Source organism: Gymnoscopelus braueri, assembly GCF_963280865.1.
Source record: "Gymnoscopelus braueri genome assembly, chromosome: 1".
NCBI lineage: Eukaryota > Metazoa > Chordata > Actinopteri > Myctophiformes > Myctophidae > Gymnoscopelus > Gymnoscopelus braueri.
Window position 1 is genome coordinate 49,945,395 of NC_137603.1, and position 121,678 is coordinate 50,067,072.

General features: G+C 41.7%; 8 protein-coding genes across 8 annotated transcripts; 4 read left to right on the forward strand and 4 right to left on the reverse strand.

Moving 5' to 3' along the window:
* Positions 1–2,291: 2,291 nt before the first annotated feature.
* On the reverse strand, positions 2,292–10,423 carry atp6v0d1 (ATPase H+ transporting V0 subunit d1). Its single transcript, XM_080425507.1, has 8 exons — positions 10,228–10,423; positions 9,561–9,732; positions 8,165–8,343; positions 6,940–7,019; positions 6,117–6,194; positions 5,538–5,714; positions 4,985–5,062; positions 2,292–4,512 (listed from the first exon to the last, which is right to left on the reverse strand). Exons 1-8 carry the CDS (start codon positions 10,352–10,354, stop codon positions 4,351–4,353), a joined length of 1,053 nt encoding a protein of 350 aa, XP_080281633.1. The 5' UTR covers positions 10,355–10,423; the 3' UTR covers positions 2,292–4,350.
* Positions 10,424–15,512: 5,089 nt separating this feature from the next.
* Positions 15,513–17,246, forward strand: agrp (agouti related neuropeptide; the record flags this gene model as incomplete). Its single annotated transcript, XM_080433537.1, has 3 exons — positions 15,513–15,636; positions 16,395–16,501; positions 17,061–17,246. The coding sequence occupies 3 exons, from the start codon at positions 15,513–15,515 to the stop codon at positions 17,244–17,246; spliced, it is 417 nt and encodes a 138-aa protein (XP_080289663.1).
* Positions 17,247–19,468: 2,222 nt separating this feature from the next.
* Positions 19,469–23,791, reverse strand: LOC308085693 (chymotrypsin A-like; the record flags this gene model as incomplete). The annotated part of the gene is made up of 7 exons (XM_080428950.1): positions 19,469–19,630; positions 19,711–19,850; positions 20,679–20,859; positions 21,129–21,207; positions 21,726–21,805; positions 23,318–23,421; positions 23,740–23,791. The coding sequence occupies 7 exons, from the start codon at positions 23,789–23,791 to the stop codon at positions 19,469–19,471; spliced, it is 798 nt and encodes a 265-aa protein (XP_080285076.1).
* A 2,077-nt stretch (positions 23,792–25,868) lies between these two features.
* LOC308085670 (chymotrypsin A-like) lies at positions 25,869–34,643 on the forward strand. The gene is made up of 8 exons (XM_080428912.1): positions 25,869–26,030; positions 30,739–30,913; positions 32,559–32,662; positions 33,139–33,218; positions 33,334–33,412; positions 33,714–33,894; positions 34,244–34,377; positions 34,460–34,643. Exons 2-8 carry the CDS (start codon positions 30,865–30,867, stop codon positions 34,619–34,621), a joined length of 789 nt encoding a protein of 262 aa, XP_080285038.1. The 5' UTR covers positions 25,869–26,030; positions 30,739–30,864; the 3' UTR covers positions 34,622–34,643.
* Positions 34,644–39,887: 5,244 nt separating this feature from the next.
* Positions 39,888–43,199, reverse strand: LOC308085702 (chymotrypsin A-like; the record flags this gene model as incomplete). The annotated part of the gene is made up of 7 exons (XM_080428960.1): positions 39,888–40,049; positions 40,377–40,510; positions 41,323–41,503; positions 41,909–41,987; positions 42,320–42,399; positions 42,739–42,842; positions 43,148–43,199. The coding sequence occupies 7 exons, from the start codon at positions 43,197–43,199 to the stop codon at positions 39,888–39,890; spliced, it is 792 nt and encodes a 263-aa protein (XP_080285086.1).
* Positions 43,200–46,052: 2,853 nt separating this feature from the next.
* LOC308085676 (chymotrypsin B) lies at positions 46,053–48,667 on the forward strand (the record flags this gene model as incomplete). The annotated part of the gene is made up of 7 exons (XM_080428927.1): positions 46,053–46,104; positions 46,584–46,687; positions 46,984–47,063; positions 47,291–47,375; positions 47,786–47,966; positions 48,183–48,316; positions 48,506–48,667. The coding sequence occupies 7 exons, from the start codon at positions 46,053–46,055 to the stop codon at positions 48,665–48,667; spliced, it is 798 nt and encodes a 265-aa protein (XP_080285053.1).
* Positions 48,668–53,848: 5,181 nt separating this feature from the next.
* Positions 53,849–57,489, forward strand: LOC308085684 (chymotrypsin B-like; the record flags this gene model as incomplete). Its single annotated transcript, XM_080428938.1, has 7 exons — positions 53,849–53,900; positions 54,399–54,502; positions 54,809–54,888; positions 55,273–55,357; positions 56,132–56,312; positions 56,500–56,633; positions 57,328–57,489. 7 exons carry the CDS (start codon positions 53,849–53,851, stop codon positions 57,487–57,489), a joined length of 798 nt encoding a protein of 265 aa, XP_080285064.1.
* Positions 57,490–67,574: 10,085 nt separating this feature from the next.
* On the reverse strand, positions 67,575–95,016 carry galr1b (galanin receptor 1b; the record flags this gene model as incomplete). Its single annotated transcript, XM_080433548.1, has 3 exons — positions 67,575–67,892; positions 91,078–91,143; positions 94,342–95,016. 3 exons carry the CDS (start codon positions 95,014–95,016, stop codon positions 67,575–67,577), a joined length of 1,059 nt encoding a protein of 352 aa, XP_080289674.1.
* Between the last annotated feature and the right edge of the window lie 26,662 nt (positions 95,017–121,678).

Sequence of the window (121,678 nt, forward strand, 5' to 3'; positions counted from 1 at the left end):
GCTATTTTTGAGTATCCAAAGAAATCTAAAATGACAGAGATGTGTGGGATATGGAGACAAATGCACATATGGCCCCCGCTGCCCCATCAAATGCACATAATGGAGATCAACATGCACTGATGTCACGTCAAATCATCCAAAAAACAACACCAATTTGTGCATGTGGGCGCATGTGGGTGCCTCTGATACTGTACATCCATATATGGGCATACTGGTCGGACCAGCGGTGCGACGTAGGTGTGAGGGCTGCATGAAAAACTGGGCCATGTATTAATTCCCACTAGGTTATATTACCGTAATGGCGCTTTTTCCCCATAAAGACTTTTGGGAGACTCCAAAGCTCATTCGAAATTCTGCAGCCAGAGTATACTATACTGTATGAAAACAAGCTGCTGTGCTTAACACATTACTCCTACAGTATACTTAGATCACTTCATTGGCTCTATGCTTGATACAAAGATTGATTTCAAAGTACTACTACTATTTACAACAGTGGTTCTTAACCTCTGGGTCGGTGAAGTGACAGTTTAAGGACTTTTAAGACCTTTTTAATACCTAAAAAAAAGACCATTACTGCATCAAAAGCAGTGGCGTCAGTTCAGCAAAAGCTAAGGTATGGCAAGGTTAGGGTTGCCAACTCCCAGAGATTTTTTTGGGGGGGGGTCAAACCCCCCAAAACCCCCAAAATGCGTAGAAAACTATGCATTATACCTATAACACAATACAAACACAATGGTCTTACACCTGCATTAGGCTACGCCAGGCCGAAGGCATGGTGGAGAGTATGTTTTACCCTCTGTGTGTGTGTGTGTGTCCGTCTCAGCCAAGCTAACATTGGTCAAGCTTCACGTGACATCACAATATATATGTAATATAAATAGGTAAGACAGGATTAATCAGGAACAATACTCGCCTGGCGGAGACCTGTGCTCCGGGGAGCACATTTTCTAGTTTTTATCTTTTTCTGGAGCCAAGGTATGGCACCTGCCAAATTGGCAAAAACACGAGGCGTTGTGAGCTTGTAGATTGGCTATTTTCACAATATTTATCAGTGGAACCGAGTCAAACTTAATGTAATGCCTAACTCCTACAATTCCAAGTGCTTATCAGGGTGGGGGGTCCCCAGTTCAAATATTATTATTTTGGGGGGTCCAGGGCCCAGGCCTGAAAAGGTTGAGAACCACTGATTTACAATACTTAAAGGAGTAGTTCACCCAAAAAATTACTTATTTTCTATCAATTGCACACCCCATGAAGCCTTGAATCCATGGATTTATTTGTGTTTTTGTCGCATTCCTAAGCTAATAATTTGATTCCTGTCTCCTACCGGCTAATGTATCCGGTAGGAGACACAAAGTAGATTCTTTGTGTCTCCTACCGGAAATACACCCGGGCATCAAATTATTGGCTTAGGAATGTGACAAAAACACAAATAAATCCATGGATTCAAGGCTTCATGGGGTGTGCAATTGACAGAAAATAAATCATTTTTTGGGTGAACTCCTCCTTTAAGTGACTTGCCTACTTAAACAAGGCAAGCCATTTACATAAAATGTTAATTAAGCAAAGGAAACATTATAAAAGGACATTTCCAGTAAAAAGGAAGGAAAATAAGTTAAACACCTACATACATTAACAGTGCCATAAAAATCTTAAATGGAACTCCAAATAATTCCAAACCCCCCCATGTTCTTTGACATTGTGTGTGAATTCTAAAGTCTATATGACTCATATCATTAGGCAACTTGGTCTGCTAAATGTAGGCTACACCTACAGTACCTACAGTAGAGCATCATGATATACTTTCTGGAACAGCCTTCATGATGACCCGAGAGCTACTTCTGTCATCTTTTTTTGCGTGCGTGTGTGAGAGAGTTCCTAAATGTGTATTATTTTAATTGTGGGTTTATACTTTTGATGTGGTTGTGGTGTGGATGCCTGACTGATGCCTGTCCTTTGTATATCTGTACTGAATTTGAATAGATTTTTTTTTTTAATGTGAAATAAATTAACTTTCATACAACCAAGAGGATGAAAACTGTTGACTTGACCACATGACCTTTTCCCTATAGGACCACCACACCAGTCCAACCTTTCAAATGAGCAAATGGCTGTTGCACCTTGGCAGAGGTAGTAGGGTGAGATGCTGCAACATGTGAGCTTGTAGATTGGCTATTTATGACACAATTTGAAATGTATGTTTTGTGGTTCAGTGGTAAGTACGGTTAGTTGTAGTGTACTTCGTTAGTACAGTAGTTCTCAAATGTAACTCAAGAATCAAAGCAGGCAACAATGGTAGAGGTTTCATGTTTATTCATGACATTTATAATACACTTCACAAGAACAACTCATAACAAGACAAACGATAAATGATTTTTTACAGCAAGACCAAAAAAATAATAATCATACAGTCATCTTTAAATATATCACTTTATAGTTTGAACATTACATATTTTTTTCCATATACAACTCTGTTCTTTCCCTGGACGTATATCCTGCTAAGACAAGTCCAGTCATTTATAGACTTGTAATTCACACACACACACACAATGTCAAAGAACACAGACTATGGGGATTATTTGGAGCTCCATTTAAGATTTGTAAACTACATTTTATGCACTGTATTCGTATTCCACAAACAAACAGAAAATGAGAACGAAATCTGATTCAATTCACACATTTTCAAGTCTTGAATTTTGGGAGAAATGACATATCCAACACTCATTCCAATCAACTACTCAAAACACATGTCATCGCTGTCGAGCTGAACTCTTATCTGCATTTTTCAGCTTTTAGTTTTTTCATAAATTAATGCTAATGGTCATTTTATATTTTGTCATCCAACAGTGTTGTGCAAAGTAGCCGATCTAGAAGCTCAAAAACAAGAACGCCAGGTTGAGCGTAGTTAAGTCTGTCTTGTGGGTTTTATAAATATTGAACCACTGAAAAGTATTAACAAGAACTTGTGACTAAATAACTACACTAGATCCATTGGAACACAGGTTCTTTTTGCCATTTCCTGAAAAGTAAGCTTTGGACATACAAGGTTTCCACCCGACAGCGATGATGTCCCACATGCTGCCAGAACCAACTAACAGAATAAAAAAAATAAAAATTAAAAAAGCTTGCAGATAGAAAAACTCCAATCCAATCAAATGAGTTGAGTTTTTGTGAATTTCTTTTCCATGGAGGATTACATTTATGATATGGACTCTTTACAACTCCAAAGATCAACAAAGGAATGTTTTAACCTGAACAGCGATACAGTTTCTCTTAAGTTCTCCAACATCTTGTCAATCCTTTCACAAAGAATTAGGACAGGTAGCAAGGAGTGAAATAAACTTTGTTTTGTCTACAGACCCAGTAGTTAGGAAATCACAATAGGACCTCCAAAACATGTGACTACCTAGTATAGTAGCTGCTAGACCTATCACCCAACAGGTGTATTAAAGATTAGGACCTCCAGTTGATAGCTAGTTAGCAGCCAACAGCAGCTGGTAAAAGCACTTGGCAGGTGCCTGTTGTACTATCAGTAACAACACTTACATTTTTTCTGGCAGTTTCATTACCCTATTAACTTTTCATAATTTGTAGCTATCACTTAGACTCTGTGCAGCACTTTTAACTGCTTTGATATTTGCTGTACAAATACAGCTAATTATTTATTATGAACAGAACACTTTAAACGCCGTTTATACTGTAGGATTTAAGATTAAGAGCCAATCTCCACAAAGTCATGGATCAAAGTATATGTACTGTAGTAAGTGACTGCACTACCACAAACCAACAGCATTACTGAAAGTGAGAATTGGATTACTAATTCACATCCAAGAGTGAAGAAGAGAAGGCATTTACCAACGACCTTTGGATACAATTCACACCAGTGTTCCAAGCAGTCTGAAACTCCAGTGTGGACTGAGGGTCGAGATGAGGGCCTAGCATTTTGAGGTTAAGAGAAGTTGAGCAGAGCTGAATAGTGTACAGAAAATGTGCGTACTTGTGAGAGAGTTAAGAGATCAGAATGCAAAACGATATCTGTATGGTGTATTGGGTATACAGTAAAATCCCCATTGTTAATTTATATATTTGTACACTCTTGAGTTAACCACTTAAACCCATATACTTCGTTGACTGGGGTGCCACAGTGGTGTGCACTAGGCCCCCTCCTTTTTTCCCTCTACACCAAAGCTAGGCCATCTACAAACTGACAACACGGCACGTTTTGAGCTTGTGAATCTGCTATTTTCGCCGAAGATTCGCCAATTATGACATGCCCAGAATAGGGACGCTAGGGTTCATGTGGTCAAATTAACATGGAGGATTTTACTGTGTGTGATGGGAGGAGGCAGATTAGAAGATGGGTATGTAATTGTCAATCTTGGCACGGTGCCTCTGAGCGATGCACTCAGCGATCCAGACAATATTGCGACACTCCTGTTCCTTTAGCTTGACGTAGGCATAGAACACGCTGAAGTGGAACTGGTTCAAGAACGCCAGCTTGTTCAGCTTCACCTGCCATGACACATGGAATCAGATTAACAAACTAGAAAATAAATGCCCCGATAAATAATAGTCATATACTGCAGTGCTTTCTTTAACAGTTTGACAGTAACACACGTTAGATTAACAAAGATTAACAAACTGACAGTAACAGTTTGTAGGTTTCATTTTATTAGACGTACGTACATTTATGTCTTTCCTTGTTTATGGTTATCTCGTGCCTTTGAAAGTCAGGCTCTATTCCTTAATCCTGAGCTTTATGGCAGATAAACAGCGATAAATAAAGGAATTGTACTGGAATTGTACTGCTGAATTCACTAATTTGTTCAGCTTGTTAAATGGATGACTCCTGAAAATATGATGTCCATCCCCCAAACCCACAAAAAGCACACAAAGAGAGACATAAACAGGATGACAAACAATATCCCCTCAAAGGAGTGTCTTGATCCTGACACTACATTGTATTTCTGTGTGTGTTGCTTACTTCGTGTTCAAAGAATCGGTCCTCCAGTGTTTTGTCTCCTGGGTTACTGCCAGCACCTTCAAACAGAAGCTTGTATTCCTGACAAACGGCAAGGAAATTAAAGTGTTAGAAGATCCCCTTCCCGATATTTCAACACTGGTAAAAGTATCTAGACTGGAAGACACTGTATACTATGAGCCATCATCTACATTTCTCACACCTTACAATGTTTGGGCCTATTAATTAATTAAAAACAAAAGCAATAGTTATTTGTTAAATACAAACAATTATGTTAAATACATAATCATTAAATTAGGCCAACATTATTATCTTGAAAGCACATTGTAATTACTTTAAACTGCAATACAAATCAGAGCAGGAAATTTACATTTTGTGGTTCTAAAACTAAAGGACTAATAGATGATTAGGTTTTAAATTGTGAAATTATTCAAAAATGCAGTGTTTGGCGAATTGAATGTATGCAGAAAAGAAGAGAACCAACATTTCTTTTAAATATCTTTTTTGTAACCAAATTTGTAAAGTAAAGAAGTACTCTTTACTAGTTCTGACTTACAGGGTAGAAATCTGCCACAGCTTTGACCTGCTCATAGTCGTCAGCACGGGCTAGCTGTGCCAGACCCTCAGGGTACAGCTTGCCACAGTGGGGGAACAGTTTGGCCCGGTCCTCCTTGGAAAGCTCCGTACCAAATGAGTTAATGGTGATGATGAAGGCCCTTCTGTCTGCCTCAAACTGCAGCAAAGGGAAAAGAAAAGGGGACAAACATGACTCACTTCACTATATAATTCCGGTATTTAGAGTGACTTACACTGAAAGCAGTAGAACGTTAAATGCCAAGATCATGTACATTACAAACAAGCCTGAAATATACTCCACGCAAGCACGAGAAAACTTCAAGCTATGCAAGATTGATTTCACGCCTTGTTGCGTTCAGGAATGTGTCACTAAACTAATCAAAACTAAAAACTAAGCCTTTCCAAAAAATAAACCCACTTTGAAAACTAATCAAAACTAAAATGGAAAACATAAAAGTCAAAACGAAATAAAAATGACAAAACTAATGAGAAATGCAAAACGATAATAACCTTGACAGCCTAGCAATCACCAATCAACTATGGGAAACAACAAACTCACCTCGAGAATAGGGCACATGGTATCACCTGTTGTTCCTCCCAGGTTGTAGCAGAAATTGTAAAATGCCTCCAGATAGGCCTGACAATCACAATAGCATAAACAAAAAAAATGGGATTACAACCATTTTCTTTCAACGTCACCAATATAAATCGTACATTAGAAATCATACATTGTATAAATTGTACATTAGCGTCATGAACTGTATATGTTAGGGAGGGATGCTATTGCCAACAACATGACTCTGGCTGGTTTGTTTATTTATGACTCTAGATGGTTTCATTCCAAAACATTTTTTTTAGTTTGTGATATTTATTGCATGTGTCACACAATGTCAAGACTCTTTTCTGGTTTGACATATCAAACACATTTGAGTGCAGCAGCCTTTTCCAAATACAGAATCTACCACATAACAAAAAGCTTTATGCTGCTGGTCAACAAAGCTCCATCAACATCCACACTTCCTTTGTATCATTCTTGTGGTTTTGACCAAGATAACATGAGGATACACAATATATATTCAGGGTGAGGGGAGCAGTATTTGATGACTTAGACTAGAGACTGCATTGAAGACGGTCACATTGAGTTCTTGAATCCACTCCCATTAAAAGAGTCGCAGAGCTGATCAAAAAGCAAGACAGCTCAAGATTGGCTCAAATATGCTATATCTCAAATATCTTACTGTATAAATTAAGTATTTATTGAATTGTGTACTACTACTAATACTTTTTAACAAATGTGGCAGATACTTTTTCACTTTTGACCCAGTTGTTGATCCGTCAGAAAGTAATTCACTTAGATCGATGTTCACCCATCATAATATTACCTTGTAAAGTGTGTTACGGATAATTTCAATGTTCATCTCATCCAAGTCCTGCTCAGATATACAGTCCTGGAAGAAGGCAGCTGAAAGAAAGGCAAAGAATCACTAGAACAAATCAACTAACAGAAATACAACAAACAGAGTGCTCCATTTGGTAAGGGATTAATTAGTCTCTCAATACAGACTGTTGGCTCACACACTTTTCAAATGCTTCCGTCCTAATAGTTACTGTACATCGGAAGCTCTGAAAATGCATAGCAAAATAAAGCAGATGTCCTGCCTCCCCCCACTTAAGTGTCACATTTGCAGTCACATAGTAGTTTCACTACTGGAAAACAAATTAGTTGAAGCCTATCTAGCTAACTGCTTAGCAGAAATGGAAATTCAAAAATAGATTTTCTTGCATACAAATGACAAACAGAACAACATAGTTGTGAGACAAGAGTTAGAGACTCTCTGTAGCTTTCGAAGATTGTGGAAGAGTTGTCTGGCTTGAGACTATGTATGAATAGTGACCCAGAAAATTCTCTATAGTAGAGAGTTGCAGATACCAAACCAAAGGAACAGGGCAGCTCTTGTACTCTTGATGTACAAAGCATGAATTCCAAGCGATCACATCTAATCTTTACAAGTGTCTAATAAAAATAAAAATAGGTACTTAGAATTAGGTACTGACTGAATTGTGGACATTGTAACAGTATACTGATTATTACAAAAACTCCTTTGTATCCTGCCCAACACAAGCACAAATGGTGCTTTGCAGACACTTGTCTCCACGGCTTATTTAGCGTCCCTTGTGACATTTTTGCAACATGAATGCATGTTTAGCCATGGGACTGTAGAGCATATGATCACTTGGACGCATCGATATGGGGCAAAGCCCACATATGATTAGAAAATATAAAAAAATATATACAGTATAAATAATCCTCTTTTTTTTTAATACCACTGCAGTGCAAAAGCCAAGAACCAAGAACAAGCTAGTGCTTCTCAGATGTAGGACAACCCAATACAAACTGAAATGTTCTGGAGCACACACATACAATCAGGTAGGTATTTTATAGGAGCAAATAAAATATGCAGGTCCAAGCAGGCCGATTATAAAAACTCACGTTATACAGAGTTCCCAAGTATTTGACTCAACCCTAGTTTATAGTATAATTACTAGCAGCATTGAGACAGAGGAGAAATATTTTCATCTGTGTGTGTGTGTGTGTGTCTCGCTTACCCAGAGGTGTGTCTACCAGGATGGCGTTGTACAGCTCAGCTGGCGTCTGAGCGATATTGACTGCCTCCATCTGTTCAAAACTGCCCAGTGGATGGCACTTGGGCACCAGCTCAGAGATGGCCCGCTGGTGCAGCGTGCCTGTGATCAGCAGTATGACGTTATCAATCATGTAGCTGTATCTGTGGTCAGGAAGGAGAGAGAAAGAAGAGACGTAAGGCACAACAAGGTAAGGGAAAAAGACAGCTACGAGTTCGGGCACAGAGTCACAGTGACAAAATACTGTAAGCCACAATACTCTGGTTCAATGTATCTTCTGATGGTATTTAATGTTAGACCAAAGAATGAGCTATCATTCTCGTTTTGGAATGCGTAAAGCCCAAGAGAAGTGAATTTGAAGAGTGCTTTCCCATCAGTCATATGACTGGTAACCGGAAGACTCACCCCAAAAACACACTGGCCCCCTTTTTTTTCACGGACCGCTCGCCCCCAGCGGTTCTTGTATTTGTTTTACTGTGATTACGGTTAGGAATAAGCCAATAAGGTTAGGGTTAGGCATAGTTTTACTGAGGTTAAGATAAGGAATAAGGTTAGGTTTATGCATAGTCTTACTGAGGTTATGCTTGGCAATAAGATTAGGTTTTGGCATAGCTTTACTGAGGTTACATTTACGAATACCTGGTGGTGACCGTTCCGAGGTCACCGGATTTGACCCAGGGCGAGTGTGTTTTGGGGGCGAGCATTTATTTTATTTTATTTTCTAAATTTTTATCCCACGATTTTGTAACCCCATTTTTTACACCCAGTGCCAATTGTCTATGTAATCCTGGGCACTACCTTCCCTCTGCCAACCTAGGGAGGCCAGGGCCGAGCTCATGCCTCCTTCAATGCATGAGAGCCAACTGACCTTCTTGTCACATGACAGGGGAGAGTTTCCCTGGTTGGACGTAGCGCGTGGAAGGAACACGTTATTCCAACCAGTTCCCTTCCCCTCCATCAGGAGCCCCGGCTGGCCAGGGGGAGGCAGTATAGTGACCAGGATTACTGCATGTTTTTGTGAGGGTGCCTAGGGAACACGGGGAGAACATGCAAACTCCACACAGAGAGGCCCTTTCGCCAACCCCACCTAGGGTATGGGCACTGATGACGCGGAGGAGAGAACACACCCCCAGCGCCCACAGCGGGAATCGAACCCAGGACCTTCTAGCTGTGAGGCGACAGTGCTACCGACTGCGCCACCGTGCCCCATGGGGGCGAGCATTCTTGTATTCATATGACCTACTATTCACTGCATTCCCATACAAGGAACATAGTGGAATAAATATATCCTTTGGCAAAAGCATGGTACAGTAGGTTGCATTTGAATATGAAGAATGTCTTGTGATCATCGAGAGCTTACGTGATGAAGTCCATGAAGCTAGCCAGTGGCTCATAGGACTGGTTCCTCATATGGCGAAACTCCACCACCATCTTCTCTTTCAGCTTGTCGTCAATAACAGACACTGTTAGAGGAGAGGCTTCATTGGCCAGGAAGCTTCCATAGTCAGTGCTCTGCAAGTGGAGCTTTAGGTCTGTGGGGGATCAGAAACATGGAACATAATAAGATGAATGTTAGAAAAACAATTATAGAGGTTTTACTTTGTGAAGCATCAAACATTCAACTCCAGTCCATGAACACACATAAGGTCATTGATTGATCACAATCCCAAACAAAACACATCAAACGAGTCAGAATGGTCTGGGCTTACACCTAGGATGTCGTTTAATGCGAAAATCCTGGTAGCACAAGCTAGCTAGTTAGTGGTCATGTTTAGGTGATACATCCTATATAACGTTAAGTCGTAAACGATCCTATACAACGTAAACGATAAGTGCTTGTTGACTAACAACACACATACAGCATTCAAAAAATATAACATATCAAAAACACAACATGTCATCAATAACGTTAGCTAACAACGACCTGAATTGCTTTAGCTTGACAGCTAGCTGTTAGCTAGCAGCTGGTCCATAGGCGTTAGACCAGAGCTATAGCTAGCTGTTAGCCATCTGTTAGCTACACTCACCTTCCAGCGTCTCGCATTGGACCAGATTTAAATAGTCTGCCTGAGAGAGGATTCCAGCCTTAAACCCCCTGACCAGCCCCTCCAGATAGCCATTGTCCACGTTAAAGTACAGCTCCGAAAAAGGCATTTTGAGTGGGGTTGTGGATAATACAACAACACACGAAATGTTGTTCGTGACAGGAAGAGCTGCAAGTACCCGCTGATACAGCGAAATGGGTGACCTACGGAATTCAGTGACTCAACAATCATGTCACCGTAGCTCAGGCATAGAGCTCAGGCCGTTACTGAGTACCAAAACGCTCGCCCCAAAACACAGTCACCCCAGAGCAAATCCGGCGACCTTGGAACGGTTGCCATCTGCATGGCTGTCTGATATTCCTAACCTTTGATTGATTGATTGATTGATTAATATATTGATGAATACTTCCTCGCACAGGAAAGTACAGTTAAATACAAGGTCTGCAAAGAGGAGAAAAAACTCAAGAATTGCCTATGGCTTGTTGTTTCCATTGGGGTCCTTCTCATGTACTGACTTCATCGTAACATTTAATGACAGGCACTACACTATGCAAAACATAAAACAGTTTAGAAAACAAAAACAAAAATATGTACAGTATACAGTTCGAGGGGTAAACTATGCATAAACCTAAACTTATTCCTAAACGTAACCTCAGTAAACTATGCCCAAACCTAACTTTATTCCTAAACGTAACCTCAGTAAAACGGTGCCAAAACCTATCCCTATTCCTAACATTATCCTCAGTAAAACAAATACAAGAAACGCTGGGGGTGAGCGTGTTTTGGGGCGAGTGTTCCGGTTACCATGTTACTATCTTGACACCTTCCACTCTTGTGTTGTATCAAAGTTGTCTTGGGTGAACAATGAAAGTCGGTTTGAGATTTATTTATTTAGCATCACAACCGATCAGCTTGTCGAACTAAAACTTGATTAAATGTGTGCTTTACCCAGTGAGGATCATCATGTACAAAAAGGGACAACAACTAGGTGACCTTTTCCATAAATGTTCTGCCTCTTGTATACGTTGCCGGAGTAGAAACCATCCAAACCATGCGAGTTTTATTACAATTAATTAAACCAAAGTGTCAATCAAAATGTTTTCCATGACCTGAATTCTTCGATCAACTCACACTTGTGCACAGCGACCTCTGGAGACACCTTTTTTGTTATGTCACCAACGTCGGTGTAACACCGGCTGTAAACGCATACGATCAGCTGGGAAAATCATGTGATCCATCATGTGATGGATATTTATAGTTGGTTTTGCTTTGTAAATATTATATTTGCTCAAAAAAGAAATTACAGGAGAACTATTGGTATCCCTCAGACCACCGGTGCTCATGGAAGGGAATGATGTTCAAAAAAAGAGACAAAAAGGCATAACAAATCAAGGTCCAGGCACTCAAGGTGGATTTTATATAGGTAAAAGGCCTTTATTAAATTTGGGCTACAGACATTAAAAACACCTTATAATTGCACCTTTGATTAAAACAAGGCTGCGAGATTAATGGATTATGAAGGACAATGAACAAGGTATTATACTGAACGAATGTCAGGTTTTAATGTGAGAATATAAAAACAGGAACCGTGTAGGATAGGAAGTGTGTGTGTGTGTGTGTGTGTGTGTGTGTGTGTGTGTATGTGTGTGTGTGTGTGTGTGTGTGTGTGTGTGTGTGTGTGTATGATGTGATGGCGTGGGGGCGTGTGTCAGGCTATTCATTTCCTCCAGGAGTCCAGGCCTGAACGTCTGGGAGGCAGAGTTATTATATTTTCGCCCCTGTCCGACGTCCATGTGTGTCTGTCTACCCTACCGTATACCTATATAATAATGTTCTAGAGGTGGTGGATCCGGGACCACTTTAACCTCTCCCTGAGGCTACAGGGGTGCTTCTAACGGGAGGGTAGGCCTTATCTATGTCCGGGTTCTATGTTCCCTGCTTACCCCCAAAAAAGGTAGAACCCTGGGAACATAACCCGCCTCTTTCTTACGTAATATTTGACAATTTGGCCAATTTGGCCAAAAAAAGGTATTAAAAGTAATTACATTGTCATATTGAAAATGTGCAGATACCTTGTATACACTTATACTGTATGTTGGTTTGTTTACTGTTGAGTGAGAAAACAATGTTGCACATTAGTTATCATCTGGGGACCCCCCAAACTCATTTGGCCCCCAGTTTGGGAACCACTATCTTAAAGAACTCATCGAGCCTTATAAACCTGCTAGAATACCATTGCGTTCCCAGTATGCAATGCAAACATCTTTTAAGTCCCAAAAACATCTAAGGTTAGAACAGGAGGCAGAGCATTTAAGTTTCAGACTCTGTATAAGACTAGATTAAAAACCTTTCTTTATGATAAAGCCTATAGCTAGATTCAATTATTTTTCTCAGTACTCAAAGTCGCTTTACAAAGTTAAATGGTTAAATACTAATCAAACAAAAACATAAAAGTAAAAGGCAAAAGGGGAGAGGAGACCTCTCCTCCTCTCTCCTCTCTCCCTCCCCATCCATCCCATTCCTCTCTCCTCTCCTCCTCCCTTTGGTTGTGTGGGTTCATGTCCCATCATCAGTGCAATTGTAATTAACGCTGTACGGACTCATACTCCAGTAAGGCCTGCCACTAACTCAACATCGCGGGACCCGCTCCCCAGAGTTTTTTGTGTCTACCATTTCACAGGTCCATGGACTGTTATTACGGACCCCCAGCTGCAGATCAAGAGCGTGATTGCGGACCGGGCCTCTCCATGGAGCACGACTGTGGATTGCTACTATATGCTATACCACTATACTATATTATCTTAACATTCTTACTATACCATTATACACTATCTTATATCTCCCTCTCTGTCTCTCCTCCCCCCTATAGGATGGCCGCCCACCCTAGAGCCTGGGTCTGCCTGACATTTCTTCCAGTTAAGAGGTCTTCGTTGCCACTGTCGAAAAAATTGCTTGCTCGGGTCTCTGCTCTACACGTGAAGTTTCTTGAGGCAACTTGTTGTGATTTGACACTTTAATAAAATTGAATTGAATTGAACATATTGTGTTAATATTTTGTGGAAAAACAGAATGATAAAGCAATTTATTTAGGACAAAACTGCTTTCATGCTACTGTTTATGACAGAACTCAGACAAAAGAATACGCCATGTCTAAGCACAACAGCCTAAACCACTGGCAACACAATTAAGCCCAATTTCCTGAACACAGCAAGCTTCATGGACAGGCTTTTAGGCTCTTGAATGATTGTGTTTAATGTGTGTGTGTGTGTGTGTGTGTGTGTGTGTGTGTGTGTGTGTGTGTGCGTGCATGTGCATGTGCGTGCGTGCGTGCGTGCGTGTGTGTGTGTGTGTGTGTGTGTGTGTGTGTGTGTGTGTGTGTGTGTGCCTTTGTGTGACCTGACAAGCCTTAATTACAGTTGATAACATTGTGGAAACTTCAGCTTAAAAATAGAGACATGACCTGGACTAGATTTGATTTGATTTGTCTAAAGTGCTCTGTGGATGTTAGGCAATTGTATCACAAATGCATATTTGGAAATGTATTATATATTTGTCGTACCATAGAGGTAAAGCAGTCATTTAGGTTTCATAAGGCAGTGGTTCTCAAACTGTCAAGGACCCCAACAATGATTTTCATGATTTTTCAAAAATAGCAGATCTACAAGCTCATAGTGTGGCACTCGGTACCGCGCTATGTGTTTGTATATCTGCTATTTTTGAATAGCCAAAGTATAAAAGGTTGTATAAGTGGTTAATATTAATGTGATTTAGCTGGGGACCCCCTGGAACCCCCCCAACTCCCCCCAAGGACCCCTGAGGGTCCCCGGACCCCACTTTGAGAACCAATGTCATAAGGGACACAGCTGTTGGTTCATTGGGCATGATTTCATACAATAACTTATTGCTGTTGTGGTTGTTGTTTTGTGCCCCCCCCCCCCCCCTGTTGTATATATGTGCACTATGTGCACTATGTGAACCTTGAACGCTTGGCTAATTGAGCATAATATGCTCCATTAGCCATAGTTGAAAGCATCATATTATGGTGCTTTCAACTATATAATTTGCTGACTTATCCTTTAATGTTCTCCATTGAGTCATGCCTGTAGAAAACAAGGCAGCGCGTTAATAGCAGCACATTGATAGAAGGATGAGCGGTCCCCACATCTTCGATGATGACGACAATGTATGAGGCGAGTACTAAGGATGGAGCAATAATGCGCCAGGCTTTCTCAGAAAGCCTAAGGTTGAAGCTAAATAAAATGGGACTGGGCTACTGACAGTGAGGGCAGGGTCTAAAACTGATTGCACATAGATTGTGAGACCATCCCACATAATATGAATCCTTGAACATGACCAAAGACAACTAATGTGTTTACCCCACCAACTGTAAGTACATTGAATCTGTAGCAACAATGAGGAGGATGAAGGACGAGTTATTTTGCTCGCAAAGAACCCAATGCACACTCTCCATTATGCACAAGGTCACAGCGGAGGAAAGGGAGGAGCCCCTTGTGCTTAGACAGTCCAGTACTTTTGACGGAAGTTAAATGAAAACCACTCCTTTGTGTCATCGTGGCTGGTCATGTGGCTCTCACCTCCCTCTGGAGACAGTTATAAAGAGGCCCCATGAGCGCCAAACCAGAGAGGATCACACTTGACCACAAGGACACCCAGCTACAGGTGAGCTACAGTACACTCTCCTTTCTTTTCTGCGTATTTCTCTTGTTACAGTATGGGCTAATCCAATGCACTATAATCTATGGTATGATTTAGGATTACTGCATATTACCATCTCTCGTTCTCTCCCTCTCTCCTTCCACGTTGTAATGTTTTATCCCTGCTTCTGGTCAGACTGAATTAAATACATTTCCCTTTGGGCAATGCATGAATTTAATTTAGGCTGATGTGTTTGATATTTATGTTTGGTAATATTACAATTTAATTTAAAATGTATGTTAACCACATTAACCCTAGCATCCCTATTTTGGTCAAATTGTATTTATGTATATTAAATCATATTTTTTTTTTAATCGAAAGTAGCGGAAATAGCATTGTGAGCTTGTAGATCAGCTATTTTCACTATTTGTCGTACGATGAAGTATATAACGTTTCAAGAAAATCCAACATGCATGGTCAGCATCAAGAGAACAGAACTGAAACCTTTACTTACTTACTCAACTTTGTTTGCAGGAACTTTTATTTATTTTTTGCCTAAAACTGCAGTATTTTGTTGTGAAGATCTGGGGCAAATGATGGTCAATACCGTGATGATGTGCTGCTGGGTCCTCAGCCTCTTCCAGCACTCATCTGGACTGGTTCATGGCAACATCCACCTTGATGACGGTCAGTCCAGCCTGAGAAGGACAGAGCCATCCTTTTTCTCAGATATAGGTCAGTTGACAAAGTCAGATTTGGATTGAATTTAATACCCAAGTTTTAGTTGAAATTGTAAATAGTAATAAATGACAATTTAATCTATTCAAATAGCATTATACACAATACACCACTGGTCAGGGGTGTGTCTAGGCATAGGCAACCTAGGCGGTTGGCTAGTGTTTGTTATAGACATTCTTAAGAAGCTTCTTCTGTCTGTCTCTGGTTTTCCTGATGGCTTTGAAAAGTGCAGTTTAGAAATGGACAAAAGTACAGGAGATGGCCATGGAGATAATAATACAAAAAATAAACTGAATGTTTTAAAGCACTTTTGGAAATATTGTTACAAATTACTCCTCCTATGCCTTTCCTCTATAAGCTTTCCTATAAGGTCACAATAAGAGCAAATAGACTATAAACTACAAGGGGACAGGGAGACCTGATACTGTGTGGTTAGGGTGCATGCCAATGCTTTAATAATACTAATTCTGTCATTTAAAGCAATTTGCAAAGTGCTCCTCCTATGCCTTCCCTCTCAGCTTTCCTACCATCTAAATAAAAGCAAATTAAATACAAAAGGGACAAGGACTGACCACTCTCCCGCATTTAAAAACACAGACATTTTAAGATCGCTTGAACTGAGGTTTAATTAAAATTTGCCCTTTTAATTTCAGTCGTTATGTAAAAGAAGGCATGGGGATATTCAAATGAGTAGAGGTGCTGTTTCTGATGTGGTTGTATAAACAGTGAATGTGTGTTTGTCTCCACCTGAGCAGAGGAGAGCCAGCGCTCCAGAGCTGATCCTGTCCTTTTCCCCGACGAGTCTGTGGAGGAGCAGTTAATGATGGATCCAGGGTCTTACGACGAGGTCAGACTGATGCTGCTTTTTGTGTTGCTTTGCAAACACTCCCACTGTTTCTCTCTTAGGTGAATCGACAAAACAAAATTTCAATTCATCATTGTCATACTCATTCCACACACACACACACACAGACGCACACACGCACGCACAAACGCACGCAGGCACGCACGCACGCAAACACACACACGCACACGCACACGCACACGCACACGCGCACACACACACACACACACACACACACACACACACACACACACACACACACACACACACACACAGAGGCACAAGGCAGAGAAAGAAAGAGAAAGAGAGAGAGAGAGAGAGAGAGAGAGAGAGAGAGAGAGAGAGAGAGAGAGAGAGAGAGAGAGAGAGAGATCTGTGGCAGTGGTGCTGAAACACAATGTATGGATAATCATCTGACTCTGATTATTAAACATAGCCTATATACTGTAGTGTTTCAATTGATTATTATTATTATTATTATTATTATTATTATTATCATTATTTGTATAATTAATTTTGTATTTTTATTATTGTTATTATAATAATAATAATAACTTTATTGCAGGATTTCTCCCAGGACGATGCCATGCAGCTCCAGAGCCGGGCCATGCGTTCCCCTCGTCGCTGTATCCCCCACCAGCAGTCCTGTCTGGGTCACCAGCTGCCCTGCTGCAACACCTGTGACACCTGCCACTGTCGCTTCTTTAATGCATTCTGCTCTTGTCGCCGCCTCGGCCAGTCCTGCAGCAACCGACGTACTTAACACTATAATATCTAGTGTTACAATATCACCATTATTTCAAACTTTTGCCTCGATTACATTAATGAATGATTATGCAACGGGTTTTGAGCTTACTGTAGATTCGCTATTTTCTCACGCCATCATTGTACAACAAAGTATAATATAATTAAGTGGTTAATCAGAATAATCGATTTTTTTGTGTCGATTTGTTGATATACAGTACAAGAAATAAAATATATGTAAAAAAAAACTGCTTCTCAATTATTTGTTTAACCTATGTGAGCAGGATTAAGTTACTGGTTCTAAATATCGGTTTCAATATATTTGTGGTTAATTGCCAAGCCTTACCTATAGCAGCTCTCTCTTCAAGTTTCAGTGGAACTGGACTGCATTTATTGTGACGCATCCAGAAATGCAAAGACAACATGCAGTGACGTGCATTGTGTCTGAGATCATCATACAGTTTATTAGAAGGTTATTACAGGTAATAATAATATATATAATAGAGTATATTTGATGTCGAAAATGGATGGCTCTAGAGTAGGAAGTACACGTTTGAATTATGGTGAAACCAAGAAATATTCCTCACTGTATTTTTTTAATTGGTGTTTAACATTGTATTAAAATCTGCATCAACATTATTTGCATTGAGCAACGTTTTGTCTTGACAAGACTTTTTTGGTAACTTATTTTTTTGTTAAAAAGGTTAAAGTACTATATTCTGACAGTAATCATTGCTACAGAGCGTTTGTTCAGTCACAGGGGTCTCTCCAGCTCTTTATTAAACAGAATATAGTGCATTTTCAGGTAGGTGACAACATTTAAGCCTATCAGGAGAGAGCACTGAAAATGCCCTTTCTGTTTAATAAAGAGCTGTAGAGACATGGGAGACTCCTTTTACTGAACAAACACTCTATAGCAACGAGTACTATCAGAATACAGAGCTATTTAACACTTATTTTAACCAAAGTAAATCACTTACCCTACCTTTAAATAACAACAATGCAGTATTATAACTATACAATCCTAGAGAGAAAGATCTACAAGATATACAAGATCCACAAAAAAGGTAATGCACTAGTTAAAAGACCTTTATTTTTTATGTCTATGCTATATGTATTTTTTTAATGCAAAGCAGCCTTTACCAGCTGTACGTTAACCATGCTGTTGTGTGTGCCTCTAAGAAAGCATGGCCTAAGTTCTAGGAAGTTGCATGGTGGGAGATCTGCATATCTACTTACCACTGTCAGTCATGGAACACTTATAGAAAGGCCCTCAAAAGCTAAAACTGGGGATGCCAGCCACTCCACTCTATAGTACCATCATGGAGGCGCTACAATAAGCCGATTCACGATTTGGCCTATAACTCTTGAACCGTAGATCATACAATCAAAAATAAATTTCCCCCTGGATTCCTTGGATCATTGTGCAACTCAAGTAGGCCCAATTCCATCTGACATTATTAACACCATTTTGCGTTTTCTATGCAAAACACTACTACCACCGATTCTGTCCAAACCTCACCCAAACTGGTACGCCTTATCTCTGTGATCATGATGTACAGTATCTGTCAGATATTTCACATTCCATTCCGATTGGCTACGATTGGCTTCCAAATTTTTGCAGGGGTGGCCCGTTGTGTACAACATGCCACAAATCGCACACAGCACACATTCCCAATAGACCAAGGCTGAACCTCCACCCTAAAATGTTCACATTGCCTCATAATGGCCCTACACCAGCCCACTTCACGTTTTTGGCCTATATCTCTTGAACCGTATGTCGTACCAAGAACATATAGGCCCAGTTTGTGCCATCTTCAAAACACACTTTTCACTAACTACTCCAACAGATGTTTTCCAAAACTCACGCAAATTGGTGCACATTATCTCTGAAGTCATGTGATCAAGATGTATCTGGCTCATATTTCAGATCCTATTCCAATTGGCTATGACTGCCTTCCAAAGCTTGCGGGGCCTGGGAAGGCAACCCGGACCACTTTTCTAGTTTAAGTTGATTCTACTGTTAAGCACATTAAAACACTGTACACAGCTTTTCTCATATACTGTAAGAAGCTCCAGGAAAGATTATTGGTAACCATCTGTATAAAACCACAAATCCAATATTTATGTATACATTTTTACAGCTTATTATATGCAATATGCATTTATTACTGCAAACAAATAAGGACAAATACATCCAATATTGATTATATGCTAACTAGAGGGACAATGCTGACAGGTTTAGTTGGAGGCGATGGTCTGGTCCATCCAGGCACGAAACTCTGTGACGCGGGCGTACACACCAGGCTTGGTGGGAGTGCAGGTGGGACTGCCCCAGGAGACGACACCAACCAAGGTCCAGGCTCCAGCCTTCTCACAGATCAGGGGACCACCAGAGTCACCCTGAAACAACAAGCAGTCGTGTTCTTTGCGTGTTTTATGACTAAATGTCATCTTGATTTTTCTCTCTCTGTGTCACTCACCATGCAGGAAGAGGCTCCAGAGGCTCCAGCACAGATCATCATGGGTTTGACCCTGTCGCCCGCATGCAATAAACGATTGCAATCCTCGTTGGTGATGAGTGGGAGAGAAGCCTGCTGGAGCAGGGCAGGGGTGGTATTTGCTGGAAAGAAAACACACAGGATTCAAAAGTTAGGTTTAATTGAATAGATCGTCTGTTGGGTCTGTGTACCATTGGCTATAGGCTACAATGTTTTCTGCTGTGGGAAGGAGACGGCACCAAGGCCTCGACAACATTCTTGACCGTGTCTATGGGTATAACCAGAGTGCGATTTTCCCAGGAGGGGGTATTCATTTTAATCTCCAGCAGACTTTCTAAAACATCCTTCCCTCTGTTTCTTTTTCTTTATTTTTCTTCTTTCTCTTTTCATTCTCTTTTTTTAGTTCAGTGTGTCAGTTCTTTTGAGGTACATTGAAGTGCCCATAATCACAGTAAATAACTAGAACATTTTGCTCCTCGGAGCATAGGTGTCCGAAAAGACAGATGTGAAACGTTTCACGCCAATCGGTCCAGTTATAGGGTAGAAAACAGGTAGAAACGTGAATCGGCCTGTTATAGCCTCAACATGAGGCCGATTTGAAAACTGTAGGGTGTCATTTTAGACACACACGGACACACGGACAGGGGGCTAAACATAGTCTCGGCGACGCCTTAGACCTAGCGGAGACAACAACTATCGTATGTAGACAGTATACTGTAAATAAAAAGTAAAAAACTAAGAAAAAATTAAACATAGCTAACGTTAGTACAATCATTGGTCATGCTGTATGGGCATTAGCAGATTTGGTAGGCTGTCTGAATGAATCTTTGGGCTGTTTCTCCATTTGCTACTTTGACATCCTATTCTATTCTAGATAATTGAACTGGCTGGTACAATAGTCCAGTCACTGTGGTCAGTGATGAAAAACTTGTTTCCTGTCCTTTCCTCACAATTGTGGCGGGTCAGGCCCCATCCAGAGGTCACACACTTCATGCCAGCAGGGAAGTTGTCACCGGTGTCAGCCACACACACAGGAGACACACGCATGTTCATCTTGGCAGGGCTGTACAGCTTGACCAGCGTGATGTCATTGGTGGAGGTGAATTGGTTGTAGCTGGGATGCTTGAAGACCTATCAGAGAAATGACACAGTCAACTTAGCTGTTAGGAGAGATGTGCAAAGATCTTGTTTTGTGTTGTTTGTTGAGTAAATGCATTGCTTCAACAATATTTTATATTAGCCAGGAACATGAAAAATGTCCCCAAATTAAAAAGGGCCAATATTATGAGCAGGTAATGGAGAAGAGTGTAAAGATTGAAGCCACAGTATCCTGATTATAGATGTGAGAGAATAATGTTGTGTCCCTCCCTATGCATGTCCTATAAAACAGAACACCATACCTTTCCAACCTTCATAGTCTGGACATCCTCAGCGTTGGAAGAACGGTCGTGCTCGCCCAGGACAATGCGGTGAGAATTTCTGAAAAGGTTTCAAATAAAATAATGGTGGGTGCTTATTAATTTATTAATTTGCCAATACCTAACAATACCTAATAATAATAATATGAACTTCTTTTTAGCAGTCATAATATATATTTATATATTTTCAGCTGTACAGATTATGATTTGGTGAGATTTGGCAGGCTCATATGGGAGAAAGTCTCTCCCAAAAGCGGATTGTTGTCCTATTTGCTTTTTGAATAGGTTTATTATGCATCATTTATAATTATTAAAAATATATACTACACTTTTCTTGCCCTTAGGTCTCACTTTTGGAAATGATACTTAATGTGAAAAAACCCCCCTACTTAATGTGTTCTGTATATGAATTGCAGAGGGAGCTGGCACTCTAAATTATACTGTACTATATATATATATATATATATATATATATATATATATATATATATATATATATATATATAATATATACACAATACTGTACTGTGAGAAAACACAGAACGCCCGCAACACTCTACTGTACCCTACTGTACTTACTGGACATTGCAGTGGGCAGCAGTCACAACCCAGTTCTCATTGATCAGGGATCCGCCACAGAAGTGCCAGCCGGTATAATCCTGAATTCAGATAGTATTTATTAGCAACCGTAGGATACTGTAATTTAGAGTACGTGCCACAGTAATTAGTGTGGGCAACCAGACTATAGTACTCTTCCCACTTTATTCTTTCTAGATAAACAATACTTTGCCGCGCTACTCCTCCCACAGTTTATTTTTCCCAATTTTGTGCCATATGTCAAAATGACCGGCTTCACCGGGAATCGTGTGCATCCATTTTTCTAAGAGATTGGTTACATAGTTTAATTGATATTGATTTATTAGTGCATTAAATTTCCCCATCCACTTTAATGGGAAAGTCAAAAAACTCCCATTCAAGTATTTTTTTCTCAGAAACCGTAAGAGCTAGAGTTACCAGATTTGGAGGGGAGGTTTATAATTTAATCCGAAATTATTAAAAAAAAGAATTACACCAGTCGGCCTCATGGTGGCGCTATAACAGCCCCCTTTACGTTTTTGCCTATAACTCTTGAACCGTAGGTCGTAAAATCAAAAAATCCCCATATAGGCCACGCCCATTTGCGTCTGAATAGATTTTCCGCCATTTTGAATTTTCTTCAAAACACACTTTTTGCTCCTTTTCCTACAAATTTTGTCCAAATCTCACACAAATCGGTACAGGTCATCTATTGACCCATGCGATAAATATATCCAAACGACATTTTGATAGTCCTTACCGTTCGTCCGTAATTGGCTTCCAAAGTTAATGGGAGGGGCCCGTTTTACCAAAAATGCCAAAAATCACGAACAAAACGTCCAATCGATCCCAAATTTAAATCAAATGTCAAGGGTGGTTTACTCAACAAATCACCAAAAGCATTTCCACTTTGATCCATAGGGGGCGCCACAACTGCGCAAAACGTAACCGTTTGATGCAAAAACATGATTTTTGGGGGGATCACTCCTCTCAAAATGAAAAGCAGGTGATCTCAGGAGTTACAGGACAATGTCATTGGCCCGCTACATTTGTGGGAGGGGCCTATTTATTTAGTGGGACGCCATGTATCACGAACCCAGGATCCAATCAGCACCAAATTCGAATGGCACGTCGCGCGGCCTCCGACGGTATTCCTCCAAGCGTATTCCTCGCGTCCCAGCGGCGGCGACCTGCGACCGGCGTCGGCGCAACCACACTTTGCAATTTCCCAGAATTGCGACACGTCTAGTTCAACTATTATGACAGCAAAACATACAATACTGTACTCTCTTCCCTTTCACCTACTCCCACCACACACACACACACACACACACACACACACACACACACACACACACACACACACACACACACACACACACACACACACACACACACACAGAGCAAACTCTCCAGTTTTCTATGATGTGTCGTAGTAAAGAAAGGATGCTATATGGAATAAGTGCCCACTCTATTATTGACAAAAATAAAAGTAACACACAGTAGACACACAGACGTGTCCATAATAACGGAGACAGTGAGAGAGACGGATGTTGTAAATAAAAAAATGAAACAAGGTGATGCTGTATATTTACCTGCAGGGAGACCTGCCAGGGCCAGGAGTGAGGTACAGCCTCCTCACCGTTGACAATACGGGAGTATCCAGTGATTACTGGAGTGATGGCAGGAGAGCCACAGCCTGAAGACACACACACGCACACACACACACACACACACACACACACACACACACACACACACACACACACACACACACACACACACACACACACACACACACACACACACACACACACACGCCGCGTGTTACACACGTGGCATGTTACAATTACGTCAAGGTCATGTTAATTTAAGAAACTGCAAAAAATGGCAGCTCTCTGGTTCGGAAGAAATGGTTTGTTGGCAGTGATTTGTACTGACCCAGACAGGTGTAATCATAGTCTGTGTCCAAGGTGCCTCTGTTTGGAATTTCAACACATACTACCACATTACTTACCATAGGCAGCGCCAACAAAGGCAAGGCAGGAGAGAATCCACAGGAAGGCCATGGTTTCAACTTTACTCTGGCAGGCTGACTGCATGCAAGGTCTTTTATGTTGGAACACAGGCTGACCATCTCCATGCCTCGCCCCATTGATGAAGTAATTTGTTCAAAAGTAGCCCAGACCAAGTATTGACGCTCATAGCGCGGCACCGAGTGCCGACTATGAGCTTGTAGATCTGATAAAAAAAAATTATCTTGAAATTTATTTTGTGCAAATCTTTAAATATATATAAAAATATATATATATATATTTTTTTCTTAAAAAAAACTGGCTTCAGGTCTAAATGGGTTAACATACTTTTCAGATGGTCAACATTTTCTGCATCTTATCTCTCTGTGGGAGTTTGTACAGCTTGCATGTTAGTTATGACATGAGTTTTTCCTCTGAAGGCACTGGTGGGGTCTTGTTAATATTTCATGTGAATTCTATTTCACAGTTCCATACATAATGAGATTTTTTTTAAAAGTGTATTCTATGTAGGTTGCACTTTGATCAACTTTATGCCTTAGTGTAATACTAAAGACCTGGAATTTTAACTTTCTTTGCATCCTGCAGAGTGCACAAACTCTGTCCTTCATCTTTGCATGTGATTGTATTGACATGAATGCAACATGTTATGAACCAATTAAATTGTATTGTAAAGCAATTAAATTGCCATTTAATTGTATGTATGAAACAATTAAATGAAGTTAGAAATGTGGAGTAGCATTTCTGTTTACAAGAAAGCCGTTTATAGAGAAAACTAAACAATGAACAAAGCCTCCTTCCAGGGGTGACAGGTGGTGTGCAATAGGTGGTGAGAGGATCACAGTAACAGTAAGACTAAATAAATAAGGACATAGATGTTGTTTCTTCTTGGTGCAGGTGATGGCATGACCTCACCATGCACACACAAATCATGCACACACAAACAACTATTGCATATGAGTCAGTCATTTGTGTGGTTCGCATAACAGACTTACTACTACGTGTTACTACATTATTAAAACATCATTTTACTTTACTATTTTCCATTTTCCCCACAAGCTTTAAGGGATAATGAGGCTTTAGTCCTTGTCATGCCCTGTACAGTATGTCCATAAGTTCACTGTGTTCTTGACTCAAGGTCTTCCTGTAACATATGTTTATTTCCCAGGTACTTCAGGCAGTCAGACATGCTTTGCATGCATGTCATAATAATGAGGTCTCATTAACAGAACGGTAAATAAATACACTACTTGCATTGTTTAGGTATGGCAGAGCATTGCATTTGCCATACACCAGGACCATGGCCAATGTTAAAAAAAATATTGTATAATAGCCTAGAGTCATAAGAAGAACAATGTGGTCTGACCGCACCCATTCTTTTGACAGCAAATATTACATACTTGTTAGCTGGTGTGCCCTCAAAATATACAAAAAAGTTCAGTGCTGGGCCATCAGCGTGATGTACTGTAGGCAAAACACTCGCCCACCATGCCAAAGACACTGGTTCAATTCCTGGCAGCGGTGCCTCTGGCTTGGCTGGGCACTCCAATGAACACAACTGGCCATGTTGGTGGGTGTGGAGCTGGCTCGGAATCATGTTGGTTGAGGCCCCTGTTCAGTGGGTAGGGGATCTGAGGCACATAGCATGAACATCTGCGTGCGTTAGAGATGCGCGGATCGCGGTTTTAGCCGCGGTTGCCGCAGTTAACCGCAGTTTGGGTGGATTTGGGTCAATCAAATATAATTATTAATTCATATTGGATAAACCGCGGGTGAAATAATGCGGGAATTAAATTAATGATATCAATCTATAGGCCTATAATAGCTTTTAAAAAGCACTAAATTTCACCGTGTGTGCGTTTGTAGTATTTTAATATTACGTCATTTTACACCAGGCAAAAAATAGCCGCTCACGACATGTTGCTTTACAGGCAGCCAGTGTTGCCAGGTTGCGAGAGAAATAAGTAGCCAGGTCTATGAAAACAAGCCCAAAACAAGTGCCAAACAAGCCCAAAAGTCGCAACACAGAGCATTGTTTTTGCTCTGTGTTTTGTTTTCACTTTTTATTTCTTTTTCTGAAAAGCACTTTGAGCTGCATTTATGTCATGAAAGGTGCTATATAAATAAAGTTTATTATTTTAAAAGTCGCTTATAAAAAGCTTATAAAAAGCCGACATGGCAACAAAGTGGTTGAAAGCGAAAGTAACTTAATGAAGACGTGCGCTTGTTGTTACCATGGTTGTGGATTGTATACAGTCACTGCATCGCGACAGTGGTGAGTAACACTGTTTATAAGAAAACTAACGTCAGGAAAATAACAATTATTTGGTGCGGTTGGTGCGGATCTATAAATAGGATGATATAAGTACCGCGGGTGGATGGCGGATGGATAATGAACTTGTTAACGCGGATTTGGGTGACAAAAAAAGCCATCCGCGCATCTCTAGCGTGCGTTACACATTCTCGATGAAACTTCTCACTGCCAGGTGCAAAGAAGCGGCTGACGACTCCATGTGTATCGGAGGAGAGTGTGTGGCTGTCTACACCCTATACCTCCTCCCAAGGAATTAATCAGAGAGAGACGACAATGGCATTGGCACTAGGGCCACCACTAGAGGGGACTGTGAGATATAGTGTAGCTATACAGACAAAATGTGCTGTTAGTAAGGTGACGTGAATATTGGTATGGCCTACCACTTGCAATAAGGGAGTGCCCTACCCTACATATTATCTTGTGTTTAAGTCCCATCTCAAACAATGGCTTAAAGGGGTAGTTCACCCCCAAAATAACTTTTTTTCTATTGATTACTGACCATCTGGAGCCTTGAATTCATAGATATTTTTTTGTTTTTGTCACATTCCTAAGCCAATAATTTGATTATAATAAATGTGTCCCCATTGATTCCGGTAGGAGACACAAATGCATTTGTGTCTCCTACCGGAATCAATGGGGCTAAATTTATTATAATCAAATAATAAAGGAAGGAATGCGACAAAAACAAATAAATATCCATGAATTCAAGGCTCCATGGGGTGAGTAATCAATAGAAAAAAAGTTATTTGGGGGGTGAACTACCCCTTTAAGGCAATTAATGTTGTATAATGCATCTAGTTTATGCTGTACAATGCATCTTGTTTACTGTACAATGCATCTTATTTAGCCAGAGCCATTGAGATAGAAATAGTCATTTTGAGTTAGAAATAGAGTTGTATGCCTGTAGTTGGCATGAACTTCCGGGTCAACGGTGTTTTTTTCAGGAGGGGTGTAATGATGGCTGTCTTTAAAGCGGGTGGGACATGGCCAACATGGAGGGAGTGTTTAATGGCTGTGGTGATGAGGGGACACAGTTATGTGGGTTTTTACCAGAGATGTGGTGAAGGGGTCAAGGGCGCATGTGGAAGGTTTCATCTTGCTGATGGTGTCATCAACCTCTGAGATGTTGGCGAAGCAGCGGAGAGGCTAGGAGATCCCTGGCTGTGGGGGGGAAATCAGGACAAGTGGAGTGGGGGAGACAGAAAGAACAGAACGGATGGCATTTACCTTTGACCTGAAGGAGTCAAGGAAATGATTACACGGATCCTCTGTGGTGTCACTGTGGGTGGGTGATTGTTATTTATGGTGGAAAAAAGTTGCTTGGAGTTACTGGAACTGTTATTGATAATGATGGAATAGAATTTTGACCGTGCGTCTCTGAGGGCCTTTGAATAGGCCTTTCGATGCTCTCTGTATGCCAGCCTGTGGACAGTGAGCCCTGACACCTTGTAACGACACTCAAGGGCACGGCCTGCTGCCTTCAATTCCGCAGCTCACTGGTAAACCAGGGGGAGGAGCGTGAGAAAGACTGATTTTGTTTTGACGGGGTCGTGAAGGTCCAGGTAATATTGTACAGGTCAACTGATTAAGTGGCTGATGAGAGGGTTGTAGAGAAGAGATGATGGAGGTCCAAGGCTATGGCATCAGGGTTAATGTTTTTTATGTTCCTGAAATGGATTTGGCGTTTGGGCTTGTTGTGGGGGGAGGGGAATGGCAGCTCCATTGAGATGACCCTGTGGCCGACACACCCTCATACACCAGCAGGTTGCTGATCAGGGCAGAGTCACTGATGACAAGATCGAGTGTGTGTCCCTTGTCGTGTGTTGGGACATCAACGTGCTATGTGAGGTGGAAGCAGTCCAGTAATTGTAGTAGTTCAGATGCAGGGTGGGAGGAGGGGGAGTCAACGTGAACATTGAATATTGCTTGACCTCCTACTTCTCAATAACTGCTGTCAACAGTACCGCGGGAAGTAGGGGTGCTGGGGGTGCGGCCGCCCCCCCTCCCCCCAGGTAGGTTATAATAAATCGGTAAAATCAGGCAAAAATAAGAATTAAATAACATAACTCTAACCTAATCCTAATACTAACCCTAAAACCGAAATAAATAAACCAAAAACTGGGGGAAAAACGAACCCAATCCGCCCAGAACCGCTTCGCGTGCGCGCACGGGGGGTCCTCATGCACGCGCGCGCAGCGTGCGCGCATACCACACCCCTAACCTAAAAGGTCTTCCCGCGGCTATGGCTGTCAACTACATTGACACCACGTCATCTTAGGTCACCACGTCATTGAGTGAACTGTTTCTCATCATGACAGAATCAGAATCAGCTTTATTGTCACATCACAGGTTTACAGAAGTAAAAAAGTGGGTGAAATTTGTATTCGTGCATAGTTCCCATCGTATTGTTATTTCCATAGGAAGAAGAGGGGGGGGGATCAAACAAGAAGAAAAAAAAAATATATCTACATATTTACACATGGTACCTGAGATAAGATAAAAGGTGCGTGAGCATAGCAGCAGACGTATACTGTGCATGATATCTTATCTTACTACTATATTATTGACAAAAGCTCCGAAGTTCGGCAGCGATTCGCAAGCACAGGATCACTCCACATGCCTCCAAGACCCGTCACAGACTGTTGATCAGAGCTATGGCTATGTTTTAGGCATCTTACCCCCACCTCGATCAGTGTTCGGACTCTCGGTTTGATTGATTCTCTGATTCGCCTATCAGACCCTCAGCCTGATCTGGCAGGTTGCTATAGCAACCAGAAAGTCTGACCTCTTTATCACATGACCGAGGTTGGGAGGTTGGGAGGATGTGACTAGAGGACATCTAGTACTTATAAGTTATGGACGTTAGTTAGAAAGAAAAAACAAACAAAACTAGAAAAAGTGCTCCTCGGAGCACAGGTCTCCGCCAGGTCAGGTACGTTATTCTGACCTCCTGGTGGCGCTATAATAGGCCAATGTGAAAAGGGTGCCAACCGTATCATTTATTCTTGCATTGACACTGCATTCATGATTTGAGGCATTTTGTTCCAAAAATGTGTTTTGCTAAATTAGACCTGCTGGTGGCGCTATAACAGGCCAATGTGAGAAGGGCGGCATTTCTTCCTCGGCTTAGTGGGAATGTGCGTGTGAAATTTCACGGAAATCGCAAGCTGTGTGTATACTTTGAGGCATTTTGTTCAAAACGGACCAATCCTGCAAACTTAGGCAATGAGGATAGATTATGGGAAATTGGACAGATCCGTGTTGATCACATGACTATAGTGATACTGTGTACTGATTTGCATGACGTTTGGATAAAATTTGTAGGAGTGATATTAAAAAAATGGTTTTGCACAAATCGGCCTCCTGGTGGCGCTATAACAGGCCCATGTGAAAGATTTGGGGCAGAAGTTCTGAATTGGCATCCAGGGAGTGTGTGTGCACAGTTTCGGAGCGACCGGGCCAACGGTGCCGGAGATTAGCTGGTGACAGACGGACACACGGACACACACACGGACACACACACGGACACACACACGGACACACACACGGACACACAGACGGACGGACAGACAGGGGGTAAAACATACTCTCTCGCCATGCCTTCGTCCTGGCGGAGAGAATAAAAGACAAAAGTCAGTACGTTGTACAAGGGATTAAGGTGCAAAATGTCAGTGCGTGTCGACCGCATAATAATATTATTCTTCAGGTATGCCAGCATGAAAATACTACTGTCACAGATACGTATACGTAGTTATAAAAAGTCAAATACATTGCATAACATGTGTCTCCATGTCTCTCCAGCTCTTTATTAAACAGAAAATGCATTTTCAGGTTGGGACACCAATTTGATCCAATCAGGATAGATAACTCAGTCAGGATACAGATTAAATTAAAGTGAAATTGGAAGTGATGACACAAATACATAAGCAGACAAAATTGGAACTAGAACACTATAAAAATGAAGCTGATAAATGGGTACTCTCTCCTGATTGGCTGAAATTTTGTCACCTACCTGAAAACAAATCTGGTTCTTTTAAGAGCTGGAGAGACAGAGAGACTCCTGTTACTAAACAAACATTCTTTAGCAATGATTACTATCAGAATATAATGCTCTAACATTTTAACAACAAAACGTTTTGTTTTAACCCCCCCCCCCAAAAAATAGAATTTTGCCACAGCCACACTAATGTCCGGGTTGGACAAGAGTGACCCATCAACATTTCATACTGCCCCCCCCCCCCCCCCCCCCCAATCAAAGAAGTCTAGATCCGGCCCTGGCTACACCTAAATAAATACCAAATGAACTGTTGGTTTTGGCAATTGTGAGATGTATGTGTTTAATTGTATTTATTTTATTATTTTTTTATTTGTTAAAACACCAGTTTGGAATGAAGTATGTTAACTTTTCATAGAAGAAGCACAGCAGAGAACCATGTTTCACACAAAGAGCATTCATCCTCATTAAAGTGTTGTTTAAATGTTATTCAAAGTGTCCGCTGCCTTCTTTGGCACATCCATACCATACCACGAGGAGGGCAACACAATTAATGATTGACTATTGAATATTACATGAATATTGTTCATTTACATAATCTGCCACTGCTGTAAAATAATGTTTTTGATTTTCTTTTCTTTTCTGTGACCTTTTTCATCCCGCGGGGGTGCGGAGATGATGCAACTCTTTCTAGCTCAATGGCTCTAAGCTGTACAAACTCCCACCAAAAGAGATAAGAAGCCTGTGTTCCAGTATAAAAGACCATGCAGTCAACCTGCTAGAGTCACTCAAGCTGAAATCATGGCCTTCCTGTGGATTCTCTCTCTTGCCTTTGTCGGCGCTGCCTATGGTAAGTACACCTGCATGTGCTGACATCCAAGTTCTATTCTCAATTTCTGCATCTCTCTCCCTCTCTCTCGCTCTCTCCCTCTCTCTCTCTCTCTCTCTCTCTCTCTCTCTCTCTCTCTCTCTCTCTCTCTCTCTCTCTCTCTCTCTCTCTCTCTCTGAGTCCAATGAGTGAGTCCAAAATGTAAAACCACCTGGAGGTGTCTTTTACTCTTTTGATGATGATGAATAAGCCTCTGGCATTTTTTCCACGTTGGTGTCCATTTGGTGTCTTCCTGGGAGCCTATACTTACAAAAATACATTATGAATTAATCACTGAAGCCATATTTTGAAAATAGTGTGCAACACATCGTGATCTGGTAGATCTGCTATTTTTGCCAAAAGCAGTTCTACAAACTCACAATGCAGTTTCCATCTGGCTACCATTAGACTGTTGAACAAGTCCTGAACTGTTGAACAAGGCCTGAACAGTACACACACAAAAATGTTTTATTTGACACATGCTATTTTCTGCGAAAGCCTTCCCCACAATAAGGATGCTGGGGTTTAGACCTGCTGCCACCTATACGTTGTTATACCTTTGAATCCGGGAGCCACCTCTGTGTCTCATTAGTTGTTGCTATACATATAGCAACATCATTTTGTATTTTTTTTTTTAGTAAGAATTTGAACGTTTTCAGAAATCTTAGGTTAGGTTTTAGAAGGCGTTTTTAGAATCGGCCTCAGGTCTAAATGGGTTAAGTGGTTAAGTTCTTCGCCCAACCATGGCAAAACCTTTACTGAGGCAATATCGAAAGTAAACTCCTCTAGAGGCGGGTGGGGAGCCAGACAGAAAGGGGAAGTGCTGTAATCTGATCCACCAATCCTCCCCTGTTACCCAGCATGCATTTGTGCATTTCCTACTTTTTATTTTATTAATTCTTCTTATTATCAATAGCTGTTTTCTCACGTAAGAAGCAATGTAATGGAAATGTAGTGTAAAATCGGCCTGGATTTACACTGAATCTTTTTCACATTTTGTTTTCCAGTTGACACCATGACCTACAGCACTGTCCAGATAGAGACCTATATATATCTGTTTTTGTAATCATCTTCATTGTGCAGTTGTGAATAGTGACTCTGCTGTAGCCAAGGCCAGCTGCAGACGATGTCACTACACAGAACTACACTTGCTTTGGGGAGTATTCACACAGATTAAAAAGTGTCCATAGCAAGTTTGTATGAAATGTAAGTCATGCAGTGGCAACTGAATGGCTTGGATATGAGTGCAAGCTTGCTGTGGGTGCTTTTTACAACTTACAGTACCAGATTATCAATATTTTCATTGTATGCAGTGGTTCTCAGTTCCAGGAACCCTGATCACTGCTAGTTCTTTATTCTACAGGCGAACTGTATAATCATTTGATGCTCCAGGTCTCTGAAAGTACTTTACTTTTTTGTCTTTCTTTTTTAAATATTAATTTCAAGTAGATTTTGTTTTAGAACAGTATAACCCTTACACAATGTATTAGTCCTTTTCAGCAACAGTCTTATCCGGAACATATAAGTATACTGTCTGCAACATAATAAAATATACAACAACATACTGGTGTTCAAGCCAAGTTCAAGTTAGATATTTAATTTATTTGAAACATTCATGTGTCTTCAGGCTGTGGCTCTCCTGCCATCACTCCAGTAATCACTGGATACTCCCGTATTGTCAACGGTGAGGAGGCTGTGCCCCACTCCTGGCCCTGGCAGGTCTCCCTGCAGGTAAACAGCACCACCTTGTTAACATGTATTTAACATTACAGTAACACATGTTAACATTTAACATTCGTCTCTCTCACTATCTCCTTTTTTATCGACACGTCTGTGTGTCTACAGTGTGTTACTTTTTATTTTTTGTCAATAATAGAGTGGCCACACGGGGCAGTGCATTTATTCCATAGAGCATCTTTTTTTCTTTACTACGACATATCATACATAACTGGAGTGTTTACTCTGTGTGTGTGTGTGTGTGTGTGTGTGTGTGTGTGTGTGTGTGTGTGTGTGTGTGTGTGTGTGTGTGTGTGTGTGTGTGTGTGTGTGTGTGTGTGTGTGTGTGTGTGTGTGTGGGGTGGGAGTGGGTGGGTGAAAGGGAAGAGAGTACAGTATTGTATTTGCTGTCAGAATAGCTGAATTACTTTGGCACTCTAAAATACAGTATGTCAATCCTACGGTTGCTAATAAATACAATCTGAATTCAGGATTATACCGGCTTCCACTTCTGTGGCGGATCTCTGATCAACGAGAACTGGGTTGTGACTGCTGCCCACTGCAATGTCAGGTACAGTAGTCCAGCTCCCACTGCAATTCATATTCTATTTACAGAACACATGCAGTATAGGGTATCATTTCCAAAAGTGAGACACCCACCATCATTTCATTTGAAACCTTTTCAGAACTTCTCACCGTGTGATCCTGGGCGAGCACGATCGTTCTTCCAACTCTGAGGACATCCAGACCATGAGGGTTGGAAAGGTACAACATGGTGTTCTGTTTTATAAGACATGCATAGGGAGGGACACAACATGATTGCCTTGCTGTACATCTATTATCAGGATACTGTGGCTTCAATCTTTACAATACTTCATTTGCCCTTTAATTTTTTTGTTGACATTTTTCATGTTCCTGGCTACAGATTGGATATAGGCTAATATAGTTGATGTATATATAAATATAAATATAGTAAATGCATTTAAGGCGCATTTACTCAACAAACAACAGAAAACAAGATTTTTACACATACACAGCTAAGTTGACTGTGTAATTTCTCTGATAGGTCTTCAAGCACCCCCGCTACAACCAATTCACCATCAACAATGACATCCTGCTGATCAAGCTGGCCAGCCCTGCCAAGATGGGCCTGCGTGTGTCTCCCGTGTGTGCGGCTGAGACTGGTGACAACTTCCCTGGTGGCATGAAGTGTGTGACCTCTGGATGGGGCCTGACCCGCCACAATGGTGAGGGAAGGACAGGAAACACATTTTTCATCCACTGACCACAGTGACTGGACTATTGTACCAGCCAGTTCAATTATCTAGAATAGAATAGGATGTCAAAGTGGCAAGTGGAGCAAAATGGAACAATCCTCAATGTCTTTATCCTCAAGTTATCGTCAAATATTCTATACTCTTGTTCAGTATATAATTCTGTAAAAACAGCAAAGCTTCAAGATGATTTCATGAAACCTAACATATTTTCTGACAAAGAACAAATCATGAAGCTTAACGATAAGACAATATGACAAATATTTATGTTTTGTCTCAAAGCTCAAACCTAACTTTTGAATGATGTGTGCTTTCTTTCCAGCTCCTGACACCCCTGCCCTGCTCCAGCAGGCTTCTCTCCCACTCCTCACCAACGACGATTGCAAACGTTTCTGGGGCAGCAAGATCAGCGACCTGATGATCTGTGCTGGAGCCTCTGGAGCCTCTTCCTGCATGGTGAGTGACACAGAGAGAGAGGAACATCAAGATGACATTTAGACGTAAAACACGTATGAAACACGACCGCTTGTTGTTTCAGGGTGACTCTGGTGGCCCCCTGGTCTGTGAGAAGGCTGGAGCCTGGACCCTGGTTGGTATCGTCTCCTGGGGCAGTGGAACCTGCACTCCCACCAGGCCCGGTGTGTACGCTCGCGTCACCGAGCTGCGTGCCTGGATGGACCAGACCATCGCTTCCAACTAAACCTGTCAGCGTTGTCACTCTAGTTCACAATAAATAAAACTACAACCAATTCAATGCCTGAGTGAATTTGTCCATTGTGCCATTACAGTGATAAATGCATATCGCTTATTGCTTGAATGAATAAATCTTGGATTCATTCTTCCATTATGTCTGAGAGAAGCTGTTTAAGTTTAATGTGTAAACCAGTAGAATCAACTTAAATAAAATACATCTAAATAAACGAGATTACATATGAAACCAACATTGAACAGTGTAAAGGTAAAACGTCATACCATGGTTATAGATAAGATAACAAATATACAGGAAGGAGGAATGGTTATATAGAAATCTGTATTCGTGCCACCCCGGAAAAATGATTTCAGGTTCAGCGGAGCATTTGACATCCACAGTTTTTTCTTTTGAAGGCCTCTCTACAAGTGTTCCATGAGTATTGTTTTTCTTTTTATAATCAGGGCAGATTCTTCAATTTCATGGAGGCCATAGATGCCATGGCTGCCGTGTCCCCTCAGTTTGACCCCTCAATAAATTAGATGCACTGAGGCCACAGTGGCCTTGATGACCCACCCGCACTGCCCCACAATGCCCCAGCTGATTTCCCCATTTTCTCCTCTGCCTCTTTCCTGAAAATATGTTTTTAGACACCAGTGCCTTTTGTTGATATTCTGAATTCTTACTGTTTGGCCTTATGACCCTCCAAAAATGAGATGCCCTCAGGCCACAGTGGCGTTTATGACCCACCGCACTGCCCATCTGATTTCCCCATGTTCTCCTCTGCCTTTTTGCTGTCAATATGTTTTTTAGACACCAGTGTCTTCTGTTGAGATTCTGAATCCTTACAGAGCAACGTCAAGTCAAATGCTGTGCACATAATGGGTTCAATTTCGAGCCTGATATGAACCTTTTGAAAACCAGGCAATTATGATGACAACTTTTTCAGTCTTGTTGTCCTGGACTTTATACTGCCTGATGGCATCAGAGTGAAGAGGTGATGGTGTTGTGGGTGATTGCTGTCCATGATGATGTTATGTGTAGGGGTGTGCCGATATATCGTCCCGCAATATATCGCGATACGTTTTCGTGACGATATATATATATATATTTTTAATAATCATTATACTCAGGCATGCAAACAGCCCCGAGGTGAAAAGGGTGACAACATGTTGTTTTTTTTCGGGTCAGGTGTCACACTATTGCCCTATTTGGATTCAAAACGGCTATTGTAGCTGAAAAGCTACAAGTTTGCATGTCTGAATAATACAAAACAGAAATATTTGTTTGCATTTGCTTCCCCCCCCCATATATTTTCATAATAAAAAAGTGCCATATATCGTATCGTATCGATATCGTATCGATGTCGTGAGCCCAATATCGTATTGTATCGTTTCATGAAATTAGTGGCACACCCCTAGTTATGTGCTCTCATGGTGACTCACCTGCTGTAAGTGTTCTGAGACGAAGTGAAGGTTGTTCCACAGATGTACTGAGCAGCCTTTATAACCATAAGTGCAGTTTCCACCCCAAACTGTGATGGGACTGTTAAGTATACGCTCGACTGTGCATTTGTAGAAGTTACTGAGAATTTGAGCCGATCTGCCAAACGTTCACCCAGATTAGTATAGGGAAGTTAGGGTTCATGTGGTTAACCACATTAACCGTGGCGTAGCTATATACAGTAGCAGATCTAATACTATTAATTATGGGGGCGTTAATAGCTTTAACCACGATATACACCATCCCTTCGCCGAAAATAGCCGATCAAGCTCACAAAATGTCACATTGCGAAGTGTGAGCTTGACGATAGGCTATTTTTGGCTGAATGTTCACCCCAGAATATGGACTCAAGGGTTCATCTGGTTAAGCGTTAATAGGGTTAATAGCTATAGCTATAATAGCAGTAGCTATAATAGCAGTAATAGCTCAAGTAAGTTATATATTCACTATTTGTTGTAAAGTATAGGCTATATAGGTTAATGTGCTCTGTCCATATCAAATAAACATATACAGTAAAGTACACCCTCCCCAGGCCAACAATATGGGCTGGCAGTGAGAGGGTCAACAAATGTTAAATGACTGCATTTTTATAGCTTATCACTTTCCTGGACTTCCGACCACGTAAAGCACTTCACAGTGTATGCCTCACATTCACCCTGATTATTCACCCTACCTGCTCATCGGCAGCAGGTAGGGGTTCAGTATCTTGACATGGAGGAGCCAAAAGAATTCCATTGTCTGTCTGACGTGGCTTCATTATGAAATAAGTTGCACTGCATAACAGATTCCGGCATCTTTCTTTTTTAATTGTTCAATTGTGCACAGCTATTACTAATAAATACATACAGTACACAACAATGCATCACCCTCTTTTTACAGTTTGGCTGTTACACTGGTTAAAAATATCTTGCTGGTGACACTTTGTAGTAAAGACTAACTGGCAATAATTTTACAGTGCAGCAATACAGGTGGGGAACCTATGGAAAAGTATGACATTTGGATAAAAGACTTGAAAAGGTTTTGCTCATAGCAACAAATACAGAAATATGCACATTTAAATGTATTAAAAATAAATAAATAAAGAAGACACAAATGAGTGCCTGCCTTGTTATCAAATCCTGAAGATTTTCCACATGTGCACTCTATTGTTTGTTGTATGTCAACTTTTCTACTTAAAAAAAACATCTGCACAGTATTATTTAGTGAACTTATACAATGGTTAATAGTTATTCCTGAGTTGGCATCTATCTGCCCTATTGTTTGCCCAATAGGGGAAACAGTGTGAAATAAAATAGGTCTTTTGTTTTCAAGCTCATGGCTCCAACACCCCAAAAATGAAACCTGGATTGCGCTTAACCTTGAGCATTATTTTTGTCACCATAGTACTTTTTATACTAGTTTTTTATTCATTTATTTCTATTTTTTAGGATTCTCATTAGGAAGGACACCTGACAACCCTTTGGGTTCTTTTGGCCTCTCTGGCACATCAACTTTTTGGTAGCATTTTAACAAACTGTTACATTTTCTCTTCCTTTCCCACGTGTTTTTAACTATGTGCAAATAAACAAATTAAAAACATCCCAACACCCCAAAATGAGACCTGGATTGCTCTTGACCCCAAGTCAAATTAAATTAGTCAAATTATGCAATGCAGCAGCATGGGAGAGTCAGCGTAAAGGGCAAAAAACATGCAACAAGTCACATGTAAGTCTGGCTGTCAGTGCTTGAGTACCTTTTTTGAGTGCAAAAGGTCAAGATCACAAGATAAAATTCTGCATTTATTTTGTGGGGTAAGGACAAGCACCCTGCTAGTGCTATACTTGTCATGGCCTGATATTCAGCCCTTGGATATTTGGCCATATTCCTCAGTTTGAGGACATTTACTTACATATATATTCCTGTTCAGTTTGGTTTAGGTGTTCTAATCATGCCTCGTTGATTGTTTACTTAGTCTCTGTAGTTCAGTATATTCTGTATTGGTCCTCTAGTTCTGTGTTAGTTTGTTGATGTGTTTCTTATGTTTCTTATTTTGCAGTTATGTTCCTGTATTTCCTGTGGGCCCTTTTTTGCTGTTACATGTCTTGTCTCACCACCCTGTATTTATTGTTAACCCTAGTCACCTATGTCCTGTTTTCTTGATTGCCTATCTGCCTGTGTCTGCCTATATCCTGTGTTGATTGTTGTTGAGTTCACCTGCTCTAGTTAGTTCCTTGTATGTATATATACAGCAGACCCATAGAGAGAGAGAGAGTTCTGACACTCGCGTTCACCTCATCGGGCCCGGTCTTCTACATAGCCGTCTATTGGCGAATAGTGTCAAAGCCCTAAACCGGAAGTTTATGGAATGCACTGAAGTCTACAGCTCCTTGTAACTATTTCCAGTTTACATGAACCACGTGACCAGCGCTGTTTTTGCCCCCTCATTGGCGGAACTCTCTAATACAAGGCTCTGATATACAGTATTTGTTCATTCGTTAGCGTGACTCCAGCCCCTGAATCGCTAGCCACGCATTCAGGCTCTGGTGATGCTGTCGAAGGCGGGGTTTTCTCGGTTCAAAATCTAACCGGCCCAATGGGAATGGCGATGATCCAGTAGAGTTCCACACTCAGAAAAGGGCTGCACTTAGAGGGCTTTCATACTGAATAATGGAGTGAAACGGAATGAAAATTCAGGCTGAGTGTCAGGCAATCAGTTTGTATAGATCCATGTTGAGTGAGTCTCTGTATGTTATCTATCTGAAAGTCTTATTATTACTTTTCTGCCTCCTGTCGCCTCCTAATTTCTGACAATACTAACCGGGCATCGTTCCCAACTGGCATCGGCCCAATAATGATAATAATAATAATAATAATAATAATTGTAATAATAATAATAATAATAATAATAATAATAATAATAATAATAATAATAATAATAATAATAATAATATAAATTTCTTATTTATATTATTTATTTATATTATTTATTCTTATTTATACTGCTTCAATTTCTTAGAATCCTTCCCCAATTTGATTTAAACAATTTCCAAATTAGCCTCTTTGTTTTCCAGTCAATTCCTCATATAATAGAACTATATATAATATTATATTATACATTATGTTACCTATTGTCATATTACATATGGTTACTATTTACTATTATTATGATTTTTTTCTGAAAAATATGTATATTTCCTATATTTCTATAGATCTTTATGATTTATTTTATATTTCCAACATGTACTGTACACACATCCCTTACCTCGTTATAACCCTATTTCAAGACCCAGCTTTATTTTTGTCACCATACTTAAGTACTTTGGTGACAAACATTTTGTTGTTTTGTTTGGTTCTTTTAGGACTCTCATTAGGATGGTCACCTGACAAGCTCCATTGAGTTTTTTTGGCCTCTCCGGCACATCTTTTTTGTCTTTTTTGTTATTGGATCCTACCATTTTAACAAACGGTTTCCTATTCCTTTCCCATGTGTTTTTAACTATAGTTATGGGCAAAAAAAAAGAAGCAAAAACACAAAACTAAGTAGGCCTATAGGACACCCTGCCCCAATTATATTTCTTCCTTTTTTGCAGCCGTTGTTCAAAGGGATGGTGTACTAATTTGGTTTTAATTTAAATCCATTGTAACTTTTGTCAGTTAACCCTCCTTAATTGCACCATGTTGACACAGGGAATAAAATCTCCATAAGAACAAGCAGCGTGTATAGCTACACAGTAGTTTTATTCATGATTACAAGATATTATCAATAATCAAAATGAAAATGGTCATGAGAGTGGATTTAGTTAGCAGCCATGGTCTGGTCCATCCAGGCACGCAGCTCAGTGACGCGGGCGTACACACCGGGCGAGTTGACACTGCACATTCCACTGCCCCAGGAGACGATACCAACCAGGGTCCAGGCTCCAGCCTTCTGACAGACCAGGGGACCACCAGAGTCACCCTGAAACAACAAGCATTTGTGTTGTTTATGTGCTTAGTTTATGTCTAAATGTCATCTGTCAAATGTCAAATGTCAAGGGGCGGCCATAGCTGAGTGGTTAGTGAGCCCGCCTAGGGAACCAGCTGGCCCTGGTTGCCCCAGGTTCGATTCCAGGCTATCCCAGCATATGTGCCGATGATATGAAATTTGTCCCTGAGCAAGACTCTTAACCCCAATTGCTCACAGGTTCTCATTGGAAACAAGACCGCAAGGACTTTCATGAACGACCTGTTAAAAGGAATTATCCTTATCCTTATCTTGATGTTTTTCTCTCTCTGTGTCACTCACCATGCAGGAAGAGGCTCCAGAGGCTCCAGCACAGATCATCAGGTCGCTGATTTTGTTGCCCCAGAATTCCTTGCACTGCTCATTGGTGAGGAGTGGGAGAGCAGCCTGCTGGAGCAGGGTAGGGGTGGAAGGAGCTGGAAACAAAACACACAGGATTCAAAGGTTTAATTGAATAGATCGTCTGTTGGGTCTGTGTACCATTGGCTATACAGTGGGATGTTTTCCAAGGCCTCAACAACATCATTCTTGACTGTGACTATGCGTATAACCAGAGTGCGATTTTCCCAGCAGAGGATATTCCTTTTCATCTCCAGCAGACTTTCTAAAACATCCTTCCCTTTTTTTTCTTTTCTTTTCTTTCTTTTTTCCCCCCTTATAAGTATAAGTTCTTTTGAGGTGCATTGAAGTGCCCATAATCACAGTAAATGACTGTAGTATACAATGCAGTATACATACAAATGAATCATGAATCACTCCCTAGGAGGTATAAGTGTGTCAGTTCTTTTGAGGTACATTGAAGTGCCCATAATCACAGTAAATAACTAGAATAATGTGCTCCTCGATCGGACCACAGGTCTCCGAAAAGGCCGATGTGAAAAGTTTCACAGCAATCGGTCCAGTTACAGGTACAACGCGAATCGACCTGTTATAGCCTCACCATGAGGCCGATTTGAAAACTGTAGGGTGTCATTTTAGCTGTACACAGACAGACGGACACACACACAGACACACACACGGACAGGGGGCAAAACATAGTCTCAGCCACGCCTTCGGCCTGGCGGAGACAACAACTATCGTATGTAGTATAATGTAAATAAAAAGTTACAAACAAAAGAAAAAACGGAAACATAGCTAACGTTAGTACAATCATTGGTCATGCTGTATGGGCATTAGCAGATTCGGTAGGCTCTCTGCTGAATGAATCTTTGGGTTGATGTTCCCTCACCCCAGCGGTGGGTCAGGCCCCATCCAGAGGTCACACACATCATGCCACCAGGGAAGTTGTCACTAGTCTCAGCCACACACACGGGAGACACACGCATGCCCAACTTGGCAGGGCTGGCCAGCTTGATCAGCAGGACGTCATTGTTGATGGTGTATTGGTTGTATTGGGGGTGCTTGAAGACCTATCAGAGAAATTACAGCCAGTTATCCGTTGCCCATATCTAGATTAACTACAGTCGTAAAGAAGGAGCAGGTACTGTAGGAGTTCACTGCCTTGCTTAATGGCATTTTGATTTTGTTGGGCACACTTTGGTTTGTTGGAATTGCACCTAAGCGCTATAAGCACAACACAACTTGTTTTGGATTAACACTGTAATTGAAGACTTGTATGTGTGTATGTGTGTATTACACATTTACAAACATGTATGTGTATAATTATCACATAAATAAATCTGATGGAATGTAAACAACTTTACAATTATGTTGACAGCTACTTATTGTATCTATAATGTGTATTTAAGTTATCTAATATGTCATGACACACACCACATGCTTGTGGTGTGTTCATTTATGTCTTACTACCGTACCTGTCCAACCTTCATTCTCTGGAAGTCCTCAGCGTTGGAGGAGTGGTCGTGTCTGCCCAGGATCACATGGTGAGAAGTTCTGGAAAAACAAACATTGTTTGAGATCACATTGTTTCACTTTAATTCCATTAAATGTTAGATGGCCTAGAGTTAAGTTACTAACATTTGTCCATAAGTAGCACAGCTACTTTGGACAAAGGTTGTTATATTTCACACATTTAACCACTTATGCCCTAGCCTATATACTTATTCCTACAACAAATACCTAAAATAGCCGATCTGCTATTTCCAAATGTGTTCAGTAGATTTGCTACTTTGGACACCAGCTTGAAAATGGTTGAATGACACTTGTGTGAGTTATAGTCCAAACTTTGTTTACTCATATCTCATGGTTATGTATTTTTGTATTACCTGACATTGCAGTGGGCAGCAGACACAACCCAGTTCTCGTTGATCAGGGAACCACCACAGAAATGGAATCCAGTGTAATCCTAAAAGATACATGGTACAATGAATGGGATGTGAAAGACCCCGCACATACTGTATATGCTGTGTACATTACAATGTGCTTGCTCCAAGGCTGTCTAGCTGATACAAACGCATAGTAAGTAAACGGTAATAGCACAAGAAGTACAAGATGGAAAAAAAGTTAATTATTCACTTGGTGTATCATTTTATTCACTTGGTGTATCATTTCTGAACATTGACGACGGCGCACTGACCAAACCCATCAACTGCAGAGATATCCTCCAAAATAAGATGTTCAATATTTATGATATTCATGACAGCTTGTCGTTATAGATGTAAACAAGGTGTTGCTGTATAGTTACCTGCAGGGAGACCTGCCAGGGCCAGGAGTGGGGCACAGCCTCCTCACCGTTGATAATACGGGAGTATCCAGTGATTACTGGAGTGATGGCAGGAGAGCCACAGCCTGAAGACACACACACACACACACACACACACACACGCACACGCACACGCACACGCACACGCACACGCACACGCACACGCACACGCACACGCACACGCACACACACACGCACACGCACACGCACACGCACACACACACACTTCATTACAGAGCTGTTTCTAATACATTCAACACACACACACTTGAAAATAGCTGATCTACAAGCCTACAACATGGCAGCACATTGTGAGCTTGTAGATCGGCTAACTTTGAACATTATTTCAAAAACGTGAAAGCGTTCGTGGAAGGACTGGATGAGATCTCACCATAGGTAGCGCCGACGAACGCGAGACAGGAGAGGATCCAGAGGAAGGCCATGTTTATAGCTTAGAGCACTCAGCTCCGCTCATCAACCTTTATATACCCCAGCATAATCTATTAACTATTAACCTGTATTAATGTAGATGTGTCATACTGGTGCTGCCATTCACCATCTGGTAACAGTGGACATTTTCCCAGGCACACTTTGGACATGGTGGGGTGAGGGCGGAAAGGGCCGTCACATAAGGTCAGGGCAGCTGACCTTATGTGACCATCAGCTCCAGTTTTAGCTTCACTACATTGGCTCCCGGTTGTTTTTAGGATTGATTTTAAAATGATTTTACTTGTTTATAAAGCTCTCAATGGTCTGGCTCCTTCCAACCTCTATGACTGCCACCCTGGCAGCAATAATGCAGACACATTTAGTACATTGTTTTTGGACCAATCAATCAGTGTATAATCATTAAATACTTATTCACGTTTAATTTAATTCACTAATTCAGTGCACAATGTATAGTAGATGGCTGGTCTTAATTAGTGTTTGCACATGAAGTAGCTTAGAGCTGCATTCCCTATCTAATCCTAATCCTCCCTTTTTTACCTTTACTTCTATAGCCTTTAACCTTTTAACTAGTTTTTCCTAATAAAGTTGTTTTATTTTGTTGTTTTGTAAAGCGACTTTGAGTACTCAGAAAAACGCTGTATAAATTGTATGTATTATTATTATTAATAATAATCTTCACATAAAATAGCTTCACAGATATTGCATTTAATTCATTTGAAATTATTCACTGGGAAATGTATGAGAAGGACTATTCTAAAAACAATTCTAACAAACTGTTTTGTGAGAAGGCTGTTACAATATTTACACCCCTGTTATCTCCCCACCACACAGTAAAAACTGGATCAGGAGGCATGAGCGGCCATCTTGGAACCGGAAAGTATCCGGTTCCTCCTGGCTTCATGTCGAAGTGTCGCCGAGCAGACACTGAACCCCTAACTGCTCCCCGTGAGCAGGTTGGTGCCCTGCATGGTTGCCTCCACCATCTGTGTGAATGTGTGTGTGAATTAGTGAATCTAATGCACATCCAAGTGCTTTGCTGTATAAATGTACCATTTACCATTTTTACACAGAGTAAAATGTACCCTATAAACCCCATTAAGATGGGGAAAGCATCTGTGTTGTTTTAGAATTTTTTTTGCCATTATTTTACACTTACAAAAATAGCAGATACAAGCTCATAGCGCTGCACTCGGTACCGTGCTATGAGCTTGTATATCTGCTATTTTTGAATAGCCAAAGAAATCTTAAAATGACACAGATGCTATCCCGGTCTTAATGGGTAAAGATTAATAGTCAAGATTTTACGGTATTTTTTTTTTTGTTCAGTTATAAATTATTTATGACAACATACATTTTGACATATCTGTGTTCCTGCTGGGACATCTTGGGTGATTGTGACCTTACAGTACATGCACCTTCACTTGAAGACGTTCTGCTCTACAGCAGTGGTTCTCAAAGTGGGGTCCGGGGACTCCCAGGGGTCCTTAACTCATTGAGACCTGAGATCGATTCTACAAATGACTGCTACATCAGTAGTTCTCACACTTTCAAGATTTTTCAAAAATGTTCGAAAATAGCAGCTGTACAAGCTCTGTGAGCTTGTATGTCTGCTATTTTTGGATAGGCAATGAAAAAATCTAAAATGATGCTTTCACGGTTTTAATGGGTTAAGGGAGTTCCAGGGGGTCCCCAGCAAAATCAATAAAAGTTAAACAAATGGACCCTTATGGGCCTGTAACGGGTCCAGTTGGGTCCATTTGTACAGTTAAATGGACACTGAGAACTTTACAGTGCAGATTGGGGTTCCAGAGATTTAAAGTTTGAGTACCATTGCTCTACAGAACATCTTGCTTTTGATGGATAAACTTCTGTCTATTCTATCACCATTCACCAGCCAGTTTAACGCTGTTTAACTGTTTATGTAGGCCTATGTCTGTGCTCCAGAAAAGTTTAGTTTCGTTTAGTTTATGAAGAACAGCGCACACATGTACATTAGTTATTCGTTAAGAATGTTATTGAAGACATATTTCTTTTCTCTGGCTTTTGAGCCAGGGAAAAGTATTGAGCACAGCTAATCTGATACTCCAAGACCATAGCATAGACTCCACCTCATTATTTTCTGCTGTGCATATTTAACTTGTTTTTCAATTGATGCATGTATTTGTTGTTTATCTTATTGCTCCTGCTGTGTTGTATAGCACTTTCGTTGGCTTCGGTCAAATGAAATGTGCTCTATAAATAAAATTTGAGTTGAGTTGAGTTGAAGAATAAAAACACGGGAATAAAAACAATTGATAACAAAAAAACACCAGATTTAGCAGTAAGCCCATTTTCATCTGTAGTCATTGACTTTGGTACTTGTCTAAAGTCGTTAAAATATTACTGAAATTGCGTGCATCATGGATGCAACATAATGAACATAATTCTGTCTGGATAAGGATAAAAGCTGTAAAAGACATAAGTTACACACTTAGACATACATGTCGTAGGACACATACTTAGACATATATATACAGTATAGGACGCATACTGTAGCTAAGTAATTTTTAAATGTATTTGAAATTGTACTCAAGTTTTACCGCTCATACAAAGAAGGTTTCTAAACAGGGGGAAAGAAAACATGTTATTTCCAGTGTGTGCTATATTTATCCAAGCAGTTCAGTTCAGGCCTGAGAACTGGCAGCTTGCTTTAGCCTGATAAACACCTGATGCAGGCAGATGGAATGTTTTTGGACTAATAACCTCAACGTTCAGTGGACGAAGCCTGGTCTCTGATTGGTGGATATGGAGAGGCTTTTGGGGATAAATATGGCCCCGAGTTCACAGTTCAGTGTCACATTGTCACAATGGCTTTCCTCTGGATCATCTCCTGCCTTGCTTTCGTCAGCGCCGCTTACGGTAAGGGAAGCCTGGCCCTCGTCCAGCCATCTCCAATATAGATTTTGTTACAGTGAAGAAATGTCAAATGTTAGTGCTTTGCCTTCAGAACTTGTTTAAACCTTTAACCCAAACTCAAAGATTTGATGTGCTTGCTCCTACAAACACACTTGGATTAATTAGGATGATTCGGCCTAAAGTACAGCTCAAGAGTTTAAAAAGAGGAGAGGAAGAATTATATCTCTTATGATAATTATGAAGATTCTTCAATACGTATGTTAAAACAAATTTAACCTCTTTGGGTTGTATTTCACCTCCAGTAAACACTTTTCCTCAAACATCCAGAATGTTTTTTATTTTATTTGTATGTACATGTAAATGTAAAAGTATGGGTCCAGTCCAGTATAATTTTACTTCAAGGTGATGAACAGTTAGGGACTTGATGATTCCATTATATTTGGTAATCAAGAGAGTGTCAATGGTTTGCTCCTTGTTGCCAGGCTGCGGCACCCCCGCCGTCGCCCCCCAGGTGACTGGTTATGCCCGCATCGTCAACGGTGAGGAGGCTGTGCCACACTCCTGGCCCTGGCAGGTGTCCCTGCAGGTGAGTGACTGTCTGTACTGTACTGTAAGATCAGACTTCAACCGTTAGATTTCAAAAGTTTTAATAAAAGTATAATGCTAAAACTCCCTGCCTCCTCACAAGACCAGAAATGCCACAATGAATCTAATGAAATACACACAACATCAACACTATATTCTCACCAAATCACTTTATTGCACATAATCTAATTTGTCGCATAAATGGACATGTGGTCATGGTTGGTGAAGAGACTTCACATGGTACCTTGGTATGTTTAAGCTTAACACGTAATCTCCTCCATCTCCATGTTACCTCAGCAATCCAACGGCTTCCACTTCTGCGGAGGTTCCCTGATCAATGAGAACTGGGTTGTCACTGCTGCCCACTGCAATGTCAGGTCAGTATCTGAGTCCACGCTCATGCATATCTGTTTATATGTCTGTATCCTGTCTGTCTGTAGTCATGCACACAATCAAATTGCCTTTGTTGATAAATAAAGCTGTATTCAATTGAATTGAATCAATATAACAATCGCTTGATTACATCTTACTTAAGATTACACCTTATAAGACATAATTAACACAAAGAAAGAAATGTCCATTCATTGATACTGTTTCATTTCAGGACCTACCACCGTGTGATTGTTGGAGAGCACGACAAGGGCTCCTACTCCACCACCGAGGACACCCAGATCCTCAAGCCTGCCCAGGTGACAAATAAACTAACTAAAGCTAAGTTAACCCATAGGCTAGTCAATAAGCTAACCAGTTAGCTAGTCAAAGCATAACTACTCAGCTACTACTGTATACTCACACTACAGTAACCTATACATTACACACTTATACACAACCTGACACACGAATCGATGTACAGCAAGTGATGTTAACAGACTGATGTTTGATATGAATAGACTGATGTTAATTATGTCAATAGTGTTGAGCAGGTACGCTACTGTAAAGAGGCTTGGTTTCCAATAAAATAGCCAGAAGCAAACCCATGTACAATACAGTATTTCAAGTGAATCCTATAGTCATGTTCATAATTGCTCTTGACTCTTCACTCCCTCACACGAATCTCTGTATTTCTCCCTCTTCCACCCATCTGTTTGTTCACCCACAGGTGTTCACCCACCCTGCCTGGAACCCTCGCACCATCAACAACGACATCTCTCTGATCAAGCTGGCCACCCCTGCTCGCCTGACCACCAACGTGTCCCCTGTCTGCCTGGCTGAGACCGCTGATGTCTTCGCCCCTGGCATGACCTGCGTGACCTCTGGCTGGGGCCTGACCCGCTACAATGGTGAGACCCTCTCTAATGTCACTGCTGTCCTAGTAGAGCAGGGGGGGGGGGGCAGTTTTGCAATTGTTAAACATGGGTTCATTTATTTTTACTTTCCTTTCTTTATGTTTGTTTGATTAGTAAACTATTTCTCTCTCTCTCTCTCTCTCTCGCTCTCTCTCTCTCTCTCTCTCTCTCTCTCTCTCTCTCTCTCTCTCTTTGTCTTTCTCTCTCCAGCCCCTAACACCCCCAACAAGCTGCAGCAGGCTGCCCTGCCCCTTATGTCCAATGAGCAGTGCAAGAAGACCTGGGGAAGCAACATCTCTGACGTCATGATCTGCGCTGGAGCTGATGGTGCTACCTCCTGCATGGTGAGATCTGCTCCCCACATTTCACTTTGTATCTAGTTATGTGTGTGTGTGTGTATGTTTGTATTTCATTACCTATATATTTTGCTAGTGCAAAAGAATAGCATCAGCAAGCAGTTTTGACAGGCATGCAGCAGTGGCTATAGAATTAGCATAAATTGTACCGTTCCTGTCTTGCTGTGACTGTCTCAGGGTGACTCTGGTGGCCCCCTGGTGTGTGAGAAGGACAACATGTGGACCCTGGTTGGTATCGTCTCCTGGGGAAGCAGCCGCTGCTCCACCACCATGCCTGCCGTCTACGCCCGCGTCACCGAGCTCCGCGGCTGGGTGGACCAGACCATGGCTGCCAACTAAGAGATCAACCATGACTTCCTACTTCCACCAACCCAGCCCCATCTTGACAACATGACCTAGCTGGATGTTGATATGCTGAAGTTCAATAAACACTTAAAAGAAGTTGGCGTTGCTGTGTATTGATCATTCTCAGATATTGCCTGGGCGAACTTGGTTGCTTGTAATGTTTGCTAATGTTACTGTTGCATTTTGTGTTAGAGCTTGTGGATTTTTTTTTATTGTCATTATTATTAATTATTTACCACATACGGTATGTGGAGAAATAAGTCCCTCATCTTCTGGGGCGGGGGGGGGGGTGGTCTCAAAGATGATGAGAGAAAAGTGCCACAGACTTGTTTGCAACAGTGCACACTTAACAGGTGGAGAAAAGAGTATTTTGTCACAGTACATTTGCACATAATGTAGGCTACATGAAATTTGTACTCTGCATTTAACCCATCCTAAATATAATGTGCTATCAATACAGCACTCGGGAGCAGTTATGGGTTATGTGTCTTGCTCAGGGACCCTTCAACACATAGACCGGGCTGGGGGAGGGGATCCGGGGACCTTCTCTCTTCCAGACGACCTCTCTTCCCATGGTTATAGCCAGTGAAGGCTTATAAAAGGCATACGTGCCCTGCACCTTAGAAGAGCAATAGAACAGATTGTATGGTTGGGTCATGACACGTTCAAAGTTTGGGGTTATTTGTCTTCAAACCAAAACTCCATTTCAGATAAATTGGACCCGATGTGTCTGAGGTGATGAAACGCGTCGCTGGGTCATGCTGCAATAGACGCATGTAATCCTTCTTTATTGGTTTCCTGTCTCTCCGATACTTCTGCCTTCCTCTTTCACTGACCCACTCTCTCTTGTAATTATTTTCTACATTGATTTAAACAAAATACACCAACAACACAAACTTAGAAACAAAACAAAGCTAGACAACATCACAATACAAAAGACAAAACTCAAAACGAAATAGACAGGGAAAACTAAAATAGGGATGCCACCTTTTATGTAGAGAAATAAAGGATGCTCGCCAAGGATGCTTTTTCGTAAATTAATACCCCACTGGCCCCTACTTTGTCAGCCTAGTATGTCATACAAAAGTAGCAAAAATAGCCGAAGCTCAAAACACGCCGCATCGCGACACGTTTTGAGCTTGTAGATCTGCTATTTTTTAATTGGAATCCTTAATTATTTTTTGCTTTTTTTTATTGGAATCCTGAAAAGTTACATTTTTATTTAATTTCAAATGCATTTAGTTATACTTATGTTAACTTTATGAACATAAAAAGACAAAGAAGTAATACTAGTCATTACACTACTAATATAGAGTTGGGTTTTTTTATTAACCTGCGGGCTGCATCAAGTGAAGGTGGGGGCCACATATGGCCCCCGGGCCGCCAGTTGCCCATGAATGAGATAGATGTAATCATTCCGTATTTTGGATTCTGTCAGTGTCTCTCTACTTCTGCTTTAATGGAGAACTTCATCGCTAGAAGAAGCTGCAGTCACTCAAAGTTAACACGATTTGTAGTGGGAAAGAGTATTAATATGTTAAATTGGCACCCTGTGACCGGAAAAACATGTAGAAGCATTTGTTCACTCCTAGCCAGGGGTGAGAACATCCCCCTCATTTATGTATGGTGAAAACAGACACATGCATATGGACTGTTGTGTCAAGTTTGAAAAAACAGACTAATAACGTTTATTTTTGTTATGTTGTGCTTTTTTATATTATCTTCCAATTTATCTTGTCTTTTGTAATTGAATATAGTAGTGCTCTGGGTGGGGATTGGCTGAGGGGGTGGGGAGGGTGGTATCAGGGTTTTTTTTTTTGGGTGGGGGGGGGGTTCTTCATTGTATTTTGTATTTGTCTTTGCTTCGTGTTATCTTTTTCTGTTTTATGCTTTGAACTTGTGACATCTGTAGCCTTAACCTCTTTTTTTCATTGCTTCATTTTGAAAATCAATACAAATATTTGAAACACAAACATTGTGCCTCCCTTTTTGTGGACTTATCCCCATCATCATACCTTACTTTTACAGAAATCGTATAACATATTGGTTTTAATAATGTAGCCTGTGAATGGTTTTATAACTCTCTGAAAGATTTCAGTGTGTGAAGTCCTGGAGCATTCAGTCTGTGTTCCTGCCAGTAGGCCCCATCCTTTTTACTATCGTCGCTGTCCGGCAGAAACCAGCTAACAAAATTTTTCCGCTTTTGCATTTTTTCCCCCATAAATCAGTGCTATTGAATACCCTTTACGTCTGTGTGTTGATTAAAAAAATATTGAACCAATGAAAAGTATTGAAAAGCGCTTCTGACAAAACTAGCTATTACTCCATTGGATCCTCAAACTTTCTGCTAAACCATTTGGTTGGTTTTGCTGACTCCAGGCTCCACCCCCTTTTGACCTCCAACCTCATTGTGAGCCTGGAGGTCCATTTAGCTGTTCTTATCAATGATGAACAAAACCTCCTAATTCCACTTTTTGTTTTATTTCCTGAAAAATTAACATATTGGAGTTTTTGGTTTCTGCCGGACAGCAGAGATATATATTAATAATATTGTCTCCACTCTTAACTGCCATGTCCATCTTTACGTTTTATACTGTGTTGCCGACTCGGTTCAGCTTGCCATTAAGAATCTGCATCTTGCCTTTAATGCTCTCCAGGATGAACTGGTTAATCTTAGGCATGTCTTAAATGCAAAACTAAATTCATGTTGTGTTCTAGGGCTACAATCACTGATTTTGACAGTATATCTCTGCCTGTGGTTTTACAATTGAGAGGGTCTCTGAATATAAACACCTCATAATCTGTCTTGATGTCAAACTCTCATTTAAATTTCCATGTAGATGATCTTGTCTCCAAACTGAGACAAAAAATTAATAAATATATATATATATATATATATCTTTAAGATAAATCGTGTTTTCCTGTATCTAGCACAAAAAAAACTTTATTTATCGATTGTAAAGCGCCTTGACACTTGTTCACAGCGTATCATCCATCATTCTTTAAGATGGATCACTGGTGATAGTTATGGCACCCACCATTGTGCACCTTATATGAGAATGCAAGATTATCCTCTGAAACTGATCCCATAAGTACATTCATACAATTTCAACATGCTAGACAAGTAAACAAGAAAAGAATAACATGGGTACTGTGGTTCGTCCAGCTGCTATTCAGCCAGATCATACATGGGCAACTGGTGGCCCGGGGGCCACATGCGGCCCCCACCTTCACTTAATGCGGCCCGCAGGTTAATATCGGAATACTGATATATTATTTATTTTAGCTGTTACAATTCCAAACATGACCCGCTTTAATTATATATATATTTAATCTATATTAGTAGCTTAATGACTAGTATTAAAATCCTATTGTCTTTTTTATGTCCAATGTATTTGTATTTAAGTGCAAAAAGTTAACATAAGTAACTAAATGCATTTGAATTTAAATAAATATTTTACTTTTCAGAATGCAAAAACAGCCGGTCTACAAGCTTGTAGACCGGCTGTTTTTGCTACTTTTGTGTGACATAGAATGGCTAAGTATGGCATTCATTTACGAAAAAAGTTAACAGTTAACAGAGAGACAGTAAATGCAATTTGGCCCACTGGAGTGAGTGTGGAAATATAGTCCATCATCAAAGTTGCCAGCCCCTGAGCCAAATGTTAGAAGACTTGAAGTGAACAATGGACACAGAGAGACACACACACACACACACACACACACACACACACACGCACACGCACACGCACACGCACACGCACACGCACACGCACACACACACACACACACACACACACACACACACACACACACACACACACACACACACACGCTGACACACACACACACACACACACACACACACACACACACACACACACACACACACACACACACACACACACACACACACACACACACACACACACACACACACACACACACACAATACATAATACATAAACAGGAAGGAAGGCTGTGCAACTTTTGTCTGTGCAACTTTTGCATAACAGAAAATGATCATCCATGGAATAGCTCCCCACTTCTTCTTCACGGTATAATCATTACTGTTAGTGTAGATAGTTAAAAAAGGAATCCCTATTCTCCATTACAGTAATTACACCAGCAGTTATTCTTGTAACGTCTGGTCAATCACTGCGATCATTCAATCATTAGACACATTACATATACTTATACACATAGGACACAAACTGAGACATATACATAAAATATACTTATGGACTACATTGTACTTAAATAAATATAGGTTTAAGTATTATATACTTAAACCTTTATTTATATTTATTAATATTTTGACATTATGCTAACCAAGTGAAACACAGATCAAGGTTATTATAGTTTTACATTTTTCATTATTTAAAAAAATAAAAAAATTGTAATGTTTTAAATTTCAGTATAGTTTTACTTTTCTTTTAATGTGGGTTTACTGGTTTCGTTTTGTTTCCTTTTTAAAGGCCTATATATATTTTTTTATTTTATTTAGAGTTAGTTCTATTGTAATATGGGGTATTTGAAAAAGTATTGTATGTCATGTCCATTATAATATGTCCCCTATAATATCATTATGCGTGAAATGCGTCAAAAATTGCAAACATCTACAAACTCAGCTAATTTGCAAAAATTAAACTGCAAAAAATTATATATATATATATATATATATATATATATATATATATATATACCGTATCTATACACATCAGAAATTCTTACAGTAATACACAAAGGATGCATACTTATGCATACTGTAGTAAACATTAAGATACAGAAAACATGCTTAGACATATAAGACATATACTGTACTGTAGGTAAAAAAAAAATTATTTGAAATTCTACACTACATTCTACAATTTCTGTTCTTGACATCTCATACACAGAATGTTTCAACACAGGGGGAACATGAACATGTCAAGGTCAGTGCGTGCTATATTTATCCAAACAGTGCACTTCAGGCCTGAGAACTGGTTGATTGCTTTAGCCTGATAAACACCTGTGACCTGATGCAGGCGGATGGAACGTTTATGCACCAACAACCTCAACGTTCAGCGGAGGTGGACAAAGCCTCGTCTCTGATTGGTTGATATGGAGAGGATTTTGGGCATAAATATGGAATTCCCTGCTCCAGAGTTCACAGTTCAGTCTCACATTGTCACAATGGCTTTCCTCTGGATCATCTCCTGCCTTGCTTTCGTCAGCGCCGCTTATGGTAAGGGAAGCCTGGCCCTCGTCCAGCCATCTCAAATATAGATTTTGTTACAGTGAAGAAATGTCAAATGGTAGTGCTTTGCCTACAGAACTTGTTTAAACCTTTAACCCAAACTCAAAGATTTGATGTGCTTGCTCCTACAAACACACTTGGATTAATTAGGATGATTCGGCCTAAAGTACAGCTCAAGAGTTTAAAAAGAGGAGAGGAAGAATTATATCTCTTATGATAATATGAAGATGTAGAGTAAAAATTATTTAATACGTATGTTAAAACAAATTGAACCTCTTTGGGTTGTATTTCACCTCAAGTAAACACTTTTCCTCAAACATCCAGAATGGTTTTTATTACATTTTCATGTAAATGTTACTGTACTTACTGTATAAAGTATGGGTCCAGTCCAGTATAATTTTACTTCAAGGTGATGAACAGTTAGGGACTTGATGATTCCATTATATTTGGTAATCAAGAGAGTGACAATTTTCTCCTTGTTGCCAGGCTGCGGCACCCCCGCCGTCGCCCCCCAGGTGACTGGTTATGCCCGCATCGTCAACGGTGAGGAGGCTGTGCCACACTCCTGGCCCTGGCAGGTGTCCCTGCAGGTGAGTGACTGTCTGTACTGTACTGTAAGATCAGACTTCAACCGTTAGATTTCAAAAGTTGTAATATCAGTAGGCCTATAATGCTAAAACTCCCTGCCCCCTCACAAGACCAGCAATGCCACAATGAATCTAATGAAATACACACAACATCAACACTATATTCTCACCAGAAAAATCCCTTTATTGCACATAATCTAATTTGTCGCATAAATGGAAATGTGGTCATGGTTGGTGAAGAGACTTCACATGGTACCTTGGTATGTTTAAGCTCAACATGCAATCTCCTCCATCTCCATGTTACCTCAGCAATCCAACGGCTTCCACTTCTGCGGAGGTTCCCTGATCAATGAGAACTGGGTTGTCACTGCTGCCCACTGCAATGTCAGGTCAGTATCTGAGTCCTCCCTCATGCATTTCTCCTGCACAGCAATACTCTACTATGTGACAATGCAGGAGGCTTGTATATAAGGTGATCTAGGAAGTTAGACGTAATTCTACTTTTGCATCCACTGTACTGTAAATTGCTCTGGAGGAACACTTCAGCTAAAGGATTAAATTAGATTGTCATGCATTCAAATGCATGATCTTTTAAATGTTGTACAGTCAAACATCCCTGTCATCAATATAAAAATCATCACTTCACCGCATAAATGGAGCTATACCTGCACATAACTAATGACACAGTGTATCTACAGTGCATGTAAATAATAGATTACATCTTGTAAGACGTAATTAACACAAAGATAAATTAATTGTCTGTTTAATTTCAGGACCTACCACCGTGTGATTGTTGGAGAGCACGACAAGGGCTCCTACTCCACCTCCGAGGACACCCAGACCATTACGCCTGCCAAGGTACCAAATAAACTAACTAAAGCTAATTTACCCCATGGGCTAGTCAATAAGCTAACCAGTTAGCAATTCAAAAACATAACTAATCACCCACTCACATGCATATACAGTACTCACACTTATATACACAACCTGACACACGCTCTCCAACCAATGTTAATTTATGTTAATAGAGTTTTCTTGATTGATATTAAAGGAGCACTTCAGCCATTTTGAACCGTATCTTCCTATAATTTGCCGTCACTAATGCTCATTATAAGATGGCACAATTTCTGTCCACTCACTCTGCGTCTCAATTTTGGGCGGTACAGAAACCTGCCTACCAATGACATTGATGGAGCTTCCAAGCCAAGAGAAACTACTGTATACAGCCTTTCTCTTCCTGGAAAGTTAGCATGCTGAATGAGAGAAGCCATTGTTTGTGCATTAATAAAAGAATAAATAAAACCGATGATGTCACTGCATGGTAGGCAAGTTTCTGAACTGTCCACAGCCCACCTCTGACACACAGAGGGAGTAAGAAATGGTGCCCTTTTATAATGAGCAGTAGTGAGGATCAATTAAATGAAAATAGGTTAAAAATGGGTGAAGGGGTCTTTTAATAGACTGATGTTAATTATGTCAATAGTGTTGAGCAGGTGAGTTGCTCTAAAGAGGCTGCTCACCCTGGTTGCCATTTAAATAGTAGAATCCTATATTCATATTCATAATTGCTCTTTCACTCCCTCACACGAATCCCTGTCTTTCTCCCTCTTCTACCCATCTGTTTGTCCCCAGGTGTTCACCCACCCCGGCTGGAACCCTCGCACCATCAACAACGACATCTCTCTGATCAAGCTGTCCACCCCTGCTCGCATGAGCACCAACGTGTCCCCTGTCTGCCTGGCTGAGTCCGCTGATGTCTTCGCCCCTGGCATGACCTGCGTGACCTCTGGCTGGGGCCTGACCCGCTACAATGGTGAGAAACCTCTCTACTCTCTCTGTAATGTCACTGGACAATGCTGTCCTAGTAGAGCAGGGGGGGGGTTGCAGTTATGCAGTTGTTAAACATGGGTTTATTTATTTTTACTTTAATTTATTGATGTTTGTTTAATTAGTAAACTATCTCTCTCTCTCTCTCTCTCTCTCTCTCTCTCTCTCTCCAGCCCCCAGTACCCCCAACAAGCTGCAGCAGGCTGCCCTGCCCCTTATGTCCAATACGCAGTGCAAGAAGAGCTGGGGAAGCAACATCTCTGACGTCATGATCTGCGCTGGAGCTGATGGTGCTACCTCCTGCATGGTGAGATCCGCTCCCCACATTTCACTTTGTATCTACAGTAGTTATGTGTGTATGTTTGTATTCCTAGGCTATATTCATAACCTATATATTTTGCTTGTGCAAAAGAATAGCATCAGCAAGCAGTTGTAGCAGGCATGCAGCAGCGGCTAGAATTTAAAATAGACCGCCCTATTATTGTAATGGCACATATCACCTTGGTGTGGAGGTGCCACTCATCCGAAATATGGGCTCACTTTATTTAAACGCTTAATGTTGACATTTTGTCGATTACTGAACAAGATTTTCTTCATACAACTTACGTTTCTGTTTCTATTCCTTACTGCAATAACAACCCAAATTGTCCCTTGTTGATTAATTGTTGATTAATCAAATTAGGCTATAGATTGACTACCAGAATCAGAATCATCTTTATTGTCACATCACAGGTTTACAGGTGTAAAAAAGTGGGTGAAATTATTTTTTGTGCAAGCTCCATCGTTTAACAGAAGTAGATTGTGGGTTGCCCTGTGCTGTTGTGCGACCAGACTGTTGTGTTCTTGTACTGTGTGTGGTGGCATGGAGGGGGGGGGGGCATGGGAAGTTTGTGCCCAGGGCCTGTAGCCATGTTAATCTGTCCATGGTATTGATTCTTTAATAGTCTGTTTCTTGCGCTTTCAATTGTAACGTTCCTCCTGTCTTGCTGTGACTGTCTCAGGGTGACTCTGGTGGCCCCCTGGTGTGTGAGAAGGACAACATGTGGACCCTGGTCGGTATCGTCTCCTGGGGAAGCAGCCGCTGCTCCACCTCCACCCCCGCCGTCTACGCCCGCGTCACCGAGCTCCGCGGCTGGGTGGACCAGATCCTGGCTGCCAACTAAGAGATCAACCAAAACTTCCTACCTCCACCAACCCAGCCCCATCCTGAAAACTTGACCTAGCTGGATGTTGATATGCTGAATTTTCAATAAACACGTAAAACCTCTTTTGAAAGTTGTTGTTGCTGTCGTTGTTGGTCATTCTCAGATATGCTTGCTACCCAAGAACCTTATGTCATACTGTGGTATTTTGTGTCTAGATAAGAGCGTGTGGAAAATGTGTCATTTAAAAGAGAAGGCAGAGAAGTTTCAAGATAGGTGTGATTTTCAACAGCAGAGGGAGCTCTTGCTCAATGCCCGGGTTCTGTGGTTTTCATGTCAAGGACCCCCAAATTGATACTTATTAGGCCGCCTCAGTTTAGGCACACACTCTCATCCAGAGAGCCTAACAAGCACGAGATCGGAATAGCAGAGTGATGTATGTGAGCATGAACTCTAGTCAATATGCAACAAGTTAAATAGTAGAGTAAAAAATGTGGTGTGTCAAAGAAGCTAGGATACCAGGTAAACAATGAATGGCCTCTCTCTCTCTCTCTCTCTCTCTCTCTCTCTCTCTCTCTCTCTCTCTCTCTCGCTATATATATATATAATATATATAAATATATATTTTTTGTATTTATTTATTTATTCATATACATACATACTACACATACTGTAGGCTACATATTATGCAATATGGCATTACCTTGAAACCCCCAGAGAATGCTCACACTGTCACAACTCACAGTTGCCATTTCAACATATCCCATGCAGGCAGCTTGTATGAAGCAACGTGAGACATATAACTTGTCGCCAACAATTGGGAAAATGAGATCCAAAGATATGGACGAGTAGGACTCACTGATTCACTGTGTCCACAGCTGGACACGTAGATGGAAGGCTTTCGATTCAGCCCTCATCTGGGGCTCCTCTCCTCTTGATATGGGAGAACGGGGGCTTTGATCTGCCTCCCTGGCCATTATTAGTGGGATCATTACAGTCAGCCGGGCCTAACGAAAGAATGAACAGCATTTAGGCTGCTGAAAGTGAAAACTGGACTCACTGGAGACAATGGAGTTGTGGCTACAAGTATCCAGATCTGAAAGTTGTCTTTCTACATACTTTCTACATCATAATACCTGTAATGCACCTGCAAGTACATCATTATTCCATGTCATTTACCAGCTAGTAGTGCATCAAGACCATGATGTAGGCCTACTGGCTAGTACTGTACGTGTACATCATAGACCTTGAGGTACTGAGGTTTGCAGATTGTCCATCTGCAAACAATTAAACATTCTGTTTAAATTAAAACCAAGACTCACAAGACTTTGAGTCTTGGTTTAATTCAAACAGAAGGTGAGAGTCATCAAATAGTTCTTAGAACTGGTGATACTTTATAATGTTAAAACAATAAACTAAACGCCCAAAGTTCAATAGTCAACACCAAATTTGACAGGTTTAGTGTAATAATAATAATAATAATAATAATAATAATAATAATAATAATAATAATTATTATTATTATTATTATTATTATTATTATTATTATTATTATTATTATTATTATTATATTTCTGAATACTTTTGAAATACTGAGCCGTTTAGGCATTTTGGAATGAAATAACTTACTGTATGTGAGCAGAGGGAATAGGATAACAGTCAAATACGTTTATTACGGTTTAAACTGCACTAAATGTTGGCCAGAGAGTGAGCAAGCTGCTTCTTGCACAGCCTTGTTCTTCCTTTGAGATCAACAAGATGGTAGGCTACAACCTTCCCTCTGCATTCTCTCCAAACATTAAACACACAACCACAGACATGAGTGCAGGGGAGACGGGCACCAAACCAGTCCTAGATGGTATAAAGTAAACATGAGCCTATTAGCATTGTAGGGCACGTTTTTGTTATGTCATGTTTAAATCAATGTCACTTTGAGAACTACCACCGCTTTTAGGATTATGTGGGATTATTTTCCATTCAGTTTGCCAAGCAGAGTGGTATCTGCAGTCATTTTAAAGTTAATTGTTTGACTATTGTCTTCCATGTGGAAGAGAAAAGTTGGCTTCGGGCCAAGTGACAACTTAAGTAGTGTAGCATATGGCAGTCCAAGACACAATGTTACAATTTAGGCAATTAGCAGATGCTGTTATAGCCAGAGTGACTTAGCACAAGACCAGAGTAAATGGTATGAACCCGAGTCAACAAATGGGTAAATGGTCACATAAATAGTGTGCTAAGAAAGTAATCAAGTGCTGCAAATTAAGTATAGGATGCCAGGTAAACGTTTAACATCTGGGGACAAGCAAACAGTATCTGTCAACAGTATCTACTGTAAATAACAGCATATGTGAACATGTAACCATACACCTGCATAGCATAATTAGCACTTATTAAAACAGACAATAAGAATTGATACAAGGAATGAGGAGGTTGAGATAGAGTCTGAAGAGGTGAGTTTTCAGTAGCCTTTTAGGTTTACCAGGCTACGTTTTCAGACTGCGGTGGAAAATGGGGAGTGAGTCTGCAGTCCACAGAGGTGGGGGGGGGCATGCAGGAGGGAGAAGAGTCAAGTTCACTTGGAACGTTGGCCACAGTGTCCTATAGGGAAGGGAGGAACAGATGGGTTATCTGATGTGGGGTGGATCATGTCCTGGAGGCAGTGTAGGGGGATGTCATGGCCTTAACTACATTTAAGGTCAGTGGTTTTCAAACTTTTTCATGTCAAGGACCCCCAAATTGATATTTATATGGCCACGGTCCCCCATCTGAAATGGTGGGGTTCACAATGTGTCGCATTGCAGTGAGTTGTGAGCTTGTAGATCAGCTATTGTTGAATATACGAAGAATAAAATAGAGTTAAAGTGGTTAAACTGATTGTGATGCTATAAATATTAACACATTTAGCTCAAACCCCACTTTGAGAACCACTGCTTTTGGTCATCACCAGTGTTTTGAATTATAATATAATTCAAAACACTGGTGATGACCAAAAGCATGTTCTCCATGTATGTGTGTGTGTGTGTGTGTGTGTGTGTGTGTGTGTGTGTGTGTGTGTGTGTGTGTGTGTGTGTGTGTGTGTGTGTGTGTGTGTGTGTGTGTGTGTGTGTGTGTGTGTGTGTGTGTGTGTGTGTGTTTTTAGAGAGAAGCATTGATTAAGAACCTGTGGATCATTATTACTTGAGTGGAACATTGCGTGAATGTTGATAGAACATCAGTTAGTGTTATAGACTGCATGCAGAGTATCTCCCCACTAGGTTACTGGCTACTCAGTTGCTTTATCTTTTCAACAAAACAAAGATGATTCCCCCTGTGAACCATCACAGTACGCACATAATAAGGTAATAATAATCTTGTCACAACTATGGACCTTATCGCTAGACATTATCAGACACAACACATCTGCCTTCAATCAGATTTTATGCAAACATAGCAAATAATACAAACACACCATTAGAGTTATATTCATTTTTACTATTTACAATTTAATCAAGTACTTTATGTCATCACAAATGTGCGAAATTCTCAGACTGAACTATAAAAACAAATATTCCAAGTAATTTTGTTCTGTAGCCAATCAACTGATAACGCTTCAAATATCTAATGCAGGGGTAGGTGACATTTACCATCAAAAGAGCCAATTTTGGCCAAAAAGATCACAGAGTGATTAAGTTTAAAATAGTCTGCAGAAGCATGCATTAATAAGTAGTAATTTTTACTAATTTAGGAATTAGCAATTCTTAATGAATTGCTCTGGTTTTTAATGTATTGGTATTTGATTTCAGGAATTGGTCTGGCATGAAAGTCTTTTTGGCTTTTTGGCTGTGGGCGGGAGCTGGGCGGGAGTAGTACCGTTGACTGAAAACCCCTTCAGCCAATCAACAGTTCGTTCCACCAGCACCACAGAGCCACGATGGGCAAGACCTGGGCTGTTGGTTGTGTAGGGCAGGCGGAAGTGGTTGAATTTGGCGGAAGTACCGCCCAAGGAAATGACGTTGATGTTTTACAAATCGGTTAACATTTTCCGTGAATGAAACGAGTGTTGTGATTGGTCAAAAAATATTGATTCCGGGGGAAACACGTACGACGGAAATCCTGTCCACTCAGGACTTCCGAGACACTCTCTGCTTTAGGTCATGAGCAGGCTTTTCTCTTCGCAGATGAGTGAGGCTGGGAACGAGGCTACCACAGAGCAACGTGGAGCAAGGGGACATTTGAAAGGGCCATGCCATGCCTTGCTTTACTTAAATTTTAGTTTTGGACATACAAAGTTTGCACCTGACAGCGACCTGTTTGAAGTAAGACAGTTGTCTATAATGGATTAGATACTGTTGTACAGAATATTCAGGAGGTTTAGCCAGAACAGCAGGAACTGATGTTTTCTGGTTTGAAATAAAAAAAACAGATTGCCATCAGCATATACAGCATATACCCCCCCCCCCCCTCCCACACACACAACATTAATATCTGACATTCCACTTGGGGTCCTCCACCTGACACATGGATCTGCTCAGTACATATTGTGTGAAATTCATATAAGTTTAACCCAATCAATACAAATCTACCCATTCAAAAGTTCTCTAATACTTAATAAATATGAGCATTCTATCCTGTAAAAAGCCTTTTTTTCTGTGTGATAATTAATCCTCCTTTGTGTTTCAGGCTACCACAGAGCAACGTGGAGCAAGGGGACATTTGAAAGGGCCATGCCGAAAATAGGTTGCTTTACTGCCCACCCCTGCCGGTTCTCTGATTTTCTTTTTAAATAGGCTCTGTCATGATTAATTGACCACATATAGACCAATTATTTGTTTACTAACATTGAGACTGGACGCACAGGTGATTGTTTCACACAATCAATTCCCAACCTGTTGTTTCGGGGTGCGCTGGTTTCAGCACACCCCAACCCCCTCTTGTGTGTTGGCTAGTGAGGCGCGTCCTAGCGAGACCTGATAGAATGGGTTTCATTGCGCGCATACTGGTTGCACGCATACTGGTTCTTATCAGTGTGACGTTGTCTGTTAAGGGGTCTATATGAAGTTAAACAACTAAATGCTATCCGAAGAATATCTTAAGAGTAAATTCCGTGCCACAAAAAATACGTTTGAGAGCATTTTTAAGTTTTAAAAAACAGCTGAGAAAGTTGTAATGGCCGCCGTTCGTTTTCGGTCGGCTTCACTTGGCTCCACTCGGCTTCCACCTGATTGGCCAACGTGCGCTGTCAATCACAGAATAATGAGCGAGGACGCTGATAGGCTAGTCCATTTTGTGGACGACGCAGAAACGCCCAGATAAGCTCTCAGGCCAGACCCAATTCCTGAAATAAAATACAAATGAGATTTCCGGAAGGGGGGGTTTACCAGGCTACCTGGACCCCACATTATGATAATAATACATCACACTTAATAAACAAGTTTATTAACAGAGAACTATTTAAAAGACAAAAAAAATAGCAAGGAGAAAAACATTAAGCTAAGACTAAAAGGCAGAAAGGGAGATTTGATTTGAGGGAAAGCGAGTCTGAAAAGGTGGGTTTTGAGGGAGGCTTTGAACACGGCAAAGGCTTTGATGTGAGGTGGGAGTGAGTTCCAAAGGAAGGTTGATAACCACTGCTTGAGGCCTACAATGAAAATTTGAAATTAAAATGTAAAGGGAAATCAGGTTGCGTACCCCTGATCTAAGGCAATTCTAACCTGGCACGGCCAGACTAATATCACTGCGTAGATATTAGTCTGGAATCTCTGTGTGGAACCTGCATTTCCGGGGGCAAATAAAAAAAATGCCTCTGGTGATAAACCCACCCCTTATCTGCATACTGGGCCCTGATTGGTCCCTCATAACTTCGGAGGGAGAGAAATCCAATCTCTATTGAGAGGGGCCAGACCTAATCTGCCAAGGGCAATTTCTTTTTGCAATGGCAGATTCGTCTGGAACCAGGCTAAGGCAATTCATCTTCCCGAGTGCAGTGAGGACTGTCAAACTGCACCCCCTGCCAATCAGCATTTCAAAAGTGCAATTACATCATGTTGAGTCAAATACTGTCCAATCAGTTTAGGTCAGCCAATTGACCTAAATGATTGGACTGTACTTGACTGGACATGATGTAATTGCACTTTTGAAATGCACAACAGCACTTTACTAAAACTGTGATGGTAACTTCTTTTAAAGATCCAGTGCAATGACATTTTTTGTCATTTTATTTTAAAGTTTTAGTCTGAAACAGCCTCTCAACCAATCAGAAGGTTCCATCCCTTAAAGGTTTCATGACATTCAGTTTTACAACACATTAAAAGTCTTGGTCATGGTCCTTCAAACGTGTATAAACAGTTTTAACTGAAAATTCCACTCAAGTTAGCCATTGCAGATGTTTTTCTCTCACATTTCTAAAGCCTTTTCAACTGCAATGAAAAAATAAATCTTTGCCTGCGGGTGTCGCTGTTGAGAGATTTTGCCTGTCAATCATCGCCTCTGCTCCGCCCCCCCAAAGGAAAGGATAGGGGAGGGGAGGGGCAAGGAGGAGAGTGGGCGGGATTAATGGCCTGTGACTTCTCTCTCCAAGGGGAAATCACAGATTACTTTTCAGCCTAATATTCAGAAAACCCCAGACCACAGAAAATCCACTGAATGTTCAAAGTTCAGTTTTTTGGGGTGTAATTGAGGTCATAAAACCCCCCAAAAAACATAAAAAAATATTTAAAAAAGTGAAAATGAATGTCATATAACCTTTAAGGCTATGGCACAGTATAGAACCTCACTCATATGGTACACACTGTGTTATTGTTTGTAAGGGAGAGAGAGATGGCCACGGAGCAGAACGTTTGTTACCAAGTTGCTTATTTCTTGTTTTCAGATACATATTTTAGTGTGCTGATTACGTTTACAATGAGTAATACACCGTCTGGACGTCATGTTGAATGAGATTCAAAACCGAGTAGTTCTGTAATTAAAACCAGCTGTGTTTGGAGGAGCGTGAGCTATATGGGAATCACACAGGTGAACGAAATCAAGATTTCATTAGATCTTTAAAGGATTGCACCATGGCACTTAATCTATATGTGATGTGCTGGTAACTTTTAGATGAATTGCACATCATACATATTGGGTTTAAAAAAAACATGTTTGTTTATGTTGTGTTTTAGATTTGGTCTTTTTATGTTTCTTAGATAGGATTGATGTTTTATGTTGCACTGCAAGTGCCTGAGGGGGAACGGTATTTCATATTCTTTATGTAAGTAAGTACATAGGGAAATTGACAAATAAAATGATTCTGCTGATTCTTCTATTGTAAAAGTCTGTCTTAATCAGACACAGTAATTCATAACATCCCTTGCTTCCATTCTGTACACATTGCGCAATAGTTAATTGGTTTATTATTATTATTATTATTATTATTATTATTACCCTTATTATAATTATACAAGAACACAATAATGTACAATGCAGATATGTCAGTTCCATTTTTGTTTTACACACAATCAAAAAGAAAATACAGACAACAAAGTGAAACAAACCCGGCTGCAACATCACCACCACCACCTGCAGCAAGGTATCACAACTTTGACAGCACAAGCACCGCACTATAGAGAATATTTTCTTACAGACAAATGCATTGTGAAGTGATGATAAAAGGGGATATATTGACCACTCATATTGACAGAGTCCTGGGGTTGCTCGCCACTATGATGTACCAGAGTGAACAGTTGGTACAGCTAGAGTAGTGGTTCTCAAACGTTTTGATTTCAAGGACCCCAACAACTCCATTAGTTTCATTTTCAACCCCCTCAATGAACCCTGAGGGTCCCTGGACCCAACTTTGAGAACTACTGCACATTGAACCTGAACATTTCACAGTATCACTGTTTGACTGAGAATAAATGTCCTTGCCATAAATTAAGATTCTGTTTTATTCATGTATTTGTATATACAGTTAGCACCAGTCTATGTTTGCGCTTCAGGCCAAGAGGAGATCTGGTGGGGTCACATTTATTTAAACTGTGGTTCTCAAAGTGCATTAACCTAGGGGTCCTTGAGGGGGTTCCAGGGGAGTCGGCAGCAAAATGTGTTAATATAACATCAAAACCAGTTTAACCACTTTAACCCAACATTGGCAATTTGAAAATATCCAATCTACAGTATAAGCTATGTCTGCTTCATACTCAGGCCCCAGATCCCTCTCTCAGCTGGACTTAAGAAAAAAAATGCCATTTTTGAAAGATTTGGAAGATTTTTGAAACATTTAGAAAATTGTTGCCTATAATGACATGCCCAGGTTCAAAGTGGTTGAATTTTTGTTTTCCTTTAACCAATGAAAAGTACTAAAATTTAGTTTTTCGTTTTGGACATACAAAGTTTCCACCTGACAGCGACCTGTTTGAAGTAAGACAGTTGTCTATAATGGATTAGATACGGTTGTACAGAATATTCAGGAGGTTTAGCCTGAAATAAAAAACAAATTGCCATCAGCATATACAGCATATATACAGTAATTATAGTCATAGTAATTTTCAAGCCCCCCCCCCACAACATACACAAACACACACACACACACACACACACACACACACACACACACACACACACACACACACACACACACACACACATTAATATCTGACATTCCACTTGGGGTCCTCCTCCTGACACATGGATCTGCTCAGCAGATATTGTGTGAAATTCATATAAGTTTAACCCAATCAATACAAATCTACCCATTCAAAAGTTCTGTAATACTTAATAAATATGAGCATTCTATCCTGTAAAAAGCCTTTTTTTTCTGTGTGATAATTAAACCTCCTTTGTGTTTCATTTGTGCGCTGAATGACATGGTCATCATGTCGGCACAATGAGCACTTGGTTATCCTTTATTCTGATCTTTATTCAAGGATGTCTGGTCAGTGGTCACAAAGAACACACTAATTCAGGTGATCTCAACCTCTTCTGTGTCAAAGGTCCAACTGAAGCCCTATAATTTTAATCAATAGGAATGAATGTTTTAACTTCAGTTCAAAAAGGTAGGCTACACAATGTAGTGAACAAGTACAACTCGAGGGCCCTATTTTGTGCTGTGCCTTATGCCTCACTATGAGTCATGACTCATGACTAATCGTATTAGGCATATTTTATTATTTAAAAAATAGTAAAATGTGTTGGTGAACATAGCCGATCTACAAGCTCGCAAGGAGGAGCTATACGTCCTCCCGGTGTGGGCTCCTCACAAGCCTGTAGGGTACAATAGCAGTGCATGAAAGGCACAAAGACTAAATTGGGAGAAAAAGGGGTACAAATAACTTAACTTTAACTTTTAAGTAATTGTCCATCAGCAACCAACCAAAGTACGAAGGTGGTACGAAGCAAAGCTTCGTACCATGGGCGACCGGGCTTTCTGCTCGGCCGCCCCCGAACTGTGGAACGCACTCCCTGTCCACCTGAGAGCTCCACAGTCAGTTGATTGTTTTAAGAGAGGACTAAAGACCTACCTTTTTAGCAAAGCATTTTTGTAGCTGGTTTTACTTTGCCCCCATGTTTTAATAGTTCTCTTCTAGTTTCCTAGTTATTGTTTTATTTTACTGGTGTGATGTTTCTGTTTTTATGCAATTGCCTTCTGTAGCACTTTGAGATTTCCTGTAAATGTAAAGTGCGTTATAAATAAAATCCATTATTATTATTATTATTATTAACCAAGTGTAGCTTGTACCTTGCTATGTGCCACCTTATGTATCACTGCAACTATACCACAAATCAGCTGGCTCAAATCAACCATTAGACTGTTGTTCAGTGAATTGGTTTGTTGCCAATGGCCCCAACGAAGACATTAAACACACAGCCTCACAAGAGATTGCTAGGCTGGACTCACACAGTCGCGTGAAGCATGCGTCCGCCCCATACACACCCATTCATTTCCCCCCTCCTCCCCTCCCCCTCCCCTGCGGCACGTCAGCCGCTTCAAGACCACGTGACTTCCATAGGAAATTAATTGAAACGGCCTCATTCCCCCGTCTCGCCCCACGTCTCCGGCGCGTTGCTTCACTCATCTGTGTGAGTGAGGCCCTACGTTATGTTATGTTTTGGTTCTCTCTTGTGTCTCTTATTGCTGCCTCCCGTGGCTACTTTCAAATGGCAGTGGTGGAGCGCATGGTGGATGATGTACTTCCCCCGCGGATGCGTGCCATCTTCTCAGTGGGGGGTGGAGGATACAGGCGAGATCCACAGACCTGGTGGCAGGCTTTGCGGAAATTCTCGGAGTGGAAGGCATAGAGGATGGGGTTGATGCAGGAGTTGCCGTAGGACAGGATGTGGGCCACAATGCGGAAGGCGAAGGAGGCATCATTGAGGGGGAAGTGGCCAAACTCCACCCACATCGCAATGATGTGGTACGGCATCCAACAAATGAGAAAGGCTGTTACCACCAGCAGCACCGTCTGGGCTGTCTGGAGTGAGAGGAGAGGAGAGGAGAGGAGAGGAGAGGAGAGGAGAGGAGAGGAGAGGAGAAAAAAGAGAAAAATATATAAAGTTTGCCGGAGTAGAACTGCACCGAAGTATGACAAATGATAGCATCATTCATGTGAAATTAATGTCAACAGAGTAAAGGATTAACGATAATTACCCAGCCGTCATAATCATGATTTATAACAAAAACTAACAACCCAGTGAGAAATGAGAGGAGAGAACAATTTATGATATTAGACTTAAAACACCATTTTATGATGTTAACCACAACCTGTGACATGCTTGAGAACTGTATCAGCAACAGCAAGGCAGCAGGCAGACAGTTGGAAGGCACCGGTGACTAAGAGGGGTGGGGATTCTATTCCATGTCAGCTTCATTATTTGGTGAGTGCGATTCATACAAGTCAGAGAAGTCTTCTTAAAGGTCTCATTCATTTCAGAGAGGTTAGTTGTCAATGAGCCTGAGTTATTGATGATTTGAGGAATTTGACATGAGGCTATCCTGCCCTTCAACTGATGCCCGAGAAGGCGTCCTGCTTTATCTCCATGTTCATATATTGTTCCCAGAGCTCTTAACAAAAGAAATGATGCGTCCCTAGTGGACAAAAGATTGCACTCAGTCTGAAAACTGAGTCTCTCTCTGATCACATTTTATTCAAGGACATTAACAATGTTCAGGGAGGGGGGTGCCTGCATATCATGCAAAACAAACATAAAGTCTTCCCAAGTCAGGGGTAAGTAGGTTTGAAGATAAACATGCAGGCTTCAGTCAACACTTGTACGTCGCCGCCAGACGGTGTTTCCTAGCCTGGTTCCAAACCATAGACGGCCACCCACTCACTCTCTGAGTGGACTGCCTCTTGGTCTGGTGTTGAAATGTGAGCCTAGGACAGGGGTACTCAACTACAAATCTTGAGGGTCCACAAATAATTTTTTGAATAAGGCTCGGGTCCGTTTATTTAAGTCGGTCAATCGAGCCAAGCTTATCAACTCTGATCCCCTCCCAACCAACCAATTTAATACAACTGGGGTGCAGAGCAGCGGCGCAAATCTAGGTTGATAATAGAGGGGGTCCCCCGCGCGCGGAGGACCCCTTTCATTTTCCTCTAATCTAGCTAATTTGACACTGTGTTATGTTAATTCTTCATTATTCATTACTTACGATGCATACGTGGGTTCAGGTTCTATTAAATAAGTATTTTTTATTATTTTAACATTTATTTTTATTATTCTAAATTACTTGGGGGGGGGTCCAATCTGAAGCTAGGGGGAGACAAATCTCCCCCGTACCCCCCGGGATTTCCGGGAAAAATATATCTCTGTCCAGTAGGCATGTAACGATTCACTCAACTCACGATACGATTCGAATCACGATTCGAGGTTCACGATACGATTTTTCACGATTGTTTTAGCACATTTATTTTCCAGACAAATTACTGAAAAACCTTGATTATTTATTTTACAAAAATCATGTATTTAAAAAAATATATGTATTTTCTCTTATCCTCTTTTTAATATATGATATTAAATAAAGCCTTTTTATTCATGAGGTACATGCATTAACTGACACATTAAGACATATACTTTTTTATTTGTAAAATAATAACTTTAAATATATAAGTCTTATGAAATAAATGAATTTTAAAACATATATCCCAGATGAAATAAATTATAAAGAAAACCTCTTCAAATAAACAAACTAAGGCTTAGCCTTGGGATTTACAAGTTATTTTTTATCTATGCTACATTCTCAGCATATAAAACAACACATTTATGTAATAAGAGAAACTGTTTTAAACTGCTCCAAATTAGATTAGATAAGAATTAATTGATTAGTATCAATGAAATTCGCTATATATCTGAAAGACAGTGTTGAAAGGAGTTTGACGTTGTCAGCGGTCTGATACAATTGTTAAATTATTAAATTAGATTATTATTCATTGCACTCTACAGCCGCACCGAGGCGCTCCAGAATTAGCCGTTTTCATTAGAAGCCTATCAGTTGTATGTTTCCTACAGAGTGTAAATCAGACAGCTAACAACGTCGTCAGACGGGGGAGGGGGTAAACGTTATAGTTTGGGCTATTCATCAATCAAATAAACATGTTTACATGCGACGCACATTTCCCTCTTTATGCAGTGCGATCGCCTAGTTGTTTAGATTTCATAGCCTGAGAGGACGTGAACCCCACTCTGCCGTTCATAGCCGTTGAGTGAGTGAAGAAGAGACCGAAAGCAGGCAGCTATGGTGGCCCTGAGGGGACAAAACAGTAGGCGGAGAACAAGGAAGGGAGTCTGACTCGATTGCGTCCTCTGCTGGTTGCATCGCGATGTATGTTTTTATGAAATCGATTTAAATCGTCACCAGTTTGAATCGATTTAAATCGATTTACGATAAATCGTTACATGCCTACTGTCCAGGGTCCACAGGGAGGTGTCCCGCGGTCCGGTCCTGGACCGCGGTCCGCCTATTGAGTACCCCTGGCCTAGGATATCTTCGATACAAAAAGTACCGTCCAATGAGAGTCGGAGGTGGGGGTGGGTCTAACGACAAGCCAATCAGCGAATATCTGCTAAAACAAGCTGTCCGATGACGTCAGATGTAGGCGGATCCGTGGATCTCTTGTGATTGGTTTAGGGGAATTCGAATCCCCTCCCCCTTATAATCGCCGACACTGCAGCCAATTTCAGACTGAAGCTCCATGCAGTTTCAGGTTGATAATCTGGCAAGGTGTTTCCCCCAGGGAGGGTCAGCAGTGAGTGGGGAAGAGTGCGCACCAACACAGCTGTCTTTAGATTGACTAGCACACAGATAAGATGTCATCACTTCAAATTGATTGAGAATGAAGAGTGGCACATACCTCCCCTGAGTCCCCTCAACAAGTTGCCCTAGGCAACGAGGCTGTGACGCTGGACTCGGTGTGGTAAGCAAGCACAACAGAAAGACAATGCCTTTCTTATCCAACATCATTAAGCATGGATAACTTTTTAAGCACAAACTAGTGTCATGCACCAGGGTTACATGGCAAAAGAAGGGAGTCCACACATGATGCAAACATTTAAATTTATATTTATTTGACTATAACTTAAAACATAAAGCAATAAACAAAAGGAATGGAATGAGGTGTGAATAAGTCAGTAGTCAGTTATGTATGTAATGTGTGAATGTGTGGAGTGTGCTGTGTGAGTGTTGTAGAGAAAGGTGCAAAACTAAACAAAAGGGCTGGGCCCACTCAGGCCAGGTGGCACACAAGACAGGCTCTGGAGAGGATAGGGAGAGATCCAAAGGTTTCAAGGAGAGGACCTTGTATACTCTGCCACACCCATAACCCCAGGTGTAGCAAGTTGGCCTGGCGGCCTGCTCCACTCTGGCAATCACCAAGGCTGCCGGCTAGCCAACAGTGAGGCAGAGGGGCAGGGCCGTCACACTAGCGACGTATGATCACATCACGTTGTGAATGCCAATCAAAGTAAAAAATGCTTTCTATCACAAAATAGTTCAGATGGTTGTTTAGCTATCTGAACTTTAAACTACAAACTGCATGTTGTTGGTGTGTTGCAACTATGTCTAGTTAGTAACCAAATAAACCGCTCATCAGTTAGTATTTGGGACCTTGCCGCACCACCGGAGGCAAATTATTTTCGGGCCGCGCTCCTTAAGGGCCTCTCTATCTGAGATTCCCAGGCTGAATTAGGGGCCCAGCACGTCCCTGGTAGGATACAACATTACACCGTGTGCTGCAGCGGCTCCGCACTATCCAGCACGTTGAGAGCATAAAGCCACTGTACCTCACTCTGCATCACACAGCATGAGAGAGAGAGAGAGACACACACACACACACACACGCTCACACGATTTTAAGTCCTCTGTGCCAGTTAAATACAGAGGAGCGCACAGACCCACCCAAACAGATCTGTATTCCCCCCGGGATCAGACCAACACCAGTAACCACATGTGTTGTTCTGTTAACCAAACAGCATTAAGCATTATCCAAGTCCCTAGTTAGAGTTGTAAATACCTACCCTACACACACATACAGTAGGATCCCCATACACCCGTCCACACGCATTCAGATTAACATGCATACAGACCCACATCCACACATCAACCCCCCCCCCCCACACACACACGCATAAACGCACGCAATTTTAGGCAGCAGGCAAAGGCCATTCACTCCACTGTAATGTTAAGAGGACATTTCAGTTAGGTTGATGGTAATACAGATCCACTACCCGGCGTGCAGTCATTACCAGAGGAAAAAACATCATAACGGGATAATGAGATATCCCCGTTTCCCATTAACTTCTGAATAGTTTAATAGTGTCCGGAGAGGGAGAAGAAAAAATAGGACAAAACTAAACAAAAAACACATCCCACATTATGCAGAAATTATACCTTCAATGTCGTAGGACAAATCGCTTAGATATCAGGATATTGGGTGATATATCTTATTAATATCCTCTATGCTACGAAATTAATTCAAACTATTCAATGCTTCAATATATTCGATACAAGGAAATGAAACCCAAATCCTGTACGAGTCGGCCTGAAAAAAAGAAGAAGAAAGTAAAATAAAACACAAACACATGCCACTCTTCACCAAACTTATCCATACAGTTTTGAGTACTTTTCATACACTGTGAAATGACCAATATCCCATAGAATTTAACTTTACCTGATTAAAAAAAGAATTTGAAAATCAACCATAGAATTTAAAAATCAACCATTTAAAAGTTAGTAATGAGCAAAATAATTGGCTGATCAGATCTTAAAAAGTTTTAAAAGTTTAAAAAAAATGTTTTATCTTTTCCCTGACGGCATGAGGTTGAACAGGCCATGAGAGGGGTGAGTGGAGTCCTTTAGGATGCCATCTGTTCTGCGCATACAGCGCTCCTTGTAGATGTCCTGCAGATGTGGCAGTGAGGCCAGTTCCCAGGCTCACCTTACTGCACTGCTGCTGCTTTGTGTTCAAAAGTGCCCTTGAACAACTACTGAACCTGCTCATACACACCGGGTGAGATTGTTTATGTAGAGCGTGACAGTAATAATGCTGGTGTAAGAGGTTCCATTTAATTTGTAGCTCATTGGGCAGTGATGATGGCCGATAGCTATCTAATGACTTTGTAGCCAAGGTGGCTTTCTGTAATCAAATTATTGTCAAATGGCTCTTTATTGAGGCTTATCTTATTGCATCTATCTTATTGAAGCCTCATCAGGTGTGTCTCTAATTAAGACGCATAAATAATCATAGCATATTTAACCATTAAAACAAATTACTTTTCCTATAATGTGTGCATTCTCATCTCCGTAAGCAATATGCTTGATACAATATGCAATGATACCCCCTTGGCACATAATATGTGCCAAGGGGGTATCATTGACGTTTACCAAGTGGTTATAAATGACAAAGAAAGGGCGCTCGGGTGGCGGAGTGGACCTGCCCACCACCGCAGAGTCTTGGGGTTCTTTATTCTTTGGATAAAGGCACTATATAAATGCACCATTTACCATTTATATATAATTTTTTCATTATCTAAGTTGCTAAGAGCTGTCATAACCTCCAATACATCTTTGTGACAATATGTGTGACTTGTTCATTTCTGTTGTGAGACAATAGAAAGTGTTTTCCGTTTTTTCAGTTTTGACACAATAGAAGGTGTGTGTTTTTGTGTACTTCCTTTTCTCCCAGAGGAGAGCTTGTACATAACCAGACTGTTCTCTCTTTCTAATCTGATCCTTTCTGATGTTGTGTGAGTGTGAGACGTCTCATTGATCGATGTGCAACAATAAACTTTTTTCTGAATTACATTAATCCAAACTTTATCTGAGACCATGTACACAGACAGAAATGCACACACACACACACACACACACACACACACACACACACACACACACACACACACACACACACACACACACACACACACACACACACAGAGAGAATCAACCAGGCGTGATTCTAGTACATTAAGTGCAATAAGCTAGCTGCGAGGGCATATGATATTTTGGGAAAAGTCATGGCATTTAGGATACATACTTTTCATCTTCAGAAGTCGACAAAACTTTTCATCTTTGAACTTTACTTTTCTACCCACACTGTGACGGCACTACGACTCTGCTTTTTTTTTTGCAGTATGCTGGTTCCTGGTGGGTGGTAAGGAACTTCTTAACAAAGGACACATTGTAGGCCAGGCATACTCCATTGACACACCTGGGAGGCAAACTGAACTGAGGTGAAACTGAGCATGCACACACCCACTTCTTTTTGCAAATCAGCCTCATGGTGTTGCTATCACAAACCGCTTAACACAGGGGTCTTCAATGTTTTATTTAGGCCAAGGACCCTTTAGCTGATAGAGAGACGAATCAGGGACCCCTACTATACAGTATATTGTGTAAAATTGTGTTGACTTTGATTCCTCACGGTGCTGGATGCCTACTCTGGGCTGCCTTGTATGTTTGTTTGAACTCAAATGCCTGTTTGTTGGTAAGCGAGTAACATTTCCTCCTGCTAGCATAGCCTACTAGCAGCACTCCACAGCGCTTGGAGTAGCCTAGCTCTGCTGTTTACACTGTCAGCTGACAGTCGTTTTTCTTTGTCATAACGCAGCAATTACCTAAGAAAGATGCAAACATTGTGAAAAAAACAGGTCAACCTGGTCAAAACCAGATCAATGGTGCCAGATGACCCAATATCTACCACCAGAGATTATGAGCAGATGACCCAAAATCATGATGTTTCGCTGATGGTGGCCAACTGTACAACTATCAGACACATGCCATGCATGTGAGCCACTGAACAGGTGGACCACCAGCCCAGTGGGGATCGTTGTAGTAGGGACATTAACCAAATGGACCCGTAAGCCAAATGAAGACTGGAAGAATATGTTTGATATCTAGCTGAATAAATTAATATAGGAGTATTAGCTAAAAGTAGGGTGACCATATTCTGAATTCCCCAAAAGAGGACACCCAACGAATGCACGCGCGTGCAGCATGCGTTCCGTGCATGCGCGCGCGGTTTTCCCCCGGATTTGTAATTTTTGGGGGGTTTTTTGGTACCTTAAATCGGTTAATTCGGTTAATTCTGTGCCTCTTTGAGGTACTGAAAAATATTGCTTTATAAATAATATATTTATTTATTTAAAGCATGTCTCCTCTGTTTGTTTCAGATAACAAAATAATCACAGCTTAAATTAATAATTCAGCTTTTTAACAAAATAAAAAAACATCTCTCTCTCAACAAGTCTTATCTTAGAGCAAGTGAGGTACCCCATTATTCAAAATAACCTCTCATGTCTATAATGTAAAAATGTAAAAAATGCCTCAAAACCTGTTAATTATAAACAAAATAAAATAGAGAAGTAGCCTGTTCTTCATGTTATAGCTCATTCTTCAAAATAATGTCTCCTATGGCTAATGTAAAAAATATAAATAATGCCTCAACATTTAAACAAAAAGAAAAGAGGTAGATAACAAAATAATCACTCTCATACAAATATGCTCTATAATATTTCATGTTAAGTTCTGTATGAACATTCAGCTTTTTAACAAAATAAAACAACCTCTCTCTCAAGTCTTAGACTTATCTTAGAACAAGTAAGGTACCCCATTATTATACATTATTATAGTCGGTCAATTTGGCAGAAGAAGTCTCGCCTTGCACAGCTTTCTTGTGCTTTGAAGTGGCAATATGGGCTTGCAGGTCTGACGAACCTTTATTTGCCACGGAGACATATGTTCCTGCTTTGCAAACAGTACACTCTGCTTCAAATTTGTTCCTGCTTTGCAAACAGTACACTCTGCTTCACATTTGTCACGACCCAGACGAAAACACGGGTACTTTTTGCGCATTTCATCTGTGAAGTTGCATTTGCGTTTCGGCATTTTCTCCGCCTCTGTCTGTGTAACTTTTCTCAGTCGGGGAGCAATGATATGACAGGCAGCGCTGAGCGCGATGTATGCTGTTCAGTGTGTCTGTGTGAGTTTGTGTGACTGTGTGTGTGTGTGTGTGTGTGTGTGTGTGTGTGTGTGTGTGTGTGTGTGTGTGTGTGTGTGTGTGTGTGTGTGTGTGTGTGTGTGTGTGTGTGTGTGTGTGTGTGTTTGGTCATGTGTGCCTCCAGCCTATCAGCAGCTGTGTTGCCAAGTCTCGTGAGAGAAATAAGGAAACATTCCTCCAAAACAAGCCAGAAAAAGAAGCACATTTTTGTTTTTGAAGTTGCGGTAAATATTCGGACATGGCAACACTAACAATGTGAACAACTCGTTCGCAATTTACAAAACCGGGGTTATGGAAGTACCATAGCCATAGTTAGCGCTTTCATTGTAAAAAATAAATAATCCCAAAACACCGGACATTTGAAGGATTTTATAAACCCCCCCCGGACAGGCCGGACAGCACCCCAAAAGAGGACATGTCCGGGTAAAAGAGGACGTATGGTCACCCTATAAAGTTGATATCTAAAAACACGGAATTTGCCATTAATATGAAATGATTTGTTCTTACTGCCTAATCTCTGGCCTTTCAACGTTTAGAAGGGTGAACCGTATTAATATTCGGACACCCCATTAAGTGCCGTTGAAGTCGGTCAATAAAGCATTGCAATGCTAAGAGCCCTCAGCCTTGAAAAACAGAAATGTAACGTAAATATTTCACATAGGCTATACAAAATGTTACAACATTTGAGAGAGAGTAAGTTCTCAAACTTGAAGAAGCAGATTTACTGCTTTGTAAGTAAGTGTAGCCATAGTTTTTTACAAAAAGAAAAACTGTGGAATGTAATAGAAATTTTAGAATGCCAATCTGTTCAAAATAATTTCTGTTCTATTTAATTGTATTTGAACCATAGCTCATAGAATCCAACAACTGACTTCCCCCAAGTACTGCGACTTCTACACTACTCTCTGAGTCAGTCATATAATCTGTCCTAAGTGATACGATACATGGTAGTCCTTAACTTAAAGTTGTACAATGCAAAATCACAAATAACGATTTTTAGCAACCTCTGCTGGTCACTACCGTCACTGCATACAATTTCCCTAGTCCTCGATTACCCAGAATTCCATTCGTTTTCACCGGAAGCCGGAAGCGTTTCAAAAAGCGATCTTTTAATTGTTTTATACTATCTACGGATCGTTTCTCTTAGCCAGTGGAGCATTAGTTACCATGAGCTGTGCTTTATTTTTCTGTTCTTTTTCGATCACCCAAACCTACATTCTCTTAAAATCAGCGTGAGGTTCCTTTTTGTTAATAGCGCAGTAGTTCCTGGCCAAACAGGAAACCGTTGTGGTAGTTCCTGAGGACGTCGGCCACGACGTCATGACGTTGGCCAGGAACGTCATTTTCCCGGGAAAGTCCCCCCCGTACACGTTCAATAGAAAATATATAAATAAAAGGCTTCCGGGGGTGAAATTCACGGAGTGGGTGTTGTGAAACTTTTGCCACTCGCAAAAGATATACAATTTAACTTTAGTTTTGTTGAAAACGTTACCTAGTATTACTTTAACCAGTTAGCATTATTATATATTATACAGTCACTTAATAGCCTGATTATATTTATCTCCATTTAGGGAGAGCATCTCTGTGTATAAGAGGTGTTCAAGATGACACTTCAAATGGCTTTTGCCCTGCTGGACCTCTTTTTTGATTGATTGAATATTTTATTAGGCAAAAAATGTAAAACAGCACAGTTACATTTAAAATACTTTGTCTAACAGGTCCGTTCATAAAAGTCCTTGCGGACTTGTTTCCAATGAATCTGGCCAGGAGGCCAGAGGTCTGATGCTGTAAATGCTGTTTCTCTGCTTGAATATTCTTCAATAAATTGTCAACACATTTTAATATATATATATATATATATATATATATATATATATATATATATATATATACATACACACAAGTTGTAATCAACGCAAGTTCATGAATATAGATCGCCCTCCACAGCCACTCACCGTCTACTACACCTGCGTCCACTTATCACATCCTCTCCTTGTCAATAGCCTCGAGCTGTGATCACTCATCTGACCAATTTTTTTCTGTTTTACCTCCCCAACAGCCTCCTTAGTTATCGCTCTAGTTCCTCTCTCAATTCCTATCTAAGACCCACCGGAGGCCAGTGAAGGAGCCATGACGACCGACCGCTCACTAAGCAACGATGGTCGTCAGATCCTGAGACTACCACCCCCCCCCCCTTTACCATTTAGTCTCGCCCTACCCTGGGGTCATCATCCCAACCAACACTCATCTCCTCAGCTGTTAGGCTGTACAAAGTTTACAAACTAATTTTGTGCTGTTACTGAACTTGCACTGAAGAACTTGAAGTTGCCTTTTGGTATTAAGCCTGTATTTTGTGTATTTATATTAATTTCTTATAAAGGCCACTTTTTGATATTATCCCCGCCAGGCCGGAACGTCTGTCCATCTGTCTTTCCGTCTGTCTGTCCGTCTGTCTATGAGCAGCTACTCCGCTGGACCGATTTTCATTTTCTTCAAATTTACTATTTACTACTGCTCCCTATGTCATAACATGTATCAGTTAGATTTTTCATAGTCCATCCCAATTGCTTACGATTAGCAATATATATATATATATATATATATATAACGAAAAAGGGGACTCCTGCACATCCAAAAAACCCCGTTGGAGGTGCAAGTCTAGTCAGCAGGCATATAAATTGTAAAAAAGGGAATGGACCTTCAAGGAAGGGACTGCACACTCCAGGGAACAGATGGACAACTTACTACTGCATTATAGTATTTTATTAGCACTATATATATATATATATATATATATATATACAGTATATACATACACTGTATAAAGTTGTCAATGCAAGTTCACCGTCTACTACACCTGCCTCCACTTATCACAGCCAATCCTTGTCAATAGTCTAGAGCTGTGATCACTCATCTGAACAGTTTTTTTTCTGTTTTACCTCCCCAACATCCTCCTTAGTGAACATCCTCCTTAGTTATCGCTCTAGTTCCTCTCTCCATTCCTATCTAAGACCCCCCCCCCCCCCCCCGTGAGTGTGAGTACACATACATACACACACGCACGCACGCATGCACTATTTTATGCTTATTTTTTCTTGGAGTCAGCACAGTTACGTGTTCTATGGACATAAGCTACCTACAGCAAGCATACTGCAGTTGCAGTTGTATCAGGCGATAGATTGTCCTGTAAATTAACGATTCAATCAGCAAATGATTGAATTGCTAAGTATCTTGTCAGTCATCAGACTAGCCTTCTTCAGGGGTGATTCTAGACACTCTTCAGCAAGTGTCTAGAATGACCCCTGAAAGATATATTAGGCTGTTGGTTGTTTGTTTGTTTTCTTAATTTTTTTACAGTGTAGAGGAAACTGGGAGCAGAGAAGGGCTCCGGGACGGATTGGAACCAGGGACACTCCCTCAGACAGGAGGTCATGCTGTGATGCCGGCAAGTGAAATAAAAGGGAAACTTGTTTATTCCTTGTCTGCTTGATGTTGATCTCTTGCATTGTTTTAACCACATGAACCCTAGCATCCCTATTCTGGGCAAATACAAGCTCACAACGCAACTCATGATGTTGTAGATCTACTATTATCGGCAACGAGATTTGGTGTAGACTGTAGAGGGAAAAAGGAAGGGGGCCAAGTATAGATCTAATATAGTATAGATCCTCGGGGGACCGCAGTCAACGAAGTATATATGATTTAAGTGGTTAACTGTTCATGGATTAACTATGTCTTTTTAATGTCTCCGATTGAAATTTCACCTTTTGGGAAAATAAAACTGAACTGAAGAATAATACTGTATAACATAATAATAATAATATGGACAACCGCCAACCAGCCAAACACCACTCGATGCCAGGCACACTCCCTCGGGTCCTCGGCGAGGCGCACCCCGAGTTTGAGTCAATCGGTTGGACGGTTCTCAAGATATGTGAATTACAGACACTATATAGAGATTTTGTGATTGGTATTATATTGTGATACAACTGTTGCTTTGTTTGTGCATGCCAGAAACAATCTTTATCATGTGGAGTAAACAGGACACATTTTTAACTCCTTTCTCTCTAAACGAAAATAAGTAAAATCAACCATTTTAATAATAGTCCGGTCGTTATCAAAAGTAAAGTCAATCTATAAAGATATTTCCTGTATAGGCTTGATGTGTCACACTGCAGTAGAAGTGCTGGAGTGGAGAGGAGAGAGTTATTATGGACAGAAAGCAATCCACTGGATATAATAATGATGAGGAGCTGAGATTGAGATCTTTATGTTCTGTAGGAGGGGACTATTTGGATAGGCTTTACTGTCTCTGGATTTTGTCATGGACACAAATAAAATGACAACAACATGCAGAACCACACAGACAGCCAACAAATTGCACACTGCCCACTGAGCGACACTCATTGAAGAGTTGTCACCGGACTTGTAATTTGTGTCAGACCATAATGCAACATTGTTCGTTTGGCAGTCAGCGTGTCCCAGTGCTGGCTAGACAGCTCTATTAATTTTCATATCTCACTATCTTTGACATTTTCCATTTATTTTTCTTAGCCACAGTCGTGTGGACCTTCACAGGGACGTGCATTGCTAAAACCGGTCGTGGTTAAAACTAGGAGTACATTTGGTTGGTGCAACCAATGACAAGTCAGTTCTTTAGAAAGGTTTTAACCGAATTAACCGTTAGGACTTTATGCAAGGACTAAGTTGATGGAAACTGGCCCCTGATCTCGATTTTGACCTTTACCTTCATTGTGACTTTGACCTTTAGTATTTATGACCAAAATGTAATTGTCTCTTCGGTGCTGCCTAATATTAATTCCCACAGACTTTTATGAAAATCTGCTCAACCATATTCGATTTTGATCCTGATTTCACACAAAAGTTAATAACCTCTTTTTGTCAGCCTACTGATCATTCCCACCAAGTTTCATGAAAATGCACTCATCCGTTCAGAGTTACACAGAACGATTACAATATCCTGCCTCTCATTGCTGCAGGCAGGGTAATAAATTAAGGGGTTAATTCCACCAGAAAGAGGTATCAATTTGATTCCCAAACTGAGAACAGATCTTCCTCTCTGACTCATTAGCTGTGTCTGTGAAGGCTGACGTTGTAGACCGGAAAACTCCCATTACAGAGGCTACTTACAACGCAGCCTGGAAATGCAGCCTTCCTTTGACCGAATTTTGAGGATAAGACTGATGTTTCTTTTTTCAGTCTTTGTTATCCCACCATTCTTTGATAGTTATCCCACCATTCTCTGCTAGTTATCCCACTATTCTTTGAAGAAAATCGTGGAGGAACAGAGCAGTTAATTTGTTGTGTAGCATTACAGTAAGTGTTCACTTCGTTGTTTAACGATACAGTGCAATGATTTTGCAGAAATATATATTTAGGCAGGGGTCTTCAACGTTTTAGCTGACAGAGACATGAAGCAGCGGCCCCACTACATATATGTATTTTAACTTTTTCTGAGAACACAACTTGATAAAAGACTAGCTCAGCACATTTAGCTGATTGTCTCATCAATATCAAACTAGATTGGAAGCATTCCACAGGTTTTTCTTTTAAGTGGCTATGGGTTGCCTCCAAGTAATGCTGCCGTTTTGATTGCTTCAGAGATTAATTTGACAGAGCTATCATCAGTGTTGTTTCAATTCAATGTTTTTTGTTTGTATAAATAAATAAAAACATTATTATTATCAATTATAATAATAATAATGTTCCTATCACACAAAAAAACTGTGTGTGTCCCCTGTAGTAACTCTGAGGACGCCCCTAGGGTGTGGTTAAATGTCCAAGGATGCCTTGCCTGTTTATTTTCACTCAACCATTGTAAGCTTCTCTGGCAAAGGGGGGAATAGGAACAGACTGGACTCCTGATGTATCAGGACCAAATACCTCCCATCATATTGACTTAATATCGAATCCTGTTGCTCAAGAGAATGTGGAACTTCTTGATAATCTAGGAAATCCATCCATGTATGGAAAAAGCTATTTTGCAGTTAATGTCTTGGTTTAAGAAGTTTTTTTAAAAGATTGTTATTTTATGGAGGGAAGTGCTTTGGAGAGAGAGATATAATAACAGTGATACACATGGAATAATAAAACTAACAAAATCTAAATGGTGCTTACTCACTGCATGCTTGGCCCCCTAATGATCATTTTAAAGAAGGACATTGGACTGTGGCACTAGGACGTTTAATAGTGTAATTTATACTGTTGTTTATTCTCTGATACAATATTTGTGTCAGTGTGACACAATCATGGTATTAAAACTGATTTATAACATTAAATAACCACTTTAGACACACAGCCATCCAGAAATAGCCTAATTCAAGCCAATATGACATTTTAAATTGTAATTGCAGCTTATTCTGAGCTCAGCATACAGGTTCTGTACACCAGAAGATCTACAGTCTTTCACTGTACCTATATCAGTGACAGGTTTCAAATGGAATGCTCAGTTTTACACTGTAGGCAGACCGTATAGTCTACTGTGAACTTGAATATTTCTTGGGCAGCAAGATAAGGGTTCAGAAGTATAGTTCAGGCCTGGAATGTCATCATTATAGGGGCAATGCCACTTGGCCTTTTGTGTTGTCAATTTGTTTAGGACACACAGGCCAAATGCCTCTGAGACTCACACGGCAAGTTTGAAGTTGTTCGGCACCCGAGTTATGCCCGGGACATACATACATACTACGTACTGTACTGTACTGTACTGTACTGTACCATACATACATACACACACACACACACACACACACACACACACACACACACACACACACACACACACACACACACACACACACACACACACACACACACACACACACACACACACACACACACACACACACAGCCATACAATCTGTACATACAGAGGTTTTGTGAATTGATAGATAGATAGATAGATAGATAGATAGATAGATAGATAGATAGAGGCTATAAATGGGCTGAATTATGTCTAGGTATTTATCATGATATGAGCTAATAAGAATGGTTGTTATCAGTTTATATTAATACATAAATAATATTGTTTGTACTGAAAGAATAAAACAGTACTCTGCAATACTCTCTGTTCTCAAGCTCGTTTCCCCAAGCTAAGCAGGCAAGGACATGAGGCTATTCCACTCACAAGTCCATTCTTCACATTCTAGGTATAGAGGAAACAGCCAGCTTACTTCCTTTTTGAGTTTTTAAGATTAAACAACACCATAATAAACTAATCTAATCCAGTCTAACAGCTCTCCAGACAGGGCTGGCCAAGTCAAAGTGGAAGACAAAGATTGGACTGCACACCAGCAAGGCCTGGTGAGAGGTGAATCACACTCCTCACCACTAACACTAGCACACTCTTAAATGCTAGTTCGATATGAAATATCCATACAACACATGAGTTATACATGTACCTGTATACATGTACCTGTTATACATGTACCACAAGTTATACATGTACTTGTGACTTTTGATGCTTGCAACCTTGTACAACTGTGTGTTTAGAATATAATTTATAATTGTCCGTATACAAAACAGACATTTGTGTTGTGCATGTCTGTTTTGTATCCCTGATGAAGTGAAGGACATTTAGACCATATACTGTAGTAAATTACATAACACGTTGTGAGCCTGTAAATCTGTTATTTGTTATTTTTTTGTCTGTTTTTTTGCCAAAATTGGGACACCAGGTTGGCGTTAACACAAATGGTTAACATACATTTTAATGACATTGTTAAATAGTGATATTATCAAACATATCAGTCTGTATTTCCCAAAAGGAAATGCAAGCATTTACAGTAATTCAGTCTGACCAGAAGCAGGGATAAAAACTAGATGAGAACCCTCTAGATGAGAAACACTAACGAGGTCTTTGTGTGGAATATATAATGACTACATATGGTCACAGAGGCATCATAATTGGGTACACAAAGTCTTCTTCATCAGGGCCCTACATTTTGTAACAATTTGGCTAAGGAAATCTGATTAGTATGCCGTATTTTCCGTTCTCTGCATAAATACGGCTACCACAGTGTTGGAAGAGTGTTTCAACTAGAGGCCGTGAACTGTGTTTAAAACCTGCAAGGGTAACCTGATTTTATATATTGGGTACATGGGGAATAAACTGATTTTTTTGTCATGCAATCTAAATATTTATTCAAGTGGTTTTGTTCCCTCTACAACTCACAAAACTAAAAATAACCCTCATCCGACCTCAGTCAAGATATTGATGTGAACTGTAGACTATAAACATGCTGCAATCCAGCAACATATCATTATAACGTCTAAATGTTAGGCCTTAATCTGTGTTCTGCCTAGTGTTGCCTAAAGATTAGAAGGATAGTGAACAATTACCAATTGCTGTGAGGCTAACCCTGAACTCTGACATTCCCATGGTGGAAAGCAGAGTGAAAGAAGAATTTCATCTTCAAGGATGAATAGAAGAGCAGGTTCTAAACCCTTTTGACAAAGGGCAAATTAAGCAGAGGTTAGGCTGACTGTCCTCCCTGACCTTTGTTGCCTGTTGCCGTCCTAAAACTAAAATAAAGTAAATACCTGAAAGATATAACGTGAGACCAGGCATCTTTCTTTATCTCATTTTATAAGCTGCCTGCCTTTCCTGTGTTTTCAAGCAGATGTAATATGCTCACCTGGTTTCAGCTGAACTGTGCCATCGGGAACTGGCAAAACCGTTCAGAATTAAATGTTGATTACCAAGGTGACATGAAACTATCTATCTTCATTATACAGTGACAGTGAGTGTGAAAAAGGCTTCCCTTTTCTTTATTAATTGCTTAAGGCTTGATTTTGTTTCGCAAAAAAAGAGACTCAAGGCCCACACAATTCACCTGTCAGACACTCAAACGCACCCATTGTTTACAATGGCACTGGAGGCGTCAAGTGTAAAGGAAGAATTTCTTCTTCAAGGATGAAGAGAGTAAATTAAAAACCTGTCTTTCAAAGTTTCTATTTTGGAGAATTGACGCATAATGGCACAAACCATTGAAAATGAGAGCAATGCAGTAAGGTAACTTTTTTATTTCAATCTTGTAATGCAGTGTATGTATTTTAGTTTTCACTCATTTGACCGTTCTAGAAACACAAGTCCATTTTAACATTAATTAGTCAATGTGAACAGGTGGACTTGCATCAGTGATGCTTGCGTCATTGAAGCTTTCAGTGTGCCAGGGCCCCTTTCATACCTTTCCACTTTACCATTTGCTTTTACCACAGGTGCTCTGACAACACAGTATTTTGTTGACCGGGGTTTAGGGGTCTATCCTTGGCATCCCCCTTTTTGCCTCTACACCTAAGCTCATAAACTGTGACTCTGATCTCCACACACATACCATAACATTGTCCACAGGGACCTGAAGACAGAGAATGCACCTAGGCTATTGCATTAAAATGGGTGACTTTGACTTCAGCACGGCCTGCCGCCCCAGTGATGCCCTGAACACCTTCTGTGGCTCTGCATCATATGCTTTGACTTTGACCTCTTTATTGATAATATGGTAAGTAAAGTATATACATTGTCACACCATTATCAAAAGGATAAAACGCAAAAAAGTCAGCGGCTTATTTCCATTGCGGTCCTTATAGGCTGATCAGACCCCGGTCTGTGTCCAAGTGGCATACTATCCCTGAAAATGTGCCTGAATCATGAAAGCAGATTATTGATGGCATCCTTAGACCCGCACAAACAGATCATTTCAGTTTGCCACGGATTATGGCCAACAATTGGCTGAAGGGCATTGAGTACCCCCAGACATACCCCACATCTGGCCTCACTCCTTCACACATACAGTACCCAGCGAGGTAGAGCTGGAGGTCATGGCGGCGCTGGAGGACCTAGGCATCACCAATGCTTCATCTCCTCAATGACCATCTATTTTGGACCCGAGGAGCCCTGTCACTGGCGTTTACTGGATCCTCTGGATCCATTCCGAAGAGGAAGACTGTGGAAGCTGAGGGCTACAGCAGCCAGAGCCCCAAATACTCCCTGAGGAGATGGAGGTGGAGTGCTACAGACCAGAGGAAGTAGCAGCCGTCTGTGGTTTGCGTCATCATGTAGGCCATTAACATTGTGTTTCTGCAGACCTGCATGCTTAAAGTGAAAACCATCGCTTTATCCCTGACAGCATTTGGGTGCTCATTGCCCCTGTGGCCACCGTTGGTAAAAAAAATTATTAAGTAGCATGTACTCATTGCACATGCATTGTAAATGCTCTGAAGAGACTGACAACTGTGTTATTGTGATTTTAATCAACGCTGTGAAGAGTTCTAATCTGTTCTCTTCCATGATGTGGAGACATTGGCGCAACCATAGATATGGGCGCAACAGCTCATACAGACTGTGAGCATATTATGTGGACTGGCTGTAGGCTGGACTCATTTTATATTTTATTTCTTTTCTTTTTTTTGGGGGGGGGGGGGGGCATTGTGTATTTTTGTCATTTGGTAGGTGATATGGACCTTGAGTCTGAAATAAAGATTGCATTGAATTGAATTGTACTGTGAGGAGCTTTGAATAAAGCATCTGTCAAGTGGCATTTCAAAAATGTAAAATACCACTCACAGGTCTGTTTGAGGTGTTGACAACTCTACACCTCCCACACGTTTTGATGTTGGGAGAAATTACCAGTAATCCATAGTTATGAGCACAGCACACTCACTGCTCTTGAAGGCAATGAAAAGTGATAATTTAATACAGTATGTCATGGTTAAATTCACATGCAATACACCCACTGACAATTAATTCAGCCAATCTCACCACTGCGCCACGGCCCCCCACGGGTACTCCTTCTCTCGTCCGGAAATGTCAACTACGCTTTGCACTGTCTTTAAGTTAGCCCTCTCAATCATATGACTATGATTTCTAGTATTTTCAGTGCTGCTCCGCCATCTCATCTCCCTTCAGTGTGGAAAAAATGTGATAATATCATAAATATCATATCATATCAAACATTGTACTATATCTATTATATATATCTATTTTTCAATCTGATGTCTGTGTGGATGCGCACTAGCCAAAAACACAACATGCTTCACCTAAGTATGTTTTGTGGAAGGCCACTATTTTCCACTCTGTGTTTTGGTTCCTTTGTGCCCAGATAAACTCCTGGGTCTGCTCTGCTGTGGTTTTACCAAACGAAGCGACCAAACTATTACAGCAAGTCAGCAACCATATTTGGTCTCTGGGTTTTGTTCATGTTTAACATGGGGAGTTAAGTTCCTTATATTTATAGCCTACTTCCATAAACCAGATGGACCTTGCTACTTGCACTGATCATTTAGCTGCCATATAACGGGGTCAGCCCTCAGGGTTATAAAGGCTGGGCATTTTCAGAGGTGCTCATTCCCAGCAGACCAACCAGGCAGTCATCTGGGGCAAATCAACTACAAACTCTGCACATGTGTCGCCACATTCATCACAGCCTAAGCTCACAAGCAGCATGTTGTCACTTCTAAAGAAGATATTCCCCCCCCCCCCATAATACCTTTTTTCCCTCTCATGTTTAGCCCCACTAGTGAGTATAGGATGACAACACAATCCGCAACACAATCATTTGATTGGACAATGCAAGGAAAAACAAGGTGTCATGAGTGCATACAAAGATAGAAATGCTACAAATGTCACAGATCTTTTCCCCCCAAATTAGGCATGTTGTCATGTGACAACAACCGTTAAAAAAAAATTGCATGTTGAGGGGCCTCTATAGAGCACACCAAGAAAATCGCTTTCACTTCTGCCCATAGGAGGCACCACAAATGCGAACAGTTGCACCGTCTGTAGTACAAAGAAAGTGTTGAAAAGGTAGCAGAATGAAACTACACAGTGATGACATCACCAGTGGAGGAACCTGCTGCTGCTCTTCACTGTATTGCCAGTTGGTACACTATTGGCATATAAATGAACATAACATTGTAAATGTCTAGCATTCAACATCTGATATATTTGCAATGCTCTGGAAGCCTCTACTGTAAAAAATTGCTTAATTGAATTCTGGGGGCAGGGCAGATTTAGCTGTTCAAACATCCTTTTCTAACATTTATTAAAGATGTTTTGTTTATGAGAATGGCAAATTATAACATATACTGTTTTTCCCCAACAATATTTCAATAGCCAGCATTTAAAATTATCTGTTGCCCCGCCTTTAATTATAACACCCCCATCAGGCTGATGGGAGTCATATTTGTGGTGCAAGTAATGCACACAACTCCCAATCATTGGTGAAAAATCATGAAAACAAATCTAAAAATTGGATTTACGACAAACAGCAGATACGACGTTTTGACCCTTTCAGTTTTTCATGATTCTATTTTTTGCAGTTTGGCTCAGCACCAAGAAACGGAGAATTTGCGTTATTTTTTCTTTGGATGTCCTACTTACCATTTCACAGGAAATAGCAAAACCAACAGGGGTTCAAGCCCAAAGGAAAAAATTATTTATTCATTACTGTCTGTATGTATGTGTGCATGTATGTGTAATATACTGTAGCCGCAAAGCTGCAATTCGGGGGTTCAAGCCAGCATGGACTGAAGTTGAAAGCTCCGAGGGGTCTAGACCTTTTCCAAACACAACAGTATTAAAGATAAACAACAGGTTTTATGACTATCAGAGAGATGCTGACACCTTTATTGTAGGCCATAATTTCCTCATTCACACAAGATATTTCAAAATGTAAGGTGTGGATTGCCATGAAAATTCAGTGCATCCATGCTCCCTGGGACAATTGGCAATTTCGGTCGGTTCAAACCAATCGGGTGTAACACCATATTACCGATCATTGCATATCTGAGGCCTTCTTTGAAAGGGGTACTGATTTATATTGAATTCATAAAAGTGACGATATTCAAAGCTAGGCGTGTACACAAGCCAGACAGTGTCTACTCTGACCTCTTTATATGTTTCACCCAGGTCCCCTTTATAAGTGACACACCTGTGCTGGATTTCTGCTGAGGTAGGCATGTGTTGCCTCTGCCTATATGAATAAAAAGTACCTGAAGGACACTTCTGTGAGTGCTGGCATTCTTCTGCTCTTTTTGAACTCTCCTAGCCTGTGCACCTGGTAAATAGACAACTGGGACTGCATTCTGCTCTCATTCTTTCTAGTATGTTTTTTTTTCCATAATTTTGTCCTATTCATCGTACAATAAAGACAACCTTATTTCCTTAAATGGTGACTTTCTTCTCCCACCTTAAACTCACAAAGAGTGTAGTCAACTGTGTAGTCATTGGCAACGGCGTTGCCTGTCTATAAAAACATTAAGAGGAGAAAGGCAGCAGAAAGCCCCAGGGCCAGGGGCGATTGAGGGATCAAGTCCCATTCCAAGTCCCAACAGCCGAGTGCAGTCAATAAACAGAAATCTGAACAGTTTGCTTTAGCACAAAGACCAATCTTTTCTTCTTATTTGGTCACGAGAACAAAATGTTTGGCTGAAAGAGGAGCTAGTATGGAGAGTCTTTTGGACACGGTGGCTTGGCTTTGATAACGTCCCTGCTAACATGCCATAAATGTTCCAAGGTCCAAACTGTTGCACTCATTGATAGTAGCATATCAAAGTAGTAGCCTACTTGATCAAAACAACTGATGAGGGCCTGAAACACTAATGTGTCAAGCTAAGCATAGGCTTCTGCCAAAATGCACAACGGAACGGCTAAAAAGATATTGTTGCTGTTGGGCAGAAACCCCTTATCTTCATATTTTAACTTTCTTTGTTTTTTCGTAAATTAATGCCCTGCTTCGTCATACTAGTCACATTTTCCTTTCCTAGAAATGTAGTTGAATAAAAAGTCAAAAATGTGTCTTTGAAATGTAGTGGAGAAGTCCAAAAAGTATCCAAAAATACAAAGTACAAATGTTTTTTACTTAAGTACAGTACTCAAGTAAATGTACTTTGTTACTGTCCATCACTGCCACCCACTGCCCCCAAAACCTCTTACATTCACAGTCTCTCTGAATAAACAGACTTGTTATGAACCCCCAATTATACACGAGCAGATTTATGATGGCTGTTAACAACTGACAGGGGAAACAAGGTCAACTCTGCTCACATGTTTCATTAGAAGCACATGACAAGAGCTGAATGTTTGAAAAGCAGCAAAGGCACTTAGGCTGTGTCCATGCTGCAGGCAAAACCCTTTTGTATTTCAAATGCAATATTTGGGATAGACTATTCTGTTGTTTTCGAATGATCAAATTGTGTGTTCATTGTGTGTCCTGTATTCATTTTTGGCAACATTCGTTGCTGTGGTAACGACGTACGTAGGTGTGACTACAGCATTTAAGCTAAATAAGCCTTTTGGCTTTTTTTTTGTCCATCCTCGACAAAAAAAAGAAAAAAAAGAAAAGTCAAATAAAAGAGCATAACTTGTGCACATCTATATACAGTAGATCAACGGGTGCATCGGAGAAGCCCATATGGGCTGACTGTCATAGAACGGGACTACTGCACACTGTCTTCTTCACTTGCAATTGAATGTAGGCTATTCTATTTTAAATTGGGAAAGTTTCGATACATGAAACTGATGAAGGTCTGTGTACAACTAAAATAATTAATTGCAAGGGGCGGGATCAAAACAATGGCTCTGGACACAATTGGTTAGACCTACAACCAACTACCAATTACAGTCTCCCATATTTAATACTGGTCTTGGTCACCCCAGACTTCGGGAGCAGGAAATGGCTAGGTATTTTTAGGTATACTATTGTTGTTTTTATACGAATAAAAGCTTGGCTTGAGGACGCATTCCTCTCACAAAGACAGAGGAAAATTTGCTCTGATGTGTTTTTTTGCTCTCATCCAGTTTGAGTGTGTGTGTGTGTGTGTGTGTGTGTGTGTGTGTGTGTGTGTGTGTGTGTGTGTGTGTGCGTGCGTGCGTGCGTGCGTGCGTGCGTGCGTGCGTGCGTGCGTGCGTGCGTGCGTGCGTGCGTGCGTGCGTGCGTGCGTTTGTGTGTGTGTGTGTGTGTGTGTGTGTGTGACTGTGTGTGTGTGTGTGTGTGTGTGTGTGTGTGTGTGTGTGTGTGTGTGTGTGTGTGTGTGTTTGTTTCTTCTTCTTTTTTGCTGTTCACACTTAATTTTAAAAAAGCAATCACATTCCAGACAACAGAGAGAAGCACTTTGGGGGACAGAATACAGACAGAGGACATACCTTTCTTTTTGAGCGCTCCGATTTCTTTGACATTTTCTTCAACTTCTTATGAAGATGGAACAACACCTGGCAGAATAAAAAACATCTTTGTGAGATAGATACAGTACAAACACTCAGCCCCTCTGGCACATGTGGGGTACTCCTGCTAACTGTATTAATGATCTGTTTCTCTTTATGTCCATTAGACTTAAAACAGTTCATTAGAATTGGCTGTATATAATATGATATCATGAAGAATATATATATATATTATAACAGTATATATTGTTGTTGTTTTTTAGATAAGTGAAAGTGATGAAATGTTTCTGTGGATTTTATAAATATTGAACAATTAAGTATTAAGCTTGTGACTAAATTAACTATTGAATCCATTGGGAGACAATGGATTCTGCCAATTTTGCCAAAGTTTTTTCTGCCAATACACCATGTGTTGAACACAATGCTATAAATCATATAATCCAAGCAAAAACAGGTAGCACTTATTAACTAAACACTTATAAATAAATGTATGTTGTTTGCCTTTATGGCACCCAAGTCCCTATCATACATAATTTTAAAGAAAATAAATAAATAAACTAGGCTTGCCAGGCACAATAAAAATGACAGAAAGAAGATGAGTGCAATCTCAGCTCACCAATAAAGTAATTAAGTTATTCTGGATGAACAGCAGGCAATGGAAATGTAAAATGCATACTGATAGACTGGTAACGATGTTTGCAAGTAATAAAAGCCAAAAAAAGGGAATGCTGCAGCTATACTGTAGTGTAGATGGGCCATTTTCTGAATGATAAATACTTAGCATTATTAAATATTAAAATGAATTAAAATGAAGACTAACCACACATGCATGCACACACACACACACACACACACACACACACACACACACACACACACACACACACACACACACACACACACTCTCACTCTCACACTCTCACTCTCACTCTCACTCTCTTTCTCTCTCTCTCTCACACACACACACACACACACACACACACACACACACACACACACACACACACACACACACACACACACACACACACACACACACACACACACACACACACACACACACACACACACATAGTGTTTCTATATGCAAGTGGAAAAGACATAACCATCCATCAACGTCTTTTCATGGCCACTTAGCCTTTAAAACGCACGAGGCGTTGGGAGAGCCAGTGGTTTTCAACCCTTTGCATCTCAAGGTCCATTATTTATTCGACATTTGAGCCACGGACCACCATTTGATGAGATTTAGACTCTCAGACCCAAGAATATTTTGTTATCGTTGAATAAGATTTTGTCCACAATTCCATGCTGTATTGATGTTGGTACCATAGGAGAGATGACAGGCAAACGTTGATCAAAATAACAGTTATTTAATTAAGTAGGCTAATGCAGATTTAACAATAACAATAATGTAACTCTTGTGAGTGCAAAATGAAACCAAATGGACCCATAAGGGTCCATTTGGTTTCATTTTACACTCTCAAGAGTTAAAGATCTATAGGGGTCCATTTGGTTACCAACTCTCCGTCATTTAGCTGGGGACCACCTGGAACCCCCTCAAGGACCACTGGTGGTCCCCGGACCACTGGTTGAGAACCACTGCTCTAAGCACACACCACATAGCCTAGTAATGATGCGTCAGCTATGTGTCGTGCATTAACAGCCTATTTGGAAAGGTGAAGGTTCAAAGTGCTTTACGCACGGGGCGCATTGCATTGCAACGAGCACAACGCCCTTTGATCAGTGGTGGAAAGTAACTGAGAGTACATTTACTCAAGTACTGTACTTAGGTACAATTTTGAGGTATGTTTTTACTAGTATTTCCAGTTTTCATTACTTTTACTTCTACTAGTCTATACACTATATCTCAGAGGCAAATATGGTACTTTTACTTCACTACAATGATTTGAAAACTTTATTTACTAATTATTTGGAGATTTGGATTATTATTACAAATTACAAAAAAATAGCAGATCTACAAGCTCACAATGTGTCGCGATGCAACGCGTTGTGAGCTTGTAGATCTGCTATTTTCAAAATATATACATTTTATACATTTGAAAACTTTCGGTGCTTTAAGTATATGTTGATGCCAATACTTTTGTACTTTTACTCAAGTGAATTTTGATTACAGAGTATTTATGCATTGCAGTATTGATACTTTTACCAAAGTAAACAAATTGAGTACTTTTTCCACCACTGCCCTATGAAGAGGTCAAGGTTCAAAGCACGGGGCGCATTGCGGCGCCCTTTGATCATCCTGTGCAATTATTAATGCTTTGCTGTCAGTGTCAAAGGAAGGAAGTCTATTCTTTAAACGGTTTTTAGATGAACCAACAATGACTAAATGTCACTATGAAGAAGCTCTCACTTCATGTGAAGGTAAACTTTATGAGCCTGTCTGTCCTAATCATCAACACACGCCAACAAACAACAAACATAATTGTGTCTTGTGTTATTTAATGGGCAAATAGCAGCAGGGACAACTGAGTTCTTACATCTATTTTTAACAGATTATATCTGGGACCAGATGAAAGCAACCTGAACTCTAACCAATGGGGTGTCGGCATGAAGGATTTTGAGGTATTTTTTATTGAGTGGAGTATTTTCAAATTTCAGTAGGCCTACTTTACTTCTACTCCACTACATCCAATATTGGCATTTTTATACTTTTACAGGCCAATATTGTACTTTTACTCCACTACAATTATATGAAAACTTAAGTTACTAGTTAGGCTACTTTGCAAATTTTGATTATTACAAAACATACATTAACCACTTCAACCCTATATACGTTTCAACCATTTGAAAATAGCATATCTACAAGCTCACAAAGGTCGTGATGCAAGGCATTGTGAGATTGTAGATGTGCTATTTTTACTATTTTTATTAGATGAGTACTTTTACTTTTGCACATTTTGACTTTTACTTGTAACAGAGTATTTCTAAGTTCCAGTATTGATACTTTTACTTTCACTAAACATGTGAGTAGCCTACTTTTTCCACCACTGATTTTTTTGCAGATCAAATCTGCGACGTGTGTGTGTGTGTGTGTGTGTGTGTGTGTGTGTGTGTGTGTGTGTGTGTGTGTGTGTGTCTGGGTGTGTGTGTGTGTGTGTGTGTGTGTGTGTGTGTGTGTGTGTGTGTGTGTGTGTGTGTGTGTGTGTGTGTGTGTGTGTGTGTGTGTGTGTGTGTGTGTGTGTGCCTACATGCGTGCGTGCGTGCGTGCGTTATTATCAGTCTTACCTTTGAGTAGCAGCATATGATCAAAACCAACGGTAACAGATAGCCTATGATCAGAATGGTCACTTTATACATTTGTTTGGAGGGTCCGGACCACTTCTCCCAGCAGAACGTGCTGTTCGGAGCCGTGGGGTGGTTGGTCAACACCTGGTGCTGCGCCACCGGCACGGCGAAAATCAAAGCAAGTGCCCAGATGACCAGGACGCCCACCAGGGCATTCCTCCTGTTCCTGATGCTCGGGGACCTCTTGGAGAGCACCACGGCCACGTATCTGTCCACGGAGGTGGCCACCAGGGTGAAGATGCTCACCAGCATGCTCACCATGGCGAAGTAGTGGCCGAATGTACACAGCAGCGCTCCGAAGATCCACTCCGGCAGCGAGTAGATGGTCGCGTGGAAGGGAACGCAGAACAGAAGGAACGAGAGGTCCGCTATGCTGAGGTTGAGGATGAAGATGTTGGTGGTGCTTCTTCTGCTGGCGCCGCGCGTTCCCGACTTAAACTTCCCGATGACAACCATTACCATGGTGTTGCCGGCGACACCCAGCAGGAATATGAGTCCGAATATGATGGGAACTATCACGGCCTCTGGACCGGCAGAGTCCCCCTGATCTGCATCTGTCTGATTTACATCCAGCGTTTCTGACCAGACAACCGTGTGGTTGCTCCATTGCAGCATGTCTCTTGTCTCCTCTCTGGCGACGGGTGATACCGGGCGGTGTTACATCGAAATTGGTGACCAATTAAATTCGCTGACTGACTCTGACTGACTCCAGAGGTAGTCCGGCAGAGTTTGTCTCAGTGATTTTGTGTAGAGACCTATGCTCACTTCTTTTTTTTTCTTCAACCAATTGTTTTATTATTCTATGAAATACATTTTTTAAGAAAACCGACCCAGACTCAACAAAGCAAAGTGATACCAACATGGTCGATCACTTTTCCATGCTCCATAGCACAATAACTAAAAGTAGTTTTTTGACTTAAGGGACCTCAGCAACCGATCCTGAGACCTTAGTAATTAGAAAAATGAGAGATGACAGGTAATTAGTAAGATTCCTTTATAAACATGGACAGCCAGCCCACAGCCTGATAGAGTACAAAGATGTGTTCTAAGATCCCCAGTGGCCAGTAATAAAATAAAGTGCAGAGTGATAGACCTTGTCAAGCAGTTTCAAGGTGGTATGGGACTGCATGTGCACTGTAGCAGAGTAGCTCAGCCTGAAGCCCAAAAGCATATTCATGGCCGTAACTAGAAAAAGTGTTTCTCGGAGCAGGTCAGGTAGCCTAGGTTATTGTGGGCCAGCTATGTTGATGGAATATGAATGGGACAGATCCATCCATCTTGATGACATGACTATATAATAATGTACCGATTTGCGTGATGTTTGGGCAAAATCTGTAGGAGTAATATATAAAGAATTATTTTGCAAAAATCGGCCTCCTGGTGGCGCTATAATAGGGAAATGTCAAAAGGGTGGCATTTGTTCCTCAATGTAGTGCGAATGTGTGTGTAAAGTTTCACTGCAATCGGATGCTGCGTTCAAGATTTGAGGCGTTTTGTTCAAAACAGGCCACTCTTGCAAACTTTAGATGTCAATCTTAGCCAATCATGATGGAATATGAAAAATCAAACAGATTCGTCTTGATCATAGAGATGTGCACTGATTTGCGTGAAATTTGGATACAATCTGAAGAAGTAATATCCAAAAAAGTGTTTTACATAAGTCGGCCTCCTGGTGACGCTATAAAAAGAAGATGTGAAAAATGCAGGGCAAAGGTTTTTCCTTGGCCTCTAGGGATTGCACAATCTGCGTGCACAAGTGTTACGCAGATTGTGCAGTTATAGGTAGAAACGTGGCATTTCTTACTCGGCCTAGTGGGAATGTGTGTACTAAATTTCACGGAAATCCGTTCATGATTTGAGGAATTTTGTTCAATACAGAGTACTCCTGCAAACTTTGGAAGCCAATCTTAGACAATCAGGATGTAATATGGAAAATCTGAAAGACCAGTTTCGTTTAATGACTATAGAGATAGTACCGATTTGCGTGATGTTTGGACAAAATCTGTAGGAGTAATATCAACAAATGTGTTTTGCAAAGATCGACCTCCTGGTGGCGCTATAACAGGCCGATCTGAAAAAAATGTTCTGCTCTGGCATCCAGAGAGTGTGCATGCACAGTTTTGCTGCGAGCGGCCCAACGGTGCCGGAGATTAGCTGATCACAGACAGACGGACACACACACACGCACGGACGGACGGACAGACAGGGTGCAAAACATAGGGCCCTATCTTAGCCAACTTTGGCTACACCCACTATTTGGGGATTTAGCATTGCGCAAGGTGCGTTCCCGTGCAAAAGTTGCTATCTTCGGACATCAGCCTTGTACCTAAAACACCTGCGCTACCTGTTACATTATGCATAGTGGTTTGGGAGTTACATTAATAAAACCAATCACCGTGCCAGATGCCATTGCCTTAAAGAGAAGACTGCGCAAGCCATTATCCCCAATGCAATCTTATGCTCTCTCCCATGTAATGTTGGACACTATACACTGACGTTTGCTTCATATGCTCTAGCCTTTGTTTGCCTGTCAATAAAACCATATATGATAGACATAAGTATCACCTTCATGTTACCGATTATAGAGAACTAGTCCATACCCGGTTGACGCATCCGTGGGGGGATATGCGCACATGATCTGGCAACTCGGGAGGCAGTTCGCCCCCATAGCTGGGCAGCCCCGTAACCATGGTGACATATTTTACACAAAAACGCTAATAAACAGCTGAGATTTGGTGAAATCTCAGCACATGGCTTCGCAGTTCCATGCACATGGTTATGGTCAATGGCTGTGTGCAATTTCAGATCAATTGGTCCAGGCACTGAGGAGAACCATGCGTTTTTGTGCGCACAGCACAGACAGACAGACAGACAGACAGAGGTTTGTAGAATTATAGGAGGATGTTATATTATTGTAATCCGTTCTATATTTCCTACGCAATGGATAATAATGTTGCGCGCACTGAGGCGCTTGGACACTATAGCCGACGTTTGCTTCATACACTCCAGCCAAAGGAATAATGTCCTTTAATGATATATTACACTCAGAGCCGTCTGGGAGAAATGCGGGGCCCTGTGCGAAGTCGCGCGAGCGGTTTTGGGCGGATATTTCCGAGTTTTTGGTGGTTATTTGCGGTTATTTCTCGGTATAACTCTTACTTAACGTGAATCTGTTCACTAGAATCTGTTTCGTTTTTTTGCGGGGCTCCCCCAAGCGTGGGGCCCTGTGCGGCCGCACCGTTCGCACTACCCTTGGTGCGGCCCTGATTACACTTTGTTAACATCATATGGTGAGGACCAGGAATTCATGATGAGTTCAACTTCATGATACATCTATGATTAATTGTTAATGCCAGGCCGAAGGCGTGGCAGAGACTATGTTTTGCACCCAGTCCATCCATCCGTGTGTCCGTCCGTGCGTGTGTCCGTCCGTCTGTCTGTGTGCCAGAGCAGAACTTGTTATTGTTTGTTTATATTTGCAGAACATTGCAATTTTTTCATATTACTCTTATTGTCCAAACCTCACGCAAATAAATCGGTGCTGGATCTCTATAGCCATTAAACAAAACGGGTCTTTCAAAAAAAAAAATCCATTTTATTCGACCCTGATTGGCTAAGATTGGCTTCCAAAGTTTGCAGGAGTGCTCCGTTTTGAACAAAATCACTCAAATCACAAACACAGCATGCAATTTCCGTGCAATTTTGCATGCACATTCCCACTAGACAGGCAGAGGAATGTCACTTTAAAATTGTCAAATCAGCCGATATTTTACCTATAACTGCACCGATATGCGTAAAACTTTGTATGCGCACTCCCTCCTAGAGGCCAAGGAAAAACCTTTGTCCTGCATTTTTCATTATGCCTTTTATAGCAGGAGTCCGACTTATGTAAAAAAATATATATATATATTACTCCTTCAGATTTTATCCAAATTTCACGCAAATCGGTACACACTATCTCTATAGTCATGTGATCAAGACAAATCTGTTTGATTCTTCATATTACATCCTGATTGGCTAAGATTGACATCTAAAGTTTGCAGGAGTGGCCCGTTTTGAACAAATTCCTGAAATCATGAACGCAGCGTCCGATTGCAGTGAAACTTTGCACGCACAGTCGCGCTACGTTGAGGAACAAATGCCACCCTTGTGACATTTCCCTATTATAGCGCCACCAGGAGGCCGAATTTTTTTTTTATATTACTCCTACAGATTTTGTCCAAACATCACGCAAATCGGTACACATTATCTCTATAGTCATGTGATCAAGATGGATCTGTCCTATTCTTCATACAGTATTCCATCAACATTGCTGGCCCACAATAACCTACCTGACCTGGCGGAGACCTGTGCTCCGAGGAGCACCTTTTTCTAGTTAATTTATTAGTTCATTGTGTCTGGGTAGCTCAGTTGTATGAGGATTATTCTGACAGCAGCCTGTGTGGAGACTGGAGGATGGAGCATCATGCACTAGCAATCACAATCAGCTCTCAAGGAGAGACCCAGCCCTTGCCAACAGACCATAAGATGCACAGATTGGGCCAGTGCCTCATTTAAAATAATGTACAGGCATGCCAGCATCCTGAGACATTTGGGCGCATGGACCATGATGATTAGACTGTGGGTGTGGAAGACTGTGGTCGCACTTGGCTGCATCTAGAGGTGATTATGTGTGACAATGAGTATAGTTACCCCCTATACCCATATGCAGAAATAGATGCGTGTTCAGCAATGTCCATTATAATGGTTTGCTATCGTTGTTATGCTGTGGTTGCAATGTAATGGCTCTTCATTCAATTCTCTAAAGAAAAGACCTTCAAGGTCGCAATGCGCTGTTTGAAGATCTGTTCTATTGGATGTACTTTTCGGATGGAGTCGTAGGCCGATAAATTTAGTTTAAAGGTGCTGATTTCCCTGTGGAAATATTTAATCCTTCATCTGTTTCAGTCTTGAAACGTGAAATTGAACCATCAAGTCAGGAGTTTGTAGGCCCATTAACAACACCGTAACTCTTTCAGTGCCAATGAAATAAAAAAAATATTGCGAACTGTGCCAACTTTTTTATTTTTATTTTTTCAAAGTAAAAAAAAAGTGCTTAGGAAGCGAGATACAGCCTTTTTCAGTTATAGGTTAAACAAAGAGTGGATGGAGCTGCAAATCTTCAGATAATGATATCTTGGGTTCTGAACACTTTTTTCAAAAAATGTTTTTATTTTTTATATTTAAAAAAAAAACTCTGGATTTCTCGTTCTGGCACTGAGGGTATAACCCTAAAACTCGGGATAACTCGGGGCGTGGCACTGATTAATGATGAATATTTTTTTTATTATTATGCTTTGCTATCATTGATACAAATGACTTTTCATCTGTCCTTGAGTGAAGGAGTGGATGATCACAATGTTCAATTGATCAAACAGCAAACAGCTTGAGTCACTACACCATGCAACCTATAGCAAGCAAGTCCAGCAACGCTTGAATAGTGTGCTGTCAAAGCCTGAAACAGCAAAAAACTTTTCTTTTGAAAGCTGGCCTAATTCAGCAGCAGCTGGTGTCAATCAATGATTAGGAGCAGAGACACAGAGAGCCTAATTCAGCAACAGCTGGTGTCAATGTGAAAATACTGTATAAGTGATTAGTGATTCATGCTTTAATTTGAGTGATTGAATTTAGATTTTTTTTGTTAATGATAGCTTGTATTTTGTATTTAGTTTTTTTGTCTTTTCTCTTTGTAAAGGTTTCCAACCTAACTAATTGCAACTATACCTTACTTAACTACTTATTTTTTCTTTCTTTTTTTGAGTAGCCAATTTTTACCCCTTTTTCTCCCCAATTTAGTCGTTATGCCAATTAATTCCTCCCCACACACATTTCTGTATTGTCACTGCTGTCATATTCTAGTGACTCACCTGCCAATGAGGAGCCCCCACTGGGAGGACGTAGAGCCTTTATTCAGTGCCATGTATCTCTAGGCAACATTTTATTATAAATGCAAAGTCCCTTACTCGCCATTGCATCCTTTATGATTTGGTGGGTTGGACATCATTCACCACTCACAGATAGCTCAGGTTAACTTTTATCTATAAGGCGATGCATGGGTAAACTTCAGCTTACCTCTATACCCTTGTCTGTCCCAGCTCTGGTAGTTATCATCTATGCTCCTCCAAATGGGTGCTTTTCAATGTTTGGACAATGTTTTGACAGATTTCCCTACTATGCACCTTGGTCGTGCTGGAATAGTCTACAAAAATCTCAAAAATTTGATACATCTATATCCATTGATGCATTTAATGGCATCATTAAGGATGTGGTGATGAAGGCATGTGATTCCTGAGAGGCCACTGTGATTGAATATAGCAGCTGCTTTTTCATTTGTATTGTGGAATCTTTATATAAAGACAAGTTGCACATGTTATGATTTGTGTTGTGATTTTATACGACTGGCCAGGTCTCTCTTGTAAAAGTGATTTCGGAATGGGAGTGACTGGTCAAATAAGGTAAAATAAAATTGTATAAAATAAAAAGAAACTAAATCAAACCCAAAAGACAGATGACGTCTGAAAGGCAAAAAGTCACGAACTGGAACTGAACAAGATGTTTTGAAAAAAAAGCTGCTTTTTACTGCTAGAGGACCACTCTAAATTAACATTTAAAAAAGTATAATATATTGCAGTAGAGCTACATGATTCATAGTCAGACATTTCCCCAACCTTGTAACATATTTTCAGGAGATCATGCACTCTAACTAAGAGCCTGAGTCTCAGTATGCATGCACTGAACCTGTGCGTCCCACTCCCATGTGAGGTCAAAGGAGAGCTAATAAGCTGTATGGTTGTTTAAAACATAAGGAGGAGGTATTTAATTGGTCTGAACATGTAAACTCCACACAGAAAGGCCCTTTCGCCAACCACCTAGGGTATGGGCACTGATGACGCGGAGGAGAAGAAACGCCCCCAGCGGGAATAGAACCCAGGACCTTCTAGCTGTAAGGCGACAGCACTACCGAATGCGCCACCGTGCCCCCTAAATTATTTTCTTAATGATTATTCCATCGATTACTTTTTCAATTATGTATGAAAAATATGTTTTCTGATCATTTGTTTTATTTTTATATATCACCAAAATTATTTTTATTTTTTTTCAATAATCAACCAAATCGGTTCGTATGATTAACCACTTAAGACCTATTTTATATTTTGTCTTACCAACAGTGTTGCAAAAAAAATCTATAATGTTTTATTAAAATCTATTTCATTTTTTTATAAGTGATTAACTCCATTAGCTTGATTAACTGTTGTGCCCCTATAGTTTTGAGGCTTCCTGAGACTGATCACTTTTGTTTTTACAGCATTGGCTGCCACACAGTAGGTCTGCCTCCAGGCTGTAACTGTGTCAACAGCCACTTGGCATCTGCCCTGCTAGGAAGCCCTTTGGAGAGAATCAGACCATCTGCACACTTTCTAAGCTCAACACTAGCTGGTAACAAGTTATGATGATTGTCAATGCAGAAAAGAAACAGGAGAGGGGACAAGACCCCACCATGCAGGGTCCTGGCCAAAACTGCCTGTGGCTTTGAGAAGCAATTACCTCATTTGACTCTTTGCCACCTTTCTTCCAGATAGCTGCACACTGTTAGCAAGATGTTCTTCGAAGTCCATGGCTTGGCATTCACAGAAAATGCTGACCATGGTTGATTGTGTCAAAAATAAAAAGAGAGAAAACTCGAAAATGTGCTCCTCGGAGCACAAGTCTCCGCCAGCAGACCCGCACGGGTCGTCTTGGTAGAACGGGTCGTCTTGGTAGAATGCGCGTGGTTTTTGGTGTTCTGCAGGGGCGACTGAATATGTAGTGTCTGCATCTAAAAAAAATTCTTCTTGAAGCAATGTGTCATATGGGAGTCGTCGTAATTGACTGGTTTGTTCAAATGCTTGTCTGTCTTCTTCATCTTCATTGTCTTGAACAGTTTCAGCAGTTGATTGGTGTGTTTGATCTATGTCAGTTTTCTCTAGTGCTACATAATGTATTTGATCAAGGTGGCCAATTGTTACAGTATTAAGACTTCGGCCTTGTTGTGGGATCAATTCAACTCTATAGTCCTCTTCTGTGTTACTGTTGTTGATGAGTATGCTTTCTTAGCTTTGGCCTTCTGCGCCTTTGCTTGACCAATGTTAGGTGTTCTCAGAGGGACACACACACGCACGGACGGGTGATTTGTACTGGAAGGTACTGTTCCAATCAAGACTGATTGATCCTGTCTTACCTCACTTCAAAAGCATAAATGGTTTTTTGAAGTGACACACCTATTTATAGGATTTTATTTCGTCATGCGTCCCTCTAGCCAATCAAAGGCATTGGTGTCAACATATTGACACGTGTCACGTGGAGCTTGACCAATGTTAGCTTGGCTAGGAGGGAGGTGAACACACAGCGGGACGAAGCGAAAACATACTCTCCGCCTCCGGCGGAGACAAAAATACATCAAATTCTCCATAACATACTCACTATGGGATATCAGCGCCTCCTGGCGATGAACAGAGCTACATACCATAAACTCCCGGGCCATTCATTGGCTGAGAAGGGTATGTCACGTGTCCGGTAGACCGGAAGAGGTATAAAACCTCTTGCGTGACGTGGTTCTCCCTCTTTCGCTTCTCTGCATGGCAGATGCAACAGCTCAAGACATACCTTAATAATAAGACAACGTAACTTTGATCAGGACAGAAACCAGCTTTAGCCCACTCGGTGGTACTAGTTATCAACCAACGGGTTTTCCTCCTATATAAAAAAAAAAAAAAATATTATTATTTCCGCTCCCGCGGCTATCTTCTGTTTCTTTCTTTTACTTCTAAAAGCAAGTTTTCCTCCTTTGAGTTTTCCACGCTCTTAGCCTTGCGGCTGAAAGCTAACAGGTTAGCTCGAGATGGAGGTTCCACGTCCCTGCGGATTGCTGCTCTGCCGCTTGATGATCGCCGGGGATGACCCTCATGGGTTCTGCATCTCGTGCCTCCACCATTGGACGAGGCATTTCCAAGATGCACCGGGACGCTGCGAGGACTGCGCTCTGTTCTCCATGCTGCACCTCGATAGCCGCCTAGCCAGGGCCAGCGCCCTGGCTGCGGGAAGCAGCGACGTCTCGTCCCCGATCGTCACGGCTCCAGCAACACCCCGCATGGACACCGGCCCAGGGAACGTGAGTGGTGGGACCCACCACGTGCGTCCTCAGATCAACATGGGCCCTCCAGCAGTCCCGGCTGCGAGCGGCACTAGCCACCGCTCGCAGCACCTCCAGGCTGCTACACAAGCCGTGCTACGCAGCACTACAGCAGCCGCTAGCACCGTGTCTGGGGGAACCACCCAGGCGCAACTACCTAGCGGCACTTCCTCCCCCTCTTCCCAGCCGTCTACTCCGCTGCCACAGCAAGCGTACCGGGACAGCGGTGCGTCGCCAGAAGACAACGAAAGGGCTCCGGCGACGGCAGCATGGACGAGGGGAGAACGAGTGTCGTATATGATGAGGTCTGATAAACTGCGTTTATCAGGCTTGTAGTTGTAATGAAGAGGAGAAGAAAGAGAGACGTCAGGATTCCAAGTTCCATGTTCATTTATTCAGCATTCGAGTACAACAGCATAACAGAGAACCAGGGCCCCAGCAGCCTCACGGCTTGTGGAGTGTGACCATTCTGAGCTAGATTTCATTCCCCTTTTTAAACACTGTAGCTAGCTGACATTAGAATGCAAACGTCATGTGGGGTGGGGGTCAATGAGAGCCCCCAACAGCTGAAGATTAAGGAACAGCTGCTGATTTTATCTGCAAGTGCCCGGAGGAAGGGAGTGAAGTCTCTCAGTCTAACAATAGAAGATGTAAAAATCGCCCTTCACACCCCACTCTCTATCAGCCACATGCTCTGCAGACATTTGGTGATTAACATAGTGTACCTGATTAGGCAGGCACTATTGCTTCTTTAACTGTAGTATAATTTCTTTATATGTTTTGACTTGCACACTGTTCATATACCACACTTATTCCCCCCACGGAAGATTTTAACGTCTTTCGCAACCAGGTATATTGAATAAAACAGTTAGCAAGAAAAAACATCAACTCTTACTTACTTACTACCCCCCAAGACCAATGACTGGAAGTTTAAACAAAAGGACATTCAGGAAGAATTAACTTCAAACATCACATCAGACAGAACAACTTAGATACAGGAATCGCAATTACACAGTAGTCATACAGTGATTTACATCAAATTTCAGAATAAAAATAAAATCTTATTCGCAGAGAAAATACATCAATATGCACTTCAGCGCATCGATCATCATCAATCTCAGTCGCATACTTAACGAAAATAAAAAACTCACGTCGCATCAAATATGCATTTCCCCTTCCAATCAGTGTGCAGGCCTTTCTGTTTTCTTTAAACTCTAGAATAAAATGCGCACAGCAAACCATAATATTTTGTGGTATGAACGAATGTCTCCTTTACCTAGAAAGGGACCATAACACACGTCCACCCTAATACGTTAGATTAACTTCTCAAAAACTCCACATTTAACCCCAGAGACCAGAAAGTGAAACAACAAAATCCTCACGTCACACTTTTACGCACGGCAACAAAAATAACGCTCCGTAGTTTAAACCACTTTATCAACAAAAATACAACCTCTCTCCTGCATTGTTCAGTGTTCCCATCGATAATGCTGCTGTTGTCGCCTCTAGCTCAATGTCCACGCACCTCAGCAGAAAAGCTGAGCGCAGTTCCAGGTGATATCATTGTCCTCCAGCCAAAAAGATAGCCGCTGTTCACACCACCTCCCCCCACGGAGAACTGCGACCAGCAAGATCTCCGCTCCGCCGTCTCCATGAGAAGAGTAGACGCGTCGCGTAGCCATCTGAACAGGTCATGAGCGGTCGTAGTCATCACAGCGTCCCCGCTGGAGGCCCTTCATCGTAGGTCGCGCTGACGTCTCCACGGCTTGCGTCCGTGGCGGTCCTCCTCGCCGTAGGAAGACACCCACGGGTCCGATCCTCCTCACAGGCCCGCTCCCGCGGCCACCTCAAAATACACAGGTTCTTTAATCGAAGCACACACCCGTAAAAGTGAGCACAACGATGGAGCTGTCTCGCCAAAATGTCGTATATGATGAGGCATGAAACTGCGGTTAGCAGGCTTTTAGTTGTAATAAGATGGAGGAGAAGAAGAGACGTCAGGTTTCCAGAATCATTCAGTGTGTTTATTTGTTCATATACCACACGAGGCAGAAGCTCGTGAGTGAGTTAGCCCAGACTAGCTACGTTAGCTGCCTCGCTAGTTTAACGTCGCCTTAGTCAGGCAGTGTTTTTGTTGGCTTAACACCCATGCAACTGGTTATTAACAGCGTTGTTCTAGCCTAGCTTGCCTCGCTAGGACAACACGGGACCGTACCTATGTTGCCCAGGTTCTATGTTCCCCAGGTTCTATGTTCCCCTCCCCCCCAAAAAAAGGTTCTATGTTCCCCGGGTTCTATGTTCCCCGCTCAACCAAAAAAGAGTTCTATGTTCCCCACTCATCCAAAAAAAGGTTCTATGTTCCCCACTCAACCAAAAAAGGTTCTAAAAAAGGTTCTATGTTCCTCAATCAACCAAAAAAAGGTTCTATGTTCCCCGCTCACCCAAAAATGCAGGAAATGGTGAGACATTTAAAAAGGTTTAAATACATGTATTTATACCCATTAGTTATTTGTAATTTTTCAGTTTTTAAAGTGTCAAAATATCATGTTTTGAAAACTTCTTTGACATGACTCAAAATTTATTTAGGGGTGTCACGATACATTAATTTCACGGTACATATGATACGATGCACGATATTCGGCTAACGATATCGATACGATATTATTATCATTTTTACTATCATCAACATTGGCCATCATCTTCAGTTTCAAAGTGCTTAATTTATAAAGCATATAAAAAAAGTTACTAGAAAAAGTGCTCCTCGGAGCACAGGTCTCCGCCAGGTCAGGTACGTTATTGTGGCCTCCTGGTGGCGGTATAATAGGCCAATGTGAAAAGGGTGCCATTTCTTCCCAGGCCATTCACGGCAATCGGACACTGCATTTATCATTTGTGGCATTTTGTTCCAAAAATGTGTTTTGCTAAATTAGACCTGCTGGTGGCGCTATAACAGGCCAATGTGAAATGGGTGGCATTTCTTCCTCGGCCTAGTGGGAATGTGCGTGTGAAATTTCACGGAAATTGCAAGCTGCGTTCATGATTCGAGGCATTTTGTTCAAAACGGACCAATCCTGCAAACTTTGGAAGCCAACCTTAGCCAATCAGGATGGAATATGGGAAATCGGACAGATCCGGGTTGATCACATGACTATAGAGATACTGTGTACCGATTGTCATGACGTTTGGATAAAATCTGTAGGAGTAATGTCAAAAAATTGGTTTTGCACAAATCGGCCTCCTGGTGGCGCTATAACAGGCCCATGTGAAACACACGGTAACACACGGACAGGACACACACACGGACGGACGGACAGACAGGGGGTAAAACATACTCTCTCGCCATGCCTTTCCATATGACCATGATACTGACATGATACTGACCATGATACTGACATGACACATGATACTGACATGACTGACCATGATACTGACATGATACTGACCATGATACTGACATGTTACTGAACACGATACTGACATGATACTGACATGATACTGACCATGATACTGACATGATACTGACCATGATACTGACATGATACTGACCATGATACTGACATGATACTGACCATGATACTGACATGACACATGATACTGACATGATACTGACATGATACTGACCATGATACTGACATGTTACTGAACACGATACTGACATGATACTGACATGATACTGACCATGATACTGACATGTTACTGACATGATACTGACATGATACTGACATGATACTGACATGATACTGACATGATACTGACCATGATACTGACATGATACTGACCATGCTACTGACATGACACATGATACTGACATGATACTGACATGTTACTGAACACGATACTGACATGATACTGACATGATACTGACCATGATACTGACATGATACTGACATGATACTGACATGTTACTGACCATGATACTGACATGATACTGACATGATACCTCATGTTTAACCTCATGTTTAACCGCAATACAATCAGGGCCACAGAGATCTGCCTTCATACTGGAGGGCTGTCAGCCGTATCATTTACATGGGCTAGACCGTGTACATTTTTGATTTTGCCAAATTTGATAGGCATATGCATATCTTCAATTTTTTTACTGGAATTTCTTCAATTTTAGTGTAGTTCTGGTGTTGTTTTGCTTCTGTTGTTGTTGTTGTTGCTATATCCCCCAACCCCCTTGCCTTTTTGACAGGCATTTCCTCTTGTCTGACAAGGTTTTTTTTTCCCCCCTACATTTTGGTGTAGGCCTTTTATGGTGTTTATATGATGTTAAAAAAGTTGATACTGTCATGATATTGGCATGATACTGACATGATACTGACCATGATACTGACCATGATACTGACCATGATACTGACCATGATACTACCATGATACTGACATGATATTGACATGATATTGACATGATACTGACCATGATACTGACCATGATACTAACATGATACTGACCATGATACTGACCATGATACTACCATGATACTACCATGATACTGACATGATACTGACCATGATACTGACCATGATACTGACCATGATACTGACCATGATACTGACCATGATACTAACATGATACTGACCATGATACTGATCATGATACTACCATGATACTGACATGATATTGACATGGTACTGACATGATACTGACATGGTACTGACCATGTTGATGACCATGATACTAACATGATACTGACACTTGCCATGAACCTTGAAATGATACTGATATTGATTATAAGATGTAACACTTTTCTCAACAATTTGACCAGTTATGGCCCGGACGGCTGGCGTGGCGGTCCGGGCACAGCGTGTCGCGGGTTCGACTCCCGATCCCGACGGACTTTTCTGCGTGTCACTTCCATCTCTCTCTCCCCATTTCCTCTCAGACTACTGTATACTATCTAATAAAAGGCAGATAAAGCCAAAAACAATTATATTAAAAAAAATCTTAATGTAACAAATTATTACGTTATTATATTATGCAAAAACCCGTTATTGCGCTATCGCTCATGATTTTATTACATTATGAGCTTTTATGACATTTAGTTTATTATATTATGAACTGTTATTACGCCGTTATTACATTATGAGTTGCTACACGGTGCTCTATATCACCAAGATGGCCGCCAGGGGGAAGGGGCGGGCAAGTTTCTGATAGTAATTTCTCCCCATTATGTCCAGTTGTGTGTGTTCAGAGATGTTATTAATAATTGGAAATTAAAAATGTATGTTTCCTGCATTTTTGGGTGAGCGGGGAACATAGAACCTTTTATTTGTTAATGGGGAACATAGAACCTTTTTTGGGGTAAACGGGGAACATAGAACCTTTTTTTAGGTAAAAGGGGAACATAGAACCCAGGGAACATAGAACCTTTTTTGGTAAGTGGGGAACATGGAACCTTTTTTGCGGGGAACATAGAACCTGGGGAACATAGCTACGGTCCCGGACAACACCAGCTTGTTAGCCTTCTCACTCTGTGTATCGAGCAACCTCAGGGGCTTCTGAAGACCTTGGACAGGCTCATCGGGCGCCATTGGTACACATGTTGTTTTTGTCATAAGAATATGTTAAAACGTTTCATGCTGTTTACTGTTTCTGTGCCTGCTCTTGTTTCATTTCACATGTTCCAAGTACATAAAGCACATTAGCACATTAGCAGACTCTCACCGGTGCACAGACCGGTTCAGCCCCCCTCCCCCCGGCCGTTTCTTGCTGGGGAAGAGGACAGTGGCTTTACAGGCCTCGATGGACAAGATGGACGGCTCCTCGACTGCCAAAAGGCCTTGTTTAATGAAAACGAATGTGTGTTTAAAAGTACAATTTTTTTCTGCCAAATAAATAAATGTGTTACATGTTACAAACAATCTCGTTCTTTCACGTGGCTTAAGAGCAGCGGAGCAGTGGAGTCCCCTGCACCGCGGGCTTCTCTGCTCCAATGCTCTCTGTGTATAAGCCCACAATGACTGGGATGCCCGAACTCCGGTATCCCAGACATTGATGGGATAATATCTGTGCATGTAATGTATCAACGTTCTCAATTCATAAGCCCACAATGCCTGGAACACCTGAGTCCCGATGTTCTAGACATTGTTGGATAACATCTGTGCATGTTTTTGGATCATATGAAGGTAATATAAAAACCGACATCACCCCTGTCCGCCAGAGGGCGCAAATGCGCCAGTGGAATGGGGTCACGCCCATAGATATTAGAAACCTAGATACCTCATTGGCCTCTGCACTTCATTGGGGCGACTGGTATCGCAATACACGGCTCTTCCGCAGGGAACCTGTCACTCAAAGTGACTACTGGCCAATCACAGCGCTCACAGCGCGTTGACTACTGGCCAATCACAGTGCGTCTTTTCCGGGACTTGTCAGTGCAATGGTTCTCAACCAGTGGTCCGGGAACCACCAGTGGTCTTTGAGGGGGTTCCAGGTGGTACCCAGCTAAATGATGGAGAGTTGATAACCAAATGGACCCTTATAGATCTTTAAATCTTGAGTATAACATTTCACACTGTCAAGAGTCAAATTGTTAAACATCTGCATTACTTACTAAACAAGTACACAATTAGAGAACGTAAATAATTGTTATTTTAACAAAATCTTATCGAACGATAACATATTCTAAGTTTTGGGTGTGAGAGGCTAAAGCTTATCAAACGGTGTTCCGTGACTCAAATGCTGAATAAATAATGGACCTTGATATGAAAAAGGACCATGTCTCTTATTTGAATTTCACAAATAGAGTGTGGAGTTTGCCAAGTTCCAACTAACTGATGCTGCGCACAGCTGCTGCCTCTCAAAGGGTTAAGAGCTGGGTTACAAAAAGACCCGCCCCCACCTGCCTCTGATTGGCCTACCGAACTTCCGCTTCTGTGACGCACACGACAGCCCTGCGGAAGCAGGAAGCGCGCCCGAGATACGAATGCTTCAGAGCCGAAGGAGGCGTCTACCTTTATATGTCTATGGTCACGCCGGTTTTGCCTTCCGTCCCACAGGAAGTGCCCAAGCACCACTGTGAACCGGAAGTACTTCGGTCAGACATGACCCCTTGGCCGTACCGCCTCACGTTCGCCGCTGGAGGGCGACAAAGCACCTCCTACAGGGAGGACGACTTTGTCGACACTCCGTGCAGAGCCTTTGGGCTCAGACAAGATGGCGACGGCCAAGGTAGGATTAATCATAGATATATATATCCAGTGGTGTGATCTAGTTTTCACTGTATATATCTATGGGCTTAATTCTGACGTCGGGGTTTTTTCCCGTGGCCAGTCACGTGACTCCTCCGAGTCCTCCGTTGGCCCGGGCATACCAGCGCTACTAACGAGGGCCACACACACGGCCCCGTCTGTCCAGCGTCGCGTCTGTCCAAGTAGCAGCGCCGTTGGTTTCCATGGGAACGAACAAGCTAGGATGACGGACAAACCGGATGCTGACGTCAGGCAAGGTCCCCGTGACCAGTCACGTGACCCCGCCGGGTCCTCGGGACGGACCGTTAGTACCTCTACTGCCTCGAGCGGTCACCTCAGGGTTAGCACCGCCGGCGGCAGTGGCAGCGTCACTGGTCCCCATGGCAACGCACACAGGGTTAGCGCTGCTAGCACCAGTAGGAGCGTCTTTGGTCCCCATGGCAACGCACACACACTCCGAGCGGCCGATGACGTCATCGTCCAATCCACTCGCTCAGTGTGTGGAGCAATGGAAGATTTGCAAGCCGAATCCTTAGGTGTTGCTCACAATACTAAAAGGTTACAGGCTGCAATTCTCCACAAAACCCCCCATGACAGACAAAGTATTGTTTTCCCATGCAAAGGGTCCAGCAGCCAACACTCTGAGGGAGGAAGTCTCCTCCCTCTTGAGCAAAGGCGCTATTAAAGAATTACTTCCGATACTTCTGTTTACTATCCCAGTACATCAGCGTTACACTGTGTGTGTACAGGGTTTTTTCAGTACAGCAGTGACACGCTGTGGTTGTATTGGTCATCTCCCCTGATCCACAACACAAACACTGTGGTTTGTACTGGTGTGTTTTCCACATGTCTTTATGCATAAACCTCCTATGTCAGACACAGTGTTGTTTCTCTCATGCGGAGGATAATGCAGCCATGTCTCTGAGAGAGGAGGTTCTCTCTCTCTCCTGAGCGGGGGCGACATAGTGAGTATGTTACGAAGAATTTGTCAAGGAACTCGAGGTTACGTTGTAACCCCGGTTTCCTTAGAATTCAGAGTAACATAGTCAGAAAACTATCTATGAGTCGGAACCAACTGGTTTTCTTTTCGTGATATTTTCTGGTGGAAAAGAAGGGGGGGGGGGTGTACGACCCATTCTGAATCTGAAGGGTCTCAATAAACGTCTGTCGGTTTACAAGTTTCGAATGTTGACAACCGCAATCCTTCCACGGTCTCTAACGGGCGCCGCTCGCGTGGGCCCGCCGGATCACGTGACGACATCACCCTTGGAAACGGATTTCAGCGTTTCTTGGCTCATGGTGATTTAGCCTTGACTAGCTTGTTAGCTGCTAGGTTTGCATAACCTCCAGTCAGGCTACTGTTGCTTCAATTGGCGGCTAACTGGCCTCACTAATAACAACACATTGCAGTGTTGTTTTTTGGTGCAGCGCGTAGCCAGCCCGCTAAAGCAACACCACGGTGGCCACCTACCACCGCTACCCTTCCACGGTCTCTAACGGCCCCGCACGTGCGGGTCCGCTGGATCACGTGGCGACATCACCGGTCCAGTTGGAAACGTGTGCGTTGTCCGCACTGGGTGACATCAGAGCCCCCTCCTAACTCGCTTGCTGAGTGCGCAGCTTGTTGGAGAGTTTGCAGTCCGGAACTGTTTACTATCCCGGTACATCAGTGGTACACTGTGTGTGTATGGGTTTTTTTCAGTACAGCAGTGACACACTGTGGTTGTACTGGTCAGCTCCCCTGATCAACAACAACACACTGTGGTTGTACTAGTGTGTTTTCCACGTGCCTTTATGCATAAACCTCCTATGTCAGACACAGTGTGGTTTCTCTCATGCGGATGGTAATGCGGCCATGTCTCTGAGAGAGGAGGTTCTCTCTCCTGAGCAAGGGCGCTGCCAGGAAACTGTCTATGAATCAGAACCAACTGGGCTTCTATTCATAACTTTTTCTGGTGGAAAAGAAGGGGGGGGGGCGTATGACCTTCTCTGCGGACGGTGCGTCAAGGAGATTGGTGGACCAGCATTGATTTCAAGGATGCTTATTTCCACGTTCCTTTCTATCCACCACAGTCAGGAGGTGGCGCGGCACACAGACGTGGCCGTTTCCCCACTTGACGTCGCTGGGTTTTTCACCATCACCGTCCGTCGAGCGTCTTGGTCCCGTCTCAGCAGACCACCTTCATAGGGGATCTCGCTGGGCTAGACCAGGCTCACGGCGCGTCTGTCCCGGGCGGGATAGACAGCGTTTCGGCCTATGGTCTTCTCGCGTGAGGCGACAAGTCACATACAGGCTATGCATGCAGGCGACTGGTCTCATGACTTCGGCCTTACACCTGTTTCGTTTGGACAAGCCCCACATGTGACCTTTTTTTCCCGGAGGTGGATGTGGGCTCTTGGAGCCCCGTCCACCTGAGGTTATCGGAAGGTCCGGGTATCCCCACGGTGCGTAGACACGCTTAGATCGTGGTCAGAGGCAGCCCTTCTGTCCAAGGGGTCAGAATGGGTGCTGTGGTCTCGCGGAAGGTCATTACCACGGACGCCAGCCTCACAGGAGGGGTGCCGTCCACGAGAGCCGCTCGGCCAGGGGGGTGTGGGGTCCCAGTCTACAGACGGCCCACATCAAATACCTGGAGCTGATGACGGTCTTTTTCTGACAGTCAGACTTTGCAAGGCTCGGTTTTCGAGGTTGTCATGTCCTGATCAGAACCGACAACACCACGGCCATGTGCTATGTCAAAAAGCAGGGAGGCCTGGCCTCTCCAGTATTGGACAGGCTAGCTGGCGATCTGACGCTGTGGTGCGACGCGCGCCTTACGTCAACCAGAGCCTCACAGGTACCGGGCCTCCTGAACAGCGGAGCGACTCTGTTGTCCAGGGGCATTTTTTGGTACGCAGATTGGCCTCTCCTCCGGAGATAACAAGCCAGATCTGGGCCAGGTTGGCCGACTGAACTGCTTTATGCGTTCCCGTCACTGGAGTTGGTCCTCTCAACTTGGAGAGGGTCAGACTCCACGGACTGTCAGTGCCACTGGTGGCACTGGCCACCAGTGGCGCGTGGAGGTTAGGAATAATCCTCTCCTCTACGACGAGCCCTGGCCCCTCCCCCCGATCAGAGATCTGCTACGGCAGGGATTTTTTCCACAAGCAACCTCAGGACCTAGACCGGTGGGCTTGGCCCGTGAGGGGGAGACCTTGACTTCTTAGGGCCTGCCCCCTGAGGTGGTAGCTACCATCCAGGGGGCGAGGGACGTTTCCACGAGGGCTGCGTACGACGACAGATGGAACATGTTCGTGTCGTGGTGTCTGGGTCAGTCACCGCCGGTGGAGGCCTTCCAGGCCCCGGTACGCAGCATCCTCATTTTCTTGCAGGAAGTTGAGGTCAAGGTCTGGCTTTCTCGACGGTGTACCAGGCGGCCATTTCCGCTTGTCACGTGGGTTTCGATGACATGACGGTTGGCCGACATCCGCTGGTGCGTAGTTTTATGAACGGTGCCAGGCGGGCCAGGCCGGTCTCTAGGCCTCTGTTCCCGGCCTGGGACCTGGCGGTGGTGCTGGGGGCGCTTTGCCTCCCACCGTTCGAGCCTTTTGAGTCTGTGGATCTGGAGATCGTTAGTCTCGAAACGGTTCTTGTGGTTGTGTTAACTACAGCTACACGGGTCAGCGACATACATGCGCTCTCAGTGAGTTCGGAGTGCATGAGGTTCTTGGGAGACGACAGCAGGGTTTGTTTAAGCCCAACATGGCGTTTGTTCCCAAGAACGGAGTGGTGACCCAGACACCAGTTGAGCTGGTAGCTTTTCATCCGCCTCCTTTCGCTTCAGCGGAGGATAGGCGGCTGCACTGTCTCTGCCCAGTGAGGGCTTTGAAGCTCTACTGCCAGAGGACGGCGGTCGGCCGGTCGTCGTCGCAATTTTTTGTCTCCTTCGGCCCAGATGGTCTCTAGTTAGGGTAGGGGAGGTTAGGCAGGTTTTTGTGTTAACCCGCCTTTTTTCCCTTCCCTGCCTTCCTTCTCTTGAGTCCCCTCGGAACCACCGTTGGTAGGTTTCCAGGGGAGGAGGCCCTGTTTCCTTGTTTTCACTTATGGGACAGACTTGTGTCTGTTCATTAGCTGAATAGGCAGACTTGGTCTGTCAGGGTCTTCTTTCTTTCAATATCCCGCACCCCGGCCCGGAGGGTTGGGGCGCCCAGGAGGCCAAAGGTCACGCCCGTGGGGGCGGGGCCTTGCGGCTAGGGGGCGTGCAGACCTGAGAGGGTTTCGGTATGGCTATAAGCCCCAGGGGGGTTTATGTATCCCATAGTGAGTATGTTACGGAGAATTTGACAAGAAACTCAAGGTTACGGATGTAACCCCGGTTTCTTTAGAATTCGGAGTAACATACTCACCTAACACCCCTGTTTGTGTGCATCTGCATGCAGAGAGCGGTTGTTAAAGAGGGAGAGCCACGTCACGCAAGAGGTTTTATACCTCTTCCGGTCTACCGGACACGTGACATACCCTTCTCAGCCAATGAATGGCCCGGGAGTTTATGGTATGTAGCTCTGTTCATCGCCAGGAGGCGCTGATATCCCATAGTGAGTATGTTACTCCGAATTCTAAAGAAACCGGGGTTACATCCGTAACCTCGAGTTTGCTGGACGCACAAAACATTATATATTTTTAAAAGCTACTAGTTGGGGAAATGTCTGTCTTTCAGACAAACTTAAACACAGATGAGCCTTTTTTGAAGTTTTTGAGAATCCAGCCAATGACACCATCTTTTCCAGCTGCCTTTTTTCCTGCCCAATGCTGTGACAGTTGTTCTAATGGTTAGGCCACATCACTCCCATCAGCAGCAACCAGGTAGCCTGACACTCAGCCTGAATTTTCATTTCGTTTCACTCCATTATTCAGTCTGCAGCCGTTTTCTGAGATGGGGGCGTGGCCAAAGTGGGACTCTTTGGATTCGTCGTTTAGATTTGCAAACGAGAAAGACCCGCCTTTTACAGCGTCACCAGACCCTGAATGCGAGGCTAGCTATTTCAGGGGCTGGAGCCAGGCTAGCAACCAGGAGGAGCTAGGTGTAATTCTTCCACACATGAGAAGTGAAGATGATTCTTTATTCAGAACTTACACACTGGGCGTCTGCAGCTTGTGACTTGAAACAGTTGCCACTGCTGTTGTTTCTGAGATGAGAGACTTTGTCCTACTCGTAATACCAACTGTCTGCATTTTGGATCATGTTTGAGGACTGGAGCTTTTGGAGGTCCAGCACGTCTAGACGTGTTGTCATCAGATTTAGTGTTCGTTACAGGATTTAAGCTTGTCAGGGGGTGCTGAATAGGAGGAGTAGGGCACTACATCCTCCTCACTGGCAAGCAAGCCAGTAGGGTACAACAGCAGTGGCAACATTGGTTTAACGAATAATTGCCTACTCTAAATTTAGGATCGAAGTGTATGTGATCTGGCTCTGAATAGGCCTTTGACGTTAGTAATGATACACTCGATTAAAGCCGAAGGTTGGTTTGGACTTGTTTCAGATTAAACCGAGAACATAGTGGACCAAGTTTCAAGGAGTTTGTGTCACCTGTAATCACAATGCCTGGGCCTGTTATCTATGTTGAACAGTGCCTAGGCAGGCAGCTCTGGAATTGTTCCAAGACCTGAGCATCAGACGAAGCCTTCTTAGATGATTTAGGAGTGTTGTAGGAGCAATGTATGCCATGTGGTAGCAGGGATGGTCTCAACCAGATCCACATTGTATTCTATCTCCTAAATCCATTGCATTCCCAATCTCATTGATATGTAGAGATGCTCTTCATACAGTATGTTGTTATGTTATGTTATGTTATGTTATGTTATGTTATGTTATGTTATGTTATGTTATGTTATGTTATGTTATGTTATGTTGTTATGTTATACTTATAACAAACAAATCATTAACAGGCCTATTACGCACAGTATAGACAATACACATTGAAACTGTTTCCTTGACATTCAAGGTTAAATAAATAAGACAACTCAAGCCAACTGACACCTTGGTACCTTTTTAGATAGGTCATTGCGAACGCGGAAGGAGCTTACTATGAAACCGTGCTCGGGTTGTGTGTGTCTCCGTCTGTCTGTGGCGCTGCCTGTGTGCAGCCGCGCCCCCATGTCACTCACGCTCTCATTGGCTGCTGACAGATCTCAGAGTGGAGCTTACTATGAAACCAACCCGATCGCCCCCCAAACACGGTGAAATAGCACGGATTGACAAACGGCAATTCCAATGCATAGATGACTAGGAACTCTGAAACTCCGTGCATAGGAGAACCATATCCCCCCATTAACTTCAATACGAGGCGGAGGCAGTCACGTGACTTTCTCTCTACGCTCTCCCCATCACGGTGAAATAACACGGATTACAAGTCCGTAAATACACAACACAACAATTTAAAAAAGACCAAAAAAAAATAATAGGGCTGCGTTCGCTTCCCGCGTTCGCGCGTCTTACTTGTTAATGTACATGGTAAACAACAGTGGTCCGAATACAGACCCTTGCGGTACTGTTGAACAGTTGCTGTTTCTCCCCATTGACCCTGGTACACTGTTGTCTCCCTCCCAGGTAGGACTATCACTGTAAGGCTTCTGGACCCCCCCCCCCCCCCCCACACACACACACACACACACACACACACCGTTAAAAGGACGGATCAGCAACTATAAGCTGGTAATTAGGGGAAAAGATAAACACAATTGAATTATAGAAAAATAAATCCCTGTGTGTGTGTGTGTGTGTGTGTGTGTGTGTGTGTGTGTGTGTGTGTGTGTGTGTGTGTGTGTGTGTGTGAGAGAGAGAGAGAGAGAGAGAGAGAGAGAGAGAGAGAGAGAGAGAGAGAGAGAGAGAGTTGTTTGGGCAACCTGATGAATAATGAATTGTTATAATCCAGCCCGGAGGTAAGAAATACAGAGGGCATCAAAGTACGCATAAACAGTGATCATGGGGAGTGTAAGTAATTAAGGACCACGGTGGAGGCATCCACCATCTGTATTTACTCTATAGGCGTTTATTACAGGCGTTCACTTCCCCCACCACTCACTCCCAGAGTTATAATCCTGTTAATTTAAAGATGTGTAGGTTTAATAGCTTTGGGAGTCAAGGTCATCAGTCAAAGTGAGATACTTTCCTCTGTAACTCTTAAACATACTGTAGAGACAATTTAGGTCATTATTGACAAATAGGAAGTCTTTCATTTGCCAACATGACATTTGACCTTGAGCAACCTTAAAACTCTAACTCAATGTCACGAATGTGCAAGGCATAACTTCACCTTGAAAGTTTGCGTGCTGTATTTTAACCATTAGTTCACTAAATCCATCCTTACATGGAGCACCAGGCTTAATGGTGGAGCAGAGCCAATCAGAGCTCACCTGGTCTAATTCAACCAATTAAGCTCTACTGCAGGGGTCTTCAATGTTTTTAAGCCCAAGGACCCCATAGCTGAGAGACAGATGAAGCAGGGACCCCCACTACATATTGTATAAAATTGTGTTGCAGATTAAAGTTTTTCATAGATTTCATAGATAGCTTCAGAGTTGTTTGACAGCACTTACTTGAAAAAGAAAAAGACTGAAAGGGTCGAAACGTTGTATCTGCTGTTTGTCACAAATAAAAACCTTTGGAGCATTCAACAAGTGAGTTGCGAGCCCCACTTTGTTCTTCTTTGACAGCACTGTCATCAGTGTTGTGTTGGTTTCATGTTAATGTGTATTTTCAGTCATTTAACCACTTCAATATGTGAACTTGACCTTTGGCTCTGTACTTGGTCTGCTCTTTTTCCCCTCTACACCAAACCTCTTTGCTACAAACGCCTACAAGCTCAAAACCCTCAAAACAAAGCGTGTAGATCTGCTATTTCTTGCTAAAGGGCTCCTCAGAAAAGGGATGCTAGGGTTCAAGTGGTTAATGTGAAAAGAAAATCCTATCACACGAAGATTTGGCAGCCCCCCTGTAGTAACCCTGAGGACCCCCTAGGGGTCCCGGACCCCCTGTTGAAAATCCATGCTCTACTGTATTTACTTTGTCATACAAGAAATAGCTCAAATAGCTGAGCTGCTATTGTCGTTTTTTGTTATTGCGATTGTTATTTGTTACTGTTGTGACTGAGGCTTATAAAATCAGTGTAGGCGACGGCGTCAGTCTTGCCAGTGACAGCTTGAATGAAAATTCTTTGTTTACTGGACTATTGAGTTGTCCTCAGTCAATTTCAGTTTTGGAGAATCACCTTGCAAATACAGCAGCACTCAATAATGGGCCTACATGACAATAGCATTGTGTTGCATGTGCTTTGGCACCCGATACATATGTTCTCAGGGTGGCTTTGGAGTGCAGAATCCAGTTTATTCACTAGTTTAATGAGCTGTATATACATTCTCACTCAGGCATTCATCAGGCCTAGCTGAGCCACAATGTGAGGACTGATGAATGACAATGAATGCCGGTTAATAATAATATTATGTTTATTGCATACCCATTACCTTATTTATTCATATAAACAATGATAAAATAGCGTTAACAACAAAAATACTGGCGTCCCTATTTTCCAAAGACCAAAAAAAATCCCCTCTTCACCAAGAGATTTGGTGTAGAGGGGAAAAAAGAGGGGGCCTAGTATGGACGATGGGGGACTCTGGTCAATTATGTATAGGGTTTTAAGTTGTTAACCAAAGAAGTGCGCTCAGTGGAGTGGAAATCTCTGCCAAGAGGCATGTGCTACCTCCATCCATCTTTTTGTCTTGTCCGGGGTATGTAAGGACAAAGTTTTGGAGTTATGTGCGTGGGGCATTGGGGAGATGGAATATAATACAGGACTGTCATTACATCATTACGGTACTACCAGAGAAAAGTAGAGGGGTTATGCGTGTCTATGAAAAGGCACGGGGCAAAGGGGAGATGGGATATAATGTAAGACTTCACAGCAAACTTAAATACGTAGATCGATAATGGATGCTGGGCCAAAAGGGCTAACATTGAGAAAAGTAGAGACTCCAGTTACATGGAGAAGAACCACTTAATGGTCTCAGGTTAATTTGTCTCTCTTTCAATATTGTCATTGATTTTTTACAAAATGATGTGCACATTACAGAGACACACACTTATAACAACATGCACAAAAAGAGAAAAGTGGTTATTTTCCATGTAGCTGGAGTACGGGCTCTACTTTTCTCAATATAATAGGACTGTCATTACATCGTTATGCTGCTATGCAGAGTGCACAGGCGACTGTACATGGAGACACATCTTTGTACAATAAAGTTTAAACACGTTGAAAAGTAGTGTGTCATGTTCAGAAGCTTGTTTCAGAAAAGCTTAATCACTGTCTGTAATTCCAAGGTGTAACACCATGATACTAAGCTTTATCTACATTATCTTTGCTGATCTGACAGTGATTAATGTTGTCTGAAGCATTAATATATTGTTGTCCCGGACACTGTGAGCCTAGTGGGTGTAATAGTCTATACGGGACAGTATGAGTTTGAGCCTCTGTCAGACATTCTCTATCACTTGCTCTCTCGCTCTCTCTCGCACACACACACACACACACACACACACACACACACACACACACACACACACACACACACACAATGAAATACACACCCCATGAAGCCTGGAATTCATGGAGATTCATTTGTCGCATTCCTAAACCAATAATTTGATGACCGGCGGGCGGCGGTGTCTCCGGTAGGAGACTCAATAGACCATATTCACACGGCGGCCATGTTTCTATGAAGTCAATGAAATTAGCCACCCCGGGTGGCGGCACTTTCAATGTTAAATTCCAATATGGCCGCCGTGTGAATATGGTCTATGGAGACTCTTTGAGTCTCCTATACCGGGGTCTGGGGGTCAGGACCCCCAGGGGGACCCCCTAAATGATTTTGGGGGGTCCCCAGATTGGCTTAATGTGCAACATTGTTTTCTCACTCAACAGTAAACAAACCGACATACAGTATAAGTGTATACAGGGTATCTGCACATTTCTAAAGTTGCAATTTAATGACTTTAAAAACCTTTTTAATACCAAATTGGCCAAATTGTCAAATATTATGTAAGAAAGAGGCAAACATTGTGAAAATAGCCGATCTACAAGCTCACAACGCCTCATAGTGAGGCGTTGTGAGCTTGTATTCGGCTATTTTCATAATATTTATCTGTGGAACCAAGTTAAACTAACTGTAATGCCTGTAATTCCAAGTGCTTGTCAGGGTGGGGGGTCCCAAGTTCAAATATGATTATTTTCCGGGGTCGCGCCCTGAAAGGTTTGGGAACCACTTAAGTAATTTATGAATCAGGAATAACTATACCCCAACCCACAACCCTATCCTCTAAAAGTCTAGAATTTTTTCCTAAGTGTAAGCCCAACTCCCCAAATCATTTTTAACCATACAACAACCATTTCTCTTGTGAGGGGAGGACTAGGGAAATGTCTATTTCTCAAATTCTATTATACTTGCTGGGACATTTGGCCCAAGTTATACAAGTATACACACACGCACGCGCACGCGCGCGCACGCACACGCACACGCACACGCACACGCACACACACACACACACACCTTAGCCGCATAACCGTTTCATTTGTCATCCATATATTCTTATTAGGGAGGTGCCCGTATAGGGGACATCTCCGTAACAATTGGATAATAGAGTGCCCCCCCCCCAGGGTGCATCTCTTGTGAAGAAAACGTGATGAGGCGCCCATGCAGCTCCTCATCATGTTCCAGTGGAGTAAGGGGAGGCAGGCTCTCAGTTCTGCTGCTAGAGGGACACCCCAGTTGACCCAAAATATGTCATTGCTATTGAACACATGGCCAGAAGAAGAATAAGTAAGTAGGCCTTGCCAAGCCATGTG

What these genes read in the sequence shown, in the direction of transcription:
- atp6v0d1 (XM_080425507.1), bottom strand. Translation starts at nt 10,354, where the DNA reads ATGCCTTTTTCGGAGCTGTACTTTAACGTGGACAATGGCTATCTGGAG. An exon ending in AGCTTCATGGACTTCATCAC is followed by an intron (nt 8,344 to 9,560) that starts GTAAGCTCTCGA and finishes TCCTGACCACAG; the next exon opens with ATACAGCTACATGATTGATA. An exon ending in TCCGTAACACACTTTACAAG is followed by an intron (nt 6,195 to 6,939) that starts GTAATATTATGA and finishes TGTGATTGTCAG; the next exon opens with GCCTATCTGGAGGCATTTTA.
- LOC308085670 (XM_080428912.1), top strand. Translation starts at nt 30,865, where the DNA reads ATGGCCTTCCTGTGGATTCTCTCTCTTGCCTTTGTCGGCGCTGCCTAT. An exon ending in GCTGCCCACTGCAATGTCAG is followed by an intron (nt 33,219 to 33,333) that starts GTACAGTAGTCC and finishes AAACCTTTTCAG; the next exon opens with AACTTCTCACCGTGTGATCC. An exon ending in AGACCATGAGGGTTGGAAAG is followed by an intron (nt 33,413 to 33,713) that starts GTACAACATGGT and finishes TTTCTCTGATAG; the next exon opens with GTCTTCAAGCACCCCCGCTA.